Source organism: Pongo pygmaeus, chromosome 9, assembly GCF_028885625.2.
Source record: "Pongo pygmaeus isolate AG05252 chromosome 9, NHGRI_mPonPyg2-v2.0_pri, whole genome shotgun sequence".
NCBI lineage: Eukaryota > Metazoa > Chordata > Mammalia > Primates > Hominidae > Pongo > Pongo pygmaeus.
Window position 1 is genome coordinate 62,256,716 of NC_072382.2, and position 144,179 is coordinate 62,400,894.

At 41.0% G+C, this 144,179-nt stretch overlaps 2 long non-coding RNA genes and 1 pseudogene across 8 annotated transcripts; 1 reads left to right on the forward strand and 2 right to left on the reverse strand.

The window, feature by feature from the left end:
• Nucleotides 1-263: 263 nt before the first annotated feature.
• Nucleotides 264-50,370, forward strand: LOC129007317 (uncharacterized). Of its 7 annotated transcripts, none has more exons than XR_008492293.2 (5): nt 264-353; nt 2,081-2,168; nt 5,554-5,593; nt 27,537-27,829; nt 38,631-38,886. It is a non-coding gene; the product is annotated as an uncharacterized LOC129007317 (long non-coding RNA). The 7 variants fall into 7 exon arrangements; XR_008492294.2 differs by having other exon boundaries at nt 273-353; nt 2,084-2,168; XR_008492289.2 differs by lacking the exon at nt 264-353 and adding an exon at nt 394-498.
• LOC129007318 (uncharacterized) lies at nt 22,526-84,884 on the reverse strand. Its single transcript, XR_008492295.2, has 4 exons — nt 84,872-84,884; nt 83,816-83,878; nt 83,137-83,260; nt 22,526-22,821 (listed from the first exon to the last, which is right to left on the reverse strand). It is a non-coding gene; the product is annotated as an uncharacterized LOC129007318 (long non-coding RNA).
• A 33,049-nt stretch (nt 84,885-117,933) lies between these two features.
• LOC129008639 (centromere protein U-like) lies at nt 117,934-134,448 on the reverse strand (annotated as a pseudogene).
• Nucleotides 134,449-144,179: the final 9,731 nt, after the last annotated feature.

Sequence of the window (144,179 nt, forward strand, 5' to 3'; positions counted from 1 at the left end):
GTTGCCTTTTCTTCCCTGCCCGATTTTCAGCACCTGGCACTTGCCTGGGCTATCATCGAAAGTGAAAGGGATCAATGATAATGAGGAACTATAAAGTGGATAAGGAGGAAGAGGAGACATGAGGGGTAATAAAGAACCTATAGATTGAAGGTCCAAGTGAGGATGAAGGATGGTTACAGCCTGGGCTTTAGGAGGTTGGCAGGAGGTGATGGGGGTGGGGCATGGAACTGAGATTTTAGAAGGAGGTGTACCTATTTGTGATGACACAATCTAGACAGAGGCATCCCATAGGAGTTGGAAACTGAAGCACGGTAGAGAAATTCATCATGGGAGGGAGGAGCTGAAAACCTGAGGTCAGTTGTTGGCTGCATCTTCTCCACAGATGTTGATATTAACAGAATTATTGCTAATGTCAGGAGTGGTGTGGAGAGCTTAAGCCCTCAGTGAATGATGAGGAGAAACAGAGATCAGTGGATGACAACAAGGTTTTGGAAGCAGGTGACATATGTTTTCTCCATCCATTTTTCTCAACAAATATTTACTAAGTGTGTACTATATATGAAGCCCAATGCATGCTATGAGTGCTACAAATAAGAGTAGAATATTGTCCCTCTTCCAAGGAGCTCGTGATATACTACCTATAAATGTATGTAACATTGGATGGGCACAGTGGTTCACGCCTGTAATCCCAGCATTTTGGGAGGGTGAGGCAGGCAGATTGCTTGAGGCCAGAAGTTCAAGACCAGCTTGGCCAATATGGCAAAACCCTACCTCTACTAAAAATACAAAAATTAGCTCAGCATGGTGGCACATGCCTGTAATCTCAGCTTCTTGGGAGGCTAAGGCACAAGAATTACTTGAACCCGGAGGTGGAGGTTGCAGTGAGCCTAGAACACGCCACTGCATCCCAGCCTGGGAAACAGAGCGAGACTCCATCTCCAAAAACACACAAACAAAAAGAGTCTGCAACTTGAGAAAGAAGTCTGAACTGGAAATATGGATTCCGACACCTTCAGGTTATAGATGAAGATTGAATTCATGGGACTGGGGGAGGAATTAATAACCAAGGAAAGGTGTGGAAAGTAAGAAGGAAAGGGAGTCCAGGAAAGAGTTCTACCATCCCAAAATTTAAGGGGCAGGCAAAGGAAAATGAACGAGCAGAGATGACTTGGAAGGAACTATCCGAGGGATGTGCTGTAAACAAAAATGGAGCATCATCACAGAGGGCAAGAGGGAGGCAGAAGTGCACAGAAGCAGCTGGGTGGAGGAGGGAGAGTGTCCGCCTTCCACCTCATGCCCTTAGGAGAACAAATAGGTAACTCAAAGGAGGAACAAATTCAGGAGGCAACCAAAAGGGAGGACAAGCTTCTAGTTAACACAAGAAGGTGAAAACAGTAGATAGTGAAGATGTCAAGAAGAAAGGGGGGCAATTATTCTAGAATGTGGGGTTCTAGGAGGCAGGGTGGAAACATTTTGAAAAAAAGGAATGGAATATGGGGAGACAAGGGCCCAGAAGAGGATTGTGATGCAGGCACTTGAGCTTGGAGGTTCAACCAAGGTTGACAGGGATATGGGTGGGAATAGGTAGTGTCAAGGCTCGAAATAAAATGCTGCCAAAAGTCATTTCAGTGCTGGTGTAGACTGGTGATCTATAAATCAGATAATATCACTCCCCTGATACAACTCTCCAATGGCTTCCCATTGTCCCTGGAATAAACTGCAGCTCCTTACTCTGGCCTTCAAGACCCCACATGGTCTGGTCCCTGACCTCCTGTCTAACTCTGTCCCCAGGCTCTCATCCCCCATGCCACATAGAAGCACACAGCATTCTTTCTAAACCTGGAAAATCCCAAGCTTGCTCCCACCTCAGGGCTTTGTCATTAGCTTCTCCTTCTGTCTGTGATCTTTTTCTCTCCCATGGCTGGCTCCTTCAATTCATTCAAATGTCACCTCTCCAGAGAGGCCCTTCTCCTCCTGCCTCCATAAGTCACCCTCTTTCCCTTTACCCCACTTTCTTTCCTTCATAGCATTTATTGTGCTCTGACATGCTCTCACTTATGTATGCCATGTTTCTTTCCAGCAGAGTGTAAGATCCAAGAGGTCATGGGCCTTTTTCTTTCTTTGTTTGCCATGTTATCTCCAACATCTGGAACAGAGTCTGGCACAAAGTAGGTGTCCCATAAGTATTTACCAAACAACAGACTGCATAAATGAATATTTAAGGTTTGGACCTCCTCTGTAGGCTCTGAATACAGCCAGGGTGATATGGTTTGGCTGTGTACCCACCCAAATTTCATCTTGAACTGTAGCTCCCGTAATCACCAAATGTTGCAGGAGGGACCTGGTGGGAGGTAACTGAATCATGGGGGCAAGTTTTTCCCTGCTGTTACCATGATAGTGAATAAGTCTCACAAGATCTGATGGTTTTATGAAGGGCAGTTCCTCTGTACATGCTCTCTTGCCTGCCGCCATGTAAGATGTGACTTCATAAATGTCTTCTTTTGAGAAGTGTCTGTTCATATCCTTCACCCACTTTTTGATGGGGTTGTTTGTTTTTTTCTTGTAAATTTGTTTGAGTTCATTGTAGATTCTGGATATTAGCCCTTTGTCAGATAAATAGGTTGCGAAAATTTTCTCCCATTTTGTAGGTTGCCTGTTCACTCTGATGGTAGCTTCTTTTGCTGTGCAGAAGCTCTTTAGTTTAATCAGATCCCATTTGTCAATTCTGGCTTTTGTTGCCATTGCTTTTGGTGTTTTAGACATGAAGTCCTTGCCCATGCCTATGTCCTGAATGGTAATGCCTAGGTTTTCTTCTAGGGTTTTTATGGTTTTAGGTCTAACATTTAAAGTCTTTAATCCATCTTGAATTAATTTTTGTATAAGGTGTAAGGAAGGGATCCAGTTTCAGCTTTCTACATATGGCTAGCCAGTTTTCCCAGCACAATTTATTAAACAGGGAATCCTTTCCCCATTGCTTGTTTTTCTCAGGTTTGTCAAAGATCAGATAGTTGTAGATATGCGGCGTTATTTCTGAGGGCTCTGTTCTGTTCCATTGATCTATATCTCTGTTTTGGTACTAGTACCATGCTGTTTTGGTTACTGCAGCCTTGTAGTATAGTTTGAAGTCAGGTAGCGTGATGCCTCCAGCTTTGTTCTTTTGGCTTAGGATTGACTTGGTGATGCGGGCTCTTTTTTGGTTCCATATGAACTTTAAAGTAGTTTTTTCCAATTATGTGAAGAAAGTCATTGGTAGCTTGATGGGGCCAAAAAACACATGAAAAAATGCTCACCATCACTGGCCATCAGAGAAATGCAAATCAAAACCACAATGAGATACCATCTCACACCAGTTAGAATGGCAATCATTAAAAAGTCAGGAAACAACAGGTGCTGGAGACGATGTGGAGAAATAGGAACACTTTTACACTGTTGGTGGGACTGTAAACTAGTTCAACCATTGTGGAAGTCAGTGTGGCGATTCCTCAGGGATCTAGAACTAGAAATACCATTTGACCCAGCCATCCCATTACTGGGTATATACCCAAAGGACTTTAAATCATGCTGCTATAAAGACACATGCACACATATGTTTATTGCTGCACTATTCACAATAGCAAAGACTTGGAACCAACTCAAATATCCAACAATGATAGACTGGATTAAAATGTGGCACATATGTGGTATTTGGTTTTTTGTTCTTGCGATAGTTTACTGAGAATGATGATTTCCAATTTCAATTCTCACTCATAGGTGGGAATTGAACAATGAGAACACATGGACACAGGAAGGGGAACATCACACTCTGGGGACTGTTGTGGGGTGGGGGGAGGGGGGAGGGATAGCTTTAGGAGATATACCTAATGCTAAATGACGAGTTAATGGGTGCAGCACACCAGCATGACACATGTATACATAGGTAACTAACCTGCACATTGTGCACATGTACCCTAAAGCTTAAAGTATAATAATAGTAAAATTAAAAAAAAAAAAAAAAAGATGTGACTTCGTTCCTCATTCACCTTCTGCCATGATTGTGAGGCCTCTCCAGGCATATGGAACTGTGAGTCCATTAAACCCCTTTTTCTTTATAAATTACCTAGTCCTGGGTATTTCTTCATAGCAGTATGAAAATGGACTAATACGCATGGTCAGATTCCTTTGAGCCTTTAAGAATAAACAACTTGATATAATTTGAAATGAGAAGTCACTCGAGGTTCTTCAAACGAGACATTTTTCCTGGATGTAAATTATTCTCAGTATTATACAGCATTTCCAGAAGACCAAACTTAGCTTATGAAAGAGAGTATATTAAAAGGTAGTGTCCCAAACAACAAATTTATTTAAATAAAATATTGCAACAATGGTCCACCTATAAGTAGGTTTCCATATAAGCTATTGCACAAAACAAAAAGACACCTGCTCTTACCCCAGATATTTTTTGGGTGTTTTAATGTTAAGTGAAAATTTTATAGTGCCACATTCTCAGGCCCTACTGAGGCACTACCTCTGAGGTTTAATGAGATGACTCTGTATTTGGCAAAGATCATCACAGTCCATATTCTGACTGTTTTTGTTATAACACTGTATTTCCTAAAATAGAAAAATTTTAGGGGAGTACAGTAGGGTAAGAGATCCTGGGTAGCTTTTCTTAGAAAACCAAGAATGTAGAAGAGATGGAGCCATGTACCAGACAGGGGACGTTCACATTTTCCAAACTGTGTTCCAAAGAAGGCTAGTGTCCCTTAACTAGAAAAAAAAGCAACAAATGCTGGGTGGGTGTGGAAGAGGGTGTATTCTGTCAAAATAAATCTGGTCATGTAGGCATTAAATTAACTTAAACAGGCTTTTTTACTGCAGGGCTTCCGTGAATTTAGAGATTTTCCTGAGCTGGGAGGTGACCAAACATATCTACTCCTTTGATCTCAACACTTCCTGAAAAACAGATACTAACATGGGTCATGATGTCAATGGTAGTTGTATGATTCTTTGATTATAAACCTGGCTTTGATATATTAGAGCATCAGGGCTGAGTAGTGGGGTTATGGAAGTGGTAAAAGATGAGTCAATACACACAGAGAAGAGAAAGTGAAGAGCAAAAACACAGCTTTGATGATCTGTTACCCTGAGGGCACAGGCTGCAATACTTGAGGTGGAAATGTGTGAAGCGCTGGGATTTTAGGCAGAATTCATGCTAGCTAAGCCAACCCACTTAGATAAGAATTTCCTTATCTAAGCTCTGGATTTTTTTTTTTTTTTCATTCTATTTGGTTTAAAGTTTGTTACTGCTTATACTGTTGACTAGCATAAATTTAGGTAGAAAAGATCCACTTGGGTGTGGTGGCTCACTCCTGTAATCCCAGTGCTTTGGAAGGTTGAGGCAGGAGGATCACTTGAGCCCAGTAGTTTGAAGTTGCAGTGAGCTATAATCACACCACCGCATTTCAGCCTGGGTGACAGAGTGAGACCCTGTCTCTTAATAATAATAATAATAATACTTATAATGATAAAATAAATTTTAAAAAAGATCCTCTCTTTCCTTTTATGCACTTCTAGAACCAAGATTTTCAGAGAGACAAGGCTAAGCACCAGCTAGGTATTATAAAATATAAGTAACAGCATACATATAAAATATGACTTGTATTATTTTTTGTTACACCAAAAGATTTCTTTAAAAAAATGTTTTGAATGGCCCATAGATCTTCTGTCTATTGACTGGAGTATCAGAGGACTTTGAGTATACCGATTTACAAGCCATAGCCTCTGTGGAAGAATGAGGCTCAGGCGACTTGAATGCTGTGATGTCTGGGGAGAACTATCATGCTGCTGGTACTCTGTACAAAACGTTTAATGCTGGTCTCACAGTCTCCCACTAAGCTATGGAAAGAAAATAAGACAATTACATAATGTAAGATAGAATATAAGCTTCATAAGAGAGGATCCAATAATATATATTATTGTAAAGAAGAAAGAAATAACAAATGACTGGGGGAAGGATAAAATCAGAAAAGGTTTCAAGGGCTTTAAAGCAGCGGTGCCCAAACTTTTTGGCACCAGGGTCCGGTTTCATGGAAGATAATTTTTCCATGGACATAGGGGACGGGGGTGGATGGTTTGTGGATGAAACTGTTCCACCTCAGATCATCGGACATTAGACTCTCACGAGGAGCATGCAACCTAGATCCTTCACATGTGCAGTTCACAATAGTGTTCGAGCTACTATGAGAATCTAATGCTGCTGCTGATCTGTCAGAAGACAGAGCTCAGGCAGTAATGCTCACTAGCCCAAGGCTCACCCCCAGCTGTGTGGCCCAGTTCCTAATAGGCCATGGACCAGTACCAGTCTGCACCTGGGGGCTGGGGAGCCCTGCTTTAAAGGACAGAAACTATGCACCTGAGGCCAAAAAAGGGTGTAGGTTGCTTAAGATAATAGCCTCCAGGAGACTTGGGCAAGGTTGGGATTGGGGGCAGGAGAATCTCGATGAGAAATTACTTAATGGGTATGATGTACATTATTTGGGTGATGGATACAGTAAAAGCCAAGACTTCACCACTGCCCAATATATTCATGTGACAAAATTGAACTTGTACCTTTTAAATTTATACCAAAAAAAAAGTGTAGGGAAGAAGCACTGGATTCCTGTGTCAGGGCACTGGATGAGATGAACTGACAATAACAGCTAAGAGTAGATGGGGCCAAGGAATATAGAAAGGTGGTAAATGATGTGGTTCTAATGGTGAGAGTTCCCAGGTGCCCATTCTTCATTTGATTGCAGAAGAAGATAAGCACAGCTGGAGACTTCTTTGGACCTCATGGACTTCAGAATCAGTGAAATCCATGTTTGAACTCTATGTGACTTCAAACAAATTATATAACTTCTTGACCCTCCATTTCTGCAACTACAGAATAAGTATAATAATAGCTTTCAGAATCATTGTAAAGAGTAAATAAAATTTGTGGTTAGAAGATGTCACCAAATCCCTGGCACACAGCAGGTGCACTGTAATTCCTTTCTGCTCTGGAATAAAGGGCACAGTAGAGTGGCTTGTAGAAATTAGATTTTTAATATCCTGCTTTGTGTTGAATAAAGAAAAATGCATGTGTTAAACATCTCTTGGTGGTATCCCACATACACACCCAGGAAAGGGTTTTTCAGAAACTTCTCATACCATGAGGGTGCTTATTTTAAACTGTATACTTTGGCTACACAGTTTTTTTTTTTTAATGCTTTTTAAAAATTTAAAAGAAAAATGCTTTTTCATGCAGCTGGTTTAAGTCTCTCTATTTGACAGTACCAGTTTAATTTCTAGTAATTGAGTAGGGGGTGTGGCGAGGGGAATTACAGTTGCCAAATAGGAAATGCAGACAAGGGTTTTATTTAATACAACTCATAAATTACATTGCCAATATCCTAAAGGTAATAAAGAAGTCAAAAGCATTATTTGTGAAAATCAGTATATCATATGATGGTAAGCATAGTTGCTATTCACCAAAAACATTCAGAAAACATTTGAATTCATTGTCTGAAAAAGCTTAGGCTCAAGACTTGAATTACTAAGAAAAGAAAGTAGTATATAATTATACAAAGATGAGTAATAACCAAAAACTGTTCTTTAACGCATGTTTGTTTTTCCTGAAACCATTTCTAAGTTAGTGGTATTGTGTAATGGGAGGTGTCTCAGAATCTAGGAAATGGGATTTTTCCAGTTTGAGTCCAAATCCCCATTCTTTGTCATTCCTACCTCTGTCATGTTCACTGATCCATGCAGATCCACACTGTTTCCATGACATTAGCCACATCCTAGTTTCAGAATCAGTCTACTTCTTTCTCTGCAATTTTCCAAAGTTCAGTCTTCAAAGAATAAAGTAGAGAGGAAGCTAAAGGTGTGTAGCCCAGTGACAGTGCAGCAAGGTTGTGTTAAGAGACTTAATGTGGGCCGGGCATGGTGGCTCATACCTGTAATGTCAGTGCTTTGGGAGGCTGAAGTGGGAGGATTGCTTGAGGCCTGGAGTTTGAGACCAGCCTGGGCAACACAGTGGGACCTTGTCTTCACAAAAAAATAAAAAACTTAGTTGGGTGTGGTGGTGCACACCTGTAGTCCCAGCTACTTGAGAGGCTGAGGTGAAAGGATGGCTTGAGCCCAGGAGTTTGTGGTTACAGTGAGCTGATCACGCCACTGCACTCCAGCCTGGGCAACAAAGTGAGACCCTGTCTCAAACTTAAAAAAAAAAGAAAAGAAAGACTTGGTGTGGTCATGCCCTGTCTGCCTTCCATAGAGTTGCTTCTGTCCCTTCCAACCTCACTGCTTCCTGGAATCCCATCTGCTCTCCTTCAGCCTTATGCCTGCTTCTCTCCTCTCTTATTTAAATTTTACACAGGTCATGATGCAGACTTGTGTCATGTCAGCACCCCCACCTGTATTTTGTTGACTTCCTCATCATTTCAGAACTGGAATGTTTCAAATAGAAATCCAGATTTTAGGCTTTTTTTAAAAAAAATGGGAAGATGTAATCCTGGGCCTGCATTCCTTCATAGCCACAATCTACTGGATTCCAGGAGGGCTGGTCTCTTTTAGACAGGGGCACTTGACTTCCAGTTTGACACAGTCCCCACCACTCCCTATTGTTTTACACCCAACCCTCCACTCTCATTTCAGTTACCAGCTAAATCTTTGCAAGCATTTCACTGTGTAACCTCACTCTGTAAGTCTACCAATGCCAACACCTACCTTCCCCTTCTGACAGCTCCCTGACTTCCATTCTTCCCTTGGATAATTTATTTCTGCCATTGGCCCTGGCATGATTGTCCCTGCCTGCCTCAACCTGGGCCAGCTCCTGGCTTCCAGCCATCCTAGGCCTTGCCCTCAGACTCAGTCTTGCTGGCTCAGTCCTGCTTAGACTTCCTGTGTTGAAGCACCTGTGCTGGAGGGTCACTGGGGAGATCTGCCACATGGAGCCCCAGATTTCCTGTTTGAGCACAAAAAATAAAAGTGAAGAAGACAGGTGTTCAGCTTTCCTCTAATAGATGCACTTTTCATCCCCTCGTCTTTTAAATCTGCATAAAGATGAAAGGTTGCTACACTCTGTTCTCGTTTGCTTCTCCCAGAGCTCTACACAGGATTTCGTTGGTTCCAAAGGAAACATTGCAGAAAAGGCAGGTTTTCTATATTTCCTTTCTTTATAATTAAAGTGTCCTTTTGCCAATAGTGAATCTATGAGAACTGAATGACTCATCAAAGCAAGGTTGTTTCTGAAGTGAGGTGGAAGCCCTGGCTCTTTCATTTATTTTACTCTTACCTAATTAGACTTTTTAAAGTAAGCCAAAAGGAAGGAAAGAAAAAGGAAAGAAGGGAGGGAGGGAGAGAGCAGACGGTCAACCTTCATCTTTCGTGCTCTGAGTTCTTCCTCTGTGACTCCCAGAGATCTGAGATAGACAAACCTCAGGTGCAAGGAGGAGACCATAGTGGTCTCTCCCCAACTCCCATTCCGCTCGTCCTCTCCCTCATCCTTAAGGTGCAGTGCCCATGGCCATGCTTGGGTCTGGGGATGCCTAGTGCATGGGAGGTCCCTTTGGCTCTGGAGAGCTGAAGAAGTCAAGCAAGGCCCAAGGAAGTAGAGAAGGAGCTGGCTTCTTGTATTGAAAGCAGCCCTAGGTCTTAATGGGGGTGCAAAGGGCCCTGACCATTTTGGTGATGCATAGCCACACTTAACAGGAGTAAAGCAAGGCGGCAGCAGTGGGTGGACTTGAGGCCAACTCCAAGTTAGGAATAAAGAGAGAGAATTTGGTTTTGTGTCCCCTAATTTGGACTGTCCAGGTATCTAAGAGGATAAAAAGGTGACAGGGGATGGAGGGAGGAAATCTTAACGTTATGAAATTCTGATGATTTCCAGTTTCTGGACCTCTGTTGATTGAATAATAGGCTAATCCTCTGGTGACCCATTCAATAGCTAAAAGACAGCCCAGGAAGCTTTATCTGTGACGCTCTTTTAAAAATTGCTTCAATCACGAGCCATTATAAAGCCCGTAATGCTCACTGGATATCCCTGACTGGATAGAATTGGCCTTATTTAAAGAAGCAAAGACAAAGAAAAAGAAACCTTTTCTCTTTTGATTTGTGAGCTCTGGGTTGCTCAAATGCTTCTCTTCAAAGATTATTTTTCCCATTTCATGCCCATCGTTTTATTTTCTGATACCTGCTTAGAAATAACCTTGCCTTTCTGGTACTTAGTTATACCACATAAATCCTTTTGCCATTTCTAAGAAACCACAGAACTCTGCTCTGACAGTCTTCCTCGAGAGCCTGAGCCCAACCAGCCCAGCCCAGCAGTGCCACCTACTCCGCTTAGTGTGACAAAAATTAATGAGCGTTCTGTTGAGGAGTAGGATGGAATTTGTAAAATGGGATTTAATTGGGGCTGAATAAACTCCACTTTAAAATTCCTCACACATCAGTCTCTGCTCATGGGTGACAACAGTCTGCATTTTCTATGAGTTGTAACAGAATCCTAGTCCTGCTGCCCGGTGCCCTAGAGAGAGGGCAGCGATGGGGACCCCCACATTGCCTTTCAGAGCCGTCAGTCATTCGGCTGCTCGGCTCTGCGCCGCCCTGGGAGAAGCTCCAAGCCAAGAGGCCTGGCCTAACAAAGAAAGCTGAAATTACATGGGAGCCCAGACAGAACTTTTGGGCAGAATCAGAAGACTTCATCTAATGGCAGGTTTTTCTGGTTAATGGCTGCATAATGCCCATCGAGTTATGCCGCCTTGATGCAACTTTAGAAAATGGGTACCACCATGTGGTATTGACAGAGGGAGCAAAACTAGACCCCTGATTAGTGAAAGTCTGAGTTTCACTAATAATTTATTGTGTGTATTAGTTTTAGCAGTAAAGCTGTCTCTGACCCATTGCATAGGGACTCTGCAAAAGCCACAGATGCTGTTGCTCTAGGGAGCGAGTGGGGAGGTTCACTCTTTGGGGTAAGACTGAGGAATGGGAGAGGGAGCTTATGACTATCCCTTGGAGCATTATTTGTTTATAGATCCCTGGAGCAGGGGAGGGAAGTGAGGAAGAAAAATCGATTGAGATTACCTGGATGACAAGATTTTCCTCCACTAATCCAAATGGAGGGCATGCCTAGAATCAGGATGGCAAATAGATTTCATCTCATATGCCAATCCAGCCCATTGGTAGTGGCTGCCTGGAAGACTGTATTGAGAAGAATTTCAGTTCCTTGTGTAAGCTCTGGGGAAGAAAAGTTTCTGCTATTGATTAGTAATTATGTAGCATGATCCAGATTGGAGAGAACATTTACCTTCACCCTGCAGAGGGTGAGTGATATGGTTTGGGTCTGTGTCCCTGCCAAATCTCATGTTGAATTATAATCCCTAGTGTTGGAGGTGATGCCTGGTGGGAGTGATTGGATCACGTGGGCAGATCCCTCGAGGCTTGGTGCTGTCCTTGTGATAGTGAGTTCTCACAAGATCTGGATAAGTGTGTAGCATCCCCACCCCCTTCCTTGCTTCTGCTCTGGCCATGTTACATGCCTGCTCCCACTTGGCCTTCTCTCAGGAGTAAAAGCTCCCTGACGCCTCCCCAGAAGCTGAGCAGATGCTGGCACCATGCTTCCTGTACAGCCTCCAGAACTGTGAGCTAATTAAACCTCTTTTATTTATAAATGACCCAGTCTCAGGTATTCTTTTATAGCAATGCAAGAATGGCCTAATACAGTGAATTAAGAAATTTGGAGGTGATAACCAATGAGCTAGTTGCCTTCAGAGGTAATATGAATAACACGATACATAAGATTCTTGACAACGTGGTCCCAGTAGCTTCTCTAGCACTGTGTTCCACCCAACCCCCATTTCCCACTTTACACATCATTCATGATTTCCTGAACACAGTCTTGGGCAGGCAGGAAGTCTGTGGCAGAGACCCTTGGAACTCTGTTCCTTTTGGGCCAGGACAGAGGCCTGGGCAGCACACTGTAGATGCTGGAGGCCTAGGTGCTTGGCGCTGCAGAGCCCACCAGGAGGAGCAACACAGTGCCGGCGGTGGTAGCCCAGTGGTGGCAATGTGCTGTGAGCCATGTTCAGCCAGGGCTCTGCAAGGCCTCTAGACCAGAAAAAAACATAAGGAGAAAAGAGCTACTGGGCAAAGATGAGACCCAGCCCTAATTGTCATTTAAGAAATGCCATTTATCAGGAAGGCAAGGGGCCAAATTGAAGTTTCCTTGATAAAGGAAGAAGTCAGGTATTTCCCTGAGCAGTGTCCCCTATAGAGAAGTATGGGATCCATAGACTTACAGTATAGAAGGGGAAGGAAGACTTGGTCCTCAATCCCACCCATCATAGTGTTCAGCCAAGAACAAACAAATGTGGGGCGAGGCTCTGCGGCCCACATACTAGCTGTGGCCATCATTTAAATGCTATTTCAATTTCCTCCTCTATAAAATGAGATCAGACCAATGCCACAGAGTAATTATTTACTTGTTCACTGGATATTTATTATATGTGTGCCAAGTGTCAAACACTGTGATCACTGCCGGATAAACAGACATAGTCCATACCCTCCAGGGTCTCACAATCTAGCCAGGAAGCTAGGCACAGAAACACAAGGTCACAGAGCAACGAGGAGATGCTTGACAGCTTTTTCTGCTTTGTATGTGTGTTTTCTAATACCTGATTATCTGTGGAGAATGATCGGAAAGGAGACTAACGCAGAGCCTGAAACAGAGCAGGCATTTTGGAAATAGCGGATGAATCTGCATCTGACAGGGTCAACCTGAGGAAGGCACAGAAGTTAGTGAGGTGGCGGGAGAAAGGAAGGGAGATGTTTGCCCACGCTGCCTGAGGGTGGAGGCTTTTGGAGCCCTGCTTGTCTGTAAGCCCCCAGCCACATTGGCATCAGCTGTGAGACATCTTCCATACCCGCAGCTACCTCCCAAGGACCCCGGCAGCACAGGTCCCTGGGGCCATCTCCCTGGCTCACCCACAAAAAGGGCAGCTCAAGTATTTCCCCACAACCTGCGAATTTGGCAGTCTGTATCTGTTTTGTTCTTCCCTCTCCTCTGACAATATTTTCCAGGTAGATTCCTGCTAGGTGTAAGCTCAGTTATGAGACCTGATATAATACAATGCTATCATTACTGACCCAAGATGCAAAATAACCAAATGACTTGGAAATAGCAGGGAAAGCATGCAAATTATCAATTCAGAAATTCAGGCAGATAATTCGACCTTTTCACTAATAGAAAGAACAATACTCAGTGTCTTTAACGCCTACTAAATGCATATGAAACAACTTTGCCAATAGGTGGATAATCTAATTGTTCTGAACAATCCAATCCAGTATTTTCCTGCTTCTTCTTCATGCTAATTTATTCTGACATGGCTTTTCAATAATGAAAATCTGTTCTTGCAGAACCCATTTCATCGAGATTTTCCATATTAAAATGGAGATGGAAGTGTCGTGGAGAATTAGATTACTTGTCCTCATTCCCATGCGTGGCGTTCCCGGGGAGGGTCCTTTGTCTCGAAGTGGGTAACCAGATGGCATTAATTTGAGAGGAGCGAGTGTACCTTGCTTGGCAGTCCAGGCGATTGTTTTTATAGTGCTGTTTCCATCTAATCGAAGCCTCTTGCCGGCACAGACTTAATTTGCTCCTTTCCTCATGAAATTTGTTAATTTTCAAAGTGTTTTCAGTCCTAATCATTACCACTAGGGTGAAAAACTGGTATAAACAAATGCCTCAGTGACTAGAACATGTGTTGTTGTCTCATTCTGGAGAAATACTTTCTGGGCACACAAAATCTTTAGCATCAGAAACAAAAGGACAGACTGATAAATAAACACACATTCAGGATGTGCCTACTGAGCACAGGTCTCATCCTAGAGGATGGTGATATTGCAGTGAACAAGGCACAAATACCTTCTACTAGGAGCCCAGGTCTACTGTGGGGGTTCTGGCAACCTTAGTGTGCCTAAGAGCCATGTGGGGAATGCATTAAAAGTGTGGATTTCTGGGGTCCACTCTTAGAGAGTCTGAATCAGTTGGCATTCAATAGATAGCTTATCTCATGTAATAGGGTCCAGCTGGCATCAACCTCCTTTCCTGGGAATATCTTATTCCCAGCACTCTTGTGAATATTTTAAATATGGGATGGACCTGCTTTTAGAAATAGTGAGTGAAACTGAATCTGACAAGGGCAAGCTGAGCAAGGCATGGAAGTTAGTGGGGAGGGGGAGAAAGGAAAGGGAGATTTTTGCCCACGCTACCTCAGGGTAGAGGCTTTTGGAGCCCTGCTTGTGTGTGAGCCCCCAGAGACCCTGAAGTTAAATAAACAGTGTCTAATTCACATCAAATGATATTAGTTTGGTTATTGCTATAGAGAATAGGCATCTCAATGGGCCCAGAGTTCTTGATCTTACTCATTTTATCTAGTGTAACATTAGATTTCACTGAATCTACAACACCATAGACTCTTGTACAGTGTTATACGAATTCACCTCTTCTAGGATGTTTTGAAATAATAAAATAACAACAACGATGACAATAAGACATGTTTACTCGTAACTTAACGACATGCCAGTAAGCACTTTGCATGTTCTATCTCATTTAATTCTCACAACCACTCTATGTGGCATACATCTCTTATCCCTCATCTGATAGATGAGATGCTGCATCAACGGATGGGGCTTCCCTAGCTGCATGTTGGGGAGAGGGGATTAACTTGGCCATCTAGGCATTCTGGGTAACTCCTACCTACAGTGACCCACCATCCTTGCTTGTACAGGATTGAGGCGGTCTCCTGAGACTCAGGACTTTCAGTTTTAAAACTGGGGAAATCAGGATGAGTTGGTCACCCTCTGGCCACATGAGATTTGCTGAGGACATCAAGATTCTAAGAAAGAACGGATTCAAATGCTGAGTGGAAAGATAAGTCCTACGAGCCAAAGAAGGCGTCCAAATGGTTCATCTAAACTAAGTCAAGCAGCAGCCAGAAGCCACAGCACAGAGGCAGGATGCTCAGGTCAGGAGAGTGAATGTGAGAACACAGGGTTGAATTACTTCAGTGTGGTCTGGCACAATTACTTAGGACAAGCAGACTTTACTTGTGAGCTGCAGTTTGATACATGGTGGGTCAGCCGTAAGCGGGCAGTGTGTTTAAAGAGTCAGGTAAGTTAGTGGGGCAGATATGGGGCAGACATCTCTGTTTTGCTCCTGTCTATTTCCCATAGATGGGTAGTCCTGATGTTTCTCCAAAAATGCCTGTGGCACCTTACCACATTGTGTTCCAGGACAGTCTGTTGTTCTCTCCAGTCCCACCACTTAACCCCACCTCTCCAGGTCTCTCAGGAAAAGCAGTGGCAGGAGTGGTCGCTTACTTTATGTCACCACGGAGTACAGGGCAACAGCTGCGTGCTCTTTTCTCCAATGGAGTGGGGAGAATTGTTGTCTTAGTTCCTTTGGGCTGCTATAACAAAATGCCATAGATTGGGTGCCTTATAAACGACAGAAGTTTATTTCTCACAGTATTGGAGGCTCGGAAGTCCAAGATCAAAGTGCTGGCAGATTTGGTGTCTAGTGAGGGCTGTTTTTTGGTTCACAGATGATTGTCGTTTCACTGTAACATCACATGGTGGAAGAGACAGGAAATCTCTTTGGGGCCTCCTTTAAAAGGGCACTAATCTCATTCATGAGGGCTCTCCCCTCATCATCTAATTGCCTCCCAAAGATCACACCCCCAGATACCCTTACATTTGGAATTGGGATTTCAACATGTGAATTTGGGGACGATACAGTCTATAGTAGTTGTCATAGAGCCCCATTGTTTGCACTAGTGCTCTGCAATCTCCAGTGGCAGGGGTAGGAGAGCTTCCCCCATCACATTCTGCCCAGGGTGGCAGGAGGCCTTCATGGGTTTCAAACAAGATGACTTAAGTCTTTACCCCTGGCCAGAGGATTTCCTCCAGAAGCAGGCTTAAACTGCTGGGAATCCAGAAACCAAGAAGCAAACAAAGCTTAGAATAGACTGTTGAGGCCAAAAAGCTAAGGAAGAGAGTCCCTGATGTTTGCATAACCAAAAGGACCAGAAGTAGCAAAGAGCAAAGTATAATTATGGACTCTGAGGGTCAAAGGGTCAAAATCTGAAGTTTGAGAGCCAAAGCAGCTAGGAGGGGTCTGGGGAACATTACCGTCTGCAGCTGGCTTGTGTGGCCAAGTACCATGGGAATGGGGTAAGAGGACAGTGTGTTTAAAGAATCAGGTAAATGTTGTAGAAGAGACAAGATTCCCTAACAGGGAGGAGAGTGAGTTTTGCTTCTCTGCTTGCTACCCATGTGTCTCTCCTGCCTTCCTTCTACCTCTTGTTCTGCCCTCAGCTGGAATCATCCTTTCCACTTCCAGCCTCCAGGGCATGCTTTCCTCCTCAGCCAATCTGCAGATACCTTTGCATCTGCTCATTCTATATGTATGGACTGCCTACTGTTTCAGTTACCCATTGCTCTGGAACAAACTACCCCAAAATTAGTGGTTTGAGGCGACCATCATTGTATTGGCTCATGATTCAGTGAGTCAGCTGGACAATTCTTCTGGTCTGTTAAGGGTTTTGGGGGAGTGTGGAGGATGGAATCTCTGTGGTCAGCTGGTGGCATGGCTGAGACCATGTGGTCTAGCATGGGCTCATTCACACGTCCAGCAGTTGGCAGCGTGACTGTACTAGGGGACCTTCACTGGGACGCCTCATCTGTGCTCCACTGGGTCTCTCATCCTCCAGTAGGCCAACCTGGGATTCCTCACATGGTTATGGGAGGGTTTCCAGCTGCACGTGAGGGTAAGCTTCAGTGCTCAAGGCTTTCGAAGCCTTACTTGCATCACGTTTGCTAATGTTGCTTTGGCCAAATCAAGTCATGTGGCCAAGCTCAGATTCAAGGGGAGGAGAAACAGATTTGACCCTTTGATGGGAGGAACTACAAAGGATTTGTACCCATTTCCTGCAATTACCACACCTACTGGATGCCAGGCATTGTTCCAGGCACTGAAGATATTACCATGTAGAAACAGACACACACACATCCTTGCCTTTTTTTTTTTTTTTTTCTTTTTCAGAGACAGGGTCTTTCTCTGACACTCAGGCTGGAGTGCAGTGGTGCAATTATAGCTCATGCAGCCTCAACCTCCTGGGCTCAAGCAATCCTCACACCTCAGTTTCCCAAATAGCTGGTATTGTAGGCGCATGCCACCACACTCAGCTAATTTAAAAAAAATTTTTTAGAGATGAAGTCTTTCCATGTTCCCCAGGCTGGTCTCAAACTCCTGGCCTCAAGCAATCCTCCCACTCAACCTCCCTAGTAACTGGGACTGAGGACCTAGACACCATGCCAAGCTAATTTAAATTTTGTTTTGTTCTGTTTGTAGAGACAGGGTCTTGCTATGTTGACCAGGCTGATCTCAAACTCTTGACCTCAAGTGATACTCCAGCCACATCCTCTCAAAGTGTTGAGATAACAGGCATGAGCCACTGCACCCAGACCCCTGCTTTTCCTATTCATCATAGTTACAGCAACATATGAAAACTATGTAGATATTCTGTTATTATTGTATAGTAGCTGTAAATATAGGGAAAAGCAATATAGAGTGGGCTTTCTGTTTATTCTGTGTTGTAAGGATATCCTTTTTTGAATATTTTTCTTTAAATCTTTGTGTAAACCACTTCATTGAAATATAATTCGCATACCACACAATTTACCCACTTAAAGTGTAAAAGCCAATGCTTTTTAGTATATCCATAGAGTCGTGCAGTCATTACCACAATCTAATTTTAGAACATTTTCTTCCCCTCTACTAGAAACCCTGTACCCATTAGCAGTCATTCCCTGTTTTCCCCCTCCCCCCACCCTCTAAGTCTTGACTGGCGATTAAGGGAGGAAAAGATCCGTTAAAAAAATCAATGGAGAACAAATGCAAACAGGGATAGAATTAAAAACTAAGTGGGAAGACGTACAAAGGGAAACTTTGTCCCAGATCTGTTCTGACTGCTCCGCCATCCCTCACAGTGAACTTGACCACTTTAGATTGGAGGAGGAACAGCAGGTTGTATTCATTCATCTATTTAGTAAGTGATCACCAAGGAGGCCAGGCCCTGGGGATATAGATGAAGGTGCAGACTTTAATCTGAAGGAGCTCAGACAGAGAGACAGGAGATTGGAGGGTGGGAGAAGGGGCCGCAGTGTAGCAATTTCAGGAGGACAGTGTGAGCCTAGAGAGAATGGTGGCCACTTGGCTACCAAGTAGAGGCACCCTATGTTATGATAAAGCCAGCACAGCAGAGAGCAAAGCCCAGACAGAGAGAGAATGACACCAGGCTGATGCATTGTTGGAGCCTGATATCTAAACACTCAACAAATATGCCTAGGATTTTCTAGGTACATGATTCAATTCTCCCTTTTTCCTCTATTTTAAGTTGGGTATTTGTTGCTTGCAATAAAAATCAATCATGTTCAAACTAATACACATTCTCAGCCCCTTTCTGCCTCCTTTGCCAAGTATTACCAGTGAATATTACAGTTTGGGGGACCTCTCCCTCTTACTATCTGCAGAAGCCAGCTCACACTCTGCTTCCTCAAATGCCAACTGTTAATAAACTCCCTTGGCTATTATAGAATTAGAAGAGATAAAGATGGAAAAGCAGGTGGGAAGTCAGATAGCAAATGCAGGGAAAAGTGCATGAGCTTCGGAATTAGACAAATCTGGACCAATTACTGTTCTGTATGCATAAAATGGAAATAACATTACCTACCTCACAGGCTTGGGTGAGGATTACATGAGATAATATATTAGAAAGTGCTGATCACAGGGCTTAAAAAATGGTTTAGTGCTTAATTTAAATTAGTCTCTTTCCCTTCCTCTTGATTCAGATAAATGGGGAAGAGGACTAAATTTGGGGGGACTCAAGTTAAACAGTTTTATTCTGTTTGTTCATTTCGATCATTTGTCCAGCTCATTATTGCCACAAATATGAACAAAGTGTGGCTCTTATCTTTGAGGGGCTCAGAATCATTACCCTAGAAGTTTTCTGCAAGAATTGAAGGTTGAGAGAATAGCAGTGAGTTGTAATCCCAGGGGCAGTGAAAGAGCTTCAGGCCAGTCCCTGAGGGATGTAGATGTGATGGAAAATCACTTGGAGATGACTCAGAGCACTGCCCACCAATGTCAAGAGCCCTGCTAAGGCTGGACTATGACAGTTATGGCACCATTTGGCCCGGTTGTGTGAATTTTTTCTCCAGCAAGGCTTAAATGCTGATGGGCAGTGTCTAGAAAACTGATTGGCAAGGTGGGCACAGTGAACACACAAGGGGCTGAGGACACAGGAGATTTGAGGGAGACCATAGAGGAGGATAAGCCCGGCCACGGGTGTCGGGCTGTGGATGGAGATAAGAATGTTTTTCATGGTACTACACTTTCTTCAGTCTTCACAGGGTGTCACAAGGTGGGGACTGCTGGAGCAGTAGGTGTCCCGACATCCTAGCCCCTCTGTGATGGGCCAGGAAAACAGTTTCAGTTTTGGTTGTTTACAAAAAGCACATCTTGATTTCAGAAAAAGCTCAAGATTTTTCCCGGCCATGAAAGATGTGAGTACCAACTGAGGCTGCTGCTTAAACAGCCATGACAGCTGGGAGGAAGACAGCTGGGAGGAGGAACTGCTCTCTGGTTTTTTCCTATAAGCACCCACCAGTGCCATGGGTCTAAGCAGAGAGCAGGAAAGAGCTCACAAGGCCACAGTTCCTGACATCAGTTATCAGCCAAGGAGACTGCAATTTGACTTTCTGCAAAGAGTAGAGAGAGTGGGTTTTTGCTTAAAAGACATCGATTCTGACTTTGATAATTATTTGGAGATTAGGAGGGGGGACCTACTGCCAGATGTCTAGGGAACAACTATGCCATGCAGGCAGGAATGAATTGCTTCAGAACATGTTGAGGTGGGAGCATTCCATACCCTCATGAGGGCTGTGTGGGGGCACATGACATGAGTCACTCATGGCAGCTTCCCACTCACAACTAAAGCAATCACACACAGAGAGTGAACAGCACGCTGTGACTTCTGGGTGAATTGTGAGCAGAGTGAAGGAGCTGTTAAGAACTGGAGATGGGCAGAATGCTCCATTCTCCTCTCTGCAGACACTTGAGGGGCTCTTGTTGCTTGAGGCATGCATTTTCTTACCTCCTTTTATTGCTTTGTGTGGGATGTCATGGAGGAATCCAAGAAGTGTTTGGAGTTAGACTGAGCAGGATTCACCCCGGCTCATGCTTACTAGCCGTGTCAGCTCACCAGAGTTTCATAGGATCTTTGAGCTGTATTTTTCTCCACAGCAATGTAGGAATAATAATAATAATAATAAACTTCTTGGAATGCACCAGAATTCAGCATGGTCCACAGCAGGCTCATAAGAAACGTCGATTCCCTCTTTCTGTTTTGGGCTTCCTGAGCACCTACTTCTTTAAGGGAAAAGCAACAATACCTCCTGTATCCTAGGCAAAGACAAGAACAGTCTTAATCAACATAGTAAACAGAAGAAGGGGATTGATTTGTTCCCCTTCTCACGCAAAGCTGAGCACGCAACAGGTTATGGTTTTGAATATTAATGCATTTGAAGTGCAGAAGAACCACTTATAACAAAACTGTCTTGCTTGCAGAGATTTATTCCCCATGTAGTTTTTCATGGCTCATAAAAGATGATGGATGAACATAATTTTTAGTTTAATTTCTTGCCGTGTAGTTCAGTAATTTTAGAGGTAAACTCAAATTACTAAGGATCTGGAACTGTTCAAAGCAATGAGGAGTCATGCACATCTGTTTGTACACAGGAAACGCATGTTTAATTTTTCAAGCCAGCCAAAGAAGGGGTGAGTGGAAATCCCGCACACATGTAAACCATGTTATTCTCAGAATTCACTTCTGCTACCCACAAATACAAACCACACCTTCCTGTAGGAGAAATTATTTTTGCTTTTCTGGGGAGGAAACGGGGCAGGGACATGGATGGCTGGAGGGGCATACAGGTTCTTTTTTTTGTTAGTTTTGTATCTTTTTTTTTTTTTTTTTTATCAAAGTAGACATTTGAATGTTTCCTAAAAAGGAAAAGTAGCACTTGAGATCATTTTTTTAAATCTGGGTTTTAAAATTTATCTTCTTTTGATTTTTTTCTATAGGTTTTAAGGCAATTTTCTATAGGTTCTTAAGGCAATTGAAAGTCTAAGTCCTTTAAGAAATTAGCAATGTGGTACAGTGGGAAACACTGGAGTTTTAGAATTAGAGCCAAGACTGCCTAAGACCAGTGATCGTGATGCAAACTGGAGCTAGAAGTGGGAGTCAGATCATTTGACTGGGGTCAGTGGGTCAATGGGCAGAGCTTTACAGACCAGTTTTCTCTGCAAATAGTAAATAATAAATAATGCAATAAAATAAATAATGTAATAAAAAGGCTGGGCATGGTGGCACACACCTGTAATCCCAGCTACTCAGGAGGCTTAGGCAGGAGAATCGCTTGAACCTGGGAGGCAGAGGTTACAGTGAGCCAAGATTGCGCCACTGCACTCCAGCGTGCGCAACAGAGCCAGACTCTGTCTCAAAAAAAAAAAAAAAAAGAAATAAAAACAAAAGTGTGGTTAAGTACTAGCCAAGGGCAATTACCATTGTGACAATGCTTGATAATTTTAGTAAAGATTTATGTTTTTTTGAAACATTCTTCTAAGTTTTGTTGTAAACCTAAACTGCTCTAAAAAAAAAATCCCTGTATCAAAAAAAAACAAGAAATCTTCTTCTATGTTGTATCTTCCCTTAAATGTGTTTCTATTTATTAAACAGTGTTAGGTTAAATAGAATATGCTACTATCCTAATGAAGATCTTTTCATTCTTATAATCTTCCTGAAAACAAAGGGAAAAAGATAAATGTTCAAACAACCACATACTTTGCTCTCTATCACTGACAATAACCTGAACAGAATTCTTCTATATCAGCAATTTAACCGCAGTGACATTGTACACACCCAGAATTACAATTTTAGTCTGGATGACGGTATGGTATTTGCAGCATGCCAAGCACAGCCAAGGTGTTGAAAATAGAGAGAAAAAAAATCTATACTGTCATAACTCTGGTTCTGTAGCTAACAGTTTTCAGAGGTCAGATAATTATGCCTGCAAGGAAAATTTAAAGGATATAGAAGATAAAGATGGAAGAGAAACTATTGTTGCAGTTTAAAGTATCTGTGTATCCCAAGTATAGGATCACTTTTGGTGTTGCATGCCCTCCAAAACTTCTGTTAATAGGGGAAAAATGCCCACAGCCTGTAAATTCACCAAAGGGTAGCATAAACAAGAGGATATGACATGAAATAAAATGAGCTACAGTCTTACAAATCTCCATGTACTTATCACTTGTATACTATGGTTTAGAAAAGGATTTGAAGTGGCTTTTGATGAAAGATTCAAAGACATTAATTGCCCTAAAATAAAGTCATAGAGCCAAAAGTCATGTCATGAAGGGACAGGTATTTGGCCCTTCGTGGGCACTTTAATCTCTCAGGTCTGCACTCACATTGAGCTGCAGTGCCACCTCAAAACAGGCCTCCAACACCTTCACAGTGTGCAGGGTCTTTGCCCTGAACCCCAGCGCTTGACCTGCTTCTGATTCTCCAGGCTTCTGAACTCACTATTTTCCTTTGTGTTCATATTATTCACATCGCACCTCGGGCCCTTCTGTTGGGCACCACTGCGTTGATTTTGACCTTCAGTTTCTCTCTCAGATTATCCCTCTGGTTTGTCAAGCTGGAGGAAATTGATCCAAGATCAAGGAGAGAGATTTAATACAAATTGCTACTGACATGGTATACCAATTTAAACACTTATTGACTCTAACAAACTATGTTCAGCCATGCCAAGGCTGAGCACTTGTTTAAACTGTTCCCTATTTTCTGCATGCTCGGGCAGCTTCACCTCACTCAGAATCAGTGACCCCACCATTGGCTTTAGCTTCATAAAGCACTCTCTCCTCAGCAATATCTAGTTTTTGCCTATCTTGTGGTCTTACTGGGTTTTGGTCTCTACAGGGTACAGGTCTATCCCTGTCTTCACACTCCCCACTGGCTCTAGATTCGTGGTGTTCTTTTTTCCCCCCAGAGCCCACAAAAAGAACACATTCTGGATCACAACCAAGGACACACACAGACACAGAAAAAAAAAAAGTGTCATTAAAAAAAAAAAAAAACTACTTTGGGAGGCCAAGGTGGGAGGATCACTTGAGCCCAGGACTTCGAGACCAGCCTGGACAGCATAGGGAGATCCCGTCTCTACAAAAAAAGTTTTTTCAAAATTAGCTGGGCATGGCAGTGTGTGCCTGCAGTCCGAGGTCTTTGGGAGGCTGAGATGGGAGAATCACTTGAGCCTGGGAGGTCGAGGCTAGAGTGAGCTGTGTTTGTGCCACTGTACTCCAGCCTGGACAACAGAGTGAGACCCCATTTATAAAAACCAAAACAAAAGAAACAAACAAAAAAACCAAACCTACATTTATGACATGGAATGCATTCTGGTGTTTTCTGTTCCATTTTATTTTTGTAAACTGTGGTCAAAATGCTCTAATTCAATTTCACAATCCACTAAAAATGGGTGGCCCACAGTTTCAAAAACTCTGTTGTTGTGTGATAAACAGTTCTGATCTTATCTTGAGGGGAACCAGGCTCTTATCTACATCATTTTCTACATTAAGACTGTCCAACTATTGTTGAATGATTCTGAAGGTGTTGCTGGATTTTGCTAGTTATGTGACTACTGGTTTTAGGGTCATCCTCAGTAAAATAGGCAAAAACAAACACACATTCCCCTATACACACATTCCCTCCCTCCCTTACTCTATACTTTTGCTCTCATAGCATTTTTGATGGGTCTTTTCCAGCTATAAAATATCTCAAATTGTCTTGGCCACAGTAAGAGAAGCTTTGGTGCTTTCAGCCACCCGGGCCGTCTAAGTTGTCCAGATCTTCCAACACAGACCCCATGCCTAATGCATCCCTGCTTCACAAGCTGACCCCCAGAGGAAGAACTGTACCAAACCATCCAGATAAAGGATCAATTTTTCACTTAAACACAGCTCGGAAGCCCCTGGCAGTCAAGACAAAGAGGAGAGCAAGGAATAAGCGTTTCTAGGGATGCTGATATAATTCTCATAAATAAAAGGAAATGTAGTTTATCAGGAGAAATGAATTTTTTTCCTAGAAGTAGACATAGAAGAATTCATTGTGTGATACTCTTATATCTTTAGCACACATTAAGATGCATAAAAGCTGCTGGAATCTTAGTCTATATAATAAAGAATTCTGCAGTGACTGTCCTGGGTTTGCCATTATTTATGCAGTTAATCTTTCCAAGTTTATTTTAAAAGTATTCTAGAATTATCCCTAGATTCTCCCCAAGAGCATTTATGTAACCAATTGGCAGAACTGGGTTCTCATAGCCCCTAAATAACCTTGAAAGAAATTCAATGCTTGCTACTTACACTTCCTCACTACACTTCCACTCTTTAACCCCCTGAGCTATGACCTGGCTACTCTTCATTCCTTGGGATCTGACGTCAGTGTCTCTCAGTTGGATCTCTTTTCTAAATGACTGTATCAGTCAGGATGGGCTAAGTTATGCTATAGTAACAAGTAACTCTAAAATCTTAGTGGCTTAAAACAGCAAGGTTTATATCTCATGGACTCTGCATGTGTCCATCTGGCATTGGCTGGGAGCTAAGGGAGTGCTGTCCTGTGTCATCATCATTCGGGGACTCTGGCTCATAGAGCCTCCATATCTAGAATGCCACCAGTCTCTGTGATGAGGACAAAGAGACATAGAAAATTAAGTACCAGCTCTTAAAGTCTTCTACCTCATAGAGACACATGTCACTTCTGCACTGTTTCATTCACTAAGACAAATCACATGGTCATGCCTAACATCAAAGCAATGGAAGAAGTACTGTTTTACCATGTGCCCAGGAGAGGGATGCAGAAATTTTGTGAACAGGCTTCTTTGCCTGCTCCTTTGCCTCTCTACAGCAGTTAACTAGGTTGACTACCTCTTTTCCTTTAAACGCTCTCCTCCTTTGGTGCTGACCACTTCTTCACTGACTCCTATTATCCTTCTTATTTCCCTCAAAATGTATGGGTCCCCCATCTTCCAACCCCAAAATTCATCCAGAATGTACCAGGATGGGGCCTAGAAGTCAACTTGAAACTTTGATCTTCAATCCTACAAAGAATGATCATCTCAGAAAACTTAGAGCAAAAGTAAATATGCATGGATTTACAAAAATCTCACTCTTTCACCCAAGTTCTTTTTTAGTAGGCATTACAAAAAACTGGAAGAAATCCCACCCAGGGAAATCTAATAGAAATAAAAGCTCTTATACATAAGGATATATGTACCAGGATATTTATGGTATCATTGTTTATAAAACCAAAAACCTGGGAAGAACCTCAATGTCCAGCAAGAAGAAATGTTCTTGACTCAATTGTGATGGCTCCATACTGTAAACTATTATACAACTGTGAAGATATGGAAATAGAGCTATCTTTCTTGCCCATGATATATTGTTATATGAGAAAAGTAGAGTTACCATTATAGTACAATTCAATTTCTATGAAAACAAACACCAACACCAGCTAAAAAATGTCCTAAATATATGTGTGTGTTTGAGCATAAAGGAAATTGTGGCAAAATACAGGGCAGGTTGTCAATGTTAATAATCTCAGGAGGATTGGAAAGGAGAGCACTTGGATGAGGATTTTAAACCTCTAAAAACATATTTTAGGCTGATCTCATTGCTCATAATCATTGATACTATCATTTTTAATGTAATAAAAGAAAGGCAACACAAAAACAAAACTTTAGAATATTTTAATTAACAAAAATAGTAACAAAAATCCTATAATCTCACCACCCCCACCCTGCCACATGACCCCTCACCTGTCCACAGATGTTTTACAGCTGCAATCCCAATGAACTTATCAACTTTTCACTTACCTTCACATCTTAAATGCTTTTGCTCATCATCCAGTCCTTAAAAAGATTATTTCCTTTATCTTCATCACCTTCCAGAGGGCCAACAAACTTTATCAAACCACTATTTCAATGTTGATAGCATGATGATCATTGCAATACTAGTTGTGTAATCCTAGTTTATGCTTTTAAACATTATTTCTCCTTGAGGCCCCTTTTCTATTATGGCTTTTTGATATATGAACAACATTAGTTGCCTTTTTTATTCTAGTATGATTTAAAAGGTAAATACTTGGTTTTCATATTACTCATCATTAACTCCAGAACTTGCATAAATAGCCCATGTCCTATAACCATCAATTTATATTTGTCTATTGCAGCATAGCCTAGAGGTCCTTTTATGGCAGATAAGGAGTTAGGACCTTTTTGGATTTTCTTTCTTCCTTTGTGCTTTCTCATTAATCATTAGCTTAATCAGAGAGCTAATCTACCTATTTTATGCCTTCTGTATTCTGCTTTCGTTCCAACCAAATTAAAATAATTATCTTCACTTTTTCCCCTCCTGTTTTATAAGGATGGGTAATAGTAATATATATTAATGTTTACTTGTTGACACCTAAGAAACTTCTTCCAATGGTTGTATCTACTAGCTATATAGAATAATCATTATTACCTGTGGTGAGACGGAGGTGGGAACCAGGAAGATGGTGAATAGGATTGGGGGACATGCACGTTTCATAGATCTATCTCCCACCCCTCTAGCCATGCATTAATCTCTTCACCATGTATTATCTAGAAAAAATTCCAATGGGCCCACATCAGATAGTTTCACCTTTCTCTACTTTACAGTGTCAGAAGACAATGAATTTTATTTTCAAATTTTTTAAAGAAAAAGAGTGATCGGAAATGGCTGTGTCCATTCAAGCTACCATTTTTTTCATGAATGTAATGAGATGTGAAATTCTTCAGAAACTTTACAACCCAAATAGTTATTTCATTCAAGTCGTTGGAGAGCATTATCTAGAATGACAAAGAATGTTAAAAGGAGAAATTTTGGCTACAGAAATGCATAAATAATGAGCAGTGAAACTATTCTGCATGAAATATAACTACTATTTCAACTACTTATTTTGAAGATAAAAATAATCTAAGTGAGGAAAAGAGTGGTTGCTAAGAGAACAGAGAATAAGTAATATATTGGAAGGGTAAGAAGTGATTTAACACTATAGAAGCTTGTTTCTCATTTACATTAAGTCCAGCAGGCAATGGTGGGGGCAGGAAGCATTCCCGCCATCTCTTAGGTACACCTTGTTTGCAAGTATTATATATATTTTGATTGTATGTGTCTTTTGTTTCACCATTATAATCTACAGTACCCATTTTACTTTTCTATAGTTTTCTATGATTCTAATCATTGTAGAGCAGGATTTTAAAATGTTCTGTTTGTATATTCATAACTGTCAACTCCTTGAGACTGGCCTGCGAGTTTTGTTTTCATTTTCATGCAGGTCATGGGATACAAAGAGAAGCAGGAAAATGGTCTCAGGAAAGAAAGTCATCTCTGTCACTGAAGGATTCACAGTCTACAAAAGGAGACAGGCATTTAAACAGATAATTGCAGCAATATAAAAAGCAGCACCAGAGAGAGGTGTATACAATTACGTGGGAATGAAAAGAGGGAGCAGTTCACTCCGGCTGGGATTGGGGAAGATGACATTTGACCTTAGCTAAAGATGACCTTATCCCCCGTAAGGACGTGGGATGGGAAACATCCCAAGGAGAAGAAGCGGCATCTGCAAAGGTAAGGTGCCTTGACTGGCGAGGGTCTGCTGGAAATGTAGCAAAAACAACATGTGAGCAAAGAGACTGTGTGTTTTCCTACAACTCAACTCGAAATGATCTCTAGTTGATTGTTTAGTCCTTCCAGAAATGTGTAATTTTGTGAGTGAATCGATTCAAACTAAGTATGCTTTAAATTCTAAAAAGACTGAAAATCCTTGGGTCTCTAAGTGTAGCTTCAGGATGCTCCCAGAACACACCAACACAACATCAACACCCCAGTGTGCTGACAGGTGGAAGATGGTTTTTCAACTGTCAGAATTGGGATGCAACTGTCAAAGTACATGAAATCAGCCACATAAATATCAGAGGCCCACCCACTCTATGACAGCATAAAACCTCAAACTTTTTATCAAATTAGGAAATAAAAATAAAGGAAGGCTCTGTGTGTGCCATCTCATGGAGGATCCAACTATGATCATATCCAGATTTTCTGTACCTCCTTTCCCCAAACATTTGTTTTAATGCCAAAGGTATGCCTTCTTTCACTAAATGATATCTCTCCTCTGGGACTGCACTTAGAGTTTTACTTTTTTAAAACAACTAAAAATGTGAAAAGATAATATATTTGAAGCTGGCATTTTATTAAAAGACCAATATTCCCATCAGAGCTTCTATGAGAGAGAACTGCAAGGACTCTGGTTCTGTGATTGGCAATGCCAAGCTAACCTCACTGGGCCTGGGGTGAGCTAATGGAGAAAGAGATCAGATCTTCTGTCCACACCACTGACCTGCCTCCTCCTCTAATGATAGACCAGGAAACAAGAACGTTGAGGGTGATTCTCTCATGAATAATGCATGATAGCCTGGCTCTTAAGACTGATATTTCTCAGAATGACAATGGGATCAGGTTGTTTTCGACATTTCAATTACATTCAACAAATGCTTATTAAACACTTTGAGCACAGCTGCAAGTCACTGTGCCAGTTCCGTAGCACCTTCTGTGGAGGCTGCTAAGATAAAGACAATTTAGGCTTTGCCTTCAAGAGCTTAAAATCTAAACAGGGAGATAGAACAAGGGAAATGACACTCTTAATAATATGCAGAAAATGCAAATGCCATTAGAGAGAGGTACCAACAACTATATGTGGGTGTTGAGGAGAGCCAAGATCACATATGGTTGAGGGGCGCCTGAAAGAGATGTCAGCTAAGTTTGAAGAATGGGACACCAATAGTTTTGAGTGCCAACTATGTGCCAGACATTAGCACGCAACATCACAATTAATCCTCCCAGCAACCCTACCAAACAGATATTGTCATTCCCAGTTAACTGATGTATAAAGCAAGGCTCTGTGAGGTTAGGCAGGATGCCCCCCCAAACCAGCATACATATATCCACACACAGACACTCATGCTCTGGTTTCAGTCCTAAACCTCGAGTCCCCCACATATCTACCTTCCTTCCATTATCTCATTGATCCCAACACCTGTCAGAAAACCCTCTGGTTCCTTCTTGTACAGCAGCACATGGTCACACTACCTGCCTGGACCATGATCTCCGGGCACTGGACTCCATCTTCCAATCTGATTCCTCATACTTCCTCTCACTTGATTTGGGGCTTATCACCAGGGCCTGCTCCACCTTGTGTTCCTGTCTGTTCACCACGGTCGAATCCGTCTCATTATCTTCTGCACCCACTTTAGGCAGAAGCAAGTGATATGGACAGGAAGAGGCATCTGAAATCAGCGAGGAAGAACCAACTGGGACTTAGAGATAAGCTGAAAAAATGAAATTAAGGAGAATAAGCCAAAGATGATGACTTATTCATTCATTTAACAAAATCCCACACACTTGTCTATGTTCCAGGTTCAAGGTTAGGAGCTATGTTGTGATTTAAAAAAGTATGCATGAGTTTGTTGAGTTTACAGATTAGTTGTAGAGAGGGATGTAAAAACAAATAAACAAGTGAAAATTAGGACCGTGTTGGGCCCTTCAGGGACTTTAGAGGAGATAGTGGGTGGATGTAGTGAGGGGAAAGAGTGCTTAGAAGGGTGCCAGAGAGATGGCAGCAGCCAGATTATGCAAGACCACTCACGTAGACCAGACAAGGAGTTTGGTGCTACGTATAATGGGAGGAACCACAGGTAACTCCCATGTCAATTGCAACCCAAATGCAGTTTGTCTCTTGCCCTGAACGCTACAAGTACCACTCCTTTTACCATGTACTGCCCCGGGGTAGAACTCTGCATTTTTTTCATCTCCTCCTATCTCATTCTCCCCTATGACATTAGTGAGCCAGGTGAACTTGAATGAAGACCCCCCCAAAATGAATGAGGGTGTCCCCATGTCTCACATGCCCATTGCTCATTCTAGCCATAAGTTTAATTTTTTGTCTGGTTTAGTTTGGTTATATTATTTCTTTCCCTCCCCCTTTCCTGGCAGTACTCAGTTCTTATATCCTTTCATCTTAAATTTTCCTTTGAGAATCTCAATTTTCTATCTCCCCTGTTAAGTAACTCAACCCCTGTTCCCACTCTCAAGTTTACATATCGACTCTATTACCCTCTTCTGTAAATAAAGGGTCCTCCACAGGCTTCGCTATCTGCAGAACACACTACAGTGACCATCTTTTGTTACATTAAAATGTCATAAAGGACTCACTTCCTATCGCCCATCCCACCCCTCTCGTTCCTCCACATCCCATATTGCCTTATTTCTTCCAAAGAAATACGGGCTCTTTCCATGAAGAATTACAACAAAAATATCTCCATCTTATTATAAATTATTTATACATGTCCTCAGAACAAACCACTCTTTTTTTTTTTTCTTTTGAGCCTGAGTCTCACTCTATCACCCAGGCTGGAGTGCAGTGGCATGATCTTGGCTCACTGCAACCTCCGCCTCCTGGGTTCAAGCAATTCTCCCTGCCTCACCCTCCTGAGTAGCTGGGATTACAGGCGCCTGCCACCACACCCAGCTAATTTTTGTATTTTTTAGTAGAGATGGGGTTTTGCCACGTTGGCCAGGCTGGTCTCGAACTCCTGACCTCAGGTGATCTGCCCACCTCAGCCTCCCAGACTGCTGGGATTGATTATAGGCGTGTGCCACTGTGCCCAGCCCAAACCACTCTTTTAAAGTTATTTTAAAGTTCAAAATGTTTTTCCAATTTCTCAAGTAGTAAAATAGAACTCATTTGTGGTAGGCAGAATAATTTCCCCCACAAATACAGGAGGTCCAAGTCCCTAATTCCCCAAATCTGTGAATATGCTACCTTACATAGCAAAAGCAACTTTGCAGACATTCTCAAAATCTTGAGATGGGGAGAGCATCCTGAATTTTCCAGGTGGATCCAATATCATCACAAGAGTCTTTACAAGGGAAAGAGGGAGGCAGGAAAGTCAGAAGTGAGAGAGCCTCAACTGGCCGCTGCTGGTTTTGGAGACAGAAGGAGACCAAGGAATTCAGGAGGCCTTTAGAAGTTGCAAAAGGCAAGGAAACAATTTCCCTCCTCAAGCCTCCAAAAGGAACACCTTAATTTTACTCCAGTGAAGTGCATTTAAGACTTGTCACCTGGGAGGAGGAGCCAAGATGGCCGAATAGGAACAGCTCCGGTCTACAGCTCCCAGCGTGAGCGATGCAGAAGACGGGTGATTTCTGCATTTCCATCTGAGGTACCGTGTTCATCTCACTAGGGAGTGCCAGACAGCGGGCGCAGGTCAGTGGGTGAGTGCACCGTGCGCCAGCCGAAGCAGGGGCGAGGCATTGCCTCACTCGGGAAGCGCAAGGGGTCAGGGAGTTCCCTTTCCAGGGGTGACAGACGGCACCTGGAAAATCGGGCCACTCCCACCTGAATACTGTGCTTTTCTGACGGGCTTAGGAAACGGTGCCCCAGGAGATTATAGCCCGCACCTGGCTCAGAGGGTCCTACGCCCATGGAGTCTCGCTGTTTGCTGGCACAGCAGTCTGAGATCAAACAGCAAGTCGGCAGCGAGGCTGGGGGGAGGGGTGCCCGCCATTGCCCAGGCTCGCTTAGGTAAACAAAGCAGCCTGGAAGCTTGAACTGGGTGGAGCCCACCACAGCTCAAGGAGGCCTGCCTGCCTCTGTAGGCTCCACCTCTGGGGGCAGGGCACAAACAAAAAGACAGCAGTAACCTCTGCAGACTTAAATGTCCCTGTCTGACAGCTATGAGGAGAGCAGTGGTTCTCCCAGCATGCAGCTGGAGATCTGAGAACGGGCAGACTGCCTCCTCAAGTGGGTCCCTGACCCCTGACCCCCGAGCAGCCTAACTGGGAGGCACCCCCCAGCAGGGGCAGACTGACACCTCACACGGCCGGCCAGGTACTCCAACAGACCTGCAGCTGAGGGTCCTGTCTGTTAGAAGGAAAACTAACAGAAAGGACATCCACACCAAAAACCCATCTGTACATCACCATCATCAAAGACCAAAAGTAGATAAAACCACAAAGATGGGGAAAAAACAGAGCAGAAAAACTGGAAACTCTAAAAAGCAGAGTACCTCTCCTCCTCCAAAGGAACGCAGTTCCTCACCAGCAATGGAACAAAGCTGGAGGGAGAATGACTTTGAGGGGCTGAGAGAAGAAGCCTTCAGACGATCAAATTACTCTGAGCTACGGGAGGATATTCAAACCAAAGGCAAAGAAGTTGAAAACTTTGAAAAAAATTTAGAAGAATGTATAACTAGAATAACCAATACAGAGAAGTGCTTAAAGGAGCTGATGGAGCTGAAAACCAAGGCTCGAGAACTACGTGAAGAATGCAGAAGCCTCAGGAGCTGATGTGAGCAAATGGAAGAAAGGGGGTCAGCCCTGGAAGATGAAATGAATGAAATGAAGCGAGAAGGGAAGTTTAGAGAAAAAAGAATAAAAAGAAACGAGCAAAGCCTCCAAGAAATGTGGGACTATGTGAAAAGACCAAATCTATGTCTGATTGGTGTACCTGAAAGTGACAGGGAGAATGGAAACAAGTTGGAAAACACTCTGCAGGATATTATCCAGGAGAACCTCCCCAATCTAGCAAGGCAGGCCAACATTCAGATTCAGGAAATACAGAGAACGCCACAAAGATACTCCTCGAGAAGAGCAACTCCAAGACACATAATTGTCAGATTCACCAAAGTTGAAATGAAGGCAAAAATGTTAAGGGCAGCCAGAGAGAAAGGTCGGGTTACCATCAAAGGGAAGCCCATCAGACTAACAGCGGATCTCTCGGCAGAAACTCTACAAGCCAGAAGAGAGTGGGGGCCAATATTCAACATTCTTAAAGAAAAGAATTTTCAACCCAGAATTTCATATCCAGCCAAACTAAGCTTCATAAGTGAAGGAGAAATAAAATCCTTTACAGACAAGCAAATGCTGAGAGATTTTGTCACCACCAGGCCTGCCCTAAAAGAGCTCCTGAAGGAAGCACTAAACATGGAAAGGCACAACTGGTACCAGCCACTGCAAAATCATGCCAAAATGTAAAGACCATCGAGACTAGGAAGAGACTGCATCAACTAACGAGCAAAATAACCAGCTAACATCATGACAGGATCAAATTCACACATAACAATATTAACTTTAAATGTAAATGGACTAAATGCTCCAATTAAAAGACACAGACTGGCAAATTGGATAAAGAGTCAAGACCCATCAGTGTGCTGTATTCAGGAAACCCATCTCACGTGCAGAGACACACATAGGCTCAAAATAAAAGGATGGAGGAAGATCTACCAAGCAAATGGGAAACAAAAAAAGGCAGTGGTTGCAATACTAGTCTCTGATAAAACAGACTTTAAACCAACAAAGATCAAAAGAGACAAAGAAGGCCATTACATAATGGTAAAGAGATTAATTCAACAAGAAGAGCTAACTATCCTAAATATATACGCACCCAATACAGGAGCACCCAGATTCATACAGCAAGTCCTGAGTGACCTACAAAGAGACTTAGACTCCCACACATTAATAATGGGAGACTTTAACACCCCACTGTCAACATTAGACAGATCAACGAGACAGAAAGTCAACAAGGATACCCAGGAATTGAACTCAGCTCTGCACCAAGCGGACCTAATAGACATCTACAGAACTCTCCACCCCAAATCAACAGAATATACATTTTTTTCAGCACCACACCACACCTATTCCAAAATTGACCATATACTTGGAAGTAAAGCTCTCCTCAGTAAATGTAAAAGAACAGAAATTATAACAAACTATCTCTCAGATCACAGTGCAATCAAGCTAGAACTCAGGATTAAGAAACTCACTCAAAACCGCTCAACTACATGGAAACTGAACAACCTGCTCCTGAATGACTACTGGGTACATAATGAAATGAAGGCAGAAATAAGGATGTTCTTTGAAACCAACGAGAACCAAGACACAACATACCAGAATCTCTGGGATGCATGCAAAGCAGTGTGTAGAGGGAAATTTATAGCACTAAATGCCCACAAGAGAAAGCAGGAAAGATCCAAAATTGATACCCTAACATCATAATTAAAAGAACTAGAAAAGCAAGAGCAAACACATTCAAAAGCTAGCAGAAGGCAAGAAATAACTAAAATCAGAGCAGAACTGAAGGAAATAGAGACACAAAAAACCCTTCAAAAAATTAATGAATCCAGGAGCTGGTTTTTTGAAAGGATCAACAAAATTGATAGACTGCTAGCCAAATTAATAAAGAAAAAAAGAGAGAAGAATCAAATAGATGCAACAAAAAATGATAAAGGGGATATCAGCACCAATCCCACAGAAATACAAACTACCATCAGAGAATATTACAAACACCTCTATGCAAATAAACTAGAAAATCTAGAAGAAATGGATAAATTCCTCAACACATACACCCTCCCAAGACTAAACCAGGAAGAAGTGGAATCTCTGAATAGACCAATAACAGGAGCTGAAATTGTGGCAATAATCAATAGCTTACCAACCAAAAAAAGTCCAGGACCAGATGGGTTCACAGCCGAATTCTACCAGAGGTACAAGGAGGAGCTGGTACCATTCCTTCTGAAACTATTCCAATCAATAGAAAAAGAGGGAATCCTCCCTAACTCATTTTATGAGGCCAGCATCATCCTGATACCAAAGCCTGGCAGAGACACAACAAAAAAAGAGAATTTTAGACCAATATCCTTGATAAACATTGATTCAAAAATTCTAAATAAAATACTGGCAAACAGAATCCAGCAGCACATCAAAAAGCTTATCCACCATGATCAAGTGGGCTTCATCCCTGGGATGCAAGGCTGGTTCAACATATGCAAATCAATAAATGTAATCCAGCATATAAACAGAACCAAAGACAAAAACCACATGATTATCTCAATACATGCAGAAAAGGCCTTTGACAAAGACAAAATTCAACAGTGCTTCATGCTAAAAACTCTCAATAAATTAGGTATTGATGGGACGTATCTCAAAATAATAAGAGCTATCTATGACAAACCCACAGCCAATATCATACTGAATGGGCAAAAACTGGAAGCATTCCCTTTGAAAACTGGCGCAAGACAGGGATGCCCCCTCTCACCACTCCTATTCAACATAGTGTTGGAAGTTCTGGCCAGGGCAATTAGGCAGGAGAAGGAAATAATGGGTATTCAACTAGGAAAAGAGGAAGTCAAATTGTCCCTGTTTGCAGATGACATGATTGTATATCTAGAAAACCCCATTGTCTCAGCCCAAAATCTCCTTAAGCTGATAAGCAACTTCAGCAAAGTCTCAGGATACAAAATCAATGTACAAAAATCACAAGTATTCTTATACATCAATAACAGACAAACAGAGAGCCAAATCATGAGTGAACTCCCATTCACAATTGCTTCAAAGAGAATAAAATACCTATGAATCCAACTTACAAGGGATGTGAAGGACCTCTTCAAGGAGAACTACAAACCACTGCTCAAGGAAATAAAAGAGGATACAAACAAATGGAAGAACATTCCATGCTCATGGGTAGGAAGAATCAATATCGTGAAAATGGCCATCCTTCCCAAGGTAATTTACAGATTCAATGCCATCCCCATCAAGCTACCAATGACTTTCTTCACAGAATTGGAAAAAACTACTTTAAAGTTCATATGGAACCAAAAAAGAGCCCGCATCGCCAAGTCAATCCTAAGCCAAAAGAACAAAGCTGGAGGCATCACACTACCTGACTTCAAACTATACTACAAGGCTACAGTAACCAAAACAGCATGGTACTGGTACCAAAACAGAGATATAGATCAATGGAGCAGAACAGAGCCGTCAGAAATAATGCCACGTATCTACAACTATCTGATCTTTGACAAACCTGAGAAAAACAAGCAATGGGGAAAGGATTCCCTATTTAATAAATGGTGCTGGGAAAACTGGCTAGCCATATGTAGAAAGCTGAAACTGGATCCCTTCCTTACACCTTATACAAAAATCAATTCAAGATGGCTTAAAGACTTAAACGATAGACCTAAAACCATAAAAACCCTAGAAGAAAACCTAGGCATTACCATTCAGGACATAGGCATGGGCAAGGACTTCATGTCTAAAACACCAAAAGCAATGGCAACAAAAGCCAAAATTGACAAATGGGATCTAATTAAACTAAAGAGCTTCTGCACAGCAAAGGAAACTACCATCAGAGTGAACAGGCAACCTACAAAATGGGAGAAAATTTTCGCAACCTACTCATCTGACAAAGGGCTAATATCCAGAATCTACAATGAACTCCAACAAATTTACAAGAAAAAAACAAATAACCCCATCAAAAAGTGGGCCAAGGACATGAACAGACACTTCTCAAAAGAAGACATTTATGCAGCCAAAAAACACATGAAAAAATGCTCACCATCACTGGCCATCCGAGAAATGCAAATCAAAACCACAATGAGATACCATCTCACACCAGTTAGAATGGCAATCATTAAAAAGCCAGGAAACAACCAGTGCTGGAGAGGATGTGGAGAAATAGGAACACTTTTACACTGTTGGTGGGACTGTAAACTAGTTCAACCCTTGTGGAAGTCAGTGTGGCGATTCCTTAGGGATCTAGAACTAGAAATTCCATTTGACCCAGCCATCCCATTACTGAGTATATACCCAAAGGACTATAAATCATGCTGCTATAAAGACACATGCACACGTATGTTTATTGCGGCATTATTCACAATAGCAAAGACTTGGAACCAACCCAAATGTCCAACAATGATAGACTGGATTAAGAAAATGTGGCACATATACACCATGGAATACTATGCAGCCATAAAAAATGATGAGTTCATGTCCTTTGTAAGGACATGGATGAAATTGGAAATCATCATTCTCAGTAAACTATTGCAAGAACAAAAAACCAAACACCGCATATTCTCACTCATAGGTGGGAATTGAACAATGAGGACACATGGACACAGGAAGGGGAACATCACACTTCGGGGACTGTTGTGGGGTGGGGGCGAGGGGGGAGGGATAGCATTGGGAGATATACCTAATGCTAGATGACGAGTTAGTGGGTGCAGTGCACCAGCATGGCACATGTATACATATGTAACTTACCTGCACATTGCGCACATGTACCATAAAACCTAAAGTATAATAATAATAAAAAATAAATTAAAAATAAAAAAAAACTACAAAAAAAAAAAAAAAAGACTTGTGACCTCTAGAATTGTTAAGTGGTAAGCTTTTGTTATCCAAGTTTGTCTCCAAGTTTGTCACCAAGTTTGTGACCATTTGTTACAGAACTGTAGGAAACTAATACATCATCTTTGAAGCAAGACTAATTTTTTCTTTGGGAGAGGGAAACACTTCAAGGCAGCAGTTTGGTTCGGCAAAGATAAAGCCTCTTCTGCTGTTTTTGAATGTGGACACTTGGAGGAGGCAAGCTATTGTTTTTCTGGGCAATAGCTGTCCCAGTGAGGAGTGGGGGTGGTGATGAGGACAGGGAGGAAATTTATGTGAGGCAGGTAAAGGCTTTCCCACTCCCTCTCCTGGTGGGCCTCAAAGGATGTTGGAGGCCTGAATTTGGACAGAGGGGATGCCTGTGGGAATTCTTGTTTATGTGGGAAGGTAGCCAGATGGGTCTGCAACGGGCAGCAACAGGAATCCAAGGGGGAGGGGCTGGCATCTGCAGGAGCCAGGTCTTATGGTGCCAGAGGTTGAGATGCCCAGGTCCTCATTTAAGATGGACTTCCTACATGTTGAAGCTATTACCACTAAACCTTTCATTAAGTTTTGTTGAAATTGATAACTTTATCTTAGGAAAGGACCTGTGCCCACAGAGAAGAGAGAGAACCTAGAGAAAAGTTAGAAGGTAGCAAATGATGACCCAGAGGTCAGAGGGCAGCCTTTTGGAGTAAGATGGCACAACAGTCAGGACCCATTTCTGGCTAACAAAAATCATCTTGGGGAAATCTCAAAAATGTTTCTGAAGAAAACCCCCATGATAGGTCAGAATTTCTGCAATCAGCAAGGAGGGAATCTTAAACCATCTTTGTTGGGAATTTAAAGAAAGGGTGACTGTAGGGTAGAGAGATTGGGGAAACCCAGGTTATATATATTTTTAGTGTCTTGTTTTAAAAAATAAGCATGGGCTCTTACCCAGAGTTATTTGAATAACTCTTCATCTCAGTTAAGTGTACTAAGGTAGCTCCTAGGCCAGATATGCATTTGTTAATTCATTCAGCACATTTAATACTCCATGTTGTAAGATAATTAAAACAGACATGATTGAGGCCCCAGGTATTTTTGCATTAACCCTTGTCTCCTCTCTCCTTTTCCCCCTTCTCTCTCTTTTTTCTTTTTGTTGCCTTCTCTTCCTCTGTAACTTTACTAGCAGAAAAGCTGCAAAGTTAAAAAGAAAGAAAAAGGCTCTTAAAAGAACTGTTCTGGGGTTGCACCAATGATCCTGAACAAGAGGCACAGTTTCAAGCTCAAGTTTACTGCAGTTAGTGAAGAAACGGCTACCTGAGCCAAACTACAAGGACACGTTACCTCTCTCTTCTCTTCACCCCATAAAACTACAATTGTGCTTTGATTCAGGTGCTGCCTAACATCGGCTCATAAAGCCTTTGACCTCTGTTGAGTCACTTAAACTATTTTTTCCTTGACTGCATCTTCTGTAAGTTAGGTAGTTCAGTGGATGCCTTATATATGCTATCTCATTTAACCTTTACAAAGAACCCTAAAGTAGAAATATAATCCCATTCTTCACATATCAATACTGAGGATTGGGTAGATTGGATAACCTGCCTACAGTCAAACAGTCATTATGTGGGACAGCGCTGGTTTAAACCCTTATCTTCCTGATTCCAATCACAGGTGCAAACAGAGACGTGGAAGCCAGGAGACAGTGCACAGTGGTACCAGGAAGCTGAGAGAGAAGGAAAGCGTGACTGCCCCTTTGTATACCAGGCCCTACGTTATCTGCTTTTACACACTGCATTTCATTTAATCCTTACAAGCCAATGAAATGGGCACTGTGATTGCCAGTTTACAAATGAAGGCATGGAGGTTCCAGAGGACAAGTAACTTGTCTGAGTTCACACAGCCAGGTGGGGCTCTTGGTTCCCTCCCTGTCCACTTCCCAGGGATGCTGTGACCAACTGCCATTCCCACATGTACTTTCAGTGACTCCTTCTCAACTTGTGGGCAGCTTCCTCTCTTCCCTCAAACTTATGAATTCTCAAAGGAAACGCTTTCTAAACTGTATTCCCTCCCCACCCCCCAAGCTACTTCCTTACCTCCATTCTAGAAAAAAATAAGTTCATATTAACTACCTTCACTTCCTCACCTCCCTCACCACATTTAAGCCGGTTCTGCCCTCAGCCTTTTTCTGAAACCAAGCAAAGGCCACTAGAGATTCCCCAGTGGTCAAATCGATGATCACTTTTCAGCCTCTATCCTTCCTGAGACTTAGATGGATTTGATAGTGTTTATGTAGCATTAATATATAAAACAGATGGAAGTGGAGCTACTTTGTAGCAGGGAGAAGGCCTGACCCAGCCTGGTCAGCCCCCTGTCTACTTCTTTCTCCTCCCTCCCTGCAGGACTCCCTGAAGCTCCTCGGAGAAGCCCTGGAGTTCTGAGGAGCAGAGATTGAATGTCACTTTTCTTAGATGGGTTTTTCAGAGAAATCAAACTAAAGAGAGAGAGAAAGATTATTTTTAAGGAATTGGCTCATGCAGTCGTGGAGGCTTGGCAAGTCCAAAATCTTCAGGGTAGTCCAGCAGCTGGAGACATAGGGAAGATTTCAGTTTGAGTCCAAAGGCTGTCTTCTGGCAGAATTCCCTCTTCTTATAGGGGAGGTCAGTCTTTTTCTAGGAAGGCTTTTAACTCATTGAATGAGGCCTACCCACATCATGGAGCACAATCTGCTTTATTCAAAGTCTACTGATCTAATCTAAAATACCTGCACAGAAGATATTTTTGTTGGTCAATATTTGGTTATATTGACCAAATATCTGGGTACTATGGCCTAGCCAAAATGACACATAAAATTAACTAGCACACCACTCTAGAGACTAAACAGCCCAGGGTTTGACAATAGCCTGACAAGGATTAGATACTTGATGTTCCCAGGTCCATCTCTGTACCCCGAGGAGCGGTAATGGAAGCCAGTGGTTAGATTGAGCCAGGGCTGGGCTCCAGCTGGAAGGGAAGATGAGTAGTTCAAGGGAGTTGACTGATGAACAGAGGAAAAAGATTTAACGGGCTGACACCACCATGACCTTGGTACTAGGAGCATGGGCGAGAAAATTCTATAGGCAGAATGAACAAAGCTTATTAGGATTTACCTTCAACCCCAAACCCCAAACATCAAAGTAATTTGCATCCCCTAAGGACTGTGAGCTTGTGGAGGAGAGAGACAAGATCAGACTTTTCTGTGTCCCCCCAAACCCAGTTCCGAGGTGGAGGTGAACCATTAGGAGAAGCTCCATGAACACGTGGTGGGTGGCACAAAATTGAAATCCACCATATATCGTGCACATTTTCCTCTCTCAGTGAAGTCACACTCAGCTCTGAGCCCACTGCTCTCACCAGTCCAGGGAGCAGCTAGAGCCGATATTTCTATATTTATATTAGGCATTTCCAGTCAGTTGCCATGGATATCTGGAAGGTAAAGCAAAGTATCAACATGGAGTGAAATTCAACTTTGAAAAATCTTATACAACCCGAGGAAACTTTGCTTGTTTGTTGCATAGTTGCTAAAATGTTTAAGTTTTTCACAGCATATTGTCTGTTTTGTTGTCAGAAGGATAAATAAAGGAAGGAAACTTGTGCTTGGCCTGGGAATTCAGAAAAAACTGCTGTGTGGTTCTTGCATTTTTCCTTTTGCAGGTCTCAGCACCTATCAACTTAACTCACACAAATTCAGAGTGAGGCACTTTTTCTCCATTTTGCAAATTTTATGACAATACAATCTATTTCCTGTCAAATTAGTGCAGTTCCCTTTTTATTAGCTTTTTGTTATGTAGATCTATAGATAATTCTATCGTCCTTGTCTTTATTAAACGGATACCCTCTACTGGTTTAAATTGGGTCATAAAAATTGTATCACTTTATTTTATGTAGCATAAATATAATGTTGGGTGTTCAGTGTACTGTCAAGTCTTGGTGGTAATGAATAACTGGCTTTCATAGCCTGCTGAGAATGCTGACTCTCCCTCCTACTCTATGGCTGTGGCTGATGCCGAATGATTTTCAAGCTACACCATCTCTGCTTTCCCCTAAGAATCACCTGGTGAGACAATGACCTATTCTATTCTAACCGAATTGTATCAGCTCTCCACTGGGGGAAAAAAAAATAGAAAGAAAAAGGAAAAATAAATCCACAGCAGTCTCCCTCTTGATTCATAACTCAAATTCCCTTATGAAATTTTTCTTAAGCAGTCAGAAATTGAATGCTTTAAATCTTGAGGAGATGTGTGTCTGTTGGTAAGTGCTCCAGCTGATGGGACCTACTTCAAGTTGCAGTGTCCTGTTATGCCTTCTGAGGCCAGCAACCTAATCAGCCAGGGGGCAGCTGCCCATTCCCTTAGCCAGGGTCCTTGTGGTCTGAAAGGATTGGGGCCAAGTCATGAGACAGTGCCTCCAGAGGACAAGGTGGGAATGGCAGAAGCCAGGAAATTTAGTGATTCCCAATCTGGAAGACTCCAGAGAGGCAAACTGCCCAGGTAAGGCCAGAAATCACAAGAGCTTCGCTCAGCTGGAGTCTTTGGGCAGGGAGCAGACTTTCTCAGGAAGAGAAGCATCCTCATGTTCATCCCTAAGCTGGGGACAGTGGGGACAGAGGGCAGGTGTAGTAGCTCCACCTTCTGAAATAAAAATGGAGGTTTGATGGTTACCAGGGCTTTCCTCAGCTATCTATGAGGTGGTCAGAGACACTAGACCCAAGACCAGAAAGATAAAGACCTGCAGGGCTTTTGCTTCTGTCCTCTCCCCCTCCCCCTGGTCCCTAGAGACACCTGCAGTGAAATCCTTAAAACACAAAACGTGTGAGTTCTTGTTTGAGAGCAGAGGGGAAGAAGGGAATTGGGAAAACTGTGGCCCATAATGCATCCAAGACTAGCGAGGAGAAGACCAGGGCTAGAGGGGTGATGGAATCTTCATAGGAAAGAAAAGTGGGTAAGTCAGTGGGTTTGTGTCAGGAGAAGGAAAAGGAGAGGGTAGAGGCTGGCCAGGCCTGAGAAAGCATCCTGGGGCAGAGCAGTGGAAAGGCCCAGAGCTCCTGACATGTTACCCAACTGGCAGGATCTAACCAGGGAAGGGGAGCTACCTAGGGCAAGGAGTTCTGCATTCAGATCTCTGTTATTGTTGGCTGTGTAACATAAGCCAGTGTCTTCATCTCCCTGTGCTTTGTAAAATGGATGTGATAGGAATTCTGACCTCTTAATTTGTGGGGATTCCTTGTTCATGGCCGCACTATTCACAACAGCAAAGACATGGAATCAGCCTAAATGCCTATCAATGGTAGACTGGTTAAAGAAAATGTAATACATCTATACCATAGAATACTATGCAGCCATGAAAACAGAATGAGATAATGTCCTTTGCAGGAACATAGTTGGAGCTGGAGGCCATTATCCTTAACAAACTAACACAGGAACAGAAAACCAAATACTGCATGTTCTCACTTATAAGTGGGGGCTAAATGATGAGAACTCATGAACACAAAGAAGTGAACAACAGACACTTGGGCCTACTTGAGGGTAGAGGATGGGAGGAGGCAGAAGAGCAAAAAAAATAAATAAATAATAACTATTGGGTACTAGGCTTAGTACTGGGCTGATAAAACAATGTGTACAACAAACCCCCATGACACAAGTTTACCTATATAACAAACCTGCATGTGTACCCCTGAATCTAAAATAAAAGTTTAAAAATTGTGATTTTTTTTCCTTTTTCTCCTTGCCTTGATATCAAAAATGTTCAGAAAGTTTTAGTTCTCAAAATATATTTGGGGGGGGGGAAAAAAAAACAAAGCATTTGGACTCCCTAGATATAAAGAGTCTACTTGGTCCTGTCTCTTCTCTGAACAGCCTATTCCAAGAACAACAGCAATGTCCTGCCCAGCTGAGACCCCTGAGAGGAATGTGTCCTGTGGGGTTCATAGCCTACGCTGTTAATTTCTGAGTTAACCTCTGTTTCATGAAGGGCAACTAACTGTGCCATTCCATTTGTCTTTAGACTAGATAAGGTAGCATCTGGATTCTGGAACAACAATGCATTCCCAGATACTTCGCTGACTTAGAAGGGATTGTTTCAGATGGTGATAATGAGGGCAGGCAGCTCCCAGGTGGAGGGTCACTCAGGCAGAGCTCTAAGTGCTCTGGAAAAGTGCAGGAATCTGGCAGGATGGGAAAACAAGGCGTCTTCTCCAGGTTATTGAAATGTTTATCATTGACTGGGGTGTGTCACACACTTAAACAAATAAATTCCAGGAATGTGGAGAGGCCAATTGTGGATCAGGCTTGCCAAAAGAGGGCATAGTATGGACAATCGGCTCTTGATCACATCTCAAATAGCTACTCTCCATGTCCTATCTTTATGCCAAAAGTGAGCCATGCTTGGTTCTCTGGGCAGCGGGGGTGAGGAGTGGTAAAAGTTGGTGGGGAAGGAAAGTCCTTATTCATAACCAAAAGATTAAGTGAGTGTTTTAATTTGGGCTGCTATAACAAAGTGCCATAGACTAGGTGGCTTATAAACAGCAGCAACTTATTTCTTACAGTTCTGGGGAATGGAGAGGCCAGCATGGTCAGGTTCTGGTGAGGTTCTTCCAGGTTGCTGACTGCTAACTTCTTCCATGTCTTCACATGTGGGAAAGGGGTGAGAGAACTTTCTGGGGTTCCTTTCATAGGGGTACTAATCCCAGGCATAAAGCCTGTACCCTCACAACCCAATTACTTCCCAAAGGCCACATGTCCTAATACCATCACAGTGCAGGTTAGGATTTCAATATATGAATGTTGGGGGAAAACAAACATTCAGTACATTATGGTGAGTTCATGCTTGGACAGTTTTTTCCTTGGCCAATTCAGTCACTTCTCTATGATGTTTTCCCTAACCTTTCTTCCTGTGGTACTCTCCAAAGATGTCTGCCACGAATTCCCTCCACATACACCCATGACACTCCACTCATCAAGAAGTGAAATCTATGTCTCCTCTCCTGAATCTAGTGTGGACTTATGACCTGCTTTGACAATAGGATGTGGTTAAAGTGATACTCTGAGATTTCCAAGCCCAGGCCTTAGGAGAACTAGCAGCTCTTAGAAGCCATCTGCCAAAAGAAGTCTGACAACCCCAAGACAGCTGTACTATGAGGAAGGCCAAGTAAGCCAGGTGGAGATACCACATGGAGGGTGAGAGCTGCCTGGCCAGTGTCCAGCTCTTCCAGTGAAATCAGCAGAAAAATCAACAGCTGTGCAACTAAAGAAGCTATCTTGGACTTTCTGCTTCAGCAGGCAACACACAAAGTAGGAGAGTCTCCCAGCTAAGCCAAGCTCAGGTTACAGAATCCTAAAAAATCATGAAGTATTGTTGTTTTAAGCCATGAAGTTTTGGGGTGGCTTGTTACATAGGAACAGACAACTGAAGCACCACCCTATGCCATAGTAAGTCATCACCTCCTCTGTGCTATTTAGGTGCTTTTGTACATACTTTTACAATTGTTGGTTTGCTCGTTAGTTAGCCTTATTCCAACATTCTTAAAAGCAAGGGCAGTGTCTTAAACATCTCTGATTCCCCAAAATAGGAGGTACTCACTAATTAATTGTTGGGGGAGTGACTGGCAAGATGGATGAATGTATGCATGGTGATGAATATAGGAATCCTTTTCCTGCAAGGGGACAAAAGGAACAGCTTAGCTTAAAAGAAGAATGACTTCCCACAACCTCTTCCTCTGAAATCTAAGGGAAAATGAAAGAATTTAACACAGAGATAAAGAGAATTTGGAACCTGAGGGTGAATGTGGGAACTCCCTCATATAAATCAGCTTTTATCTCTTCTGAGATGAAAGATATATAATCATTTATTGAGGATGATGATGGAGCAGCTTGAAGATAGAGACCCAGATAGCAAAGAGGGCTGGGAAAAACATTACAAGGAAGGTCTAAGAATAACTGCAAAGGAGAGAGCTTTTCTGGGAATGTCAGTCTTAACCAAAGGTTACTGAAAGATGCTTCTATGAAGGAGGATCACCTTCCTACCCACAAAGTGTTGCGGGAAGTCAGGGATCCCAAACGGAGGGACTGGCTGAAGCCTTGGCAGAAGAACATGGATTGTGAAGATTTCATGAACATTTATTAGTTCCCCAAATTAATACTTTTATAATTTCTTATGCCTGTCTTTACTGCAATCTCTAAACATAAATTATAAAGATTTCATGGACACTTATCACTTCCCCAATCAATACCCTTGTGACTTCCTATGCCTGTCTTTAATCTCTTAATCCTGTCAGCTGAGGAGGATGTATGTCACCTCAGGACCATGTGATAATTGCATTAACTGCACAAATTGTACAGCATGTGTGTTTAAGCAATATGAAATCTGGGCACCTTGAAAAAGGAACAGGATAACAGCAATTGTTCAGGGAATAAGACAGAAAACCTTAAACTCTGACCGCTGGTGAGCCGGATGGAACAGAGCCATATTTCTCTTCTTTCAAAGGCAAATGGGAGAAATATCACTGAATTCTTTTTCTTGGTAAGGAACATCCCTGAGAAAGAGAATACGTGCCTGGAGGTATAGGCCTATGAACAGCCCCCCGAGGTGTGCCTGTCTTTTATGGTCAAGACTGCAGGGGTGAAATAGACCCCAGTCTCCCATAGCGCTCCCAGGCTTATTAGGAAGAGGAAATTCCCACCTAATAATTCTGGTCAGACCGGTTGCTCTCAAAACCCTGTCTCCTGATAAGATGTTATCAATGACAATGGTGCCCAAAACTTCATTAGCAATTTTAATTTCACCTCGGTCCTGTGGTCCTGTGATCTCGCCCTGCCTCCACTTGCCTTGTGATATTCTATTACCTTGTAAAGTACTTGATGTCTGTGACCCACACCTATTTGCACACTCCCTCCCCTTTTGAAAATCCCTAATAAAAACTTGCTGGTTTTTGTGGCTTGTGGGGCATCACAGAACCTACCAACATGTGATGTCTCCCCTAGATGCCCAGCTTTACAATTTCTCTCTTTTTTACTCTGTCCCTTTATTTCTCAAGCTGGCTGACGCTTAATGAAAATAGGAAAGAACCTACGTGAACATCGGGGCAGGTTCCCTGATAACAAAGAAAGAAATAAATCCAAAAGAGTAAATGAAAACTTTTCACCTATTAGATAGACATGGTGTAAATTCAGATTTTAGAGAAACCAGTAGGTTGCCAGAAGGGTGAAACTGGAATAACCAGTTAAGTGAATTCATGATTAAATTTACAAAAATAGTTGTGTGATTTTTTTTTAAGTAGTAAGACTCAACATGCTTGGCAAATTTTGTAGATGAGGTGAGGCATGTACCATCTGTGTAAAATAAATTGTCAGCAAATGCTTTCACACATCCCAGTGTTTAAATGTGTCATGAGATCAAAGGGGGAAGATGGTAAGGGCTAGAGATGATTAAAAATAAATCTTTGCAAGTTACTTCAAAAATTTAAAGCAGCCAATGAATAGGAATAACTACTTATTTGGATTATCACAGATTCCTCAAAAACCAAAACTTATATGTAGATGGTAGTAGTTTGTAATCACCACACTCAGAAAAAGAAGCATCATGTTATTTTTTTTTCTTAAATTTATACTAAATCTGACTCTTTCTCCATGCCACAGGGTCACCTGGGATGCACTGAGGATGGTGGGGAGACAGAGGGAGAAGGGAAATTCTGAGCAAGAGCCTCTACTGTTATTTCTGCAGGGAGGAATGGGTAAAGCAGGATAAGCAGACTTAGGATTGGCTAATTCCAATAACGTGGGCTCTGGGGCATAGGGGCTGTCCCTAGTTGTTTGGCACCTGCCCTGGGGTGATTAGGGCAAGAGGAGGGAGAGTGGCCTAGAGTGTGAAGCCCAACAAAGGAAGTGCTGAATGAAATAAATGAAATAATAAGTGAAATAAATGAAAGCCTCTTATCTACTAGATAAACCTACTAGATAGATATGGTATAAATTAAGGTTTTAGAGAAATCAGTAGGTTGGCAGAAAGGTAAAATAGAAATAACCAATGAAGTGAAATCATGATTAAAACTTATAAAAATATCTGTATAATTTTTTTGAGTAATAAGACTCAAAGTGTTGGGGTCTGGGCTCTGGACTGGTTGGCTTGTATTTGAAAAGCTCTCTCATGAATGAGATGTTTAGTATCTCTAGAAATTGACTAAGCATGGGAGGTATGGTCCCTCCAGAGTCAGCAAGGCCCCAGATGTCAGAGCATCAGAATATAAATAATAAAAGGTTTGGTTAATACAGTGCTGGGGTTGGGCCACAGATCTTTGGGGAGGCTGGGGGCCCCACTATAGAAGGTCTAGTCTCCCCAGGAGTTGCCATTTCCTCTTTCCTCTTTCAGAGCTTATCATTTTCCAAGAAACCATCACCTTCCCAGCTTTAGGGACTTTTTTCCTCTCTCAGATCAGCTACTTCAACTTATACCTGTCTGTAGCAATTAGAATGCTTTCCACTACAAGTAGCAAAAGAAACAAAAAACTCAAATTGGCTTTAAAAATAAAAGAAAGTTATTGGCTCGCCTCCTGGCAGGGAAGATTTTGGACATGGTTATATAAGAGCTCTAACCTCTTGAATGATGGTTTTAGAAAACTTCTGTTTTCTAAAAGCAAAGTCCAATTTCCTCCTTTCTACCCTTGATTATGGGAAGGACTTAGTGGCTTGCTTCTAATGAACAGAATGTGAAGAAGTTATAGTGTGTGACTTTGGAGACTAGAACATAAAAAGCATTGAAGTTTCTTTCTTCCTCTCTTTCAGATGATTTACTCTGGGGGATGCAAGTTACCATACCTTGTCACAAGGACTAAGGCAGCCCTATGGAGAAAACTCCAGGCCTCCCACTGATACCCATCACAGACCTGCCATCTCTGAATGTGCCACCTTCACACAAGACCCTCCAGCTGCAAGCAAGCCTTCCAGATAACTGCAGCCCCATCTGACATCTGGCCTGAACCTCTGAGAAAGCATGAGTCAGAACCACACCCAAGTTCCTCATCCAAAGAGACTATGGGAAATAAGATCTGTCTGTTGTTTTAAACCACTTAGTGTTGGGATAATATATACTTAGAAATAGATCATGAATAAGCCCCATTTCTGCTATCATTTTCTGTTATGCCCCTTTTCATGTCGGCTTAGTCTCTAAGCATACTTCCCTCATTGGGGTGAAATGGTTGTATTAGTTTCAGGTCCAACAAACATACACCACACTGTCCATGAGGTGAGAATGCACAGATATATCAGAATTCCCAGCAAATGTCTTGAGCTTCTGACAAATTGAGCCACCCCTGACCCAATCTCTGAGGTTAGGGGAAGGTTATATGCTGACTGAGACAGCCCTGGGTTACCTGAACTATGACAAGGAGGATGAGTTTAATGCAAACCACCTGACTATTACACACACCTCCCTGGGGGTCCTTTCCAGGAACCTTAGGCTTTAGAAGACAAAAGCAATAAAAAGGATTTGCCATCAAGTGATGGATACTTTCCATTGCCAACTCTCCCTGAGGCAAAGGGAAAAAAAAAACTGGCTTCTTTTTTTGTCATGGGGGGTGGAGAATAAATAAAATAGAAATAACTATCTCAATAAATTAACTTGCTATGTATTTTAGTGAGTCTCTGGTGACTCCTAAATTTATATCTTTATCCTAGAACATCTCTCAACCTCCAGAGTCACGTATACAATTGCCTCTTGACGTTTCTACTTTGGTATCTACAGACATCTCAAACTAAACATAGCCAATTGGAGACCCTGATTCTTTCCCACAAACATGCTGACACTCCATATCCAATCCAAAGGGAAATCATGCTAGCCCTGCCTTCAGAATATGTCTAGAATCCCTCCACTTCTCACAGCTTCCTGTCATCTATGGGTCACCATCATCTCTCGCCTCTATTACTGCCTCCTAGCTAGTTTCCTTTGCTTACTAACAGGGAAAGGTGATCCTCTGAAAACCCGACCCTCACCACTCACATACCCTCTCCTAACTCTGTTCTAGATGCACTGCCTTGTTTACCTTCAAATGTGCCAGGACCCTTCCTACCTGGTCATTATTTTACCTTCTTCAAGTCTTGGCCTAAATCTCACATTCTCAACAAAGGCATTCCTGCACTGTCAGATTTAACATTGGGACCTGCATGGCTCCATCCCGCCCTTCTTCCTGCCCTGTCAAGTTCCTCTTACCCAATCATATTAATATTTTCATTTTTTCATAGCATTTCTCATCTTCTATATAATTTACTTATTAATTATACTTACTGCCATCCCCTTCACCATGCATGTTCCACAAGAACAGGGATCCATGCTTATCTTTTCCACTGCTGCCAAGAACAGTGCCTGAGGACTTGGAACCTTAGAGTGTATGCTCAGTAAGGATTTGTTGAGTGAATGATTGGCTGGTTAGCTAGCTGATGCTCACACCAACCCCATGATGTGGGGATCCCTTCTGCCTCCATTTGCTGAGAGGTTCAGTAACTTGTTGGAAATCACAAAGCAAGAGGATGAGGAGCTGAGATGAAAGCCCAGCCCACATTCTTCACCACAGACCCTTCCTGCAGCAGCTCTTATAGAATTTCTAATAATTAGTCCCCTCCTTTTCTCTCAACCTTAACTTGGAATATAATTATGGAAATTTTTTTTTATCACAGCAGATTTCATTAAGTTAAAGAAAATGTAAAAATTGTGAAGAAGGCCTGAAGCTAGGAATGCTATCAGGGAAATGAAGCTCTTAACCTATGTGATTTGACATCTGGGAAATATATTTAGTAATCACTTTTGTCTTAAAATATCTAACAATGTCTTAAGAAAATGTCTTTCTCCTAATTGTTTTGGTCTTTACCTAGGTGTATTGAACCTGTGCCCCCAACCTCTGCTCCAAAAAAGAAATTGATGAATCCCTGTATTTATTTTTGAAATATTTGTGCTCAAAGCTTCTGAACTTGTTCCTTTATTAACTAATCAATAAACAAAAAATGTCTGTTTTCTCAGCAGAAGCCCAGGAACTTGTGTCACTCTGAGAAATAAGAGTGACTTTCCTCATTAGGGAAAAGACCGCTGAGTCTGGCATTTGATAGCAATAAAAAGTGCCCAGGGCTAAGACCTACCTCCTCACCCCTCCACTCCTGCCAGCCTTTAATTCCCTGACTGCCCAACACTGGGTTTGCCCACTAAGGAGGAACCTACCCATACAGTTCACCACTAGGGATGGTCTGTAAATGAGTGACTAATGAAAATGTAGGACCTACCCAAATTTATCCAAGGTGAGTTGAAGATCAAATGAATGAAATGAAGTGAAAAGAGAAGTTTAGAGAAAAAAGAATAAAAAGAAATGAACAAACCCTCCAAGAAATATGGGACTATGTGAGAAGACCAAATCTACATCTGATTGGTGTACCTGAAAGTGATGGGGAGAATGGAACCAAGTTGGAAAACACTCTGTAGGATATCATCCAGGAGAAGTTTCCCAATCTAGCAAGGCAGGTCAACATTCACATTCAGGAAATATAGAGAATGCCACAAAGATACTCCTCCAGAAGAGCAACTCCAAGACACATAATTGTCAGATTCACCAAAGTTGAAATGAAGGAAAAAATGTTAAGGGCAGCCAGAGAGAAAGGTTGGTTACCCACAAAGGGAAGCCATCAGACTAACAGCGGATCTCTCGGCGGAAACTCTACAAGCCAGAAGAGAGTGGGGGCCAATATTCAACATTCTTAAAGAAAAGAATTTTCAACCCAGAATTTCATATCCAGCCGAACTAAGCTTCATAAGTGAAGGAGAAATAAAATACTTTACAGACAAGCAAATGCTGAGAGATTTTGTCACCACCAGGCCTGCCCTAAAAGAGCTCCTGAAGGAAGCACTAAACATGGAAAGGAACAACTGGTACCAGCCACTGCAAAAATATGCCAAATTGTAAAGACCATCGAGGCTAGGAAGAAACTGCAACAACTAACAAGCAAAATAACCAGCTAACATCATAATGACAGGTCAAATTCACACATAACAATATTAACCTTAAATGTAAATGGGTTAAATGCTCCAATTAAAAGACACACACCGGCAAATTGGATAAAGAGTCAAGACCCATCAGTGTGCTGTATTCAGGAGACCCATCTCACATGCAGAGACACACATAGGCTCAAAATAAAGGGATGGAGGAAGATCTACCAAGCAAATGGAAAACAAAAAAAGGCACGGGTTGCAATCCTAGTCTCAGATAAAACAGACTTTAAACCAACAAAGATCAAAAGAGAAAAAGAAGGCCATTACATAATGGTAAAGAGATCAATTCAACAAGAAGAACTAACTATCCTAAATATATATGCACCCAATACAGGAGCACCTAGATTCATAAAGCAAGTCCTTAGTGACCTACAAAGAGTCTTAGACTCCCACACAATAATAATAGGAGACTTTAACACCCCACTCTCAACATTAGACAGATCAGCGAGACAGAAAGTCAACAAGGATATCCAGGAATTGAACTCAGCTCTGCACCAAGTGGACCTAATAGACATCTACAGAATTCTCCACCCCAAATCAACAGAATATACATTCTTTTCAGCACCACATCACACCTATTCCAAAATTGACCACATAGTTGGAAGTAAAGCACTCCTCAGCAAATGTAAAAGAACAGAAATTATAACAAACTGTCTCTCAGACCACAGTGCAATCAAACTAGAACTCAGGATTAAGAAACTCACTCAAAACCACTCACCTACATGGAAACTGAACAACCTGCTCCTGAATGACTACTGGGTACATAACAAAATGAAGGCAGAAATAAAAATGTTCTTTGAAACCAACAAGAACAAAGACACAACATACCAGAATCTCTGGGACACATTCGAAGCAGTGTGTAGAAGGAAATTTACAGCACTAAATTCCCACAAGAGAAAGCAGGAAACATCTAAAATTGACACCCTAACATCACAATTAAAAGAACTAGAGAAGCAAGAGCAAACACATTCAAAAGCTAACAGAAGGCAAGAAATAAGTAAGATCAGAGCAGAACTGAAGGAAATAGAGACACAAAAAACCCTTCAAAATATCAATGAATCCAGGAGTTAGTTTTTTGAAAAGATCAACAAAATTGATAGACTGCTAGCAAGACTAGTAAAGAAGAAAAGAGAGAAGAATCAAATAGATGCAATAAAAAATGATAAAGGGGATATCACCACCGATCCCACAGAAATACAAACTACCATCAGAGAATACTATAAACAGCTCTACACAAATAAACTAGAAAATCTAGAAGAAATGGATAAATTCCTGGACACATACACCCTCCCAAGACTAAACCAGGAAGAAGGTGAATCTCTGAATAGCCCAATAACAGGCCCTGAAATTGATGCAATAATTAATAGCTTACCAACCAAAAAAAGTCCAGGACCAGATGGATTCACCTCCAAATTCTACCAGAGGTACAAGGGGGAGCTGGTACCATTCCTTCTGAAACTATTCCAATCAATAGAAAAAGAGGGAATCCTCCCTAATTCATTTTATGAGGCCAGCATCATCCTGATACCAAAGCCGGGCAGAGACACAACAAAAAACCAGAATTTTAGACCAATATCCCTGATGAACATCAATGCAAAAATTCTCAGTAAAATACTGGCAAACCAAATTCAGCAGCACATCAAGAAGCTTATCCACCATGATCAAGTGGGCTTCATCCCTGGGATACAAGGCTGGTTCAACATACACAAATCAATAAACGGAATCCAGTATATAAACAGAACCAAAGACAAAAACTACATGATTATCTCAATAGATGCAGAAAAGGCCTTTGAAAAAATTCAACAACCTTTCATGCTAAAAACTCTCAATAAATTAGGTATTGATGGGACGTATCTCAAAATAATAAAAGCTATCTATGACAAACCCACAGCGAATATCATACTGAATGGGCAAAAACTGGAAGCATTCCCTTTGAAAACTGCCACAAGACAGGGATGCCCTCTCTCACCACTCCTATTCAAAATAGTGTTGGAAGTTCTGGCCAGGGCAATCAGGCAGAAGAAGGAAATAAAGGGTATTCAGTTAGGAAAAGAGGAAGTGAAATTGTCCCTGTTTGCAGATGACATGATTGTATATCTAGAAAACCCCATTGTCTCAGCCCAAAATCTCCTTATACTGATAAGCAACTTCAGCAAAGTCTCAGGATACAAAATCAATGTGCAAAAATCTCAAGCATTCTTATATACCAATAACAGACAAACAGAGAGCCAAATCATGAATGAAATCCCATTCACAATTGCTTCAAAGAGAATAAAATACCTAGAAATCCAACTTACGAGGGACATGAAGAACCTCTTCAAGGAGAACTACAAACCACTGCTCAAGGAAATAAAAGAGGATACAAACAAATGGAAGAACATTCCATGCTCATGGGTAGGAAGAATCAATATCGTGAAAATGCCATACTGCCCAAGGTAATTTATAGATTCAATGCCATCCCCATCAAGCTACCAATGACTTTCTTCACAGAATTGGAAAAAACTACTTTAAAATTCATATGAAACCAAAAAAGAGCCCGCATTGCCAAGTCAATCCTAAGCCAAAAGAACAAAGCTGGAGGCATCACGCTACCTGACTTCAAACTAAACTACAAGGCTACAGTAACCAAAACAGCATGGTACTGGTACCAAAACAGAGATATAGACCAATGGAACAGAACAGAGCCCTCAGAAATAATGCCACATATCTACAACTATCTGATCTTTGACAAACCTGACAAAAATAAGAAAAGGGGAAACGATTCCCTATTTAGTAAATGGTGCTGGGAAAACTGGCTAGCCATATGTAGAAAGCTGAAACTGGATCCCTTCCTTACACCTTATACAAAAATTAATTCAAGATGGATTAAAGACTTAAATGTTAGACCCAAAACCATAAAAACCCTAGAAGAAAACCTAGGCATTACCATTCAGGACACAAGCATGGGCAAGGACTTCATGTCTAAAACACCAAAAGCAATGGCAACAAAAGCCAAAATTGACAAATGGGATCTAATTAAACTAAAGAGCTTCTGCACAGCAAAAGAAGCTACCATCAGAGTGAACAGGCAACCTACAAAATGGGAGAAAATGTTCGCAACCTACTCATCTGACAAAGGGCTAATATCCAGAATCTACAATGAACTCAAACAAATTTACAAGAAAAAAAAAAAAACCCCATCAAAAAGTGGGTGAAGGATATGAACAGTCACTTCTCAAAAGAAGACATTTATGCAGCCAAAAGACACATGAACAAATGCTCATCATCACTGGCCATCAGAGAAATGCAAATCAAAACCACAATGAGATACCATCTCACACCAGTTAGAATGGCAATCATTAAAAAGTCAGGAAATAACAGGTGCTGGAGAGGATGTGGAGAAATAGGAACACTTTTACACTGTTGGTGGGACTGTAAACTAGTTCAACCATTGTGGAAGTCAGTGTGGCGATTCCTCAGGGATCTAGAACTAGAAATACCATTTGACCCAGCCATCCCATTACTGGGTATATACCCAAAGGACTATAAATCATGCTGCTATAAAGACACATGCACACGTATGTTTATTACTGCACTATTCACAATAGCAAAGACTTGGAACCAACCCAAATGTCCAACAATGATAGACTGGATTAAGAAGATGTGGTACATATACACCATGCAATACTATGCAGCCATAAAAAATGATGAGCTCATGTCCTTTGTAGGGACATGGATGAAATTGGAAATCATCATTCTCAGTAAACTATCGCAAGGACAAAAAACCAAACACCGCATGTTCTCACTCATAGATGGGAATGGAACAATGAGAACACATGGACACAGGAAGGGGAACATCACACTCTGGGGACTGTTGTGGGGTGGGGGTAGGGGGGAGGGATAGCATTAGGAGACATACCTAATGCTAAATGGCAAGTTAATGGGTGCAGCACACCAGCATGGCACATGTATGCATATGTAACTAACCTGCACATTGTGCACATGTACCCTAAAACCTAAAGTGGAAAAAAAAAAAAAAAAGAAATAACAAGTCCCTCCCTGTCACTAGGGACTTTCCACCAGAATATACCAAAGAAAGGCAAATGCCTAGCTATAGCCAATCAAGTAATTTCTTTACTTACTTCTTCATTCAGCCTATAAAAGCTGGCTGCTCATGTAGCTGGGGTACAGTTCTCTGAATCTCTTTGGGCTCTGAGCGCTGCCCAATTCATAAATTGTTCTGTGCTCAAATAAACTCTGTTAAATATAGTTGTCTAAAGTTTATTTTTTAACAAAGAAAATACCTATTACCCTTGTTCCTTGTCCCTCAGTGCTTTCACTTCAAATTGATATTGAAAACTCATAATATTCCTTTTGTCCACCCCACCAGCCTACCACCAATATAGTTGGTTCTTTATCTCTCACTTTTCTTCCTTTCTTCTTCTATAATTGCCTGTCTTATGTTCTATGCAATCAGGATCTTTAAATTATTAGACATAGAAAATGACAATTTGGGGATTTGTAAGGATTTTCTTCATCGTAGGGTGGAGGCTGGAACTTGCCCTTAGGGCAGACTCCACCTTTTGCTTTGTTATTCTTTTAATTATACAGAAGTCTGGCAGATGTCTACCCAAGAAGTCATTCTAATACAGATACATCAGACTGCAAATGTTAAGTATTCAGTTTAGTGAAGGGAATTCCTTCATTCACATATTCATTCAACAAATATTTAAGTGTCTGTGTATCAGACACCATATTGATGGCTTGGTAGGACTTTTGAGGCAGCTAAGGCAGCCTTAACAGAGCAGTTTTTATGCTGACATTGAAAATATATTCATTTGGCGTAATATTGCCCTCTCCACCCTCCAGATCTCCATCTTTGGAGTCAAAACAGAGCCCCACATGCTCTGTGAACAACTGATCCTCCAGAGGTCTCCACACCTCCAGGAGGAGTCTTGAGGGAGCACCAGAGATGAGAATCTTCCTTGACAAGGTTCCAACAATTCTCTTCCCCCTCAATACCCACAACTTCACCCTAGCTGTCTTTGTCCACCAATGAAATACCCTGGGAATATACTCAATTCTCCAGGGCTGAATTGAACATCCACTTTGTCTCCATTTTGGTCATTCATTGCAAGAAGCCTTGGTTTCTCAGTCCACCCTCCATCCCCCAGATCCAATCCCCAGAATGTCCTGTACATTTTGAGCCCATATCATAATGCTCTTCAATTTATAAAAACTTCTACCATCTGGAATTCATGGTCATAATAAACAATATTCCCTAAACCCTTGAAGCATCTCTAAAAACTCCCTCCATGTCCTGGATCTAATAAAACCTGACCCTTCCTTAAGGACACTGCTTCCCCTGCAGCCCTCTCCAGGGACAGCTGTTTCATCTCTCACATCCCTCCAGTCACTGGAGCCAGTGGTGGTGTAGGTCCTTCTTATTTCTTATTGTTGCTTCCCAGCCATTCTCCTTTCACCTCCCTTAAAAGCCATAGTTTTGACTCTGACATCATTACTTTATCATCTGCTATCCATCATTGTTGCCATCGTGCACTGAACCCTGGGTGAGTCCCACTTGCTTCTTCAATATTTGGAGATCTTCTCTCAATATCCCTCCCTCCAACTGTCCTCTTTTATAATCCTAAGTGAATATAATATCCATATATTTGATCTTGCCAATATTCTGACCTCCAGTTATTGACCTTCTCTCCTCTGGTGATCTTGTCTTTATGGAAATAAATGAAGAGCTTGCCCTTTAGCAAGGGAGTCAGCAACCAAGTCAGTGAATGCATCCCTGTGTTTGTGGGAGTCTCAAAGGCAGAAAACTTTCTAAAGAAAATTAAAGGGAGGGCTTCAGGTCTGGTCTGATTGGAAGTCATTGACATGGTTAAGCTGGAGGCAGGCTCACTACAAGTGGGGCATCTTTTTTTTTTTTTTTTTTTGAGATGGAGTGTCACTCTGTCACCCAGGCTGGAGTGTGGTGGCACGATCTCTGTTCACTGCAATCTCTGCCTCCCAGGTTCAAGCAATTCTTCTGCCCCAGCCTCCTGAGTAGCTGGGACTACAGGTGCGCACCACCACACCCAGCTAATTTTTGTATTTTTAGTAGAGACAGAGTTTCACCATATTGGCCAGGCTGATCTCAAACTCCTGACCTCGTGATCAGCCCACCTTGGCCTCCCAAAGTGCTGGGATTACAGGCATGAGCCACCGTGTTTGTCCCAAGTGGGGCATCTTATATGATTGGTTTGGGGAGCACATTTGGCTTCTTTTTGGTTGGTCCTGAGTTGGAAATGGGGCAAGAAATAGGGAAGCTGCAGTCCTTGACCAAGTCCTGACTGTTATAGGCTGATTGCTGCAGAGGTTGTGGTTTGGCGTCCCAGCTGGTTGCTGCAAAGTTTGGGTGGCACAGTTTTACTGTCATTTAGGGTCTGGCCATATCCATTTGTATGTTCAGTGTCTCAGCCTCCACCATTTCTCAGCCACTCCCTTCCATGGTCATGACCTGAACCTCATCATTACTAAGAACTCACACAATTTCAGGCTTCCTCTCTCCATCCTCCACCTCCTATTTTTCTAGTTCACTTTCTCTGACTCTCTGACCCCAGTGATCCATCCCAAGGCCTATAATCCTTTTACTGTTCAAAACTACCACTCCCTTATCCATATGTCCTCATTCCTCTCTTTACCCAGTTGAAATACTATCATCGTTTGTTGTAATCACTCCCTTACATGCTCCCTCAACGCCTTTGTCCTTCACACAATTCATTTTTTTCACCTGGCAAAACCATAACCGAGTTTAAATCCAACACCTTACCAACTCTACAGCTGTGCCCTCACAGCTACCTGCAGCTACCAAAAGCACACACCACCATGCTGGCTGGCAGGAAGAAATTCAGGGTCTGTGGGTCTGCAGTTTACATCTTTGGGGGCTCTTTTAAAAAAATAATGCAAATTTTTAAATGCAAAATGGCTAAAACCTTCCCAGCCAGGCCTTTGAAAGGATTCATGCAAGCAAATGAGAAGCCCTGAGGCTTAAGTTTCATCAGCTACATGACACGTTTGCACCTGCTGACTGGCCTCTCACCTCAAGTGGACTTTTAATGCTGCACATCAATTACACTCTATCTCCACTACCAGGTTCCTAAATGGCTATTTCAAAGAGAAAATTGAAGCAATAAAAAAAGTGCTTCCACAAGCTCCCGTGGCCCATCTGCATCTGTGCCTGTGTCCTCTGCCTTTCCCATCACTACTGACAAACAGCCCGTACTGTTAGCAAAGGCCAACCCTAGATCCCACCTCCCTCCCTACTCAAGGACATGACTCAGGAAACCCTCCACCCCCATTCATTCTGTTTCTCTCTCTCTCTCTACTGGATCCTTCCTATCAACAAACAAACACCCACACTGTAATATTTCTCACCTTAAAAATTAAAGAAAACTTTCTTGATTTCACTTTCCCTTCAGCTCCTCACTTCTCTCCCTTTTATAGCAAAACTCCTTAAAACAGTTTTCTCAGTGCCTCCCTTAGACCCGATCAAGATGGTTTTTGCCTCTGTCACTCCATCAGAACTCCTCTTAAGACACCAAGGACCTCCACACTGATGAGCCAGATGACTTTCTCAGGGCTCTCCCCTCACTCATCTGTGGTGTTGGACACAAATGAATCACTTCATCCTCTCAAAGCCTTCCTCACTCCGTTTCCAGGACACTGTGCTCTCATGGTTTTTCTCCTATGTCACTGGTGGCTACTTCTGTTCCTTTGCTTATTTGTAAGGTGTGGGCTTCTAGAAATAGTAAATGGCTTGTCTTATATAGGGTGTAGGGGCCACAAAGCCCAGGAGCTGGTGGACTGAGCAGTGGAAGCCTTTAGGGTCTCTTTGTTGACCTTCAGTTACAGACGTGATTCCTGGAGTGTGGATGTGACTTGCTTTCAGAAGGGGGATGTCACTTATGGATTGGGGTGGGTTTAAAACAGGTTCTGGTGGTCACTAATTTGTATGACCAATGAAAAATGACCTATTGAGTTTATAGTGTAAAACCTTTTTATTCTCACTCTGCACTTTCCTGATCTCTAAATGTTGGAGTGCTCCAGGACTCAGTCGTTGGACGTTTTTTTTCTACCCACACACATTCTCTTGGTAATTTTCTCTAGCTTTATGGCCAGTTTATCCATTAGGCATGGTGGGCACAGTTTCTAAGGCCCATGATACTTTTAAGGGCCCATGAAAATGTTTTAGTTTCTTTTAAAGTTAGAGGAAAAAAATGAGTATAATAATAATGAAATCAGCCTAGATTGTTATCATCTTTATACATACATATATTTGTGTGTGTGTGTGTATATATATACAGATGCTCCTTGACTTATGATGGGGTAATACCCCAATAAACAGTAAGTCAAAACTATGTCAAAAATGCATTTAATACCCAGATCAACCCATTGTAATGTCAAAAACTGTAAGTCAAACCATTATAAGTTCAGATGCTCCTTGACTTAAATGTTTGCTAAACACCATAATGCTAGCACCAGCTCTGTTTTCTTAACCACTGCCCTCAGGGCATAGTACAGTACCTGATGTGTAATGGGTGTTTAATAAGTATATGTGGAATAAATGAATAAATTTTAAAAATGCATTAAATACACCTAACCTACTGAACATTGTAGCTTAGCCAAGCCTACATTAAATATGCTCAGAACGCTTACATTAGCCTATGGTTGGGCAAAAGCACCTAACACAAAGCCTTTTTTATAATAAAGTATTGAATATCTCATGTAATTTATTGAATACTGCACACTATAGAGTACAGTATCTACTGTTTACCCTCATGGTTGCATGGCTGCCTGGGCTGGCACTGTCCAGCATTGCAAGAGATGATTATAACACACATAATTAACCCAGGAAAATATCAAAATTCAAAATTCAAAGTACAGTTTCTACTGAATGTGTATCACTTTTGCACCATTGTAATGTTGAAAAATCTTAAGTTGAACCACCAGAAGTTGGGGACTATCTGTGTGTGTAATCTTTAATGAAGAAAGAGGCCCACGAAGGAAAAATTGCCTAGGGCCCATGATAGTCATAATGTGACCCTGAGTCTTCTGGTTTTAAATACCTTCTAGATACATTTACAATGCTACTCGCAAACTTATTTCTCCAGTTTGGACCTTGATATGGTTTGGCTGTGTCCCCACCCAAATCTGAACTTGAATTGTATCTCCCAGAATTCCCACTTGTTGTGGGAGGGACCCAGGGGGAGGTAATTGAATCATGGGGGCTGGTCTTTCCCATGCTATTCGCATGATGGTGAATAAGTCTCATGAAATTGATGGTTTTATCAGGGGTTTCTGCTTTTGTTTCTTCCTCATTTCCTCTTGCCATTGCCATGTAAGAAGTACCTTTCGCCTCCTATCATGATTCTGAGGCCTCCCCAGCCATGTAGAACTGTAAATCCAATTAAACCTCTTTTTCTTCCCAATCTCAGGTATGTCTTTATCAGCAGCATGAAAATGGACTAATAGAGAAAATTGGTACCAGTAGAGTGGGGCATTGCTGAAAAGATATCCAAAAATGTGGAAGCAACTTTGGAACTGGGTAACAGGCAGAGGTTGGAACAGTTTGGAAAGAAGACAGGGAAATGTGGGAAAGTTTGGAACATCCTAGAAACTTGTAGAATGGCTTTGACAAAAATGCTGATAGTGATGTGAACAATAAGGTCCAGGCTGAGGTGGTCTCAGCTGGAGATGAGGGACTTGTTGGAAACTAGAGCGAAGGTGACTCTTGCTATGTTTTAGCAAAAATACTGGCAGCATTTTGCCCCTGCCCTAGAGATTTGTGGATCTTTGAACTTGAGAGAGATGATGTAGGGTAGCTGGCAGAAGAAATTTCTAAGCAGCAAAGCATTCAAAAGGTGACTTGAATGCTGTTAAAAGTATACCATTTTAAAAGGGAAACAGATCATAAAAGTTCAGAAAATTTGCAGCCTGACAATGCAGTAGAAAAGAAAAACCCATTTTTTAAGGAGAAATTCAAGCAAGCTGCAGAAATGTGCATAAGTGGCAAGGAGCCTAATGTTAATCCCCAACACCACGGGGAAAATGTCTCCAGGCCATGTCAGAGAACTTCATGGCAGCCCCTCCCATCACAGGCCCAGAGGCACAGGAGGAAAAAGTGGTTTCCTGTGCTGGGCCCAGGGTCCTTGTGCTGTGTGCAGCTTAGGGATTTGGTGCCCTGTGTCCCAGCAGCTCCAGCCATGGCTGAAAGGGGCCAATGTAGAGCTTGGGCTGTGCCTTCAGAGGGTGGAAGCCCCAAGCCTTGGCAACTTCCAAGTGATGTTGAGCCTGCAGGTGCACAGAAGTCAAGAATTGAGGTTTGGGAACCTCCACCTAGATTTCAGAAGATGTATGGAAACACCTGGATGTCCAGGAAAAAGTTTGTTGCAGGGGTGAAGCCCTCATGGAGAACCTCTTGCTAGGGCAGTGTGGAAGGGAAATGTGGGGTTGGAGCCCCCACACAGAGTCCATACTGGGGCACTGCCTAGTGGAGCCATGAGAAGAGGGCCACCATCCTCCAGACCCCAGAATGGCAGATCCACTGACAGCTTGCACTGTTTGCCTGAAAAAGCTGCACTCGATGCCAGCCTGTGAAAGCAGCTGGGAGGGAGTCTGTACCCTGCAAAACCGCAGGGGTGGAGCTGCCGAAGACCATGGGAACCCACGTCTTGCATCAGCATGACCTGAATGTGAGACCTGGAGTCAAACATGATAATTTTGGAACTTTCAAATGTGACTGCCCCGCTGGATTTCAGACTTGCATGGACTCTGTAACCTCTTTGTTTTGGCCAGTTTCTCCAATTTGGAACAGCTGTATTTAACAAATATGTGTACCCCCATTGTATCTAGGAAGTAACTAGCTTGCTTTTGATTTTACAGGCTCATAGGCAGAAGGGACTTGCCTTGTGTCAGATGAAACTTTGGACTGTGGACTTTTGGGTTAATGCTGAAATGAGTTACGACTTTGAGGGACTGTTGGAAAGGCATGATTGGTTTTGAAATATGAGGACACTAGATTTGGATGGGGTCAGGGGTGGAATGATATGGTTTGACTGTGTCCCTACTCAAATCTCAACTTGAATTGTATCTCCCAGAACTCCCATGTGTGAGGCACTCAGGGGGATGTAATTGAATCAGAGTAGCTGGTCTTTCCCCTGCTATTCTTGCTTTAGTGAATAAGTCTCACAAGATCTGATGGGTTTATCAGGGGTTTCTGCTTTTGCTTCTTCCCCATTTTTCTCTTGCCACCATCATGTAAGAAGTGCCTTTCACCTCCTGCCATGATTTTGAGGCCCCCACAGCCATGTGGAACTGTAAGTCCAATTAAACTTATTTTTCTTCCCAGTCTCGGGTATGTCTTTATCAGCAGCGTGAAAATGGACTAACACAGACCTCTAACCTGAACTCCAGATTTGTATATGTAATTGCCTCTCCATATCTTCATAGAGTACACACATTGACCTGTGGATCAGGTGAATCCAGGTTTGGGATACCTGAAGCTTATACAATTCGGGGGTCCCTCTTTAAAGAGAGAAAAAAAACAAAAAATTAGGCACAAAAGTGAATATTTGAGAAGGAAAAAAAGAATCACACTAAACCTGAATTTTAAAAAGCCAACAAGAGGCTGGTCGTGGTGGCTCATGCCTATAATCCCAGCACTTTTGGAGGCTGAGGTGGGAAGATTGCTTGAGCCCAGGAGTATGAGACCAGACTGGGCAACATAGTGAGATCCTGCCTCTACAAAAAAAAAAAAAATTTAATTAGCCAGGTGTGGTTGTGTGCACCTATAGTCCCAACTACACAGGAGGCTGAGGCTGGAAGATCACATGAGCCCAGGAGGTCAAGGCTGCAGTGAACCATTATCACACCACTGCAGCCCAGCCTGGATGACAAAGTGAGACCCTATCTCAAAAAAATAAAATAAAAATATAAAGCCAATAAGAACTGTGAATATCACAACATTGAGAAAAATAACATTTTCATTAATTAACTATAAGCTTTGTAATATATTTTCTTACCATTTAGGGCATACATACTCTTTGACTCTTCATTTTCTATGTCAAGAATAAAGAGGCAATTGGGTCCTTCCTTTAACATGGTTAATGAAAAGTAAACTTTCAATATTGATAGTTTTTGAAAGTTTCTTTCCACTTCACAACTTGTTATTAGTAATGTCATATTTTTAGGATTGTTTTCAAATTTGGGAAAACGTCTATTGAGTTTCTTTCCTATATGAGCTGTAAGATTTCAAAACATTTTGAGCTTTTCTATTCAGTAATTGAATCTAAGTACATTTTTGAATTGATAATACTCATTAACCAGGTTTTGTCAATATCTTATTGTATTGGCACATTTTGAGCTTTATATTAGCTTCGTTAATGTAAATATTTTTGTTAAGTTAGCCATGTGTGTATTTAACTCATTTCATTAATTGGATTGTCAAATGTATTGAATTATCAAGTTTATAACATTTATTTTAAATTTATCTCTTAACGAATTACTGCTTTCAGTATAATCCGAAAAATTGTTACAATTGACCTCTCAATATCAACATAATTTCTATTGATTTTACCATTCATCTTTATTGTTTTTGTTTCATATTTCATTAACTGTTATCTAAATCTTCTCTCAGTTCTTCAAGAAATACATTTAAAGATGACAAATGGTACTCTTCAAAAACATTCAAAACAGTAGTCTATAATTTCTCACTCATTTCATTTAAACATTTCAAAACATCTTTCCAAATTGCATTTACAGTAACATAATTCACGCATTACCAAATATATACTTTCATCAAGAAGATATTTATTGTGTAATTATAGTTATAACTACTCTATCATCCAATATATTCCTAAAAGGAGAGAGCTATCATTTTGACTTGGCCTCAGTGCAAACTGAATGCTCTGTTAACAATTTTATATATCTGATGATTAGCAGAATATTCCATAGACTAGTTCTGCCTCCATATGTTTCTGCTCTTGGTCTTTCTATTTCCAACACAAGCATCAAAGTGATCCTGTTAAAAAACAAATCCTATCATGTAAATGTTTTGCTGAAAACCATTCAATGGATTCTTATCCCACAGTTAGTAGGAACCAATGTCTTATAGAGCCCTACCCATCCAGACCAGTTACCTCTCTGACCTCACCTCCTACTGCTCTCTCCTTTCAGTTTGCTCAGCTCTTTGCTCTTCCTTAAAATCTCTTGGATTCTCTGCCTTACGGACATTGTACATGTTATTCTCTTGCTTAAAATGCTATCCTGCCGGCTCCCTCACCTCCTTCAGGTCCTTACTGAAACATTATTTTCTCCGTGAGGACTTCCTTGATCATTCTATTTAAAACTGTTCTCCCAACACTGCCTACTCTTTTATTTTCCTCTATTTCTTGTCATCAAAAGTACTATATATCACTAGGGTCTACGTAGGTGTTCAATAAAAATTGGTTGATTGAATGAATGTCCAAAAGTCAGAGGCTTTTGCTCTTGTTTTTGTTTTTGATGTAAATACAACTTAAGTCAGAATCCTTCTGAAATATCATTGTTCATTCTAGGGAAACATGTGTTTTGTCAAGTATTAGCTCATTCATTTTCTCAACCAACAAATCAACAAGCTTTGGAGTTTATGGCATGCCTAACACTCTACTCAGTAGGTATACATTGGTGAAGGAAAGAAACAGGGCCCCAACTCTCCTGAAACTCAAGGTTTCTAAAAAGAGACAAAGGCTATGAAGGCAAGTTGATTGGAGTCAGCTGACTTGGCTTGTTGCTACATGGGTTTACTTAGGATGGGGCAAACCCAATTCCTGGAAATCTACTCTTACCATATTCCACAGATGGATTAGTCCCAACATACACAATTAAACAAGACACCAACATCATATGCAATTAATTTCAGGCTAGGCATGGAAGATAATATAAGTTTAAGAAACAAAACCTATTTCCTTAAGTGTCTAAGTCTGCTGTTCCCTGTTAATAGCTGTAATAATTGAGATTTGATGACATCTATATTTCCAGGGAAAGGAGGGGCCAGGGAGACTGACATGTTGAGCTTTTGGGTAGCTTTCAAGCAATAACATTTAGATTCTTTATCTAAACTTAAATATTCAGAGAACATGCACATCCATTCCTCACCTCAGGCTGCCATAGGTTTTTCCAACAGCCTTTCTCACCCTGTTCTCAGATGGCCATATTTTTTTAATATGTGCATCCTATGTGTTTTAATACACAGTATTTCACACGTTTTCATTGTTCACACCGGAGTGTGGGCCAAGGTGGGGTTGGTGTGAGGGAGGAGATGCTCACCATGCAGAAGTTTGAGAGCAGAAGCGGTTCAAAACCAAAATCGACTGTATTTCCTCTGAACTTCGCAAAATACAACTCAGAGGAAAAACACATCACAATGTCCAGCACATTGTGGGGTCTCAAAAACATATTATTGCATTAACATTTTCAAAACTGTATTCAGGAGATATTTCAGGCAAGGCCACACCCATCCAAGTTATTCAACAGAACAGAACTGAGAACAACATGTTGTTTCTAACAAATTTAATGATACCTTGCTTGGGTTTGGCTCATTTGATTGTAAATGTAGCCCAGATGGCCTCAACTCCACTAACCTTCTGGAGTCACTCTTTGCTTTATTCCTTTTTTAAAAAACGGTGTGTGTGTGCATACAAACTTGAGAAATAAAACACACAGAGAAAAGTAAACAAAATAAGTATGTAATTCAATTATTTATCACAAAGTGAACAGTTCATTGTCAATATCTAGGTCAAGAACTAGAACACTGGCAACACCCATGAGCCCCCTCTCATGCCTGGTCCCAAGTGTAGCCCCTTCTTTCCCTCCAAGGTAGCTGCTACCCTGACTTTTATGGTAATCATTTTCTAGAATTTCTTTTTAGTTTAACCAGCTATTCATACATCCCTAAAAAGCATAGTTACATCTTTCCTTTTAAACTTGTAATGAATGGAAGGATACAATATGTGTTCTTCTGTGTCTAGTTTCTTAGCTTAATAGACTGTGCAACACACATTGTTGTGTATAGCTATAATTTATTCATTGAAATTCTTGAATTTTATTATATGACTATGCCATAATTCAGTAATAACATGAGTTGTTTCCAGTTTGGGATTATTACAAATAATGCTGTCATATACTTTTATACGCTTATACATGTCTTAAGGTACACATATGCATGCATTTCTCTTGAGTATTATTGTGGGTTGAATTGTGTTCTCAAAAAAGATATGTTGAAATCCTCACTCCTAGTAATTGTGAATGTGATCTTACTTGGAAACAGGACTTTGCGAATGTAATTAATTAGGATGGACCCCTAATCCAGTATGACCTGTGTCCTTATGAGAGAGGGAAAGTTGAACACAAGACACAGAGAAGGAAGATGGCCACACAAAGACACAGACAGAGACTGGAGTTATGCTGCCGTAAGCCAAGGACCCAAACCCTAGAAGAGGCAAGGAAGAATCTACCCCTAGAGGTTTCTAAAAGAGCAAGACGCTGCCAACACCTTGATTTCAGATTGCTAGCCTCCAGAACTGTAAGAGAATACATTTTTGTTTTAAGCCACCCAGTATATGGCACTTAGTTGTGGCATCCCTAGCAAACTAACACAAGGGTACACCCAGGGGTGAAATTGCTGGTTTCTAAGGCATACCTATATTTAAATTTTATAGGCAATGCTAGAGAGTTTTCCAAACAGTTATAATTTCCACTCCCACCAAATGAATAAAAATTTCTGTTGTTCCATATCTTTACCAAAACTTGATATTATCCATCTTTTTAGTTTTAGTCATTTTGATGGATATATAGTGGCACCTGATTGTGGTTTTATTTAGCATTTTCCTTATTCTTAATGAGAATGTGTCTTTTCATATACTTTTTTCAATAAAAAATTATTTATTTTCATTGTGGTAAAGCTGTACTATATAAATTTCACCTCTCAACTATTTTAAGTGTACAGTATCGTTCACTATATTCACACTGTTGTGTAGCAGATCTCTAGAACTTTTCATCTTGCAAAACCGAAACCCTATATCCATCAAACACAACTTCCCGTTACTCCCTCCCCCTCCCTCACCCCAGAAACCACCTTGCTATTGCTACTTTCTGTACCAATGATTTTGACTACCCTACATATTTCATGTAAGTGGAATCACACAGTATTTGTCCTCTGGAATGGTTTACTTCATTCAGTACATGTAGTGTCCTCCAGGTTCATCCATGTTGTAGCATGTGGCAAGATTTTCTCCTTTTTTAGAGACAGGGTCTCACTCTGTTGCCCAGGCTGGAGTGCAGTTGTGTGATCACAGTTCACTGTAACCTCGAACTTCTGGGCTCCAGCAAGACCCCTGCCCCAGCCCCAGCCTCCCTGCCTCAGAAGTCAGGACTACAAGTGTGCACCACCACGCCCAATTAATTTTTTTATATATAATTTTTTGTGGAGACAGAGTTTCACTATGTTACACCAGCAGGTCTCAAACTCCAGGGCTCAAGCGATCTACCTCAACCTCTCAAAGTGCTTGGACTACAGGTGTAAGCCACCATACCTGACCTTTGTTCTTTTAAAGACTGAATGTTATTCTATTGTATGTATATACCACCTTTTCTTTATCCATTCATGCATCAGTAGGCGTTTGGGTTATTTCCATTTCTTGGCTATTGTGAGTAATGCTGCAATGAACATCAGTATACACATATCTTTTCAAGATCCTGCTTTCAATTCTTTTGGATATATAGCCAGAGGTGGAATTGCTGGGTCATATGGTAATTTTGATGGACCACCATACTATTTTCCATAGCAGCTGCACCATTTTACATTACCACCAACAGTGCACAAGTGTTCTAATTTTTCCATGTCCTTGCCAACTGTTATTTTTTTTTAGTGGCCATCCTAATTGGTGTGAGGTGATATCTAATGTAGTTCTGATTTGCATTTCTCTAGTGATTAGTGATGTTGAACATCTTTTCATGTTTGTTGGCCATTTGTATATCTTCTTTGCAGAAAGTCTATTCAAGTTCTTTGCCCATTTTAAAATTGGATAATGTGGTTTTTGCTGTTGTTGGGTTGTAGAATTTCTTTTTATATTCTGGATGTTAAACTCATATATATGTGTGTGATACGTATATATCTCAAATATCTCTAGATGTTAAACTCTTATCACATATATATCAAATATTTTCTCCTATTCCATAGGTTGTCTTTTTATTCTGTCATTTCCTTTGATGATTAGAAGTTTTTAAGTTTGATGTAGTCCAGTTTATCTATTTTTGCATTTGTTGCCTGTGCTTTCGGTGTCATATCCAAGAAATCATTGCCAAATCCAGTGTCATGAAGCTCTCTCCCCTGTTTTCTTCTATCAATATCATTTAGGTTAGTTTTAGGTTGTATTTATGTATTTTCAACATTGTTTCAGTCATGTTATCCAATATATGGTTCAAAGTCTACTTTCTCCAATTGTTTCCCTAAAAGAGCTGTTGTGTTTTTTTCCAATCTAAAATTGAATCCAAGCTGGGTGCAGTAGCTCACATCTGCAGCCACTCAGGAGGATCACCTGAGCCCAGGAGTTTGACACTAGCCTGGGCAACATAGCAAGGCCCTATATCCTTTTACTGGCTTGTCAGGTTCCTGGGTTCTCTTCACTGAGGCTTGCAGAAGAACAGAGCGGCTTTGGTGATTTATGCTCACATGCTATAACTGTGGGGGCCAAAGGCATACGAATGTATTTAATGTGTATACATAGGAACCTTCAGAATGAAGACCCAACTTCACAGTGAGATACAGAAACTTACATATCATCTTTAGGTTACAGAAAGAATGGGGGCTTGGATCCTGGTAAAACAGGGATGGGGGCCTTTTCATATATTTATGGGTCATTTGGGATATGCTATTGTGAAGTGCTTTCTCAACGATATCCCTCATTTTTCCTTTGGATTGTCTTTTTCTTATTGCATGCACATATATATATATATATACACACACACATATACACATATTCTGAATATGAGCCCCTTACTCATTATGTTCTAAATATAGTATACTTTTTTAGTAGTGCCCCTTGATAAACAGAAATTCTTAATTTTAATATGTCCTTATCAATCTATCAATCTTTCCTTTTATGGTTTTGTTTTATGTATGTTGTTTAAAAAGTCATTCCTACCTCAAAGTTAGGAAGATGTTCTCATGGATTTTCCTGTAGAAGCTGTACTGTCTTTCCTTTCTATCTACTATTCACTTGGAATTCATTTTTTGTACATAGTGATGCAGGGGTTGAGATTTATTTTTTCCATGTGGACAGCCAGTTGACACAGCACCGTTTATTGAAAAGGTTGCCTTTCTCCAGTTTTTCAGAGCCACATTTGTCCCAAATTGTTTCTATGTCCATAGAGCTATTTTGTGGGATATTGTATTTGAGTAAACTATTTGAATATCTTTATGTCAATAATGTCTTAATTACTGCATCTTTATAAGTTTTGATATCCAATAACACAAGTCTTCCCAACTTTTTCTCCCTCAAGATTATTTTGGTTATCTTTGGCCTTTTGCATTTCCATAAAACTTTTTAGAATCAGATTGTTAATGTTCATAATCTGTACACCAAACCCGTGACACACAGTTTACCTATATAGCAAACCTGCGTGTGTACCCCTGAACCTAAAATAAATGTTTAAAAATAATACATTGAGATTTTGATTAGGATTGCATTGGAACTATAGATTAGTTGGGGGGGGGTGGGTTATATATTTTTTAAATTGAATCTTAAAATCCATAAACATGACATGTTCCTCCATATATTTGTCTTTAGTTTGTTTCTATAATAATATTCTGAGTGAAGGTCTTAGACATTTTTATCACATATATTTAATATTTTGATGTTAATGATCCAAATGATATCTTTTTAATTTCATTTTAACAGTTATATATATTTTCATATATAATGCAATTGATATTTTATATTCACCTAGTAGCACTTTGTTCAATTCATTTATTAACTCTAAACAATTTCTTTTAGACTTCTTTGGGCATATAATTGTATTATCTGTGAATAATTATAGTTTTTCTTCCATTGCAATTCTTATACTTTTAGTTTCTAATTTTTTCTTGTCCTAATGCATTGACTAGATCCTTCAATTTAATGTAAAATAGAAGTAGTAACAGTGACTTCCATGCCCTATTGTTCCATGTCTTATTCTTGACTTCATAGGAAAGGTTTTCAGTATTACACATGAAGTATGTTTGCTGCATTTTCTAGGTACTTATTATCTGATTAAGACGTTCTCTCCTGATCCTATTTTGCTTAGCGTTTTTATCATAAATGGAAGTTAAATTTTATCAATTGGTCAAATTTTATCAATTGGTCCTACTACATTTACAGAAATTATCTCATAATTTTTTCCTCCTTTATTCTATTAATGTGGTGTCTTGGTCCTTTTAGGCTGCTGTAACAAAATGCCATATACTGGATGGCTTACAAACAATAGAAATTTATTTCTCACAGTTCTAGAGGCTGGAAAATCCAAGATCAAGGTGTATGCAAATTCAGTGTCCAACAAGGGCCTGCTTCCTTATAGACAACCATCTACTCACTGTAACCTCACACAGTGGAAGGTGAGGTGGGCGAGAGATCTCTGTGGGGACTCATTTATAAGGGTGCTAATCCCATTCATGAGGGCTTTACCCTCATGATCTAATTACCTCCCAAAGGCCCCACCTTCAAATACCTTCACACTGGAGATTAGGATTCCATGTTTGAATTTTGTGAGGATGCAAACATTCAAACCATACATGTGGCAAATTACATTAATTAATTTTTGACTGTTAAACCAATAATGCATTACTGGTCAAATTCTCTTTGGTTGTGTTATTTTATCACCTTTTTACTTATCATTGGATTCGGTTTGCTAACATTTTAAAAAGATTTTTGCATGTATTTTTATGAATGAAATTGACCTTATTTTCTGTAATGTCCTTATCAGATTCAGGTATCAAAATCATAATTGCTTAATGAAACAAGTTGGAGGATATTTTCTCTTTTTATAGTCTCTGGAAGAGTTTAAGATTGATGTTATGTTTTCCTTAGACCATTGTAGAATCTACCAGTGAAACCATCTGGGACCGCAGTTTTCTTCATGTAAGATTTTAAATTATGTATTCTACTTAACAGTTGTAGGACTATCTGGATGTTCTATTTCTTCTTGTGACAGTTTTGATAAGTTTGATAACATTTTCTAAAAATTTGATCAGTTTTCAGATTAATGACAATATTTTTAAGAACATTAAATTTCTTAATACCCTCTATTCTTAACATTTGAATGATATAAAGTGATTACATTTTTTAATTCATTACATTGTTTTCTTTCATGTTTTTGATGCATCTCACTAGGGTTTTATAGAATTATTTTAACCTCTTCAAAAGACCAATTTTTGGCTTTGTTGATTTCCATTTTAGTTTATTATTTCATTAATCTCTGTTTTTGTTTTTTTTTTTTTTTTTTTGAGACAGGGTCTTGTTCTGTTCTCCAGTCTGGAATGCAGTGGCATGATCACAGCTGTTCACTGCAGCCTTGACCTTCCCAGGCGCAGGTGATCCTCCACCTCAGCTTCCAAGTAGGTGGGCTACAGTCATCTGTCACCACACCAAGCTAATTTTTTTGTATTTTTTGTAGAGACGGTTTCACTGTGTTGCCAAGGCTGGTCTCAATCTCAAACTCCTGGACTCAAGTGATCTGCCTGCCTTGGCCTCTTAAAGTGCTGGGATTGCAGGTGTGAGCCACCAGGCCCAGCTCCTTTCTTCTATTTTTTTAAATTTAATTTGATGTTGTTTTTCCTATTTAAGTTGGATTCTCAGATTATTGGTTTTTTAGTCTTTTTTATTTTTCTAATATATGCATTTCAACGTGTAAATTTTCCACTAACATGTCTTTTTAGGACCACGCTTGTTAATTAAATTTTTAATTATTATAATGTGTCCCCCTTTCTCTTTTGTAAGGTATTGAAGTCTTTAACTGTGATGCTATAGCTATACCAGTTTTCCTTTGATGAGTATTTACATAATATCTCATTTCTTTTTTCTATATATTTATATTTTATCTATATCTTGTATAAAGCATAAATCAAGTTTTTTAGTAGTATCTAGTAATCTTTTATTTTTAATCAGAGCATTTAATTCATTTTCATTATAATAACTGATATATTTTGGTTTTAATTTTATGATTTTATGATTTTTTTCTCTTCGTCCCACATATTTTTTTCTCTTTTCCTACTTTCTCTTGAAGTTTTCTAATCATCCAAGTTTTCTTTTATGTTAGCTGGGACACCAAATGCTGTTTTATAATTCTTTTGGTGATTACCCTAGAGATTGCATCATGGCTTATAAACTTATCTAATTCAGTTTTAAGTGGCATTTTTTACCTTCTTTTGGACAATATAAAGACTTTACAACACTTTATCTCCTTCTGACTCATGAGACCATTGTCATACAATTTATAAATTTATTTTAGGTAGTTTTATACAATAATTATATTTATTCATTTTTATGTCTCTTCATTCCTTCCTATATTACCAACCTGGTATTATTTCCTTCCAGTTTTTAATATTTCCTTTAGTTTAGATCTACTGGTTATGAACTTTCTCCATTTATATTAGAAAATGTATTTCACATTTATTCTTGAAGAATGTTTTTGATGGATGATGTGGTTTGGCTGTGTCCCCACCCACATCTCACCTTGAATTGTAATAATCCCCATGTGTTAAAGGTGGGGCTAGGTGGAGATAATTTAATCAAGGGGGTAGTCTCCCCCATACGGATCTCTTGGTAGTGAATAAGTCTCATGAGATCTGATGGTTTTATAAATGGGAGTTCCACTGCACAAGCACTCTTGTCTGCCACCACATAAGATGTGCCTTTGCTTCTCCTTTGCCTTCTGCCAAGATTATGAGGTCTCCTCAGCCATGTGGAACTGTGAGTTCATTAAATCTCTTTCCATTATAAATTACCCAATCTTTGATATGTATTAGCAGCATGAGAACAGACTAATACAATGGATGTTTTGAATTCTAAGGTTCACAATTATTTTCTTTTAGCACTTATTCCACTGTCTTTTGGCTTCCATTCTTTCTGTTAATGTGTCAGTTGCTGGTCTTATTGTTGTGCCTTTAAAGGTAATATGCCTGTCCTGTGGCTGATTTTAAGATTATTTCCTTTCCTTATTTCTTAGCATCTTTACTCTGATGTGCTAGATGTGGAATATTTATCCTGCAAGAAGTTTGCAGAAAAATCTTAAAACACTGGATTTATTTACTTAATTTGCTAGTTTTGAAAATTCTCAGCCACTGCATTTCAAATATTGCATTTCTATTCTTTCTCTCCTCTGCCTACTGGAATGTTGTGATGATTAATTTTATGTGTCAAGTTGATTGGGCTAAAAGATGCCCAGATAACTGGTAAAACATTAGTTCTGGGTGTATGTGTGAGGGTGTTTCCAGAAGACACTAGCATTTGTTTTTTTGTTTGATTTTTTTATTATTATACTTTAAGTTCTAGGGTACATGTGTACAACGTGCAGGTTTGTTACATATGTATACATGTGCCATGTTGGTGTGCTGCACCCATTAACTTGTCATTTACGTTAGGTATATCTCTTAATGCTATCCCTCTGCCCTCCCCCCACCCCATGACAGGCCCCAGTGTGTGATGTTCCCCTTCCTGTGTCCAAGTGTTCTCATTGTTCTATTCCCACCTATGAGTGAGAATATGCGGTGTTCGGTTTTTTGCCCTTGAGATAGTTTGCTGAGAATGATGGTTTCCAGCTTCATCCATATCTCTACAAAGGACATGAACTCATCCTTTTTATGGCTGCATAGTATTCCATGGTGTATATGTGCCACATTTTCTTAATCCAGTCTATCATTGATGGACATTTGCATTAGTTCCAAGTCTTTGCTATTGTGAATAGTGCCACAATAAACATACATGTGCATGTGTCTTTACAGTAGCATGATTTATAATCCTTTGGGTATATACCCAGTAATGGGATGGCTGGGTCAAATGGTATTTCTAGCTCTAGATCCTTGAGGAATCGCCACACTGTCTTCCACAATGGTTGAACTAGTTTACAGTCCCACCAACAGTGTAAAAGTGTTCTTATTTCTCCACATCCTCTCCAGCACCTGTTGTTTCCTGACTTTTTATTGATCACCATTCTAACTGGTGTGAGATGGTATCTCATTGTGGTATTGATTTGCATTTCTCTGATGGCCAGTGATGATGAGCACTTTTTCATGTGTCTGTTGGCTGCATAAATGAGAAGACACTAGCATTTGAATCAGTAGACTGAGTAAAGATTATCCTTACCAATGTGACGAAGTATCTTCCAGTCCACTGAGGGCCTGAATAAAACAAAAAGGCAGAGAAAGGACAAATTCACTCTTTCTTCTGAGCAGAGACATCCATCTTCTCCTGCCCTTGGACATTAGTGTTCTTGATTCTAGGGCCTTTAGGTTTGGACTAGAACTGCACCACTGGCTTTCCTGGGCCTCTATTTGCAGATGGCAGATTGTGGGACTTCTCAGCCTCTATTATAATTCTGTGAGTGAATCCATCATAATAAATCTCTATGTATATATCCTATTGGTTCTGTTTCTCAGGTGAACCCTAATACAAATGTCAGTAATACAAATATAGAACTATATAGGATATGCCTATATCCCCCACTGGCCTCCTATCTTTCAATCTGTGTTTTTGCTACTTCTCTGTATTTCAGTCTGATGCTTTCTTTCAAACTATCTTCCAATGTATTGATTCTCTCATTAGCTGTTAAACCCATTCACTGAATCCTTAATTTTGGTTTTGATATCTAAAATATCCACTATTCTTTTTAAAAATAGCTTTCAATTCTCCACTTAAGCTCAAGAAATTGCATTTTATTCCCTTCAATATTATAATCACATTATTTAAGTGTCTATATCTGATAACTCCAATATATGAAGCCCTATAAGTTTTGCTTCTAGTAGCTTTCATTCTTATTGTTTTGTCTCCTTGTGTTCCTGGATTGTTTTTATTCAGTCCAGGATGTCATCTTTACAAAACCACTTTTGGAAAAATTTTGTGACATACATTATCCTTTCTTCCTGGGAGGATTGGTATTTTCCACTGCCAGGTGTTAGCACTGTTAATTCACCTTAATTTTCAAGAATTGGGATAAATCAAAGCTGAATTATAGTCTCTGTGATGGACTTACAAACTCCATTTCATGCTTACTCCTAGAACACAAAACTGGGGACCTAAACCTAAATCAAGTAGGGCTCACCAAGTTTCCCCCATGTCCAGCAAGTGAGATGATTGTTAAGCTATTACAACTCAGCTTCAAACTCATCCTTTTATATTTTGCCTTGTGATGCTGGAACTGGGATTCTGCAAACCACATTGTAAACTCAATAAAACTGTTATGTTGTGATTTTCACCTTCTCACTTTTGTATGTTTGAATGTCCTAAGTCTGGTGAAATAGCTGTTAGTAAATTGTTATGCATGTATATTTAATCCTTACTTCACAAAATAAAAATTGGCAGAACTTTTTGTTGTTCCTACTTAAATTTTTTTATTGAACTATGAAACTAGAAGTCTTGGATCAAAAATGCAATATACGTTGTAGATCCGGATTTCTGTTGTGCTCATGGCCAAAATGGAGACAAGAGTTGGATGCAGCACCTGTGGAGGCAGGCAGAGTGTCCTGATGGCAGTGTTTTGTGACATGTGACCCTGACAACTAAGTTGTAGACATTCTGTGCCACTTGTCATTAACACTCCAAGTCTCTCAGGTGGTTCCCTATCCCTTCTCTTCACCTCCTTTTCTGTCCTCCTCCTGACCCTTGGCTTCGTTCCCTATTTACAACCCTGCACTCTTCTCTTCCCTTGATGTTTGTATTCAAAAATGTCAACACAAATGAACTAAGTATTCCATGTAAGATATTAAAACAGAAACAAAGTAAAAGAAATATGAAGGAATCAATAAAGACAAAAAGCTGAAATAATCACAAAACAAAATACCAGCAGAAATGATAGATAAGCCCAACACTTTAGCAAGTTTGACTAAGAAAAAAAATGCAGGACAAATATGTACATCAGGGATAAGAAAGAAGATATAATCATAGTTATGAAAATACTAAAATTATAAAATATTATGTAAAATATTGTCAATAAAATTTCAAATCTAGGTGATATGGATAATTTTTCCAGCACAGTACAAATTACCAAGATTGACTTGAGAAAGAGTAGCCTACCTGAACAAAACAGATTTAAAAAGTTTTTCAAAGATTTACCAGATTAAAAAATGAAGATTAAAATGGAGTGGTTATTTTACAAGCAAGCTCTAACTAAACTATTAAGGATCATATAATCCTACCTAAATTATTCAAACTGTTCCAAAATATATAAGTGAAAACTTTCCCAAATAATTTAATAAATCTAATATAAACGTAATACCCAAGCCTAGTAAGTAGCATCCAAGTGAAAGTAAGCTAATCTTACTTATGAATAGCTATGCAAAAATTCTAAAGAGAATATTCACAGCTGGTGTATTGAAAAAATAATATATTATGATCGAGGCTGATTTATACCTCATTGAAGTGTCACTAGCACTATAGCACTGTTAGCAATATATACATTATCCTCTGCTGGGTATGCTCTTCTCCATAAGTTGAAAGGTCTGTGGGGTCAAGGAGATTTGCCCATTTGGAGTCCTGCCCTAGACCCACTGCCTGCTTATAGACCACACTCTGGGTGTTTAGGACCCTGGAATTCCATGCCCAGTTGTGCCTGAAGCCACCTACCTGGCCTTCACAGGCCTCTTTCCATTCTCACAAGAGTGGACTGTGTTATTGGAATGCCCATACCTAGACTCAAGGTAAGGTCAAGACTGACTCATTGCAGAGAGTATAAACGCAGCTTGAATGCATTAGTTAACGTGTGCACTAGTAAGAAGTGATACCTCAGTCTGCAAAACTAGAAAAAAATATTATAAACAGGATGGCTTAAAAACAACAGAAATTTATTTCTCATAATTCTGGAGTCTAGCAAGTCTAAGATCAAAGTGCTGGCAGATTTGGTGTCTGGTTAGGGCCTGCTTCCTGGTTCATAGATGGTGACTTCTCACTGAATCCTCACATGCTAGAAGGGACAAGGCAGCTCCCCAGGGCCTCTTTCTATAAAAGCACTACTCCCATTCATGAGGGCTCCATCCTCATGATCTAGTCACATCTCAAAGACCCATGATCAAATTCTGAGTGGCCACAACATTCAGGTCATAGCAGATGAGAAGATAAGGAGGGCAGACCATGGGCCAGGTACTAGCTTTTCCCATACCATTACTTACAGTAGAGAGCTCTGAGGGATACAAGAATTCTACATTTGAACCTGGCCTTCGTGGTTATTATGAAGATAAAACTGTCAAGGTAAGAAGATAAAACATTTTACTTAACAGTTTATTAACTTGACTTACAGCTTTTAAATATGTAGTCATTTGATAAGTTAGCCTTCATTTTTACTCTTGCCCTAGGCCTTGCAAATGTTATGAGTGATCTAGTCTACCTCTTCCAGATTTGGCAGAGGTGACAAAACACTAGAAGACTAATGAATACATCATGAGCAAATATCTTATATATAGTATGTATATCTACATATACATATATGATGTATAAATACATACCTATACGTGTGTATATGTATCTACCCACATACACGTATAAGTATTGATTTATCTGTAGAGAACATGTGTATGTATACTTATCTGTATGTACACACAGAAATATTTACATATTGTGTGCATGTGTGCACACACACACACAAGCACACACACACACACACACAAACCCACACATCAGAATAAACACAGGGGAAAAATTGGAACCTCCCATTGCAGGCAAGGTGGAAAACTATGAATTGATGCTGTTCCTCTTCTCCCCTACCAAACTGAAAATGCCAGAAAAAATTGTATCTATAAAGAGACTTACATAATGTCAGTCTCAGAAGTGTCATCCTTGACAGATTGAATGTAGTTAAGTTGTAAGAGGAAAGGAATGACATGCAGAAGTTGATTCCATCCAAAAGCATGGATGGATGCTGGGGTCAGTATTAAGGTGCTGCATACTAACAGAGGTTTTCACTTTACACCCCACTCCACATTGCTCTGGGCAATCCTCACAGAGAACTGCAACTGGTCAGGTCCTTCCCCATTGCCACAATTAAGTTGCCCCTCTCCCAACACTGTATACTCTCTGGCCAGATGGAGCCCCCAGGATGCCTAAGATTTTTTAATTAGAAGTGTGGCAGGACAACTCCATGAGCACATTCATCAAGCTGACACTCTAATTGATATAAATTGTTATTGTTTCAAGGGGAATAAAGTAATAGCAACAGCTGGAAGGGAGTGGGCATGGTCCAGTTAGTACTTTGGCCCCAAAAAGCAGGGAAGCCTACCATAATGAGTACCAGCTAGCTAGGTCCTGAGCATCCATTCAATCGCTAGTGATGAAGAGTGGCTGTATCAGTCAACCCTTGCTGTGTAACAAACCGTCCCCCAAATCTCAGTGGGTTAAAACAATTATTTATTTTTAAATCACAGATCTGGAGGTCGGCAGGTTAAGGCTAAGCTCTACTCCTGTGTCTCTCCCTCTCTAAGCCAACAGTCCAGCCCGCATGTTCTTTTCATGGGGATGGCAAAATTTCTGGGAAGCAATTAGAAATATCTTGTGCCTAGGCTTGAAACTAGCACACCCTCACTTCCACCTCATTCCATTAGCCAAAGCAAGTGATGAGAATGGAAACAACCCAAATGCCCATGAGAAACTGAATGGATAACAAACTATAACATATTTGTACAGTGGTATGTTATTCAACAATAAAAACTACCAAATTGCTGACATGCACAACATGGAGAATAGAAAGTAATATTTGAAAAGATACATAAGAAGAAGTCTCCAAAGCTTTCTTACAGAGCAGAACGTAATGAATGCCAAGCAGGACCATTATCTCAGTTTCTGTTGTTTCCCCCTCCCCCATACTAGAGTATTACCCCATGGAGTGGAGTACAAAACAAGGTACCTTCTCAGACATCCCTACCAGCAATTAACTTTTCTTTCCTGACTCACTTCCTCAATGCTCCAGCCCAGACACTTGTAGCTCCCCTGTGTGGAAGGGAAGCAATTACTCTATAAGTGTTTTTCCAAAGTTATTGTTGAAGCTCAGGCCCAGCTTTAAAGTTCCAAAACAAAACAAAATTACATATTTTATTTTCTTTGCATTTCTACCATAAAAATCCAACTGTGAGGGATGAGAATGCCGAAGTCTAGTTTAAGAGAGGCTTGGTGGCAGGGAGAAAGAAAGGGAAGAGAAATTGTAGAGGTAAAACATGTCGGTTATTATTTTAAAATATTAACCCACCTCATTTACTCCTTGGAATAAAATATTTCCTTTAACAAAGAGTTTAAAAACATATGTTCTTTCTCAGGTAGAAAAAAAGGAATCTTTCTTAAGGCTTTCCATTTTATGGAAACATCACCATCAGTGGGAGATCCCTGGTCAGCACTCTTTGGTTCCTTTGTTGAAGTTGTCAACCCTTATCACGAGCTACATTTCCCTTTTTTTCCCCAAAGAAATACCATGGCTCTGAAAACATTCTCAATGAGCAGCCTTTGGTAATGGAAAGAGACAACAATGAGTTGATGTTTGACGCTTCCCATAAATACCCCCACCGACCCCCAATATGTCAGGCTTCTTAGGTATCCTGAGCTGGAAGCCCCTGATGGAGGAGAAGGGTGATATTTCAAATACTCCTCATTAAAAATATAGAAATTATTCTAGAACCAAACAATCCAACACCTGAAACTAATTTTTTGACATGTTCATGGGCTTTAATGACAGCTTCATTAATTGAGTGTAGTCACAGGGGGGAATAAATCATGTTTTTCTTAATGACCTGCCAGATGATGGATTTGTTTGGTTACTTACTTTACTCTGAAAAATTTCAAAGGAAGGAAAGAGAAAGAAGGACAAGCTCTGGGTGTCACATCATAACTGAGCTTGACCGAGAGGCTTCTTGGAGTCTCAGTGGTGAGTCAATCTGAAAATGATGAGGTGGGCTGGGCAGATTAAGGAAGCAGTGTGATATTCTTGCTAGGAGCCTTGCTACTCAGTGAGGTTCATGGACCAGTGGCATTGGCTTACTGGAAGCTGATTATAAATGCACCATGTTAGGCCCTACCCCAGATCTACCGAATAGAAATCTGCATTGAACAAGATCCTTCAGTGATTCTCAGGCTCATTTTGAGAAGCACTGGTTAAGAGCATGAGATTTCCGTGAACTTAGGTGAGGATTCCAACTTCACTTACTGCTAGCTGTGAATAAGGCATATTGAGCCTGTCTCAGCCACAGTTTTTAATCTGTAAAACAGGCGTAATATCTACCTCACTGAATTGTGAGATAAAACAAAATAAGCACTTAGCATAATTCCAGGTATGTAATACATTTTGTATAAACGGTAAGTAACAGTACTATTGGGGCTTCTCTCATCCATTCATTTTTGAAGTCAGGCAGAACTGTCTTCAAATCCAAGTTTTACAACTTAAGAGCTATATGATCTTAGTTATGTTATCTAACTTTTCTAGGCTTCAATCTCTCCATCTGCAAAATGGGCATAATTTAAATATCAGGGCATCTCAAGCCTTAAGCTACAGACCAATTACATAAGCGAAGTCATAAAACTTCCAGAGATCTCTGCAACTACAGGGTTTGCCCTCACTCACTCTTGTGCGGAGTCTACAGATGCCGTCTCTGTTCCTCCTCATGTCTTCCCTGGTGCAAAGTTTGGGTCTGTTACCAGTTTTCACAAGAAATCCACTTACTCCAAAAGTTCTGTGAGTTGGGTAGAATTTCCTAAGGATTTGGGCAGTGGGTCACAAGGAAAGATCATATTGCACACAACATAGTCTTATGCCATCATCTGGCCCTTTCCCTTTGTATTAGTCCATTCTCACACTGCTATAAAGAACTGCCCAAACTGGGTAATTTATAAAGGAACCAGGTTTAATTGACTCACAGTTCCGTATGGCTAGGGAGGCCTCAGAACACTTACAATTATGGCGGAAGGCAAAGGGGAAGCAAGGATCTTCACGTGGCAACAGCAGGGAGAAGAGTGATGAGTGAAGTAGGAAGAGACCCTTGTAAAACCATCAGATCTCATGAGAACTCACTCACTACCACGAGAACAGCATGGGGGGAAACCACCCCCATGATTCAATTAGCTCCACCTGGTTTCTCTCTAGATACATAGAGATTATGGGGATTATAATTCAAGATGAGAGTTGGGTGGGGACACAGTCAAACCATATCACCCTTCTCCCCCTCATCTACCCTCATTACAGCTCCCCTCAGGAATGAAAAAATTTCTCTCTTCATCATCCAGAAGGAAGCTCAACTTCAGAAGATGTAGTGGGACAAGCTGTTTGTTCTCATTCTAGTGCCACTACTACTGTTTACTCTCTCTGGGCCTCCATTTTCTCATCCCTAAAATAATCAAGAGTTTCTCAATCACAGGGATGGCATGAGAACTAAAGGAGCTGTTAAAATGCTTCTGGAGTGCCTGGTACACAGTGGGTTGCTGGTTATTAAGTGATTGCATCCTGACTCCAATCCTCCCTTCCTCACTCTGCTTTCTGATGCTGGGACTGGCCTCTGCAATTCCCTTTGCTGGCTCCTGTCAGGCTCTTCCTGTCAGGTATGCCACAGCAGCTTGAACGTTGGAGGAGTGAAGGACACTTCCTCTTTGCCAATTGCTACCTGATCCTATCAGCATTGCCACCAGCAACATTGCTTCACCCTGGAAGCACCGCAATGGGTTCCAGGAGCACAGGCCGTTCTAGTTTGCAATGATTCCACACTTTTAGAACCAGCTTCCTGGTGCCTCTCAGAAATATAGCAGCAGCCACCACACCTGCTCCTCTGAAGTCAGAATTTCAGCTCCGTGGAGCCTCTTCTGCAGGCTCCAAGCTCAGAGCCCTGGGTCTATTTGAGAAGTGCCTAATCCTTAGAGGGCTAAGCCCGAACTCTTCAGACCCCTCCTACAAGTGTTTACATTTTAGTAATCTCTACATCTTTCCTTTGTTCCCCCATCCCTAGGGTAGCTTCTGGCAGCTACTGCCTTTGTGATACCTCAGTATCCCCCTTTTGGCTTTTTAATTCTCCTCTACCTAGAAAATAGCTAAAACAATAACCAGGTTTCTAATAGGATACTTTCTGATATAGAACGTATGTAAAAAAACATTAGTTTCCTTCCAGAAAATAAAATCTACCTTTTAAATATCAAGTTTTGCCACCAATAAGGATATTCACAAGAACATGCCAATGGCTTTGAAAGCAATTTCCAAAGGAAAAATTTTAAACTATTTTGGGTTCTGACGGCATTGTTGGTATAGAACCATAATCCCAAACATTTGGGAAGAAAGAGTCAAAACATGTTTCTAGGGGAAAAAAAAATGCAGAGTTAGGCTTATCTAGCATGGCAGAGCTGATACATGATCTAGAGAGATGTTACCTGTGTAGACACCAGTGTAGGCAAGACCAGGGAAGAGCCCTGATGCAGCAGGTGCAGAATGTCACATTTCCAGAGGTCAAGGAGGTCATAGGCCAAAGTTAAAATCCATGGAATTTAAGAGAACCTGGAAATAGCAGTTTGGTGAGTGATGCTAAAAAGTCTGAGTTGACCATACTTTAATAAGAAATACTTTGAAAGTGCTGGCCATGACTTAAACAGAAATCAAAATGGAACTGAAAATAATGTTTTATATGTATTTGTAAATTTAATTTTTAGTTTTTGAGACAGGTTTACTCTGTCACCCAGGCTGGAGTGCAGTGGCACAATCACGGCCCACTGCAGCCTCAAACCCTGGGGCTCAACCTACCCTCCTGCCTCAGTCCCCTGTATAGCTGAGACCACAGGCATTTGCCACCATACCCGGCTAATTTTTTTACTTTTTGTAGAGACAGGGTCCCACTATGTTGCCCACGATAGTCTCAAACTCCTGAGCTCAAGCCATCCTCCCACCTCGGCCTCCCAAAATGCTGGGATTACAGGTGTGAGCCACCACACCTGGCCTGTTTTATATTTATTTAATTAGTAAAGATAAATGGAAAGTGTATGTCAGTGATCTTGCTCTACAACTGGTACCTGCACATAGCTGGTGGCAGTGTACGCAGAGCAAAATGATAATAACCTGAAAGAGCCACAGCAATGTTGATCTCCTTTGACCCAGTCATTCCATTACAGAAAATTAATCCTAGAGAAGTGAAATGAATTTTTAAAAACCTACATTTGTGAATATATTCATTGAAGTGTTATATACAAGAATGAAAAATAAGATCATGTAATTAGTAAATAAAAGGAGAATAACCAAAATGTCATTCACTTGATGAAGAGTATGTAAAAAACATGGAAGATTTTTGTGGTGTGATATTCAGTAGAAGAAATCAGGGAATAAAACATAGAGGAGACGAAAAGAAAGGATACAAGAACAAAGGTTCAGTAATGTTGCTCTCTGTTACCACAGGGATGAGCATAAGGAACACTCTGAGAGTCTTGTTCCAAGGCGCCATGCCAACAAAAGGCGGCTGGGCAAGCTGGGCAGAATACAGAAGCCATTCATGAACCTTCGCCACCTGTGGTATAGGGTGGACAAGACCTTCTGGTCCTAAATGAAGAATAATTTTCATAATCTTTGGGAATGTGTGTGTGTTTCACTAAAGGAAAGATAGTTTTGTTACAGACTGCAATCCCTCTCTTCCATAATAAGCAGAATAATTTTGAGGTTACACTATAAGTTCTTTCTCCCATCAGATCAACCCTGAAGGTGGTCTTGCTCCAGGAGTAGGAGAAAGGAAAGAGAATGAAGGGTAGAATCGGAGCAAGCTGTAGCAAGCATGTGTGGAAGATTTAGTATATCTCAAGGAGGGAAGAAAGTGATAGACCACTGAGTTAAACAGCTGGTCAGTGAAAAAAAGCCATATGCATTGGCCAACCAATTAGTTCAAGAGACAATTGGCTGCAGGTGGTAAGTTAAGAGCCAAGCCTGGCCTCTGACCAAAGGAGTTTTACCAGCACTTGGTGTTTGACCTTCCAGGGCCTTTGGCTTGCTGTAAAAAAAAGCTTGGAAGACTGACTTCCTATGAGCCTCAGTGACCCCCAGAGTTCTAAAAGCTACGTGGAGTTTGGCTACTGTATAAGTCATACAAGAAGTTATTCCAAATAGAGGAGAGAATGAAGTTGTGGTTACCAGGTATGGAGAGAAATTCCGTTTTCCTGAAGATATTTGCTATGAGTGCAGAAAATCCACGAGGGTCAATTTGCTAATTGGGATTATCTGTCAGTCTTTAGCATTGGAGAATAGCCAGGGTTGGAGGACCCCATGGCAATAGGCTGGTTTTCTTGGTTGCTGGGGGATGAAGAGGATGAAACGATCTACCTGAGTTAGAAACCTGCCCCAAACTTGTTTGTTCAGCAAGCATTTGCTGAGCCCCTGCTGTACATGTGGCCCATATTCCATTAGGAAAGGCAAACACTGAGACAATTTCAGCAGAAGGTAAATGCTTGTCTGGATGTCTGTGCCTCTCCATGCGCTAAAACTCCTATGCTGAAACCTAACTCCCAATGTGATGGTATTAGGACGTGGGGCCTTTGGGGGAGGTGATTAGGTCACAAAGGTGGAGCCAATGTAAATGGGATTACTGTCCTTATAAGAGAAGCCCCAGCCAGGCGCAATGGCTCACGCCTATAATCCTAGCACTTTGGGAGGCCAAGGCGGGCAGATTGCCTGAGCTCAGGAGTTTGAGACCAGCCTGGGTAACATGGTGAAACCCCATCTCTAATAAAATCCAAAAACTTAGTCGGGCATGGCAGCGTGCACCTGTAGTCCCAGCTACTCAGGAGGCTGAGGCAGGAGAGTTGCTTGCACCCGGGAGGCGGAGGTTGCACAGTGAGCCGAGATCGCGCCACTGCACTCCAGCCTGGACGACAGAGCAAGACTCCATCTCCAAAAAAGAGAAGCTCCAAGAGTTGCCTTCGTTCTTCCACCATGTAAGGTGAGAAGGTACTTTTATGAACCAGAAAGAGGGCCCTCACCAGACACCAAGTCTGCTAGCTCCTGGATTTTATACTTCCCAGCCTCCAGAACTGTTAAGAAATACATTTCTGTTTTTTATAAGTGGCACGTGCATTAAGATACCACCTTTATAATCAAATTGTGGCTTCAGAAAAACAAGAATTGCTTGTGTTTTTAGGATTTCTAGGAAAGCTTCCTAGAGGTGATACCTTCTGAGCTGAATTTTGAAATAAAAGTGGGCATTTTCTCAGTGTGTTAAAGAGAACAAAGAGTTTTGTGTGGCTGGAATGCTCAATGTTAGGAGAGAAGTGTGAGGAGATCATGTTGGAAATATGGCCCTGGCCAAGGACATATTAAGCCTCTTAAATGAAGAATTAAGGAATTAGGCTTTGCCTAGATGGTGAGAAAAAAGGAATAGTTCTAAGCACAGTAACGAGGTGGTTAGACTTGTATTTTAGAAAAAGGACTCTGTTGTCTCTTTGGGGGATGGAATGGAGTGGAGCAAGGCTGGGGTAGAGAAAGTAAGCAGGGCACTCTTCCAGCCAGCAAGGCAAGAGATAATGGGCTCCTGAACTAAGGCAGTGGCCACGTGAGGGGGATCAATGCCTGGTTTTTCCACTTCCCTCCCTTCCCCTGATGCAGAAAATGCATGCCTTCCTCCCAGTGACTCTGGCTGTCACCCCAGGATCAGACAGCTGCCTGCCTGCTCTAGGCTTGCTGCCAGGGGTCTGGCCCTTTCTCAGGGGATGGATGCAAGCATGTGAAGGGGTTGTGGGATGGGACAGAAAGAGTAGGCTTGGGAATCAGAGGTGAGGACTTCAAATCTCAGTTACGGACTGAACTGTGTCCCTCCGAAACCTATATGTTGAAGCTCTAACCATCAATGTGACAGTACTCAGAGGGCTTTCTGGAGGCAGTGAAGGTTATATGAGGTCATGAGGGTGGGGCCCTAATCTGATAGGACTGGTATTCTAAGAGGAAGAGACACCAGAGATCTCTCTCTTTCTCTCCGTGCTTGCACCAAAGATAGGTCATGTGAGGAAGGCAGCCGTTTGCAAGCCAGGAAGAGAGGACACCAACCCTGGAAACATCTGAGCTTGGACTTCAGCCTCCAGAACTGTGAGAAAATAAACTTACATTGTTTAAGCCGCTCACTCTGTGGCATTTGGTTATGGCAGCCTAAACTGTTTAATAAGCACCATTGCAGCTAAGTCATCTTGAACAAACCAAACAAGCTGACTGAACCTCAGTTTCCTTATCTCTAAAGCAAATAATGGTAAAATAATAACCTTACATCATGTGGCTGTTATGAGGATCAAATGAGCTACACAGTTATCAAGTGGAGCTTATAGGAAAGCTCTTTGTAAATTGTATATATAAAACATGTTTCTTACATTTCTTCTGAACTGATGAAAGATTAAAATATTTTTAATCATAATATTAGTTTATTATACTTAACTGTATTATCTGATTCTTGGATATATTTTAAATGCATATAATTAGCCAATAATCAAAATCTAATTGATCACAGCTGCCCAAAGGGCTTTCAGTTAAAATTCAGTGATGGTAACCAGTGTCAATGAAACCATTTGGGAAATTGCCATGTTTTCATAAAAAAAAAAAGAACCTAGAGTTCCAAATATATGAAGTACCCAAAATATAGCCTATATAAGAGGCTTCTTTGGAATGTTTGACATCTGTAGACACATTCTAAAACAGAAATCTCAACATTTGTTTTACAAATATTTCTTTTAAATGGAAATCTTAAGTGTGGACATAAAGATAGTTATATAGACAGTATATTTGTAATTTCCACAAATATTGCTTTTATCTTGGGACCTTGAGAATGTTTCTCAAACGTTTTTCATTGTCTCCTTCAGTAGCCTTTTTAGACATTTTTTTCCTAATTACCCTCCCTATGAAATTTTAACACCACAGATATACTGTATATCTGTTTATATATGGTATCTATGTCTGCACTTTATACATAAACCACCTAACTAAGAATGAATTTTCACCTTGATGAGGATGATATTGCCATGAGAATGTGTGGCTTTAAGACGATTCATACAATAAAGCATCTAATTGGTCTTCGTGATACATCTGGTGGAAAATGCATTCAGTGTGAGAAATGAACCCATTTCTGAGAGGGCATACCTGAACAGAAAGCAAACATGGCTGTGAGTCCCAGCTGGAGGCCACTCTGTGGTTACCATAGGAACGAGGTATGACTAGACTTAGAGGCGCCAGTCTACTGAGAATGTATTTGCAATAAGAGCCCAAGAGTCTTCTGGGAAGGAATTCACCCTAAAGGCAAAGAGCACAAGTTAGATTCAGAGATGGCAGGCCAGTTGGGGAGGTAAGTGAAGCCAAAGACAGCATGATGACTGTTACATGGATTATCCCTTGTTCCATTGAACTCATGCTGAATCCAAAGGCAAAGATGCTGCAGTCTAAGAGAAATAAAAGATGAAATATCCTATACTGCCCTCCCACCCATTGTTTCCATGGCATACTCAGAAACAAGGCACTGACAGAAGAGTATAAGGAACTGTGCATATGCAGCTGGTAGAAGAGTTCCCATGGGTACTGCATCTAGGGTAGGGTGTGATTTGTGACCATTATCCTGATATTAGTCTGAGCTCCTCTCAGCTCTGTGGCCTAGGAGCCATAGGTCATAATCATATTACAATGGAAGTGAAAATGTTTGTTCAATAGTATCCAAACCACTTACACATTATTCAAGGCCCTTCAAGGTTCATTCATGTTGTAGCATGTGTCAGAATTTCACTCCTATTTATGGCTGAGTAATATTCCATTGTATATGCAGTTAGCCCTCTGTATTCGTGGGTTCTGCATCTATGGATTCAACCAAATTTGGATCAAAAATATTTGTTAAGATGGTTACATCTGTATTGAACATGTACAGGCTTCTTTCTCATTACTTCCTAAACAATACAACTTTTTACATTGCATTTACATTCTTTTGGGTATTATAAGTAATCTAGAGATGATATAAAGTATACAAGAGGATATGCATGCGGTTATGTGCAAATACAATATCATTTTATATAAGGGACTTGAGCATCCATGGATTTGTTATCTGATGAGGGTCATGGAACCAATCTCCCACAAATACTAAGGGATGACTGTAGATACAATATTTTGTTAACCCTTTTATGCGATGATAAATACTGGAGTTGCTTTTATCTTTTGGCTGTTTTGAATAGTGCTGCAATGCACATGGGTATACAAATATCTCTTTGAGACTCTGCTTTCAATAATTTTGGGTATATATCTAGAAATGAAAATGCTGGATCAAATGGTAATTCCAGGTTTAATTTTTGAGGAACTGCCATAACTTTTCTGATGTTACTTTTTTTTTCTTAATTTTGAAATTGTAACCTTTTATGCTGCTGTTTTCTATGCTCCTCCTCACTCCAACTGGGTTCCTGGGCAGCATCCATCAATATGGAAAGCCTCACCCTTGCTGCTTTGACACATCCCCTTCCATTTCAAGGACGTCTAAGCCCCTATTTCTTTCTTGCTCATGGAACATACTACATATCTCATGCAGGTGAGCCCCAGAACCCCAGCTCTAGATGTTCTGTGGAAGCTATCACCCCAGCACCTTCAGATTGTTAAGGAGACACATTAGGGAAGTCCAATAAATGCAGCTCCAACAAAGTAGCCATCTTGCTTTCCTCTTTTGGGGAATGATGGAAAATAATTTTTGAGCTTCCCAAAGAGTAGGAAAAACTGAATTTAAAGTAGTCTTAATCTGCATTTTTTGGTAATATAACTAATTTCATTTTACATTTTTTCTTTGTTGTGATGATCTTTTAACTCATCTAGATTTGAAAATTATTTGCCCTGTTATCATTAGTAACACCCCAGAACCAGAATCTGCCTTTACTCAGGAGCATCTATTAATTAAAAATTGACATAAGCATCTGGGCACAGTGGCTCATGCCTGTAATCCCAGCAATTTGGGAGGCCGAGGCGGGTGGATCACCTGAGTTCAGGAGTTTGAGACCAGCCTGACCAACACAGAGAAACCCCATCTCTACGAAAAATACAAAATTAGCCAGGCTTGGTGGCATATGCCTGTAATCCCAGCTGCTCAGGAGGCTGAGACAGGAGAATCTCTTGAACCCGGGAGGTGGAGGTTGCGGTGAGCTGAGATCACAGTACTGCACTCCAGCCTGGATAACAAGAACGAAACTCCATCTCAAAAAAAAAAAAAAAAAAAAAATTGACATGAGTTCAGTGTCCTGTGAACTCAGCTTCAATCTCACCAAGACAGACTGAGACAAACCAAGGAGAGATGCAGGCTTTGGGGAGGAAACTTCCGACTATGAAAAAGAAAGCATATTTCTTAACAAACATCATGAAATAATGACCCAAGGCGAGGAGCACTGGTACAAAGTGTGTGTTAGGGGACTTTGTAACAAATGCTGACACTGCTTTAATGCCAGCTATAAGAATCAAAGCCTAGCACTATCTCCTCCTGGAACAATTATCTATGTTCTTTGGATTTTTAGGAGACAATTAAGCAAGAGAAGCAGAAGATGCTGTCCCCAGGACCCTTACAGACCTCCCCAGATAAGGGAAATGCTGAGGTGGCAGGAAGCCTCCAGTGGAGTTTCTGTTAAATCCCTTTGGTATAGCAGGAAAATCCTTTTGATGTCAACTCCCACAGGGACTTTTCTGCCCTATCCTCATAAAACTGAAGAAGTTTCTCCTACCTGCTTTCTAAGGGAGTGAATGTTTCTGTTTGCCCACTCTGAGCACCAGGATTGTGACTCTAAATAGGAGATTGGGTTGTTCTCCACAATAATACTTCCTTCAATCATTGATTCAGCAGTCACTTACAGACAGCCTTCTCTGTCCCAAGTACTAAGGATAATAATGGCATAGCTAACATGTTTATTATGTGCAAGGTCTGTGTGAACCACCTTATATGCATTACCCAATTAATCCTCACAACAGTGCTGATTGGTTACCATTTCCCCCGTTTTATAGATGAGATCACTGAGGCTTGGTGAGTCTAAGTAATTTGCTCAAGGTAACAGGAATCATGGCAGAGAGGATTCTAGCCTAGGCACCCATTTGGAGAGCCCATGTCTTCAACCACTTTACTAGACAAGGACAACCACCAGGAACTATTTAGGATACAAATTTAATAAAGTAGGATTATTCCCTGTTTCCACTCCCCTAAGGAGCTTGGTCTGTCTTAATCAGGAAGAGTCAAGGCAATATTTCAATACTGTCTGGGAGGGGCTCCTGTAGTGTATGTGTTATTCAAGATACACTGGGGATATCAAAAGCACAAGTAACAAGATAAATCAATTAGTTCATCAAAATTTAACACTTTTGTGCTTCAAAGAACACTATCAAGAAAGTGAAAAGACAATCTGTAGAATGGGAGAAAAATTTTTGCAAATCATACATCTAGAACTCCTATCTAGACTGTATAAAGAACTCTTCTATAAAGAGTTCAGATAGCCCAATGATAAAAAGACAACTCAATTAAAAATAGGCAAAGGAGCTGAATAGTCATTTTTCCAAATAAGTATATAAATGACCCAATAAGCACATAAAAAGATGCTTACCATCCTTAGCCATCAAAGAAATGTAAATCAAAACTGCAATGAGATACCACCTCATACTCCCTAGGATGGCCATAATTAAAAAGACAGACAACTACAAGTGATAGTGAGGATGCGGAGAAATTGGAACCCACATACCCTGCTGGTGGGAATTTTTTTGTTGTTGTTGTTTTGTTTTGTTTTGTTTTGTATGTGTGTGTGAGCAACAAAGCTTTTTAGTTACCTGGGTTCAGGCAGGCTGAGTCTGAAAAGAGTCAGCGAAGGGAGATAGGGGTGGGGCCGTTTTATAGGATTTGGGTAGGTAAAGGAAAATCACAGTTAAGGGGGGTTGTTCTCTGGCGGGCAGGGGTCGGGGTCACAAGGTGCTCAGTGGGGGAGCTTTTTGAGCCAGGATGAGCCAGGAGAAGGAATTTCATAAGGTGATGTCATCACTTAAGGCAAGGACCGGCCATTTTAACTTCTTTTGTGGTGGAATGTTATCAGTTAAGGCAGGAACAAGCCATTTAAATTTCACTTCTTTTGTGCTGGTGGGAATGTTAAATGGCACCACCGCTCTGGAAAACAGTTTGGCAGTTCTTCAAAAGGTTAAACATGGAGTTACTATATGACCCAGTTTGGGGTTACACAAAAACTTATATACAAATGTTCATAGCATATGAACATTCATATTCAAAAGCTAATATTTATATAGCCAAATAGTGGAAACAATACAAATGTCCACCAACTATTAAATACAATGTGTTTTATCCATAAGCTAAAATATTATTTGGAAATAAAAAACAAATGACGAATATGTGCTACAACATGGATGAAATTTGAAAAAAAAAACCAAAAAACCATGCTAAGAAGCCAATCACATATATTATACAATTTCATTTCTATGAAAGATCCAGAATAGGCAAATCCATAGAGACAGAAAGTAGGTTCTTGGTTGCTCAGAGTTGGGCACCATTGGGCAGAATGGAGAGTGACTGAGAATAGGTATGGTGGTTCTTTTGGGGGTAACAAAGTTGTTCTAAAGTGTGGCAATGACTGCAGAACTCTGAATATACCAAAGGTATTGAATTGTATACTTTACACAGAAATTGTATATGAATTATATCTCAATCAAGTCATTTTCCTATTTAAAAAAGAGATATGTTGGTAACAAATAAGAAACCATCAGAATAAGAAGACACTAGGATTCTTTCATTTGAAAAATATACTGGGTCAGGGGTGGGGTGCCAGGCCCCAGGCAGGGAGACAGAGTGATAGAGAAGTGGGTCAGATGCTGCACCTGCCCTCAGGCTGGTCACAGTCCTGCTAGAGCACAAGAGGAGTTCAGGCAACTGCGAGATCAGTCTTTGGGGAGCACAGGGTCTTAGGAGCTCCTGGGAGGCATGTAAGGTTACCTTCTGGGAGTGAAACTGGATAATAGATGTATGTAGGAGAGCAGAGGAATGCAAAATCTCTAGGAGCAGAATGGGTCCCTGATCCTAGGGTTCAGCAGGAGCTCATGGTTTCACCTAAAGCTGTGGTTCCCTACACTGATGAACTTACCATCAGGGGGAAATTTCAAAATGTCTGAAGACACTTTTCATTGTCACAGCTCAAGGGGTGGGGTGCTACTGGCATCTAGTGGGTAGAGGCTAGTGATGCTGCTCTACATTCTACAGTGCAAAGGACAGCTCGCCAACAACAAAGTATTGTCTGGTCCAAAATGTCAATAGTGCTGAGAATCAGCAACCCTGATCTAAAGCAAGTAAACATTGATCAGCAGGGAACAATCAGGTCCCACAGATAAGTTTAGAAAAGGGAGAGTCACGGAAGCCAACTTCAGAATTGTGTGCCCAGAAAAGATATGTTGAAGTCCTAACCCCCAGTACTTCTGAATGTGACCTTATTTGGAAATAGTCATTGCAGATATACTTAAGATGAAGTCATACTGGAGGAAAGTGGGCTCCAATCCAGTATGATTGGTGTCCTTGTAAAAATAATGCCTTGTGAAGAACCATGCAGACAGGGAGAATACCATGTAAACATGAAGGCAGACATCAGGATGATGTGTCTAAAAGCCAAAGATTGCCAGCAAACCACCAGAAGCTAAGAGAGGGGCATGGAACAGATTCTCCCTCACAGCCATAAGAAGGAACCAGCCCCTGGGACACCTTGATCTAGGTCTTTAGCATTCAAAACTGTTAGGCAATAAACTTCTGCTGCTGTTTAAGCCACCCAGTTTTTTCATTGTTATGGCAGCCCTAGTAACTAATACATCTGAAACACTGTTTATGGGAGGTGACACGTTGGCCAGTGGACTTTGCCCATCCTGGGCGCCCTGGGCATAAGCATCATTCAGTCCTTGTGCTTTCCTTGGTTCTGTCTCCAGGGTTACCAAGTTATGATTCTCATCACCTACTCACACCAGGGTAAGAATGTTCTGACTGTTCAGCATAAGTGTGCCAGTCCTAATACTTCTCAGGGCCTGAGCTTTCCAGAACAATTTTTTTTCAACTTTTATTTTAGATCCAGGGCGTACATGTACAGTTTTGTTACCTGGGCATATTACATGATGCTGAGGTTTGGGGTACAAATGATTTCATCACCCAGGTACTAGGCATAGTACCCAGTAGTTTATTTTGCAACCCTTGCTTGTCTCCTGCAGTAGTCCCCAGTTTCTATTACTGCCATTTTTTATGTCCATGATTACCTAATGGTTAGCTTCTACCTAAAAATGAGAATGTGCAGTATTTGGTTTTCTGTTCTTGTGTTAATTCGCTTAGGAGAATGGCCTCCAGCTGCCTCCATGTTGCTACAAAGACATGATTTCATTCTTTTTAATGATTGCATAGTATTCCATGGGATATATGTACCACATTTTCTTTATCCAATCCACTATTGATGGGCACCTAGGCTGATTCCATGTCTTTGCTATTGTGAATAGTGCTGCAATGAACATGCAAGTGCATATGTCTTTTCAGCAGAATAATTTGTTTTCTTTTGGGTATATATCCAGTAATGGGATTGCTGAGTCAAATGGTAGTTCTGTTTTAAGTTCAAAGAGAAATCTTCAAGCTGCTTTTCATAGTGGGTGAACTAATTTACATTCCTATCAACAGTGTATAAGTGTTCTCATTTCTCTGTAGCCTTGCCAACATCTGTTGTATTTTGACTTTTTAATAATAACCATTCTGACTGGTGTGAGATGCTATCTCATTATGGTTTTGATTTGCATTTCTCTAATATTAGTGAGGTGGAGAATTTTTTCATATGTTTTTTGGCTAATTGTATGTCTTCTCTTGAGAAGTGTTCATGTCTTTTGCCCATTTAAAAATAAGATTATTGGGGTTTTTTTGTTTTTTTTTTTTGCTTGTTGAGTTGTTTAAGTTCCTTATAGATCCTGGATATTGGATTTTTGTCGGATGCATAGTTTGCAAATATTTTCTCCCATTCTGTATGTTGTCTCTTTACTCTGTTGATAGTTTCTTTTGCTGTGCAGAATCTCTTTGGTTTAACTAGAGGTAAATGTTTGTTTTTGTTGTAATTGCTTTTGAAGACTTAGTCATAAATTCTTTCCCAAAGCTGATGTCCAGAATAATGTTTTCTTCTAAGATTTTAAGATTTATGTCTTACATCTAAATCTTTAATCCATCTGGAGTTAATTTTTGCTTATGGTAAGAGATAGGGGTCCAGTTTCATTCTTCTGCATATGATTAGCCAGTTATCCCAGCACCATTTATTGAATAGGGAGTCCTTTCCCTATTGCTTATTTTTGTTGACATGGTCAAAGATCAGGTGGCTGTATTTCTGGAATCTATATTCTGTTCCATTGATCTATGTGTCTGCTTTTATATCAGTACCATGCTGTTTTGGTTACTATAGCCTTATAGTATAGTTTGCGGTTGGGCAACCTAATGCCTCTGGGTTTGCTCTTTTTGCTTAGGATTGCTTTGGCTATTCTTTCCTGAACATTGACAAGAGAGAAGAATTTCTGTCCTCTGAGCAGAGAACTAGATAGAGCTGGCCTTACCTTAAACCAATGATTTCCAGAGTATACACAGCAACAGATAAGAAAGACCTTCCACTGGAGTGAAGGAGGGAAGTATTAGACATTATTTAGAATGTATTTAAAATTAGAAATAAATTAAGGTTTAATAATTTTTAATGTATGGATTGACAATAGAACCTGTAAATTATGAATAAACATTCACATATTGTGGGTGCCTGCTCCAGAACAATTTCGGTAATGATGATCAGTGGTCACTGCCTTAGACATGGCCTCAGATAATAGCACTGCCATTTCTCTGATCTACTCTTGCTTGAAATTGATTCATAAAAGACCTTGCGTGTCAGGCTAAGGGGGCTGGCCTTTATCCCATGGCTTTGAAAGCCCTCAGAAGGTTTTAAGTACAGCATAGTAATTAACAGTGTGGGTTCTACACCCAGATGAATAATTTATTAGCTCTAATATTTACTACCTCTCTGACCTTGGGCATGTTATTTAGCCCTTTTAAGCCTCTGTTACCTCATCTGTAAAACAGGATAATAAAAGTAACCACCTCCTGATGTTGCTGTAAAGATTAAAAAAGAACACATTCAGAGCACCTCCTGTGGAGCTTGGCATGCTGTGAGCCATCAATAAGTGTTTGCTATGATTCTATTTTAGGATTCCACTCTCTTGGCCCCGACATCTCCATGTAAGATTCAGACCTCAAGCCACGGCATTCTAGAACTAGCTCTTCAAATATAGGTGGAAACTGCCTAAAACGCAGTATTTGAAGATGTAAATTCTTTGGTTTTTAAGACCTCCTCCCTCATTACTCAGTTCTGGGCATAATGGCTTTATAAGGGGCTCAGATAACCTGCTAAGGCACATCTGGAAGGTGTAAGCCGATATATTTGGCTTTTGTCTCCAAGATTTAAATCCAGGTCTACCACACTCCAGTGTACCAACCTGTCTTTATTCTATTATGGTAAGCTCTAAAACTAGTTCCTCCTCAAATGACTTTTTCAACTTCAAAATATTATTACTTCCTGGTTTAACATCACAGCATTGGGGCTGCACCTGTCCCCACCACTAATCAGCATTAATTAAATTTTTAAATCCAAATTAAAAATGACAGGTGGTGTTATTATGTTCTTAGCTACTCAACTTCTAGCTGGTTTTAAAATTGCATTCTTCTCCCCCTCAGAAAATCCAAATCATTTTCTCAGTTTAAGAAGGAAGTATTTGCAGGTGCTGAATTTGTCCTTGTAGCGCCAATTCTGAGTGATCCTCTGCCAAATTACATTCAAGAGCGCCATCTCCTGTCCAAAGTTTAAAAGAAAATGAACAAATAAGCAGGTGCCTAAATAGTCTTGTGCCTTTAATCAGCTGCTTAACTGGTTAACCATGAAAATGAGCTTTTTAGGGCTAATGAGAGTTACCCAATTTGCAGACATTGGGTGTTTTTTTTTTTTTGTACCATGATTTTCCAGCTGCTTGCATCCCGCCTCCTTTACAGTGTGTAGCATCTGCTTATGCTGCATTGTTGGTGTACATGGTGTTGCTTAAAGACCCCTCCTGGATGCTGAGGGGCATGGCATGTGCTAGGTCTCCTAGGCTGAAAATCTGATTCAGGATTCTAGGCAGGCTTCTGGGTTTAGCTTAGGACCCGGGAATCAGGTATGTGTTCTTTATATTTAAATATGAGACAAGAAAGTTATAAGAAGTCAGGTTGAACTTTATCAATACTCTATAAAAGCAAAGAAATGATTGAAAACCAAAGCAACCTGGTCCAGAGTCAGCACATCTATGGCTATCACTCTGCCTATAAAAAAAAAAATGCAGGTACTTCTGCAATAATCAAATATATATATTTCCGATGGGAAAAGAGAAACATCCTTTCTATAAAATTGCAAACTAAAAATAATTAAGACTTGTAGGGAAAATAGGATTGAGGCAGACAATTCAAAACATATGCAGCTTTGCAACCAGAACATTAACAAAGGTAATAACAATCTTAATTAAAATACCAGCACAGTTTAAAGAGTATGCTCACTCAGTGACTAATAAATAAATTCTACAGGAAATAAAGGACTTTGCCTTAAAAAAGAAGAAAGGCCAGGCATGATGGCTCACACCTGTAATCCTAGCACTTTGGAAAGCCGAGGCGGGCAGATCTCTTGTGGTCAGTAGTTCAAGACCAGCTTGGCCAACATGCTGAAACCCCATCTCTACTGAAAATACAAAAATTAGGCAGGCGTGGTGGTGCAAGCCTGTATCAGCTACTCTGGAGGCTGAGGCAGGAGAATCACTTGAACCCAGGAGGTGGAGGTTGCAGTGAGCTGAGATCGTGCCACTGCACTCCATCCTGGGTGGCAGAGTGAGACTGTCTCAAAAAAGAAAAAGAAAAAGAAAGATTGGGTAATTTGATGAAAGGCAATGTAAGAGAACTCATAGTCTTCTGAGTCATGAAAATAAGGAAAAAAACTGCACAGGATCAGGGAGAACTGAGCCATGGGCACTCCTGAGCCAGAGATTATGGCTCGCCTAAGGTCAGAGAGACTTGAAGCAAATGAGAACTGTGGACCACACTGCTTCCCTTATCAGCCTGCTGCATTCAGCTGTTTGTGCCTTCCGCCTTTGTCTTCTGACATTTGCCTGTGCAAAATGCTGACTGGCTGGGAACATCACAAATGAACCAGTGTAATATCCCATTTTACTGACATTGTTCCACCATACATCAACCACATTTGAGCTAATTTATGTTAAAATCACACACAAACACACAAGTGTTATAGCAAAACAGACTGAGCGTGGGATGCTTCTCCAGCACACAACTTAACACTAACCCCCGCTAAAAGGATGAATTCTATCAGCCCTGCTTCCCTTTCTGGCCTGTCTCCCTATGCCTCAATGTTGGGTTCACACCTGTCCCTGTATGCCAGACAAATGGGGTCAATCATGGCTCTGGGCTCCAAGGTTCCTACAATGTCCAAGGTGCTGTGCTATACTAGTTAGCATGACAGTATGTATTTGACAAGGTTATTTTGGTTACATGTGAGAGACTCCCAACTAAAACTGTCCTAAGAAAGGGAGAAAAGCTTGGTTAACCTAATAAAGAGTTCAGATGCGATGTGGCTTCAGGCTTAGCTGGAATCAGGGACGAAAATTTGGTCCTTGTGCCAATCTCCCTCTCCCACCTCCCCCTCCCCTATAATCTGCTTCCCTTGGTGGTGGGGGGTGTCACTCTTTTTCCCAAGCCCTCACCTGCAGATGGCACCTGGATTCTCCAGATTCATAATCCTCAGAACTAGCAACCCTAGAGGAAAATGAACTTTTCTTTCCCAATTTTTGCCAAAAAGACACAAAAACCAGGAACTGTCTCATTGACATTATTTGTTGTACATGCTCCCCAACCTTGACCCAGTCTACTATGGTCCAACTATGGTCTCTGATTGGCCAGGCCAGGGTGTAGGCTGACCCTTAAATTCAGGGATTGATTCAGCCCCACCCAAACCGCAAGTACAAAGAGAGGGAGATGTCTCTCACCAAAAGGAAGACAGATGCAGTGCCTGGGAAGGGGAACAGATCAGCTCAGACACTCATCACTCACTGTGGTCCAAGCCAGGCACCTGACAAGGAAATGTGGTTTCTGATGAATATACTATCTGAAGGAGATTATTTATCTTGAAATTAAAAGAATAATATCTCAACACACCATGAATTTATAAGCAGATTTACTATGGAGGTATATAAATAATTATGGACTATCTAACAGAGGTTTAAAGTCTTCAAGCTGACCTGGCCTTCTTGTGTGTTTTGTTTAGCTCAATAGTACCATTTTTTTTGTTTTTGTTTTTATTGTTAAAATTAGTTGCCAACATTTAGAATTCACACATTTTAGGGCTTTCCTTAAACTGGAGCCACACTGGGCTTGTTTTTCCACATGGCAGCAGTAGTTTGTGTGAAGTCACAGCTGCCCCTTTATTGAACCAGCCTCTCCTGGCTGCAATAGTCCCCACTATGCCCTATGCCCCTCCAGCCTCCTTCACTCTTAGCTACCTGGAGGTGGAAGCATTTAAGTTTGCAATCTGCGCTGTGAGTTTAACTCTGGCCACACACCTCTTTGGTCGGCAGCTGGCAAGTGTTCTCTGATGAGGGAGGGCTGAGCTAGGTTTCTTCTGTCTTGCTCTGCTGTCCTAGTCTTATGATGTTTCTGGCATGTCTGAAATTGAGTCAATGGTCAGGTACTCTATTATCAAGGCATGGCGGCCTTAGCTCTACATCTTTAAAGTTAATTAACAGGTAATTTATTGAGATATTTATTCTAGCTTACTCCCGCAGCTGTAGGCGAATAAAAAGGTAAAATTTCCCTCCCCCATTACTGGAAGAACAGTCAAACATTTGTGCCTTAGAGACCTAAATGACCTTTGCCTTATGGGAGAATTAACAGGCTTTTGTTTTCAAAGGCCTAGTCACATAGAACCTATAGAGCTGGATTGTTCCCGAGTGGAAAGTATTCCAAGAGTTGACAAAGAGGGAAAACACTCAGAAAAGAATTACATTCTTTGAGACTTGAACAATAGAGGAGAGATGCTGGATTCATCAATGTCCATGACCTTTGCCTCACACAAAGTCCTCCAGTGGGGCAGGACTCATTATCTGTTAGGATTCTTTGTATTGCATGTGACAGAAAACACAGACAAACAGGCTTAAGGAAGAAGAAAGACAAAAGGAGTTGGGTAATTTTTTGGTTTACGTTACTGGAAAGTCCAAGAGTAACTAACCTTCAGGTATAGGTTGATCCAGTGATCCAAAAAGATACCATGAAAACGAATTCTATCCATCTTTCAACATTGTGTTTCCCTCTGTTGGTTTCACTGTCAGGAGCCATGAAATGGCCCCTAGCAGCTGTCTCAGACTCCACCCCGAATTGGCTTCTCAGTAGAGTATACGTTAATTACTAAGCCAACCACTAAAGTCATAAGATACAATACTCTAATTGGCCAGTCACATGTGTCTTCCCTGAAATGGGGGGAATTGGAATACTACAACTGAGGACCAAGAGAGGACATGGATGCTGAGCAACTACTAGAGACTCCAAATGAAGCCACCTTTGCAAAAATTATAACGGTGAGAAAATTACAGCACTTAAAAAAGATCTGATATAACCCCCACCCCACCCACCCAGAACACACACACACAACTTGGCTTTCTCTTAATCATTCCTGGGCTTAGGCTAAGCTAACTTTGGGAGACATTTAGTTTATAGTTTAAATGATAATAGGCCCCAAAACTCAACTGCTCTTGTAAAGCAAATGAAAGGCCATCAGGCTAGGGGAAGGAGAGGAAACCAAATACTGCTGAAGTGTAGATTGGTCACAAGATATGTCCTGTGGATAACATCACTATTGTAGATTGGCCTTTTGAGAGAGATTTTCATGTTTTTTGCATGTCTGACATCCATGGCTCCACCTGGACCTTCTAACTCCACTCCTGTGGCCCCAGCCAGAAGCAACTCACCTCAAGAATACAATCAACCCCCTTGATTTCATCTCCACCCTAATCAATCAGCAGCAAGCACCCATTACCTGGCCATTCCTACCCCTTCCCCCAGACAGCCTTTAAAAAACTCCTGACCTAGGAGCCTTCAATGAGATTGATTAGTCTGTGTCTCCTGCATCACATGGCTGGCCTCACATCAATTAAACTCTTTCTTTACTGCAATGCTGTAATCTTAATTTGTGCAGCAGGCAGGATGAACCCATCAGGCAGTTATACAAATAGATGGTCAAGGACACTGGGCATCAGGCTTAGGAATCTTGGCAAAGATCTGTATTCTTGCCTGCTGTAACAGGCATGGGCTCCACTGCTTCTGAATGGATCCAACAGGACACAGGCAAGTACTACCAAGAGCTGTACCTACCTGCAAGGAGACTTCTTTTGGAAAGACCCATAAGCCCCTAGGGCTCTGCACAATCATTAGGTGGGAAGGCCATGCGTGGGTGCACAGGTGCAGACACACACAGGCACACACACAATGGCAGATCTGCTGTCTCACTAATGCTGGAAGATAAAGGGCCTAACCACATCTATTTGTTTTGGGATGTGATGTCTCTACCACTTAAATAACCATAGCAGATTCATTTTCATCATAACAACTTTCTGCTTTCCTCTACTGTCTCTTTCCTGCAGCTTCTGAACAATTGTTGCTGTATTCCACTGTATTCTACACCCTCGCCTTTCATCTGCTCTAAGTCAACCCTCTCTCCACACTCTGTTATCAGGTGGTGCCACATTTCACTGGCCACAACCTGTCTTTGTTCTGCCAGCATCAAAGCTGTGTACTCTAGGCCATCCTGGCTGCTACAATGTAATCCTGATCTACACAGAGGAAAGAGGTAGTTACCTCCCTTCAAAAGCTTCTTCATTTATATTAGAAAGAATTGGCCCCCTGACCAACCAGAGATTTTTTTCAAATAGTAAAAACATATATAAGGCAAGCCCAAAATGGCCAGGCACAGTGGTTCATGCCTGTAATCCCAGCACTTTGGGAGGCTGAGGTGGGAGGATCGCTTGAGCCCAGGAGTTTGAAACCAGTTTGAAAATCTGATTCAGATTTTCAGCCTGGGCAACAAAGTGAGATCTAATCTCTGTGAAAAATTTGAAAACTTAGCCAGGCATGGTTACGCACACCTGTGGTCCCAGCTACTTGGGAGGCTGAGGTAGGAGGATTGCAATTCCTTGGGGCTGGGATGTAGAGGGCTGCAGTGAGCTATGATCATTCCAGTGCACTCCAGCCTGGGAGACAGAGTGATACCCTATCAAAAAAAAAAAAAAAAAAAAAAAAAAAGACAAGCCCTTTATTGTGGTGCTCACTTAAGAACAGAATTTTTCAATCATGTTTACCCTCTGTCCTCTTGTTAAACATAAAAATCCCATATCTTCTTCTTCTAAGGTAAATTTAGTTTTATTTTTATTTTGAGATAGAGTCTCACTCTGTCACCCAGGATGGAGTGCAATGGTGCAATCTCGGCTCACTGCAACCTCCACCTCCTGGGATCAAGCAATTCTTATGCCTTAGCCTCCCCAATAGCTGAGACTACAGGCGCCTGCCACCACACTAACCTAGTTTTTATATTTTTAGTAGAGCCAGGTTTTCACCATGTTAGCCAGGCTGGTCTCAAACTCCTGGACTCAAGTGATCTGCTCACCTTGACCTTCTAAAGTGCTGGGATTACAGACATGAACCACTGCGCCCAGCCTTCTAAGGTAATTTGAAATAGTCAAACTATTTTGGCTAAAAATTAAATCAAAGCAATTATACTTTTACATCACACCCACTCCCCAAAAAGATTCTGATGAAACCTCAATGGATCAGCTGCATAGACAATTATTGCTTAGCCAGGATTAAAAAAAAAAAAGGCAAGGACTTCATATAGTCATATAATAGCACATAAAGGTTTGTAGAATTCACTACCTCTTTTAGTCCTTTCTGTTCTTTATTAAATTTTGCTGAGAAATGTTAAATTTGAAAAGCAAAGTGGTGACAAAGATTCTTTGCTTGGCCAAACTTTAGTCAGGCTTCTGAACCTTCTCCTAGGCCTATCTGTGTACTTTGTTGTAAAATCTCATTTTAGCAAAGAGCCCTGCTAAGTCAGTTTAGCAAGAACATCCCCGAATCATATCTAACACCTTGGATATCTGACCAAATTCCTCATCCTCCACTATCTCCCAGTTGATGTCTGATTACACTGGCCTATCTTCAGCAATAATCTTGTTAGATCAGTTTAGCCAGTTACATCAGAATCCTCCTTAGTCCCGATGTTTCCTCTTTTAGTAATTTTCCACCCACTGACCCCCAACCTGCTCCTTGGCTATAAATTCCCACTCCATGCTGTAATTGGAGTTGAGCCCAATCTTTCTTCCCCACTGCAGCAATTCCTGTACCTATCTCCTGAATAAAATCTTCCCTACCATGCTTTAATAAGAATCATTGAATTTTTTCTTTAAAAGTGGACACTAACCAAACTAAAGCCTCAATCTTTTACAACTCAAGATATACACACATACATATAAACACATACACATATGTTACATGTATGTTTATATACATATGTGTGTTTATATATTTACAATTTATTCATGCAAGAGATATGTATCAAGTGTCTACAATGTATCTGATACTGCTGAATCACACAAACAGCAAAAAACAGACCCCAGTCCTGTCCTCATGGAGCACAGTGTCTAGCTGGGGAGACAGACATTAGTCTCACAAATGTGATAGAGCTGTTTGACTCCTGTTCCAGCTCAAGGGAAATAACAAATTTGTTCTACTCAGGCTCCTGTTGAATGGGAAATAGTTCCCCTTCTTGCCCCCCTGCACCTGTCAATGTACTAAACCCCCTGCCACCACGTCACATTCTGAGGGGTAACTGGCATGCTGGGCAACAGAAAGGGGGCATGTCCACAGGGGCTTATGAGTTTTCCATCTGTTCCTGCCTTGTCTTCCACCCAGGGCAGGACTTGGCCTCTTTTTAACTAATCTCTTGAAGAGAAAGAAAAAAAAAATCCACTCACTCTGCAAGTTTACACTGGAATATTCAATCTTGTGCTTAGACTAGCAACATTTTTTTGCTTGCTTGCTTCCAGTTGAATATCTGCAGGCTTTTCTTCTACTTCCACAGTGGGGGATGTCTGTCTAGCTGCTCCGACCCGGCAGGGAAGAAGCCTTCCTGATCCAGTATAAAGGAAGTTACAGAGCACAGGGTGGGTGGGGTAGGGAAAAACATGCTCAAGAATATTTGGAAATGTGATCAACAAACACAAGGGAGGCTGGCATGGTGTTTGAGACCTAATACAGCGGGTGTTTACAGGGAACTAAGTGGAAGGGGCCCATCCTGAAGGCAAGGAGACCAGTAAGGAGATCATTAACAGTAGATCAGAGAGGGAGAAAAGTGGTTAAGACTTGGATGGGGGCAGTAGCAATGTGGTGGCTGGATGGATCTGAGCTGCATTTTGTAAGTAACACTGATAGGACTTTCTGAGGGGTGAGGGAAAAGCAGGATGGAGAATAATTCCTAGATTTCCAGCGTGAGCAAGCTGGGTGGGTGGTGGTGCCATTTACTGAGATAAGGAATACACGGAGAGGACTGGATTTGGGAAGAGGGGGGTTCTAAAGAGTCTTGACTTGAAATAGCAAATTTCTCTATTTGATTTTTATCTTAGTAGGGTCAGGAGTGGCTCTGCAGTAGCAGTAGGTGCTGTTAGGGGAAAAGGCAAAGGCAGGCAAGGATTTAAATCCTCTACCACCCACTACTTGTTTGACCACAAGCAATGTTAGTGACCTCTTGGTATAACAACTGCCTAATTTGCAGGACTAAATGGAATATTGCAAGTGCACAGGATTCTTGGCTGGGTCTGTGGGCTGCTCCTTAGCAAGTAAAATTAGCTAACACTGCCCAAGGGTCCATTGGCTGGAGTTAAGAATCCTGAGAGTTAGTGAGAGTGTGGGTGGGGTAGAAAGGCCCTTGGTGTGGGGCAAAGGGGACGATGAGAACCAAAGTGGAAGAAGAAAAGGCTGATAGATCCCTGGCCTAGTTTGAGGGACTGATTTTGGGCCATCCCCAACCAGGGCCAGGGGTGGAGAGTGGGGGTAGGGTGTGCCAGAGGTGACAGGGAATAGAGTTAGCTTGGCTGGGGAGTGGGGCAGAGGATGGGGAAGGTCGGAGCAGGGAGTCAGAGGCTGAGGATACTCTGTTCAGGAAGTCATCTGTGCTGCTGCTTCAAGAGCCAGGTGACCCAGTGTGACTCAGAGTTGAGGAGAGGGTGTTCACATCACACCAGACCCCAACTGAAGGCTTAGGCCACCAACAGAGGACAGACAGCTGCACCTGACAGAGCAGTACAATAAACCAAGGGCACCATCAGCAGGGACAGGATGGCTTCCAGGCAGCAGCCTGCAGGCGGGAGTGGAGAAGCATGAATGGACTCACACCTGAGCGCAGGTAGGCAGAAATACCTGGGGGTCACTATGAGAGCACCTGAAACTCCTTTGTGAGCAGATGGGACTCATAGCTCTCATGATGTGAGATTCAATGTTAATTCAATCATATTTTATACTCTCAGGCTGAGGAAGCCAGGGGACTTGAAGTGACACAGGTAAGGCTAGCAAGGGCCAACAAATAGTAAGTGTGGCTTACATGGCTTTTTGCCTCCTGCTTAACCCCCTTTATAATAAAAGGCCCTTCTGGTCCAGATTCCACTGTTTCGTATTTCAATAAGAACCCTCTTTACTTCACCTTATTGGCATCATCTTGCACATAGCCCAGCTCCTCCATATTATACTAACCATAAAATGAACATACATTCTCTGTTGCCTGGCAACATAAGAAAAAGCTGATATATGAGGCTAAGAGAATAAGCAGAGATAATGATATTTTCTCATCCATTCAACAAATATTTAGCTTGATATGTGCTAGGCATTGTGTTGATTCCAAAAAAAATTGTATATTTATTTCAAAATAATCTTGATAGTACAACAGATACATCTACAAAATACATTTTTGTTTTTGTATTATGCTTTTTACCTCTTGTATGAGACTTTACTATAAGAAAAACTAGTATTTGCTATGACATAAAACACACACACACACACACACACACACACACACACCCCAAAACCTTAGCAACTGCTGGCTAAACAGTGTAACATGTAGCACGCTTTCCTGCTTTCATATGTCATTCACTTTTAAAAATCATAGTTGGACAAGCTGCCCCTCAAGTGGGTGATCACATGATTTGCATGCAGACATAAGCTAAGAGAAAGCAGTACCAAAAAAATCCTTGCCCTCCAAAGAGCTTATAACCTGATTGGAAAGGTAAGAGATATTCCTGAAATAACTACATTCCCCACAAAGAGACAGGCACTCAGTAGACTACCTTCATAGCCCCCTGTTAGGGAATGAAGCCATGTGACACGTTTAGTGTCACTTTCAGGCCAAGCATTTAATTGTCTATTCAAGACCTTCCAGTGCTCTCTTTTCCTCTGGCACAGCAATCAGCACCATTTGAATTGTGTCAGTGCTATCATTTTGGGTCCCTGGGTGTTTGCTGTGAGCAGAGCTCCCTCCTAATGCATGATAGATACATAGCGGGAATGAGAAAGAAACCTGTTTTTGTTTTAAGCCACTGAGTATCGGAGATTGTTTGCTATCACAGCATAACCTGGGTTATTCTGACTAAGAAACACTAACAGGGTGAAATGGCCAAACGTCTAGGGCACTTTAGAGAATAGAGGATCTAGAAGAACTGAGACCAGCAAACACAGGTATTTTTTAAAGGGTGTTCCAGAAACTACAGGCTGCCAAGCTTGACTTTTGCTCTCTACAAGAATCTAGATGGAATAGGTAAAAAGAAAGGTCTGTGGGCCTGTAGAAAAGAAAGCAACAATCATAAGTAATCAGTGCAGTTCACCAAGGACAATCACAGTGAACTAATTTTCATTTGCTTTCCAGACACGTTTTATGGCAGGGTCTTGGCAGGTAACAGATGGCATGCTCAAATTAGGATGACATTAAAAGAAAGTTGTATAAAGGGACTATATACAAAGATGAACACGATATACAAAAATTACAAGGAGTAGTACAGAATCCTGAGCTAGTAACAGTGGGGATGTTGCTACCTCTGAGCATGAAGGGGTGGGGGCAGCCTGAACCCTGGAACTAGCAGCGTGCAAACAGAGGGACTAAATGCAGAGACACTTGCCCAGCCAGAAGTGACCCTGCATTAAGGGAATTTGGAGATATCCCAAATTCCGAACTCATCCTTCTCTTTCCTTCCAATCTCCTTTTTCTCCATTGACCAAACTCAACTGAAAATCCAACCAGAGGGCCAAAAAGCCATTGATGTAATCCATACGGTCAGCTCCTGGGGCACAGAGCAGGGTGGACAGGGTGGAAAGCAGGTCTGCAGGGGCCAATAGAAGATTTCCAGCTGAAGACTATTATGGAAATCAAATATTCTAAATGTATCTGGACACAAGTGAAGTATTTGACAAAGAATGTCAGGAATTCCTTGAGGAAAAAGTGAAGAAATTCATGCCAGATACACATATCTGGTTGAACAAAGCACATGTTATTGATGTGATATAAAGCTGCTTATAGAAAGTAAAGTACCGACTTATAGAAATCAAAAATAAAGGTCGGGAGCCAAGATGGCCAAATAGGAACAGCTACGGTCTACAGCTCCCAGTGTGAGTGACGCAGAAGACAGGTGATTTCTGCATTTCCATCTGAGGTACTGGGTTCATCTCACTAGGGAGTGCCAGACAGTGGGCGCAGGTCAGTGGGTGCACGCACCGTGCGCGAGCCGAAGAAGGGTGAGGCATTGCCTCACTTGGGAAGCACAAGGGGTCAGGGAGTTCCCTTTCCTAGTCAAAGAAAGGGGTGACACATGGCACCTGGAAAATCAGGTCACTCCTACCTGAATACTGCGCTTTTCTGACGGGCTTAAAAAATGGCGCACCAGGAGATTATATCCTGCACCTGGCTCAGAGGGTCCTACACCCACGGAATCTCGCTGATTGCTAGCACAGCAGTCTGAGATCAAACAGCAAGGCGGCAGCGAGGCTGGGGGAGGGCGCCCGCCATTGCCCAGGCTTGCTTAGGTAAACAAAGCAGCCGGGAAGCTTGAACTGGGTGGAGCCCACCACAGCTCAAGGAGGCCTGCCAGCTTTTGTAGGCTCCACCTCTGGGGGCAGGGCACAGACAAAAAGACAGCAGTAACCTCTGCAGACTTAAATGTCCCTGTCTGACAGCTTTCAGGAGAGCAGTAGTTCTCCCAGCACGCAGCTGGAGATCTGAGAACGGGCAGACTGCCTCCTCAAGTGGGTCCCTGACTCCTGACCCCCGAGCAGCCTAACTGGGAGGCATCCCCCAGCAGGGGCAGACTGACACCTCACACGGCCGGCCAGGTACTCCAAGACCTGCAGCTGAGGGTCCTGTCTGTTAGAAGGAAAACTAACAGAAAGGACATCCACACCAAAAACCCATCTGTACATCACCATCATCAAAGACCAAAAGTAGATAAAACCACAAAGATGGGGAAAAAAACAGAGCAGAAAAACTGGAAACTCTAAAAAGCAGAGTGCCTCTCCTCCTCCAAAGGAACGCAGTTCCTCACCAGCAACGGAACAAAGCTGGATGGAGAATGACTTTGATGAGCTGAGAGAAGAAGGCTTCAGAAGATCAAATTACTCCAAGCTACGGGAGGATATTCAAGCGGAAGGCAAAGAAGTTGAAAACTTTGAAAAAAATTTAGAAGAATGTGTAACTAGAATAACCAATACAGAGAAGTCCTTAAAGGAGCTGATGGAGCTGAAAACCAAGGCTCGAGAACTACGTGAAGAATGCAGAAGCCTCAGGAGCTGATGCGATCAACTGGAAGAAAGGGTATGAGCCCTGGAAGATGAAATGAATGAAATGAAGTGAGAAGGGAAGTTTAGATAAAAAAGAATAAAAAGAAACAAGCAAAGCCTCCAAGAAATATGGGACTCTGTGAAAAGACCAAATCTATGTCTGATTGGTGTACCTGAAAGTGACGGGGAGAATGGAACCAAGTTGGAAAACACTCTGCAGGATATTATCCAGGAGAACTTCCCCAATCTAGCAAGGCAGGCCAACATTCACATTCAGGAAATACAGAGAACGCCACAAAGATACTCCTCGAGAAGAGCAACTCCAAGACACATAATTGTTAGATTCACCAAAGTTGAAATGAAGGAAAAAATGTTAAGGGCAGCTAGAGAGAAAGGTTGGGTTACCCACAAAGGGAAGCCCATCAGACTAACAGCGGATCTCTCGGCAGAAACTCTACAAGCCAGAAGGGAGTGGGGGCCAATATTCAACATTCTTAAAGAAAAGAATTTTCAACCCAGAATTTCATATCCAGCCAAACTAAGCTTCATAAGTGAAGGAGAAATAAAATACTTTACAGGCAAGCAAATGCTGAGAGGTTTTGCCACCACCAGGCCTGCCCTAAAAGAGCTCCCGAAGGAAGCGCTAAACATGGAAAGGAACAACTGGTACCAGCCACTGCAAAATCATGCCAAAATGTAAAGACCATCGAGACTAGGAAGAAATTGCATCAACTAATGAGCAAAATAACCAGCTAACATCATAATGACAGGTCAAATTCACACATAACAATACTACTTTAAATGTAGATGGACTAAATGCTCCAATTAAAAGACACAGACTGGCAAATTGGATAAAGAGTCAAGATCCATCAGTGTGCTGTATTCAGGAGACCCATCTCACATGCAGAGACACACATGGGCTCAAAATAAAAGGATGGAGGAAGATCTACCAAGCAAATGGAAAGCAAAAAAAGGCAGGGTTGCAATCCTAGTCTCTGATAAAATAAACTTTAAACCAATGAAGATCAAAAGAGACAAAGAAGGCCATTACATATAATGGTAAAGGGATCAATTCAACAAGAAGAGCTAACTATCCTAAATATATATGCACCCAATACAGGAGCACCCAGATTCATAAAGCAAGTCCTGAGTGACCTACAAAGAGACTTAAGACTCCCACACATTAATAATGGGAGACTTTAACACCCCACTGTCAACATTAGACAGATCAATGAGACAAAAAGTCAACAAGGATACCCAGGAATTGAACTCAGCTCTGCACCAAGCAGACCTAATAGACATCTACAGAACTCTCCACCCCAAATCAACAGAATATACATTTTTTTCAACACCACACCACACCTATTCCAAAATTGACCACATAGTTGGAAGTAAAGCTCTCCTCAGCAAATGTAAAAGAACAGAAATTATAACAAACTATCTCTCAGATCACAGTGCAATCAAACTAGAACTCAGGATTAAGAAACTCACTCAAAACCACTCACCTACATGGAAACTGAACAACCTGCTCCTGAATGACTACTGGGTACATAACAAAATGAAGGCAGAAATAAAAATGTTCTTTGAAACCAACAAGAACAAAGACACAACATACCAGAATCTCTGGGACACATTCAAAGCAGTGTGTAGAAGGAAATTTACAGCACTAAATTCCCACAAGAGAAAGCAGGAAACATCTAAAATTGACAACCTAACATCACAATTAAAAGAACTAGAGAAGCAAGAGCAAACACATTCAAAAGCTAACAGAAGGCAAGAAATAAGTAAGATCAGAGCAGAACTGAAGGAAATAGAGACACAAAAAGCCCTTCAAAAAATCAATGAATCCAGGAGCTGGTTTTTTGAAAAGATCAACAAAATTGATAGACTGTTAGCAAGACTAATGAAGAAGAAAAGAGAGAAGAATCAAATAGATGCAATAAAAAGTGATAAAGGGGATATCACCACCGATCCCACAGAAATACAAACTACCATCAGAGAATACTATAAACAGCTCTATGCAAATAAACTAGAAAATCTAGAAGAAAGGGATAAATTCCTGGACACACACACCTTCCCAAGACTAAACCAGGAAGAAGTTGAATCTCTGAATAGGCCAATAACAAGCTCTGAAATTGAGGCAATAATTAATAGCTTACCAACCAAAAAAAGTCCAGGACCAGATGGATTCACCGCCGAATTCTACCAGAGGTACAAGGAGGAGCTGGTACCATTCCTTCTGAAACTATTCCAATCAATAGAAAAAGAGGGAATCCTCCCTAATTCATTTTATAAGGCCGGCATCATCCTGATACCAAAGCCTGGCAGAGACACAACAAAAAAAGAGAATTTTAGACCAATATCCTTGATGAACATTGATGCAAAAATCCTCAATAAAATACTGGCAAACCGAATCCAGCAGCACATCAAAAAGCTTATCCACCATGATCAAGTGAGCTTCATCCCTGGGATGCAAGGCTGGTTCAATATACACAAATCAATAAATGTAATCCAGCATATAAACAGAACCAAAGACAAAAACCACATGATTATCTCAATACATGCAGAAAAGGCCTTTGACAAAATTCAACAACCCTTCATGCTAAAAACTCTCAATATATTAGGTATTGATGGGACGTATCTCAAAATAATAACTGTCTATGACAAACCTCCAGCCAATATCATACTGAATGGGCAAAAACTGGAAGCATTCCCTTTGAAAACTGGCACAAGACAGGGATGCCCTCTCTCACCACTCGTATTCAAGATAGTGTTGGAAGTTCTGGCCAGGGCAATTAGGCAGGAGAAGGAAATAATGGGTATTCAACTAGGAAAAGAGGAAGTCAAATTGTCCCTGTTTGCAGATGACATGATTGTATATCTAGAAAACCCCATTGTCTCAGCCCAAAATCTCCTTAAGCTGATAAGCAACTTCAGCAAAGTCTCAGGATACAAAATCAATGTACAAAAATCACAAGCATTCTTATACACCAACAACAGAGAGCCAAATCATGAGTGAACTCCCATTCACAATTGCTTCAAAGAGAATAAAATACCTAGGAATCCAACTTACAAGGGATGTGAAGGACCTCTTCAAGGAGAACTACAAACCACTGCTCAATGAAATAAAAGAGGATACAAACAAATGGAAGAACATTCCATGCTCATGGGTAGGAAAAATCAATGTCGTGAAAATGGCCATACTGCCCAAGGTAATTTACAGATTCAATGCCATCCCCATCAAGCTACCAATGACTTTCTTCACAGAATTGGAAAAAACTACTTTAGTTTTTTCTTTAAAGTTCATGTGGAACCAAAAAAGAGCCCGCATCACCAAGTCAATCCTAAGCCAAAAGAACAAAGCTGGAGGCATCACACTACCTGACTTCAAACTATACTACAAGGCTACAGTAACCAAAACAGCATGGTACTGGTACCAAAACAGAGATATAGATCAATGGAACAGAACAGAGCCATCAGAAATAATGCCACATATCTACAACTATCTGATCTTTGACAAACCTGAGAAAAACAAGCAATGGGGAAAGGATTCCCTATTTAACAAATAGTGCTGGGAAAACTGGCTAGCCATATGTAGAAAGCTGAAACTGGATCCCTTCCTTACACCTTATACAAAAATCAATTCAAGATGGCTTAAAGACTTAAACGTTAGACCTAAAACCATAAAAACCCTAGAAGAAAACCTAGGCATTACCATTCAGGACATAGACATGGGCAAGGACTTCATGTCTAAAACACAAAAAGCAATGGCAACAAAAGCCAAAATTGACAAATGGGATCTAATTAAACTCAAGAGCTTCTGCACAGCAAAAGAAACTACCATCAGAGTGAACAGGCAACCTACAAAATGGGAGAAAATTTTTGCAACCTACTCATCTGACAAAGGGTTAATATCCGGAATCTACAATGAACTCAAACAAATTTACAAGAAAAAAACAACCTCATCAAAAAGTGGGCCAAGGACATGAACAGACACTTCTCAAAAGAAGACATTTATGCAGCCAAAAAACACATGAAAAAATGCTCACCATCACTGGCCATCAGAGAAATGCAAATCAAAACCACAATGAGATACCATCTCATACCAGTTAGAATGGCAATCATTAAAAAGTCAGGAAACAACAGGTGCTGGAGAGGATGTGGAGAAATAGGAACACTTTTACACTGTTGGTGGGACTGTAAACTAGTTCAACCCTTGTGGAAGTCAGTGTGGCGATTCCTCAGGGATCTAGAACTAGAAATTCCATTTGACCCAGCCATCCCATTACTGGGTATATACCCAAAAGACTATAAATCATGCTGCTATAAAGACACATGCACACATATGTTTATTGCGGCACTATTCACAATAGCAAAGACTTGGAACCAACCCAAATGTCCAACAATGATAGACTGGATTAAGAAAATGTGGCACATATACACCATGGAATACTATGCAGCCATAAAAAAAATGATGAGTTCATGTCCTTTGTAGGGACATGGATGAAATTGGAAATCATCATTCTCAGTAAACTATCGCAAGAACAAAAAACCAAACACTGCATATTCTCACTCATAGGTGGGAATTGAACAATGAGAACACACAGACACAGGAAGGGGGAACATCACACTCTGGGGACTGTTGTGGGGTGGGGGGAGGGGGGAGGGATAGCATTGGGAGATATACCTAATGCTAGATGACGAGTTAGTGGGTGCAGGGCACCAGTATGGCACATGACATGTAACTAACCTGCACATTGTGCACATGTACCCTAAAATTTAAAGTACAATGATAATAAGTAAATAAAAATAAATTTAAAAAATTGAAAAAAAATCAAAAATAAAATTTATTATTGTTTTTATTATTGTACCATAACTAAAAGGTGCTAAATAAGAAAGCAATATTGGTCACAGCCTCATTTGTGCTCCAATGGCACATTGCATTCATTCCCTGGAGTAGGTGGTGGACAATGGAGTTTCACTACTTCAGCCTGCACCTCCATCTCACCTCTGGCAATAGCACCTTCATATTTTCCAGGGAACTTACCCCCAATCCTTGTGTTTCAGATGTGGTCAATTGCCATACCGCATCTTCTCCTAATCCCCAACTCCAAAGGGTGGACACCGGAATGAGTCAGGCCAACGTTTCTGCAGCCGCTAGCCAGAAAGGTGTTATCTTGCCCATGGGTTACAGTATTGGAAAGATGCAAGTCTGGAGCAATGGACAGCCATCTTCCCCAACTCAGCAGGAGAAGCCATTTATTATAAGAGAGTTCATGATCCTCACACGAAGAGAAGTAAGGGAAAAAAAATCTACTGAAGAAAAATAATTCTAATAATATTGCCTGAGTTCCTGGATCAAACTTACTGATGTTAATCCCCTCTAAATTTCTCAGTTATATGAGCCACTCTATTAACTTTTTCGCTTTTGCTAGCTTGAGTTAGATTTCTTTTGTTCACAACAGATATCTAATTAATCTACCTGTATTATACGTCTTCCAATATTAACCTCATAGTGCCATCAAAATTTATTAAAATACATTTTAACCCAAATAAAGGCTAGAAGAGTAATAACAGCAGCTACCATTGTTGAGTGCTCAGTAAATGTTCATGAGATAAATGATTGTCACCAAAGTAAATGAAAGCCTTGTCAAACAATAGGGTAAGGCCCAGCTGAGGCCACATAGTCTCGGATCCTTCTCTAGGAATTTCAGTGCTTGCCTTCCCCAGCCCTCATATAACATCTGCACTACTGGAGAAGCCACAGAAGGAAAGAGGGCTGTGGTCAGTGTTGTCCCTTCCTTGCTCCATTGCTTTCCCCTTGCTCAAGCTGTGACTTTAGGCCTTCTCTTGGGTCACATGCAGGGAGAAACAAGATTTGAAGAAAAGAGCAAGGCCCTCCATACATAATATTGTAATCCAGCTTTAGATCTCTGTAGGTAGCAGATGCCAAAGTACTAGCTCTTTCTTTCATGGAATACTTTTCATGGGTTTCTCAGAGAGCCGCTACCCGGGGCTCCCTTACTATACCATCCACAGCTGTGAGTGATGCAACTGCTCCCATCCTCAAGCCCCTGATCCTTTGATACGTTCCAGGAAGCTTCTCTGTAGTGGCATGAGGTCCCTGGGTTGGATCCCTCAAGCTGATTAACGTCCCATGGAGGGCATGGCCCTTGCCCGGCTATCAGCACAATCCACCTAATTCACTCTGTAGTCCTCTCTCCTTGTTCTGACATCAGAGTCATCTCCAGCCAGGCTCACCTCTTGGCTTCTCCAGGCATGAGTCAGGCATTAGCTTCTCTACTGTATAAACTCATGAAGCCTCCCTTACTTGTCTGAAATTGGAGGAAGGGCACTACCCTCCTCTCCTCTATGGGCAGGGGAAGGAAATCACACAGCACTCCAACAACTCTTCTCAAAGAAATCCCCACTCCCCAGCTCTCTTTCTCCAGCCCCTACTTTCTCTCACAAATGGTCAGAATGGTGGGATAAGGCTCATAATCTTGTTGGAGATTTCCAGTTGGCAAGGCCTGCCTAGATGGCCAAATTCCTTTCTTTAGAACTTACCATCCAATACGGCAGCCACTAGCTACATAAATATGGCTAATGAGCTTTTGAAGTATGGCTGATCCAAACTGGGACTGTACTAAGTGTAACAACAGACACAACAGCTTTCAAAGACTTAGTATAAATAAAATAATGTAAAATATCTTATTAATATTTTTTATATTCATTAGTTGTTGAAATAATATCTTTGACATATTGGAATAACAAAATATCACAAAATTGATTTCATCTCTTTTTTTAAAATAAGATGTGGCTACTAGAAAATTTTAAACTACATACATGGCTTACATTATATTTCTATAGGCACTGCCTTAAAATGTATGGGCACTTGGCTTTAAGGCCTGGACAAAACTCAAGAGTCTGTTATATGATATTTGTAAATCCCTTAGCCCGCTGCCCGGCACACATTAAGCATGCAATCATTAGGATAAGGGAGAGACTGGAGGTGGAAGAAGAGGAGGAGAGGTTGTTGTTATTTTTGTGGTAGTAGATGATGTTGTTACTGGTATTATTCACCTCTGTCTACCTATCTGTAAAATAAGAATAATAATTGCTGTTCCACTGACTTCACAAGATTGAGGGTGGCTTGAGGGAAATAAAAGCTCTTTAAAGTGTAAATAGCTGCATAGACAGCGGTTGTCCCAGTACTAATAATCATGGTGGCCACTGTAACATCCTGGCTCCTGGTGGTAACCGGACCTTAGCCCAGCTGCTCTGGCCCGCTAGCCTGGGGCCCAGCAGCTTTTTCATTTGCATGAAAACCTGCACAATGGGTCTGCCGCCAGGTGGCAGTGAAAGCCACGCTGCGGTCCCACTAGGTCCCCTGAAGTTCAGTCCCACCTTGTTGAGGAAGAAAAGTTAGTTCCCTGAGGACTTCCGAGTGAAGCACTTTTTGCTGCTAGGCGCTGTGAGGAATACAAAAAAACTTGTAAGGCACGGTCCAGCTCTTCAGGAGCTGCAGTGTGTTAAACAAAAATGATCCAGGCTGTTGTTTTGGACTGAGCTCCTGTGCTAGGCCCAACAGACCAGACCAAATCAAAGTGGAGTCACGCGTAGTAAATGCCACATAATCAAACTGAAACTTGAGGAAGAAACAGATCCCAAAACAGACCTTTCTTTTTTTTTTTTTTTTTCTGAAAACAGGAGATTCCAGTCTACCCAAATCAGCAAAATAAGAAAGTCCCCTCTGCTTTAATCCTTACAAAAAGGTAGCCTGAAGTAACCTGATGTAAACCGATCAGCTTTTCTCCTCTTTGATTCTGTTTCTTCATCCCCACCTCACAAAACCCACTCTTCGGCCATTGCCCAGTGGGAACTCTTATTCTATCTTGTTGAATGGAGGCTGCCCCAATTCAATCACGAATAAAAGCCAATTAGATCTATACATTTGTGGTAATGTTGTCTTTTGACAAGTGTAACAAAGGAAATTGACCCCCAAACAACCCATCCAATAGAGGAGATCCCAGCTAGATCAGAGGGAGGACGGCCACTGTCGGAGCCCTTGGGAGGCTGTGGGAACAGTAGGAACTCCCTGAGATGTGACATTTGAGCTGGAGTTTTATGAAGGACATCTTCACTTGGTTGAGAAGAGTAGAGGAAGTTACAGGAAGAGGAATAAGCAAGTGCAAAATACACATGGCCCATTTGGGAAAAGGTATGGGCATTTGGACATGAATGATGAGGGGGTTGAAGCAGATGAAATTAAGAGCAATGAAACCCAGAATCCTCATAAACCATCAACTAGTAAGGTGTCAACAGGTGCTTCTGCTGACACTGACTGGGATTAATGGCATTGAAGATGCGTATATTTTAGAAGCTACTGAAGATGCTGAATTAGCTGAAGCTGCAGAGAACAGTCTTCTCAGTTACAACAGTGAAATGGATGAAATTCCTGATAAACTAATCACTGAAGGTACTATACAAGTACCTAATTCACTATGGACACTTATGTCACCAGGCTATAATTTGTCTGATGTCTGTGAGATTTGATAACAAATATATTGTCATTAAACCTGTTTACATAAACTAAGTTTTATCACTTTGTTTTCCAATTTTTGTTTTTTACTTCTATAAAGTTTTACTGAAAATTAGCTTTGGTGTACTTAAATTCAGTAGAAATCTCCTCCTTAATCAGAATTAGTTTATGTTCACATCAAGTTAATTTTATGTTTATTAAAGCTCTTATATCTGGGGCTGATTAAGATACGATGTCAACAGTTTAAAATTTATTACTCAAGATATTAGCCAGAAAAGATGATCATGGCCTTTAAAACTATTTGAAAAATGGATGCCATTTAACAGTGTTCACAGTCATTTAATTTGAATGACAAATATTAGGTTCTGATAACTAGGCCATACTTCTTTGCAAAAAAAATTATTTATAAAAGTATAGTTTCGGAAGGTAACAGTAGCATGAAACTAACATTTCTATAGGCACATTTTAGCAGGCTGCGCTTCTTCTTTCTGGTCAAGGAGCTTCTCTAATTGATGGTTGATTTTGCAGGTGATTTTCAGCTCCCAAAATTGTCAAAATAATAGAGCTGGAAAGCTGGATGAATTATACGTTTCCTTTATGTTTGGTTCTTTCCCCTGAACATCTGAATAATCTTGATAAAGCTGTTTTAAATTAGATAAGAAATATGCTGCATTCCTAAGGGAAGATTTTCTCTCCTTAAGTTTATCACATTTTGTTTGTAGTTGTTTCAGCTGTGGCTCTAATGGAAGCAGTTCATCCTAAACTTCAATCAAACGTTGACTTTTCTTTTCAATATCTGAAATCATCTTAGCATTCTTCCTTTTCAAGTTTTTCAACATCTGGACTTCTTTAAACATTTTGATGGGTTCTTTTTAATGTTAAAATAAAATGTGTTGATGGCTTTTCTTACAAATTTTAGATTCTATTCTTTGTTTATACTCTAGGAGGATTTTCTCAAATGTGGGCAAAACAATATTCAACTCCATGATGTTACTGGTTTTCTTATAGACACCAAATATGCACAATGTTGGAAGTATCTGAGTCAATGGCTTTACTTCTTGATTTTTTCCTTTTGTCATAAGAGATCTTTCCTTTTTTCTGAGTTTTCAATTAAATTTCTGTTGCCAAGGTCTCTTTCTCTACAGAGGGCTGGGCACTAAGAGGTTCTATCTTTTTAGAAGTGATCAACTCAGCTGGTTTCTCTGAAAGTTCTGAAGATGCTGTAGTTGGAATAGCCTCATGTCATTGTGTACTCATTTTGTCTGCTGATTTAGCTTTTCTTCTTACATCACTTTCTTCAGTACTTTCCCAGTCATTATGAATGGGCTTGCGTTTTCTTCTTGGCTTTTTTTGCACTTTTTTTTTTTTTTTTTTTTTTTGAGATGAGTCATGCACCATTGCCTGGGCTGGAGTGCAATGGTGTGATCTCAGCTCACTGCAACATCTGCCTCTTAGGTTCAAGCGATTCTCCTGCCTCAGTTTCCCAAGTAGCTGGGATTACAGGAGCCTACCACCATGCCTGGCTAATTTTTGTATTTTTAGTAGAGACGGGGTTTCACTATGTTGGCCAGGCTGGTCTTGAACTCCTGACCTCATGATCCGCCCGCCTCAGCCTCAAAAAGTGCCGGGATTACAGGCGTGAGACACCATGCCCGGCCTTTTGCACTAATTTTTGCAGATTTGTTTTCACTTGCTTTATTTTCAGAAGTGTCTGAACTTCTTTTTGCTTCTTTCCCTGGGGGAGTTGAAGAGATAGATAATCCACAATGTCGGGAGAATAATTCTTCATCAGCATATATAGCTGTGCTGTGTAAAGGAAGATGAAAGCCTTCCTAAGGTTCTTTATCTTTCTCATTTTCACCTAGGCTGCCAATGCTTGAGATATCAGAATTATCAGGAAAATTGAACATATCAATAGACTTGCACTTTTGACCAGCTTTACTTTTCATGGAATGTGTTCTTTCTAAAGTGTTCTTTGAATATCTTGTACCCACAGGCCCGGGAGGCTGCACCTACCCACTAGTGGTTATTTTTCTTTGCATCTTCCTGGGTGAGGGCCAAGTCACTTTCAGAGGGCTATTATCATGCATAAAGAAACAAGAGAGACTAATTGCTGTTGGGACTGACCCATGGCCTCCTCTGTGGCCTCCCCAGATCCTTTGGATGCAAGGCAAGGAATCAACAGAATAGCCTTTTTATCTGTCTATCCGTCCATCCATGTATCCATCCATCCATCCAGCCAGCCAGCCAGCCAGCCATCCATCCATCCATCCATCCAACATCTGCAAGGTGCAGACACTGCTCCAGGTAGCAACAACAACAAAAGTATAAGAATAGTTCCAGTCCTCAAAGTTTGTGGTGCAGTTGTGGAAAGACTGAAAATAACAAACTCAATGTCCCCAGTCCTCATCAGCCTATGAATATAAACAGGAGTCCATTAATTCAAATAACTCCCTCAGAACTATTTAATTCCCAGCAATGTGTCTCTCAAATACTTCTTTTTTAAAACATTTTTGATTTCCATAGGTTATTGGGGAGCAGGTGGTGTTTGGTTACATGAGTAAGTTCTTTAGTGGTGATCTGTGAGATTTTGGTGCACCCATCACCCAAGCAGTATACACTGCATCCTATTAGTAGTCTTTTATCCCTCACCCCCTTCCTACCCTTTCCCCGAGTCCCCAAAGTCTATTGTGTCATTTTTATGCCTTTGCATCCTCATAGCTTAGCTCCCACTTATGAGTGAGGACATACAATGTTTGGTTTTCCATTCCTGATTTACTTCACTTAGAATAATAGTCTCCAATTTCATCCAGGTCGCTGCAAATGCCATTAATTCATTCCTTTTTATGGCTAAGTAGTATTCCATGATATATACATATACCACAGTTTCTTTATCTGCTCATTGATTGATGGGCTGGTTCCACGTTTTTTCAGTTGTGAATTGTGCTGCTATAAACATGCATGTGCAAGTATCTTTTTTGTAAAATGACTTCTTTTCCTCTGGGTAAATAACCAGTAGTGGGATTGCTGGACAAATGGTAGTTCTACTTCTAGTTCTTTAAGGAACCTCCACACTGTTTTCCATAGTGGCTGTACTAGTTTACATTCCCACCAGTAGTGTAGAAGTGTTCCCTGTTCACTGCATCCATGCCAATATCTACCGTTTTTTAAAATTTTTTTTATTATGGCCATTCTTGCAGGAGTAAGGTGGTATCACATTGTGGTTTTGATTTGCATTTCCCTGATCATTAGTGATGTTGAGCACTCTTTCATGTTTGTTGGCCGTTTGTATATCTTCTTTTGAGAATTGTCTATTCGTGTCCTTAGCCCACTTTTTGATAGAATTGTTTTTTTCTTACTGATTTGAGTTCGTTGTAGATTCTGGATATTAGTCCTTTGTCAGATGTATAGATTGTGAAGATTTTCTCCCACTCTTTGGGTCATCTGTTTACTCTGCTGACTGTTCCTTTTGCTGTGAAAAAGCTCTTTAGTTTAATTAAGTCCCAGCAATTTATCTTTGTTTTTATTACGTTTGCTTTTGGGTTCTTGGTCATGAAATCCTTGCCTAAGCCAATGTCTAGAAGGGCTTTTCCAATGTTATTTTCTAGAATTTTTACAGTTTCAGGTCTTAGATTTAAGTCTTAATCCATCTTGAGTTGATTTTTGTATAAGGTGAGAGATGAGGATCCCGTTTCATTCTCCTACATGTGGCTAACCAATTATCCCAGCGCTGTTTGTTGAAAAGGGTGTTCTTCCCCAACTTTATGTTTTTGTTTGCTTTGTCTAAGATCAGTTGGCTGTAAGTATTTGGGTTTATTTCTGGGTTCTCTATTCTGTTCCATTGGTCTATGTGCTTATTTTTATACCAGTACCATGTTGTTTTGGTGACTATGGCCTTATAGTATAGTTTGAAATCAGTAATGTGATGCCTCCAGATTTGTGCTTTTTGCTTAGTCTTGCTTTGGCTATGTTGGCTTTTCTTTGGTTCCATATGAATTTTAGGATTGTTTTTTTCTAATTCTGTGAAGAATGATGGTGGTATTTTGATGGGAATTATGTTGCATTTGTAGATTGCTTTTGGCAGTATGATCATTTTCCCAATATTGATTCTACCCATTCATGAGCATGGGATGTGTTTCCATTTGTTTGTGTCATCTATGATTTCTTTCAGCAGTGTTTTGTAGTTTTCCTTGTAGAGGTCTTTCACCTCATTGGTTAGGTATATTCCTAAGTATTTTATTTTTTTGCAGCGATTGTAAAGGGGTTGAGTTCTTGATTTGATTCTCAGCTTGGTCACTGTTGGTCTATAGAAGAGCTACTGGTTTGCATACATTAGTTTGTACACCATTTATATTATTAATTTGTATTTTTCCAGATAATATATTATCTGGAAACTTTGCTGAATTATTTTATCAGTTCTAGGAGCTTTCTGGAGGAGTCTTTAGGGTTTTCTCAGTAAACGACCATATCATCAGCAAACAGCAACAGTTTGACTTCCTGTTTACCAATTTGGATGCCCTGTATTTCTTTCTTTTTTTTTTTTTTTCTTTTATTATTATTATTATTATTATTATTATACTTTAGGTTTTATGGTACATGTGCGCAATGTGCAGGTAAGTTACATATGTATACATGTGCCATGCTGGTGCGCTGCACCCACCAACTCGTCATCTAGCATTAGGTATATCTCCCAATGCTATCCCTCCCCCCTCCCCCCACCCCACAACAGTCCCCACAGTGTGATGTTCCCCTTCCTGTGTCCATGTGTTCTCATTGTTCAATTCCCACCTATGAGTGAGAATATGCGGTGTTTGGTTTTTTGTTCTTGTGATAGTTTACTGAGAATGATGATTTCCAATTTCATCCATGTCCCTACAAAGGACATGAACTCATCATTTTTTATGGCTGCATAGTATTCCATGGTGTATATGTGCCACATTTTCTTAATCCAGTCTATCATTGTTGGACATTTGGGTTGGTTCCAAGTCTTTGCTATTGTGAATAATGCCGCAATAAACATACGTGTGCATGTGTCTTTATAGCAGCATGATTTATAGTCCTTTGGGTATATACCCAGTAATGGGATGGCTGGGTCGAATGGAATTTCTAGTTCTAGATCCCTGAGGAATCGCCACACTGACTTCCACAAGGGTTGAACTAGTTTACAGTCCCACCAACAGTGTAAAAGTGTTCCTATTTCTCCACATCCTCTCCAGCACCTGTTGTTTCCTGACTTTTTAATGATTGCCATTCTAACTGGTGTGAGATGGTATCTCATTGTGGTTTTGATTTGCATTTCTCTGATGGCCAGTGATGGTGAGCATTTTTTCATGTGTTTTTTGGCTGCATAAATGTCTTCTTTTGAGAAGTGTCTGTTCATGTCCTTCGCCCACTTTTTGATGGGGTTGTTTGTTTTTTTCTTGTAAATTTGTTTGAGTTCATTGTAGATTCTGGATATTAGCCCTTTGTCAGATGAGTAGGTTGTGAAAATTTTCTCCCATTTTGTAGGTTGCCTGTTCACTCTGATGGTAGTCTCTTTTACTGTGCAGAAGCTCTTGAGTTTAATTAGATCTCATTTGTCAATTTTGGCTTTTGTTGCCATTGCTTTTGGGGTTTTAGACATGAAGTCCTTGCCCATGCCTATGTCCTCAATGGTAATGCCTAGGTTTTCTTCTAGGGTTTTTATGGTTTTAGGTCTAACATTTAAGTCTTGAATCCATCTTGAATTGATTTTTGTATAAGGTGTAAGGAAGGGATCCAGTTTCAGCTTTCTACATATGGCTAGCCAGTTTCCCCAGCACCATTTATTAAATAGGGAATCCTTTCCCCATTTCTTGTTTTTGTCAGGTTTGTCAAAGATCAGATAGTTGTAGATATGTGGCATTATTTCTGATGGCTCTGTTCTGTTCCATTGATCTATATCTCTGTTTTGGTACCAGTACCATGCTGTTTTGGTTACTGTAGCCTTGTAGTATAGTTTGAAGTCAGGTAGTGTGATGCCTCCAGCTTTGTTCTTTTGGCTTAGGATTGACTTGGTGATGCGGGCTCTTTTTTGGTTCCATATGAACTTTAAAGTAGTTTTTTCCAATTCTGTGAAGAAAGTCATTGGTAGCTTGATGGGGATGGCATTGAATCTGTAAATTACCTTGGGAAGGATGGCCATTTTCACGATATTGATTCTTCCTACCCATGAGCATGGAATGTTCTTCCATTTGTTTGTATCCTCTTTTATTTCCTTGAGCAGTGGTTTGTAGTTCTCCTTGAAGAGGTCCTTCACATCCCTTGTAAGTTGGATTCCTAGGTATTTTATTCTCTTTGAAGCAATTGTGAATGGGAGTTCACTCATGATTTGGCTCTCTGTTTGTCTGTTATTGATGTATAAGAATGCTTGTGATTTTTGCACATTGATTTTGTATCCTGAGACTTTGCTGAAGTTGCTTATCAGCTTAAGGAGATTTTGGGCTGAGACAATGGGGTTTTCTAGATATACAATCATGTCATCTGCAAACAGGGACAATTTGACTTCCTCTTTTCCTAATTGAATACCCTTGATTTCCTTCTCCTGCCTAATTGCCCTGGCCAGAACTTCCAACACTATGTTGAATAGAAGTGGTGAGAGAGGGCATCCCTGTCTTGTGCCAGTTTTCAAAGGGAATGCTTCCAGTTTTTGCCCATTCAGTATGATATTGGCTGTGGGTTTGTCATAAATAGCTCTTATTATTTTGAGATATGTCCCATCAATTCCTAATTTATTGAGAGTTTTTAGCATGAAGGGTTGTTGAATTTTGTCAAAGGCCTTTTCTGCATCTATTGAGATAATCATGTGGTTTTTGTCTTTGGTTCTGTTTATATGCTGGATTACATTTATTGATTTGCGTATATTGAACCAGCCTTGCATCCCAGGGATGAAGCCCACTTGATCATGGTGGATAAGCTTTTTGATGTGCTGCTGGATTCTGTTTGCCAGTATTTTATTGAGGATTTTTGCATCAATATTCATCAAGGATATTGGTCTAAAATTCTCTTTTTTTGTTGTGTCTCTGCCAGGCTTTGGTATCAGGATGATGCTGGCCTCATAAAATGAGTTAGGGAGGATTCCCTCTTTTTCTATTGATTGGAATAGTTTCAGAAGGAATGGTACCAGCTCCTCCTTGTACCTCTGGTAGAATTCGGCTGTGAATCCATCTGGACCTGGACTTTTTTTGGTTGGTAAGCTATTGATTATTGCCACAATTTCAGCTCCTGTTATTGGTCTATTCAGAGATTCCACTTCTTCCTGGTTTAGTCTTGGGAGGGTGTATGTGTTGAGGAATTTATCCATTTCTTCTAGATTTTCTAGTTTATTTGGATAGAGGTGTTTGTAATATTCTCTGATGGTAGTTTGTATTTCTGTGGGATCGGTGGTGATATCCCCTTTATCATTTTTTATTGCATCTATTTGATTCTTCTCTCTTTTTTTCTTTATTAATCTTGCTAGCAGTCTATCAATTTTGTTGATCCTTTCAAAAAACCAGCTCCTGGATTCATTGATTTTTTGAAGAGTTTTTTGTGTCTCTATTTCCTTCAGTTCTGCTCTGATTTTAGTTATTTCTTGCCTTCTGCTAGCTTTTGAATGTGTTTGCTCTTGCTTTTCTAGTTCTTTTAATTGTGATGTTAGGGTGTCAATTTTGGATCTTTCCTGCTTTCTCTTGTGGGCATTTAGTGCTATAAATTTCCCTCTACACACTGCTTTGAATGCATCCCAGAGATTCTGGTATGTTGTGTCTTTGTTCTCGTTGGTTTCAAAGAACATCTTTATTTCTGCCTTCATTTCGTTATGTACCCAGTAGTCATTCAGGAGCAGGTTGTTCAGTTTCCACGTAGTTGAGCGGTTTTGAGTGAGATTCTTAATCCTGAGTTCTAGTTTGATTGCACTGTGATCTGAGAGACAGTTTGTTACAATTTCTGTTCTTTTACATTTATTGAGGAGAGCTTTACTTCCAAGTATATGGTCAATTTTGGAATAGGTGTGGTGTGGTGCTGAAAAAAATGTATATTCTGTTGATTTGGGGTGGAGAGTTCTGTAGATGTCTATTAGGTCTGCTTGGTGCAGAGCTGAGTTCAATTTCTGGGTATCCTTGTTGACTTTCTGTCTCGTTGATCTGTCTAATGTTGACAGTGGGGTGTTAAAGTCTCCCATTATTAATGTGTGGGAGTCTAAGTCTCTTTGTAGGTCACTCAGGACTTGCTTTATGAATCTGGGTGCTCCTGTATTGGGTGCATATATATTTAGGATAGTTAGCTCTTCTTGTTGAATTAATCCCTTTACCATTATGTAATGGCCTTGTCTCTTTTGATCTTTGTTGGTTTAAAGTCTGTTTTATCAGAGACTAGGATTGCAACCCCTGCCTTTTTTTGTTTTCCATTTGCTTGGTAGATCTTCCTCCATCCTTTTATTTTGAGCCTATGTGTGTCTCTGCACGTGAGATGGGTTTCCTGAATACAGCACACTGATGGGTCTTGAGTCTTTATCCAGTTTGCCAGTCTGTGTCTTTTAATTGGAGCATTTAGTCCATTTACATTTAAAGTTAATATTGTTATGTGTGAATTTGATCCTGTCATTATGATGTTAGCTGGATATTTTGCTCGTTAGTTGATGCAGTCTCTTCCTAGTCTCGATGTTCTTTACATTTCGGTATGATTTTGCAGTGGCTGGTACCGGTTGTTCCTTTCCATGTTTAGTGCTTCCTTCAGGAGCTCTTTTAGGGCAGGCCTGGTGGTGACAAAATCTCTCAGCATTTGCTTGTCTGTAAAGTATTTTATTTCTCCTTCACTTATGAAGCTTAGTTTGGCAGGATATGAAATTCTGGGTTGAAAATTCTTTTCTTTAAGAATGTTGAATATTGGCCCCCACTCTCTTCTGGCTTGTAGGGTTTCTGCCGAGAGATCCGCTGTTAGTCTGATGGGCTTCCCTTTGATGGTAACCCGACCTTTCTGTCTGGCTGCCCTTAACATTTTTTCCTTCATTTCAACTTTGGTGAATCTGACAATTATGTGTCTTGGAGTTGCTCTTCTCGAGGAGTATCTTTGTGGCGTTCTCTGTATTTCCTGAATCTGAATGTTGGCCTGCCTTGCTAGATTGGGGAAGTTCTCCTGGATAATATCCTGCAGAGTGTTTTCCAACTTGGTTCCATTCTCCCCGTCACTTTCAGGTACACCAATCAGACATAGATTTGGTCTTTTCACATAGTCCCACATTTCTTGGAGGCTTTGCTCATTTCTTTTTATTCTTTTTTCTCTAAACTTCCCTTCTCACTTCATTTCATTCATTTCATCTTCCAGGGCTGATACCCTTTCTTCCATTTGCTCACATCGGCTCCTGAGGCTTCTGCATTCTTCACGTAGTTCTCGAGCCTTGGTTTTCAGCTCCATCAGCTCCTTTAAGCACTTCTCTGTATTGGTTATTCTAGTTATACATTCTTCTAAATTTTTTTCAAAGTTTTCAACTTCTTTGCCTTTGGTTTGAATATCCTCCCGTAGCTCAGAGTAATTTGATCGTCTGAAGCCTTCTTCTCTCAGCTCGTCAAAGTCATTCTCCGTCCAGCTTTGTTCCGTTGCTGGTGAGGAACTGCGTTCCTTTGGAGGAGGAGAGGTACTCTGGTTTTTAAAGTTTCCAGTTTTTCTGCTCTGTTTTTTCCCCATCTTTGTGGTTTTATCTACTTTTGGTCTTTGATGATGGTGATGTACAGATGGGTTTTTGGTGTGGATGTCCTTTCTGTTAGTTTTCCTTCTAACAGACAGAACCCTCAGCTGCAGGTCTGTTGGAGTACCTGGCCGGCCGTGTGAGGTGTCAGTCTGCCCCTGCTGGGGGGTGCCTCCCAGTTAGGCTGCTCGGGGGTCAGGGGTCAGGGACCCACTTGAGGAGGCAGTCAGCCCGTTCTCAGATCTCCAGCTGCATGCTGGGAGAACCACTGCTCTCCTCACAGCTGTCAGACAGGGACATTTAAGTCTGCAGAGGTTACTGCTGTCTTTTTGTTTGTCTGTGTCCTGCCCCCAGAGGTGGAGCCTACAGAGGCAGGCAGGCCTCCTTGAGCTGTGGTGGGCTCCACCCAGTTCAAGCTTCCAGGCTGCTTTGTTTACCTAAGCGAGCCTGGGCAATGGCGGGCGCCCCTCCCCCAGCCTCGCTGCCGACTTGCTGTTTGATCTCAGACTGCTGTGCTAGCAATCAGCGAGACTCCGTGGGCGTAGGACCCTCTGAGCCACGTGCGGGCTATACTCTCCTGGGGCACCGTTTCCTAAGCCCGTCGGAAAAGCACAGTATTCGGGTGGGAGTGGCCCGATTTTCCAGGTGCCGTCTGTCACCCCTGGAAGGGGAACTCCCTGACCCCTTGCGCTTCCCGAGTGAGGCAATGCCTCGCCCCTGCTTCGGCTGGCGCACGGTGCACTCACCCACTGACCTGCGCCCACTGTCTGGCACTCCCTAGTGAGATGAACACGGTACCTCAGATGGAAATGCAGAAATCACCCATCTTCTGCGTCGCTCGCGCTGATAGCTGTAGACCAGAGCTGTTCCTATTTGGCCATCTTGGCTCCTCCCTGTATTTCTTTCTTTTATCTGATTGCTCTGGCTAGAATTTGCAGTACTATGTTGAGGAGTGGTGAGAGTGGGCATCCTTGTCTTGGTCCTAGTCTCAGAGGGAATGCTTTCAACTTTTCCCCATTCAGTATTATGTTGGCCGTGGGTTTGTCATAGATGGCTTTTATTATATTGAGATATGTCCCTTGTATGCCAATTTTGTTGATAGTTTTAATCACAAAGTGATGCTGTATTTTGTGGAATGCTTTTTCTGTATCTGTTGAGATGTCATGTGATTTTTGTTTTTAATTCTGTTTATGTGGTATATCACATTTATTGCCTTGTGTATGTTAAACCATCCCACCATCCCTGGTATGAAACCTACTTGATCATGGTGAATTATCTTTTTGGTGTGTTGTTGGATTCAGTTAGCCAGTATTTTATTAAGGATTTTAGCATCTATATTCATCAAGGATATTGGTCTGTAGTTTTCTTTTGTGGTTATGTCCTTTCCTGGTTTTGGTATTAGGGTGATATTGGCTTCATAGAATGATTTAGGGAGGGTTCATTCTTTCTGTATCTTGTGAAATAGTGTCAATAGGATTGGTACCAATTCTTCTTTGAATGTATGGTAGAATTCTGCTGTGAATCTGTATGGTCCTGGGCTTTTTTTGTTGATAATTTTTTAATTACCATTTCAATATCACTGCTTGTTGTTCGTCAGTTCAGAGTATCTAATTCTTCCTGGTTTAAGCTAGGAGGATGAGAGTCCTGGAAATATCTTTCCAATAATTTATCCATGTCTTCTAGGTTTTCTGGTTTATGAGAGTAAAGGTGTTCATGGTAGCCTTGAATAATCTTTTGTATTTCGGTGGTATCAGTTGTAATATCACCTTTTACATTTCTTATTGAGCTTATTTGGATTTTCTCTCTTCTTTTCTTGGTTAATCTTGCTAATGGTTTATCAATTTTACTTATCTTTTCAAAGAACCAGCTTTTCGTTTCATTTATCTTTTGTATGTGTTTTGTTTCAATTTCATTTAGTTCTGCTCTGATCTTGGTTATTTCCTTTCTTCTACTGGGTTTGGGTTTGATTTGTTCTTGTTTCTCTAGTTCTTTGAGGTATGATCTTAGATTGTCTATTTGTGCTCTTTCAGACATTTTTTTTTTTTTTTTTTTTTTTTTGAGACAGGGTCTCACTCAGTTGCCCAGGCTGGAGTGCAGTGGCTTGATCTCCGCTCACTGCAAGCTTTGCCTCCTGGGTTCACACCATTCTCCTGCCTCAGCCTCCTGAGTAGCTGGGACTACAGGCACCAGCCACCACAACTGGCTAATTTTTTCGTATTTTTTTAGTAGAGATGGGATTTCACCATGTTAGCCAGGATGGTCATGATTTCCTGACCTTGTGATCCACCCACCTTGGCCTCCCAAAGTGCTGGGATTACAGGTGTGAGCCATGGTGGCACCTGGCCTCTTTCAGACTTTTTGATGTAAGTGTTTAGGGCTACGAACTTTTCTCTTAGCACTGCCTTTGCTGTGTCTTAGAGGTTTTGATAGGTTGTGTCACTATTGTTGTTCAGTTCAAAGAACTGTTAAATTTTCATCTTGATTTCGTTTTTGACCCAATACTCATTCAGGAGCAGGTTATTTAATTTCCATTTATTTGCATGCTTTTGGAGGTTGCTTTTGGAGTTGACTTCCAGTTTTATTCCACTGTGGTCTGAGAGAGTGCTTGATATAATTTCGATTTTCATAAATTTATTGAGGCTCATTTTGTGGCCTACCATATGGTCTGTCTTGGAGAATTTCCATGTGCTGTTAAATAGAATGTATATTCTGCAGTTGTTGGATGGGATATTCTGTATATACCTGTTAAGTTCATTTGTTCCAGCATATAGTTTAAATCCAGTTTCTTTGTTGATATTCTGTCTTGATGACCCATCTAGTGCTGTCAGTGGAGTATTGAAGCCCCCTACTATTATCGTATTGCTGTCTATCTCATTTCTTAGGTCTATTAGTAATTGTTTTATAAATTTGGGAGCTCCAGTGTTAGGTGCATATATGTTTAGGATTGTGATATTTTCCTGTTGGACAAGGCCTTTTATCATTATATAATGTCCCTCTTTGCCTTTTAACTGCTGCTGCTTTAAAGTTTGTTTTGTCTGATATAAGAATAGCTACTCCTGCTCGCTTTTGGTGTCTATTTGCATGAAATGTCTTTTTATACCCTTTACCTTGGGTTTGCATGAGTCCTTGTATGTTAGGTGAGTCTCTTGGAGGCAGCAGATAGTTTGTTGGTGAATTTTTATCCATTCCACAATTCTGTATCTTTTAAGTGGAGCATTTAGGCCATTTACATTCGATGTTAGTATTGCGATGTGGGGTACCACTCCATTCATCATGCTATTTGTTGCCTATATACATTGTTTTTTTGTTTCTGTTTCTTAAATTGTGTTTTTGTTTTATAGGTCCTGTGAGATTTATGCTTTAAAGAGGTTCTGTTTTGATGTGTTTTCAGGATTTCTTTCAAGATTTAGAGCTCCTTTTACCAGTTGTAGTAGTGGCTTGATAGGGGCAAATTCTCTCAGTGTTTGTTTGTCTGAAAAAGATTGTCTCTTTCCTTCATATATGAAGCTTAGTTTCACTGGATACAAAATTCTTGGCTGATAGTTGTTTTGTTTGGGGAGGCTTAAGATAGGGCCTCAATTCCTTCTAGCCTGTAGGGTTTATGCTGAGAAATCTGCCGTTAATCTGATAGGTCTTCCTTTATAGGTTACTTGTTGCTTTTGTCTCACAGCTCTTAAGATTTTTTCTTTCAGGCCAGGTGCGGTGGCTCATGCCTGTAATCCCAGCACTTTGGGAGGCCGAGGTGGGTGGATCAAGAGGTCAGGAGTTCAAGACCAGCCTGGCCAACATGGTGAAACCCCATCTCTACTAAAAATATAAAAATTAGCTGGAGATGGTGGTTCATGCCTTTAGTCCCAGCTACTCAGGCAGGAGAATTGCTTGAACCTGGGAGGCAGAGGTTGTAGTGAGTTGAAATCACGCCATTGCATTCCAGCTTAGGTGAGTGAGACTTTGTCTCAAAAAAAAAAAAAGAAAGAAAGAAAAGAAAAAAGAAAAAGAAAAAAGATTCTTAACTTCAGATAACCTGATGACAATGTGCCTAGGCAATGCTCTTTTTGCTATGAATTTTCCAGGTGTTCTTTGTGCTTCTTGTGTTTGGATGTCTAGGTCTCTAGCAAGGCCAGGGAAGTTTTCCTCAATTATTCCCCAAAATGTTTTCCAAACTTTTAGATTTCTCTTCTTCCTCAGGAATACCAATTATTCTTAGGTTTGGTTGTTTAACATAATCCCAGACTTCTTATAGGCTTTGTTCATATTTTCTTATTCCTTTTCCTTTGTCTTTGTTGGATTGGGTTAATTTGAAGACCTTGACTTCCAGCTCTGAATTTCTTTTTTCTACTTTTTCAATTATATTGTTGCAACTTTCCAGAGGGTTTTGCATTTCTTAAGTGTGTCCATTCTTTCCAGAAGTTTTGATTAATTATTTATGTTATCTATTTCCTTGAATATTTCTACCTTCACTTCTTGTATGATTTTTTGGATTTCCTTACATTGAGCTTCATCTTTCTCTGGTGCCTCCCTGATTAGCTTAATAACTAACCTCCTGAATTCTTTTTCAGGTAAATCTGGGATTTCTTCTTGGTTTGGGTCCATTGCTGGTGAGCTAGTGTGATTTTGAGGGTGTGCTAAAGAACCTGGTTTTGTCATATTACCAGGGTTGGTTTTCTGGTTCCTTCTCATTTGGGTAGGCCAGATGGGAAGATCTAGGGCTGAAGGCTGTTGTTCAGATTCTTTTGTCCCATGGGGTGTTCCCTTGATGTAGTATTCTCCCCCCTTTTCTTATGGATGTGGCTTCCTGGGAGCTGAGCTGTAATGATTGTTATCTCTCTTCTGGGTCTAACCACCCAGCAAGTCTACCAGGCTCCTTGATGTTATTGGGGGTTGTCTGCATGGAGTCCTGTGACATGAACCGTCTGTGGGTCTCTCAGCTGTGGATACCAGCACAGTATTTGAGGTGTCTCCCAGGTCCTGCAGGAGCAACCTACTTCCTTTAGGGGGTCTGTGGGACCTCTCAGATTTCCTGATGTATTCCTGCAGTCACTCTGGAGCAAAAATTCATGATGCAAGCCTCCTCACACTGCTCTGTCCATCCAAGTTAGAGCTGCAATCTAGTCCTACCTCTGGTTTGCCATCTCTCAAATACTTCTTGAAGTTCCCAAGGAATATTTGGCATAGAATCATGAACCAATCCATCAGTTTTAACCAACGCTTGGCCCCACCCTCCAGCTTGCCCTGGTTCTCCCTTGTCAATGTCCTCTGTTGTCACATCTGCATAAGGGAGCATCCCCACACCCAGAAATGGCTGTTCCCTTTCTGCTTGAGCCCAGAGTCTCACAACATCTGTAACTCACCTCTCCATCAGGACTCACAAACATTTCAAGGGGCTTGGCAGAAAATATACACCCCCCAAAAATATCCTATCTCCCTCTTCTCTCAGTCTTCCATCCCAATTAAATTATAATTGCTTATAATTTTAAGCAATTATAGTACTATATATTATCCATGGGGACTAACAGTACATACTGTCATGCATATCAGCTCATGTAAATAGAGTCCAAGAGGGTGACTAGTCCACCAGTTCTGACTCCCAATTTGGGCTCAACTAGGACACTCTTGTGCATATGTAACTACAATGTAGCAGTGACAAAAGCTAACTAGTTGCAAGACAGGAAAAGGGCATGTAAACCAGACAAGTATATCTTGGAGGAGGGGCATCTAAATTAGCCTTAAGCAATTAATAGGAAAAGTTGAAGGGATGACATAGGTATGACATTCCAGACAGGAGGAACAGCATAAGCAAAGTTGCAGAGGCATCAGCTTGGTGTTGGCTGGCGTGTAAAATGCAGGGCAGGGAAGGAGAGGCAAAGTTGAAGGAGTCAACAGAAGCCAAATGAAAGATGGTTTTATAGATGACATTGAGGAGATTGTATTTTCAGGCAGCAGGGAGGCCATTGAAGGTGTTTAGCAAAGGAGAGGATGACTAAATGTGTGCTTTAGAAAGATTCTTCTGGTCACCTAGAATAAATTTGAACAGTGTCAAAGAGGAGGAGTGGACTTACCAGGCAGGCTGTTGGAAAGATTGGGGTAAGAGGTTATAAGGAACAGGGCTGAGCAGTGGTTAAGGAGAGCAGGAGGAGGAAAAGGAAGAGGAGGAAGAGGAGAAGCAGGAGGAAGAGAAGGACGAGGATTGGGGCAGGTTGATAAGCAGAGAGAAGGACAGCTCTCAGGATTATGGCTTAAATAACCACATGTATTGAAGCCACTGACTAAGACAGATAACATAGTAGAATGGAGAATTAAAAGATGGGAAGTTCCTTTCTGAAGATGTCTATGATACCTTTTGGGAGTTGACAGGTAGACCTGTGGAAGTATGCGTCTGAAGCTCAGGAGAGGTGTCTGAGCTGAGGATATAGATTTGGGATCATCAGAGGGGAACTTTTGTTTGTGGATGGGTTATTGCTGGAGAGCATTTAAAGGACAGAAGAGTGCTGAGGGCAGAGCTTTGTGGGACATTGATATGAAAAGAGAGGTCAAAAAATAAAAATAAAAAGTCAACAAAGTAGATTGGGATATCATTGTGATAGGTACAGTCAAAGGAAGGGAGAAATTCAAGGAAATGAATTGGTCAACAGTACCAAATGGTGCCGAGAGGTCAGATGCAATCAGGACTTAATTTTCAGCACGTCCTGATTGCATCTGACTGCATCAGATGTGCCTAGCCAGATTGCAATGTGCTGAAGTGTGGGTGGCAAGGGAGGGAGTTGAGAGAGAAAGGATAGACAACTCTTTGAAGTTTAGAGGTGGAAGGAGAGAACAATGAGGCATTCGTGTGAGGAGGAGCCAGTACAGGGAATGCCTGTCTCTCCATGGAGTATATCTCAGCAGGCTGCCAGGATAAAGGGAAGGAAGTGGACAGCAAAAGGCTAGAAGGAATCATTGATAGGTAGATGTCCTGGAATTGTCAAGGGGAAAAGGGCACATTAGCACAGGTGGGAGCCTGGCTTTGAAGGAGAAGGGATGTTGCTGAGACCCAGGAGGGTGTAGGTCAGAGTCTGTAAGTTAGAGGGGTTTCATGACCGATGTTCTCTGTTATTTGAGAGAAAGAATCTGGACTGATTATGAACTTGTGGAAAGTGGAGAAGGCACAAAATGGCCACCATGGGGAGTGGGCAAAGCAGCCCACCAGGGCTGTTCAGACAAGTTGTGCTTTGGTTTTGATTTTCTTTCCCTACTGCCTGTGTGCAAGAGAATTTGCCCCAGCAGAAAACAACCTGAGAGTTCATGCTGATCCCCTTTTTCCTTTCACTTTTCTCCAAAAGAAAAGTGTCTTGTGAAAGTGTAAGCTTTCTGGGTCTGTGGCCCTCCCCCCTGTCACAGACACCCACTGCTCGTGCCCCTGACCTCATTCCACTCCTACATCTTCCCTACATCATCGTCACCCCTCATTTCTGGATTTACTGCAGCTTCCCCAGTTCCTCAAAGCTCAGCTGCATCCTGTGCCCAGACACCTCAGGCTTTGGGACCAGCAAGATTCCCATGGAGCCCAAGGCCTAGCTCTTCTGTGCCCACCCATGCCTCCTGAGTCCAGGTCTAGACTCTTACTTACTGTGGCAGTTATTGCCTGCCCAGCCCTGCCTGTGGCCTCATGACTAGTACTTTCTCCCATGAGGTGACTTCTCAATGCCTGACACTGGCTTCTGGGCTCAGAGGCAATGTGAATATCTGACTAGCTGAAGCCCTCTTGCTGAGGATGCAGTCACCTGTCTGAGGGTTGCTGTGCTCCAGGCGATGTCACCCTCACTATGAGTTCCTTGAAGATAGAGAAGGTGTTGGAGCCACAGTTATTTCATCAGTCCCTGGCCAAGAACCTGACACAGGGTCCATTTGTGGACAGACACATGAAAAGATGGACAGATGGGTAGATGTGCAGATGCATGCACTGACCACTGCTGGAGCCTGCCACGTGACCCCTGCCCTGACTGCCTCTCAGTGAGGCTCCGTGATAAGTCTAGTCCCCACTGCCTCCTGGTGTTTCAAAAGATGAGTCCAGTTGGCTCCAGACTTCCTAAATAGGAGGCTCTTAGGAGTGGTAAGCCGGTTGGAAAAGTCAGCGAGAAGATCTGTCTTAAATTTGCATTTCCATTGCAAGCACCATTTTTTGTGTGGTAGAAATAGAGATGTACCACTGTACTCCTCTTTGAAGAAGGGCTTGCCGCACAACTGCAGGAGATGTAGCCAGCAGACAGCCTTCAATGTCAGCTCCTTCCAGGTCTACCTCACCTGCAGATTTGCCAAGCCCAAAGTCATCAGTCTTTATCTGGTGCCTGAGAGAGGTAGGGTATCAAGGCTTAGCCATTGCAGCTTGATGCACCACGCTTTAACAGGCAATACTGACTCCTGGGCTCCCCACCGTGGGGCTGAGACTTTATCAGGCCTGCAACACAGCTTGATTTCTTTCTTTGCCCAATCCAGCTTTCACTCCCTTCTTTTCACAGGTATTGATCCCTCATACAGATCTTGAGCCCAAATTTAAAACCAACCCAGAGTCTATTCTGAAGAACCCAAACTCCACATTATTTAACTTACAGATCAATATAAGTAGCAATATTTTCTAAAATGCTTATATGCAACCTTTTTATGATAGAACAATTATCCCTATCAAAGAATAACAAGGGAAGGCTAGGGGATGTTAGTGGATATTATGAAGAGGCTAAAACTCCCTCCAGTCTCCCCTTTTCTCTAATACTGACTTCTGGTGGGGCTCTCTGGTTTGAAAGTCCTAAGGGTGCCGGTGAACTTAGCAAAGGGTACATCGGCAACAGGGAGCTTGTTGCCCTTGCCTAGTGAGTCAAAGAAAGCTTCAGGATTCTTTCTAGATATTAGGCACTTCCTTATTCAGACAGCCAGAAACACTACCAAGATTAGATTGAGGGTCAAAAGATGAGGAAGGAAAAGTGTTCTCTACCTAGTGACACACTGTCAGCTTGGACCAGGCTGCTTAGAATCCACGGGAAGTGTGAGTCAGGCTAGCCAGGAAGATGTCGGCAGGGTACAAACAGCAAAGCAAAGCCTCACACAGCAGGGTGGTTTCCTAGTTGCCTTTGGACCATTCTCTGTCCAGCAGGGAGCCAACAGTAAGTTCTCTGGGCCCAGCCAGTGAGGCCAAGCTGGGAGCTGAGTGACTCCCCAGATCCCTTAAAATGAAAGCTAAATGGATCTGACTATATACATAGGCAGAAAAGTGGAGACTAACGGAGAGCAATGGTCCACCTGCATGGAGGAAACAGAGATCAGAGGCTGGAGCTGCTAAAATGGCTGGAAATTGAGGGTCAGGATACCAGATGGAGGGAGTTACACAGGGAAGGAGCTCCTGAAATCTGCATATGGGCCTCCTTGAGTCTTTGCCCAAGTGCTAAGCAGAAGATGCACAGAGCAATAGACCACAGGCCTGTCAAGAAACAGCTAATGGGGTCCCTATCAGCTAAATGATAATTCTGAAGCTTGCACACTGCTGGAGATACTGGTCTTCCATCTAGCCAGAATAAAGAGACTTCACTGAGTACCCCAGGCATTCAGTTGAAAGCTTGGAATGACCATACCTTTGGAGTAGGTCTGCTCTAGTCTTAGAATAAGGGGAGGCCAAGGCAGGAGGATCACTTGAGGCCAGGAATTCAAGAACCACAATGTTCATCAAGCAATAATAATTACTAGATATGAGAAGGAGCAGGAAAATGGGGCCTATAATTAGGAACAGCAATAGCAACAACAAGCAAAAAAGTCCAGAGAAACAGACCCAGACAGGATATTTATGTTTTGTTTTGTTTTGGAAACAGGGTCTCACTCTGTCACCCAGGCACAATCATAGTTCACTACGACCTCAAACTCCTAGGCTCAAGCGATCCTCCCACTTCAGTCTCTTGGATAGCTAGGACTACAGGTGCATACCATCACACTTGGCAAATTTTTAAAAATTTTTTGTGGAGTTGGGGTCTCACTATGTTGCCCAGGGTGATTTTGAACTCCTGGCCTAAAGTGATCTTCCTGCCTTGGCCTCCCAAAGTGCTAGGATTATAGATAGGTATGAGCCACCAAACCCAGCCCCAACATATATGTTAAAATCAGCAGTCAAGGACTTTAAAACACTATTATAAATATATTCAAGATTCAGAGGAATAGATGGACATAGGGACTCTCAATAGAGAAATGGAAAGTAAAAAAAGATAATTACATGAAAATTCTAGAACCAAAATTTATAATATTTGAAATGAGATTTTACTGGATGGGCTTCATAGTAAATAGGACACTACAAAAAAAAAATCAGTAAACTTGAAGACAGGTCAATAAAAACTATCCAAACCAAAGCATAAAGAGAAAAAGAAATGAAAAATTAAACATAGACTGAGTAACCTATGAGGTAACACTAAAGGGTCTAATATATGTATATACGAAGTCTCAGCATAAAAGGGGGTGAGATTGGCACAGAAAAAAAATTTTTAATTGCCAAATTTTTCTAAATTTAATAAAAACTATAAACCCCTAGACCCCAGAAGAAGCTCAATAAAACCTAAGCAGCATAAACATTAAAAAAAAAAAAAACCTTAACACATCCATTATAGTTAAATTGCTGGAAGCAAAATAAAGCAGCCAGAGAAAAAGGGTGTAGTACATATAGGAGACCAATCCTAAGAATAATCACTGATTTTTTATGGGAAGCAACAGAGATAAAAAGAAAATAGAATGATTTATTAATATTTAAAGTAATAAGGAAAAAAATTGTCAACCTAGAATTTTTTCCAGAGATAAATAAAAATATAGACAAAATAAAGACATTTCCAAATAAAGAAAAAAAGCTGATGAAATTCATCACCAGCAAAGCTATATACTACAAGAAATGTTAATGTTTTCAGGCTGAAGGAAAATGTCAGCAGTTGGAAATATGAATTGACCATGGAATTTTGGAATAAAAAACTTCAGAAATGTTTTTATTATTGTTTAAGTTCATTACAAGAAAAACAGTTGATTATTTAAACAAAAATATTAACTATGTATTGCAGCTCTGTGTACCATTTGGAAAAGTAAAAAAAAAAAAAAAAAAAAAAAGGTTGACCACAGTGGAGCACAAAATAGGGAGGAGATAAATGGAAATATACTACTGTAAGGCTCTTATATGTTAGGTGGTGTAACATTAATTCAAAGTATACTATGATAAGTTAAAATATTAGCCAAATAAATTTAGTGGTCTATATGAAAGCTAGTATAACATGACTAATTGAGTTTAATCCTAGAAATGTGAGGTTTTATCATTTAAAGTGGAATAATTCACCAGCTCCACAGATTAAAGGCAAATACTCACAATGTTTTTCCTGTTCTAGAACTGTCCTTTTCCATCCTGACAAGGTAAATGGAAAACTGTATTAACACCAGGCCGCTTACAGATACATAAGTTTGACAAAAGATGGCAGATACATAGCACACATTGTCATGTTTTTGTTTTCTGCACCCGTGACAGACATGACTAAATGATCATGCATGGCATTCTCTTCCGCTGAGCCCCTCTTGGGCCTTAACATTTTTCTTAACACAGATATCAGCTATTAACTAGCTGATTTGCAAAAACGTCAGCTAAAACCTGGTTCTTTGTGATCCCTGGTTTGGACCAGGAGAATGAGAATATGGAATAGAGTTTTATCAGAACCATGGGAGCAATAATTTAAAAGACTAATCTTACTGTTGTAAATAAATAATAATTTCTATTAAAAGTAATAGTGATAAAAATAAAAATATAGTGAGTCAATGCTAGCCACTGCCACTTTCCAGACTTCTTACATAAAAAACAATTAACTGCAGCCTGGGCTTCTAGATATTTGCAGTTGAAAGCATTCCTGATACAGACATGATGCCCACATTGAAACTTGAAAGACAGGTGAAAGTAGACAGAACTTTGCAGGCAGAAGGACATAATGATGAAGGCAAGAAAGAGACTAGAATTTTGGTGGAACGAAAAGTGCTTGGGGCGTGAGAAGTAAGAAAAATGTGAGACATGAGAAGCTATTGTCTAGACCATAATGAGCTTAGAAATTGTTTATGAAGTATGGACTTGATCCTGGGGCCGGTATACAAAAGGGATGATCAGATTTGTGATTCAGAAAGATTATTCTGGCTGCTGAAAAGAGCATGCTTTGGAAAGGAACCCCGCTAGAGGCACAAAGACCAGTTACAAAGATGTTATAATCCATGTAAGAGAAGTGTTGGTCTTCTGGATCACAGTAATAGTGGTGAAGATGTAAGAAAGTTAAGGGACTAGGGTGGAAAACATGCGGTGACTTATGCAATATTTAGTATAAGGAGAGAGAAGATTTAAGAATGATTCCCGGCTGGGCACAGTGGCTCATGCCTGTAATCCCAGCACTTTGGGAGGCCGAGGCAGGCAGAGTATTTGAGGTCAGTAGTTCAAGACCAGCCTGACCAACATGGTGAAACCCCGTCTCTACTAAAAATACAAAAATTAGCCAGGTGTGGTGGCGGGTGCCCGTAGTCCCAGCTACTTGGGAGGCTGAGGCAGGAGAATCGCTTGAACCCGGGAGGCAGAGGTTTCAGTGAGCCTAGATCGCGCCACTGCACTCCAGCCTGGGTGACAGAGTGAGACTCCATCTCAAAAAAAAAAAAAAAGATAATTCCACCTTGGGGAACCTTGAGCAGTCTCTTCCTCTTCCAGAGCAGAGTGGATCTCAGGGAATGGATGAAGGGCACTCTACTGAAGTGCTATGACTTCCAGACGGGGTAGAAAAGAAGTTTGTGAAGGCAAAGAATTTGGTTTCTGGACATTGGTGGACTGACCAAATCTGTGGTCTCGGCACTCTGCCATATAGTGACACGTGAAACAGCATACATGAGTCCCAAGTAATGATAGTGTCCTTATGGTACATCAGGTATTGACAGGGAAAGTACTTGCCAATTTGAAAAACAGAAAAAGGCAGTGACAATTTTTGTCAAGACTGGTCAACAGGCTTTATTCCGTCATATTTGGTGTCTTGAACCAGCACTACCAAAATGTATATGAGGAGCTGTACCTGAGTCCAGCAGGAAGCAGCATCCTCAGAAAAGTAACAGAGTTTAAGGAAATGACTATTTACAAACATGTGAGCAGGGTCATGGCACCCAACAAGAGATGGTGAAACACAATGAGGAGAATGTCAGGGCAAAGGAAGGTGGCAGTTATTGAAACTCTGAGAAATGTGTAGCCTTAAGAGTAGGGCCACCCTATGGAAGCACTGGCATTTGGTAGAGGAAGGCAACCACTGCTAAGCCAGAGCCCATAGGGAGTGACAGGAATAACCCCTCAGTCCTCTCTCTGGTCCTCTACTTCTGCCAATGCCCCTCATTGGCTGAACCCCACCAGAAGCCAGAAGGCAAGGGAACCCAAATGTGTCATCCACAAAGGTCAGCTTGCTGTGGCAAAGAGCAGTGTGGAAAAGAGAGAAGAGGGCTCTGCAGGGGTGAAGGAGGAACACTAAGCATAGGAACCCCCATTTAGGGGAAGGAGGTTAGGGCAGGGATTGAATCAGAATTAGAAACTCACCTCAGTTGAAATAACTAGGAAGTTCTAGCCAAGGAAAAAAGATAAAAGATAACCAGGTTTATTTTGTGAATGTATTCATTTAAACTGTAATGGAAAAAAAGAGTAAATTAGCCTAGAAAAGAACCCTGGCAACTGACTGTGGAAACATCATACACACTCCTTTGAAAATGAGAATGGCTGAGAAAGCTGATGGAATGCCTGGAGCAACAAGACCCAAATCGTAACCACGCCAGGTGTGCTGGCTCACACCTGTAATCCTAGCACTTTGGGAGGCCAAGACAGGCGGATCACTTCAGGTCAGGAGTTAAAGACCAGCCTGGGCAACATGGCGAAACCCCCCCATCTCTACTAAAAATACAAAAATTAGCTGGGCATGGTGGCAGGCACCTATAGTCCCAGCTACTCAGGAGACTGAGGCACGAGAATTGCTTGAACCTGGAGGCCGAGGTTGCAGTGAGCCAAGATCATGCCATTGCACTCTAGCCTGGGCAACAAAGTGAGACTCTGTCTCAAAGAAAAAGAAAGACCCAAAACTAGAGCTAAGAACCTGTGATTTAACCATTTCTAAACACATGTGTTTTCCAATTTCTAGTTGTAAGTGAAATTATTCTGGCATAGATTTTTGTCCTGAGGAAGGAACCTAGCTCAATTTCAAGATTTTAAATGCATACGCAGCTAAGTGGATGATTTCCTTCCTGTTTCAGTTAACTGGGAGCTTGTTTCCAAGACAGTTTAAAGTTTTTATGAATTATAAGCCACTGCTCATCCTGTGCCTAGAATTTTTCAGCATGGAGGACTGTAAGGCTAGTGCAATGTGAAATGTTCTTGGGAGCCAAGTTACACAATTAGAAAAATCAAATTATTTTGTGTTTCAGGTTTATCTCTTTTAAATACATGCAAAAGGAGGGAAACTCCCAAAATGTTCTTGGGAAACAAATAGGGCCCAAGTTACATGCTGTAAATTTCTCAAACTCAGAAGAGAAGACAAACCCTTGTTTGCTTGAAAACTGGCTGCCTACAGACCACTGGAGGTGGGAAAGAGGGTGAGTTGTCTCGAGGTCTGGCTAACAAAAACAAAACCATGGGATGGATTATTTGGAAACTGCAACCTGAGGAATTCTTCTGCCTGTGGGAGAAGTAAGTAGGAATTGTGTCGTTGGGTGGGAAAGATTGGAAGGATCTTCTCTATCTCTGAGGCCAAGAACTGCTGCCTGCAGAAAAGCCACAGTAGGGGAGGTGCTCAAGGAAAGAGATATTATTACTAACACCACAAACAGAAAAGGGAACTAATGTTTTCTATTTTTTCTCAAAATTTTAGAATCTGTAATCCTTAAAAATAGTTTTAAAAAAGAAAACGTGATAGAAATAAAATGTTAGAAATCAGAAAACCATAGCGCAAAAGTGGAAAATATAAATTAGGTTGCATTAATGTAATTCTAATATAATTCCTTTTATAGTTTGGGACTTTTTTTGGTGATTCTGAGGGAAGAGTTACTGAATACTTACTATGTACCACACACTTTCTATTCATTGTACCATTTAAATGCTTACAACCACCTTCCCAGGTAGGTATTTTACAGATGTGGAAACTGAAGCTGAGAGGCTAAATGACTCATTCATGACCACACAGCTGGTAAGTGGCAGTGAATTTATACCTAGTCAGTCTCTCTCTTTCCACAATACAGTTCTGCTTCTCTATCCTTATGGAAGAGTTTTGTTATCACAGTTTTTCATTTGTTCTTTTAGACAGGGTTTCTCTCTGTCACCCAGGCCAGAGTGCAGTGGTGTGATCACGCCTTGATTTCCTGTGTTCAGCTCCCCAGCCCTACCCACCCCCGCCTCTAGTAACTGGGACAACTGGCACATACCACCATGCCAGGCTAATTCTTTATTTTTTTGTAGAGACAGGGTCTCACTATATTGCCCAGGCTGGTATTATATTATTATATTATTTTTTAAATTTTAGAAGTGACCAGGTACTTCTGCTCTGGAGTTACTATGGAATAGTATGTTAGAGATGCAGATAAGGTATATTTATTTACAAAAACAACAATGTTTATACCAAAATGGCAGTGGAATTTGCTGAAAAAATGCTAAAGAACTGAAATTGTGTACATTGTTGTCATCTACTTTTGTCTTATTTGGAAAAAATGCTGGAATTTTTTTCCCAAGAGTGGCAAAACATATTTCTTGAAAAGGTTTGGGTGGCTCTTAAATACCCTAAGTATGTCAAATCACCCACAAGGATTATTATAAATGTCTAGTCCGCGTCCCAGTTGTCTGGGATACGTGGCTCCTAGACACTCTATGTATATGGAGCTCTTCAGATGATCCTGCTGCATACCACTGGCTTAGGGCAGAGAAAATCAAATCTGGATCATCAGAGTCACTGCGAGAGAATTTTAAAATTCAGATCCCTGGGCTTTTCTCTAATCACAAACTCTAGGGGTCAGGCCGGGCATGGTGGCTCACACCTGTAATCCCAGCACTTTGGGAGGCCAAGGTGGGTGGATCACTTGAGGTAAGGCATTCGAGACCATCGTGGTCAAAGTGGTGAAACCCCGTCTCTAGAAAAAATACAATTGGCTAGGTGCAGGGGTGCTAGCCTGTAGTCTCAGCTACTTGGGAGGCAGAGGCAGGAGAATTGCTTGAACCCAGGAGGCAGAGGTTGCAGTGAGCTGAGATCGAGCCACTGCCCTCCAGCCTGGGCAATAGAGTGAGACTCTGTTTCCAAAAAAAAAAAAAAGAAAGAAAGAAACTCCAGGGGTCAGTCCAGGGAACCTCTATGTTTAAAAAGCCAGTAATTTTGACCTGGCCAGATATGAGATCCTTGTTTGGGGGTTAGCTAGAATGAACTCTGAGCTTGTGGATTGCAAAGTGATTGGCATCATCCAATGAGATGGCATTTTCAGTTTGGGGCTTTATAAAGTTATGATCTGATTCTTCAAGAACCCTAGCAATAATGTGAAGAGTGTGAGCTCAGAGAAATCATCTGAATTAAAGAAGAATTAAATAAGCATAATGTTTGACAAATCTTTTCTGCTTTTTAAAAACTATTATGTTTCAGAAAAGGTCTCCCCCCACAAACCAATATTCTCTGACAGCACCTTTTATTTGCTGAGTTATGTGACATAAAAGGAATAGGATATATATATTAACATTATATATATAATATATATATATTTGCTGAGTTATGTGACATAAAAGGAATAGGATATATATATTAACATTATATATATAATATATATATATTTGCTGAGTTATGTGACATAAAAGGAATAGGATATATATATTAACATTATATATATAATATATATATTTATATATATTAACATTATATATAAATATATATATATTTATATATATTAACATTATATATATAATATATATATATTTATATATATTATATAAATTTTACCACTGACCCTTGGGTCAGTGGTAAAATTGGAGTCAGTTTAGCAAGTTAGCAATATTCAATGCTCTTTAAGAATCCCTTTCAACACTAATCTTTAACTGCTTGGTTATTTCCAAAAGTGTCATTCTTCTTGTATGTGGACCTTATAGGAGCCCAGTCCCCTGGAAGAAGAATGCCAGCTGATCCTGGGAGGCTCATTACAGCTGGCAAGGGAGCTTTCAAATGGGAGATGGGGAAGGCACGAGCAGACAGGATCAGTCAAGGAACTATGTGAC